The following is a 144,179-nucleotide window of genomic DNA, read 5'->3' as shown; positions in this document are numbered from 1 at the left end:
TCCAAGGCAGGCCGCGCGCGTGCGGTCGGCGGGGAAGGGGGTTCCAGAGTCTCCAGCCAAGTTCAGCTTCCGAGCGCTGGTGACAGCCGACACATGTGACAGCTGTATTGTTCTTCTCATGTATACCGTCGGCGTCTCAGGTCTGGACCTGCCTTCACGTCTATTGTCAGAATAGCTAATAGCTCGTTGACACACACGATTAACGTGGCCGGGAAAACATTTACTACTCACATGCAACCGAGATGGTGACGGAAAAGCAATCACTCTGATCTGCGCTGCAGGCACTTGTAATCATTGGGAACACTCTATTTATTTTTTGGAACAACTTATTTAACCATACAGTGTGTCTGTCACACTATTACAAAACACCAATCCCAGATGTGCCCTGGGCCATGTTGCACAGCCCACAGACACACACCCAATCATAATTTCAGTACACACTATAGCAAACTGCTACTAAATAATACCCCACACAGAAGTGTAGATACGCTCAGTACTCGTGAACTATCCTAATAACGCATAGCAGAGCCTGCAGATCCGCTCGTAAAATAACTCAGCAGACGTGAGTATGTACCCCCCACTCCGCACCCTTCCCACAGGGTCGTGAAGTCACCCATCTGTCTGATTGCAGACCTCGCACAGCCCCTGCTTCGCTTCCGCATGCATGAGTTTGCGCAGTCAACGCGCTCGTCAGCGGTCAAAGCACACACATACGTCCGTCCAGAACCGCGATCCGTCACAATCCCAAGCCATGACCACCGAATTCGGGTGAAAGTCAACTTCATATCAACGTAGTATAATTCCAAAGCGCAGCCTCCGTACGCTAGACACATCATAGCAGCACATGTCTTTACCTCCTATGACACTGTAGCACACTGCGCATTGCTCCTCATACGACATTACACGGCCCTTTAACTAAACCTAACTACACATCCCTGCTCTCGCCTCGTCGCGTGACCAGCAATCTAAAACCTTCTCAATATTATTCTTACTTTACAACATTTTTTTTAATAAGATCTAATTTACACTTCCCACCGCACCTAACCTCACACACATCCCACGATCAACATACGCAAACGTCCTCAACCCTATGTTGTCACTCATATATCACCCCACAAACCATGCCCATCAATCAATTTACAATTCTCAACCCCTCTTTTCGAATTACAAACGTAGCCTCTATCTAAACACCAATCAACTCATCTTTCTCACACTTTCAACAGTAAAATTAATTTTACACACACCCAGAAATTCCAAACGCAATTAAAGGGTCAAACTTTTATACAGAGCATCAAGCACATACGACACTCACACCAATTTTCAAAGCCTGGTCCATATTTACTACCTCCACCTTGAATTAATATTATTACCATTGCTGTAACATTCTGCCAGCGCTCGATTTGTACCTATTTTTCCACTCTTAACTATTGTCACTAGCGGTCGAATATCACTATCTATAGATTGCATAAATTTCCACATAAACAAAAATCTCGCCCCGCCGTTTGGAGACTCCTATATCCGAACACATAGCATCATTCAACTATCACTTGCTCTCATCTAATAACTCATCCATCAGGTCTGGGGGCAAGGTCACCCCTTTCTTTCTTTCTACATCTACATCATCTACATCTATACTCCGCGAGCCACCTTACGGTGTGTGGCGGAGGGTACTTATTGTACCACTATCTGATCCCCCTTCCCTGTTCCATTCACGAATTGTGCGTGGGAAGAACGACTGCTTGTAAGTCTCCGTATTTGCTCTAATTTCTCGGATCTTTTCGTTGTGATCATTACGCGAGATATATGTGGGCGGTAGTAATATGTTGCCCATCTCTTCCCGGAATGTGCTCTCTCGTAATTTCGATAATAAACCTCTCCGTATTGCGTAACGCCTTTCTTGAAGTGTCCGCCACTGGAGCTTGTTCAGCATCTCCGTAACGCTCTCGCGCTGACTAAATGTCCCCATGACGAATCGCGCTGCTTTTCGCTGGATCATGTCTATCTCTTCTATTAATCCAACCTGGTAAGGGTCCCATACTAATGAGCAATACTCAAGAATCGGACGAACAAGCGTTTTGTAAGCTACTTCTTTCGTCGATGAGTCACATTTTCTTAGAATTCTTCCTATGAATCTCAACCTGGCGCCTGCTTTTCCCACTATTTGTTTTATGTGATCATTCCACTTCAGATCGCTCCGGATAGTAACTCCTAAGTATTTTACGGTCGTTACCGCTTCCAATGATTTACCACCTATGGCATAATCGTACTGGAATGGATTTCTGCCCCTATGTATGCGCATTATATTACATTTATCTACGTTTAGGGAAAGCTGCCAGCTGTCGCACCATGCATTAATCCTCTGCAGGTCCTCCTGGAGTACGTACGAGTCTTCTGATGTTGCTACTTTCTTGTAGACAACCGTGTCATCTGCAAATAGCCTCACGGAGCTACCGATGTTGTCAACTAAGTCATTTATGTATATTGTAAACAATAAAGGTCCTATCACGCTTCCCTGCGGTACTCCCCAAATTACCTCTACATCTGCAGATTTTGAACCGTTTTCAGCAGCAGACAGCTATTTTTTTACAGTGGTAGCTAAACTGCGCCATCAACTTAACATCACCATTCGCGAAATATATCTTGAAATACGTAAACACTCTTACTCAATTACACAGCGGTGCCGCTGAGGACATGACTTTCAATTTTACAGTTCTTAATCCAATAACCACCGAAACAAGTACTAAATGCTCAAACTAATCCCATAGCGCCTTACAAAGCGAGTGTCCGAGCGCCGCCGGCGGCACGTCAAAGCCACATAGCTGTCCATCTAAACAGCTATCCACTCAGCCCCAGGACCAGAATGGTGAAGTGGGCTCTCCCTATACCTGCTCTCCAGCTATTGTCTAACGACATACAGTGCACAAATGAATTCCTGAATAGTGCAGATCTCTATCTCCCCCTTGCATCTCCAACAGCACATGTAAACAGTGTCCCCCCCAGCTAGCAAACCCGACGTCATTCACCCTTCGCTGACAATTTCCACTCGCATATATAAAACCATATTCACTCCTGTCAAAACTCACTTAATAATAAAAAAGCATTCTCCCTTTCTATGCGTAGATGAGTATGCATTTATCTTCACCCATCTGATCTCTGCCATTTAAGTCAGAGAAAGACATATCTATTACCTTCTGCAACCTGTCTATAAACAGAACGATCTCAGTTACTACAACAGGACCTTGTTCTGACCATTCGCCGGAAACGCGCACAATGTTGTACACCTCAAACAAGGTACAAGTACAACAGATCCTCAACACCCTATCATCTTTATCCTCTACCATCAAACAGTGGAAAAGTCACGAAGGCACCAATGCAATCCACCTCTAGCGTGGACAAACGGAATTCATAATACTCCCCCCGAATAACTCAGAGTGCGACCATCCAAGAATTCCTAACAGCTCGCCAAGTCCGACACCTCAAACTACAGATGCCTATATGAACAAGATCATATTAAATAGACACACGTGCAGAGACCCCTTTAAAGTTTGATCACCCATACTCTAAGCGAATGAGAAGCTGGCTCTCGCCCTTGTTCAACACGCTTTTGCACACTGCCGAGCATTTCGTCTTTCTGCCGCGACTTCGAAGTCATTGTCTGATTCTAAACAGACATTAACACGAACTGATGCACGGCCTCTCACAGGAAACTATACCTTCCACCTTGTAAATCATATTCTTACAGTCGATAGCATAACATTGAATGATTTTAAATAAAGGACAGCCTCAACACAAGGAAGCTAGAAGAGCCTGCTGGCGTTGTATCGACTTCCCTCGACAGTGATTGACCACCTCTAAATTTAAACTCATATGTCGCAGTGACCGAATAGTTTATAACTCTGCATTCCATTTCTAGTGATTGGTCATTTTTGCACACAAGTACGGGATCACCGTTTTCGGTGCTAGCAACCCCGAAAGTTGCGGTCCAATAACCAAAATTTGTCCCCCAACTCAAGCAAGCATTGTCAGTCAATGATTATATCGTACCCAATGCACAGATGCGATGGATAAGACACCGCCGATCTACTGTAATATTATCCATCACAGCTGATATCGCGAAAAAATTGACAGTAAGTCCAACACTGGTCAAACATGTGACAGCTTGTTGTCTTAATTTCAGTATCATAGCTAAACCATACATCCTCTACTTTGCAAGTATCATTGCGAACATTCATAGATGATTGCTCAGAACGTCCATTCACACTTAATTCTCGAACACATAAAGACGATCAAATTATACCAGACAACGCGCATAGTACTCGATCAATCCCTCTGCGTATGGCGGTCACAGAACTATCTAGTCCTCTTACGTTAAAACACCATCCTCACCTCGGCATTGACCAACCTACTCCGCAACATCGCTACCCAGTTATTCCTCAACCGAGCAGACGAATATAGCTACACTCCACCTCTCTTGACTGAATAGAGCTTTCCCAGTCCTAACCCCTCCAAGTGCATCACATTTCTCGAAATGTAACCAAGTCTTGGAGCTTAGCACACCATATCGATCTATAGTAACAGATTTCAAAGTGCCGTAATTTAATAGCATACAGTTAAGAAGAACAAGAATGGAGCGATATTTATACACAACGTAGTTCGATAGATTTTTAAGTAAATCATCCAATCTATCATTTGTAAAGTATTGTTCTAGAGTCCATGATCGTTGCATCGAAGGTTCCGGTAGGGGAGAGAGAGAGAGAGAGAGAGAGAGAGAGAGAGAGAGAGAGAGAGAGAGAACATAAACACACACACACTCCTAAGACTAGAACGTTCAGCACTTAAAAACGGGCAATAACCTTAGATCGCTTACTTTTCCGTCCTGTGAGACATACATCCTTCTCCCTGGTCACCCTACGCTGAGCTCTCTCTACCCCAATCGTAAAACTTTTCCTTTCTATGATAAGAGTCCAATATAGCCCTGCGGACACGTCTTGTGTCCAATGATCAAACCAGATCACGAGTCAGAAATAATACTATTACTCCATCAGGTCTATATAAGAATGATAGTTATTAGCAGCCGGTACATCCTACAAGCAAACAGATACGCATAACAGCAGCGTCCAACATGTGGAAATTACAAGTCATCCCGTCATCAACTCTGTAAACACCCGTCTGTCGGGTAAGTGGGGTAAGTGTGTACACAATGATTACAGACCCTCACAAATACCCACAGCTAACTTAGTTACTACCCTGAAGTCTCGATTTTACACCAAGCATGCGACAGGGTGGGCATCGCGTAAATGAAAGTGCGTTTAGAGGAATGTGTCAACTTTCATCACACATGAGATGGAAGTCCTCTGATGACCGACGGGTTCACCGTTAACGATCGCAAGTAGACAGTGCTATAAATCACATACCGAATACGTAGGCGCATACGACTTGAACGCTGGCTATATCACGTGACTAAAGCATCCAAATAGAATACTGGGGGAAAAAAATCTACCTTCAGTAACTTGTCCTTCTCTAGAATAAATGAGTCAACGTTTGAATCGTACCTAGTTGCAGCTCTGTCTCAATCGATCATCCCGTATACCCTCTGTTATCATTTAACACAGATGTGAGGAAGTTTAGACGTGAATGATTCTCTGTCCTCCTGAAAAGCATCAAATACGCTATTCAACTCGAGTGTAATACTGCTACCTCAGTAGACATACACTATAATACCAACTCAACAAGAAGGCCGGCCGCGGTGGTCTAGCGGTTCTAGGCGCTGAGTCCGGAACCGCGCGACTGCTACGGTCGCAGGTTCGAATCCTGCTTCGGGCATGGATGTGTGTGATGTCCTTAGGTTAGTTAGGTTTAAGTAGTTCTAAGTTCTAGGGGACTGATGACCACAGATGTTAAGTCCCGTAGTGCTCAGAGCCATTCCTCAACAAGAAAAAATTGGCTGCCTTTCTTATTCCGCTCGCTTCGATGTCATCGTATTCCTGCATTCCTCTTGTTGCCGCGTACTTAACTCCATGTACAAATGCCCCCCTGCGAACCAGAAGATAAGCAAGTACGTTCTCATTTTCACAGCATTTCGGTGTATATTAGGTTAGTTTATATCTATGCGCTAATCAGTTTTCGCATTTCTTTCGATTTTATGTCAGATCTATCCACGCGACCGCGACATAAGTTACCGTTCTGTGTTCTAAAATTGCCTCTAAATGTAACCAAGGCGTATCCAGTCACCTCCACATTCGGAGAGCGCTTGCTCTGTTTTCTGTATCTCTATGTACATGCACGCCTCGCAGAAGTCTCCCAGGACCCGGTCCCATCGGCTGGTGGACCAAACTTTGAGCATAGAATACTTGTTTGTGGCCTGTGTCAGATGACCACAGTCGGATCAGTGCGGGTGTTTTGTGACAAATATACCCCACGACTAAATAAAAGGGATCCAAATAAGTAGAGTGCAGTCCTTCCTTACTTCCCCGAGCAGCACAGCGCAGTCTGAGTGGTTTTTGCGCAAAAAACTGCAATCTGGTCAGACTGTGAGTGAGTCGACAAATAACTGGACAAATTTATCTGTAGAGGAGTTACAGGTCTGGATTGGAATGAATATCTTGATGGGTGTGGTTGTGTTGGCACATGTAGTGCACTACTGGAGTCAGCCTTACATACCGAAACCTGTGAGAAGCAAAGGTTTCAAAAAGATATGTCTGTAGGCTGTGCTATCCGTTATTTTTAACTGTTTACAATTAGCAAGCGTGTGTCCAGAGCATTATAAATGAGTTATGTAGGAGTGTTTTGCAGGTCTGTATGGTGTGGAACATGTCGGTGTGACACATACACTCCAATCCTAAATAAAGTAAATTGGTTCCTCCATCCATGGGCCTAGTGCAGGGCGAGTCCTTTTACCCGAACCGTGTAGAAAGAGGTTGAGTGGTGGTGGCTTAGTTTAGCCGTGATGAGCTTCGTTTGCAACAATTTTCTTAGGTTGGTGGCAGAAGCGGAAGTGATCTTTGTTTACTGACAAATTTCAAACTTGGCGCTGGTTCCTAGGGAGAGGTGGCTGTCTGGTCCTCGAAAAGTAGTTGAAATTAGGTAGTTGAACACCTTTGCATACGTATATTAAATTGTAAATTGAATTATTTAATATGCTTAAAAACGAAATTGAATTTACGGAAGACTATGTCCGTCGCGTGTAAGGAGGGTGTGTGACGTAAGTGGGGCGGCGGCGCAGCGATTGTACAGTTATTACGAGCGCGAGAGAGAGAGTCAATTAGCGAGCGTTCTAGTGCGGACCAAACGTCCTGTTATATAGTCATAGCGGATTCCACTGTCGAGCAAACGTTGCCGCAAAAAGTGTAGCACTGCGTTCTCGCTTGCACAAGGGCATGTGGTGGACGGTGAGCGGTCGGCATCGACAGGTTTGAACGTGCCCAGGAAAACAACTTTGGCGCCAAAAGTGTGGCAGGGAACGGCAGACCGTTGTGTGATTTGAACTAATTCAGTTGGAGCGCGGATGGCGTGGCGACTGCACTGCGATACCAAAGATGTGTGTGCTGACTGTGTTGGAGAACAAGTGATGACCGTACTGCTTGAAATAAAGTCTTCAGTCCCTTCCCCCCTGCAAAATCAAAGGACGTGACTTAACGTTACGATAAGTGCAGTTTATTATTTGACGCGATTATGATAGGCTACCAGTGAAAAAATATAAGTGACGGAGAAAGTTGGTAGGTGTGATCAATTATGGTGTTGGGATTTGAATTTGTGACAGATTTTTGTTATAGATGTAAGGAAAATGGCTTTCTCGGCGAGAAAATCGGCTATCTTAATTAAATAATTAATGACAATAATAAATAGTACAGTTTTCGAGACATTATCGTGTAGGAATGTGAATTTGGAGCAATTTTCTAGTGGAGGTAGGCCAATAATAGTAAATAATAATAATAATAATAATAAATGACAATGAATGATAATAAATGACAATGAATGATAATGAATGCTAATAAATGATAATGTATAGTAATAAGCAAAAGTAAGGTTTTGTAGCCATTATTGTGTTGTAATTTGAATTTGGAGGGAATGTTCTAGAGGAGGTAGGTCAATAATAATGTATAATAATAAATGATAGTAAATGATAATAAATAATAATAAATGATAATGAATGTTAATAAATGATAATCAATAGTAATAAAGACAAGTACGGTTTTTGCATGCATTGTCATGTTGGAATTCAAACTTCCCTTAATTTTTTTCCTCTAGAGGCATAGGTTAGTGGATGTAGCCCAATCGGTCTATTTTCCCGCCAAAATTCAAAATTCCCGCCATTTTTTCGTGAGGTTGGGTTAGTTGACATAGCACAATTGGCCTATTTTCCCACCAAACGCCGCCATCTTGGATGACCGCCATCTTGGATGACGTCATGCGCTGTTGCCAAGTCTACATGCCGCCATATTGGATGACGTCATCGTTCCCCATCTTGAATAAATTTGGGAACGATGGAGAGTGGGGTGATGCAAAGGTTGCCCCACTACTCACCTTTCAAGCAGATAAACACATGGGGTTGCAGTACTTCACAAACACCTAACTTAGGATGACCACAATTATGAAACTGAAGACTCAATTTTATGCCCCAGACCCAACTGGGGAATGAAGTGTCTCGCATAAATCTTCGTTCGTCTAGAGGAGGATGTCGAAACAGGGTACCCTGTTGGAAGTCCACTGATGACTGAGAGGCTTGCTGTTAATGATCACAGGTAGATAGTGCTGTAAGTCACACACATTTGCATACGCATCGAACACAGTTTATGCCACACAACTGATTCACCCTGACAGAGCAACGGAGAGAAATGTTTAAATGACTTGCAGCAATGTCTCCCTCTCTCTCTAGAATACATCATTGGTCTACCATTAAATCATACCTCGTACAAGCACATGTCAACCGATCATTCCATTCACTTTCTGTCATTTCTGTCATCCTTTAACCCACATACAAATCAGTTTAGAGGTAAATGCTTCTCTTTTTTCCAGGAAAGCATCAAAGGCAGCAGTCAACGTGCATATTATTACCTCAGTGGACATACAGTAGAATGCTGGCATACAGCAACTGTTCGTTAGCTGACACTGGCAGGCTGTGATTGGCAGAGAGTACGGAGAAGCACATTGTAAATACTGTTTGTTAGTGTTTATAACACCTAATCAATCCTGCTCAGGGTCAAACACACGATCCATTCTATAGCTGAATAGTGCAGTCCCTCAGCTGGTAATACAACGTTCTTTAAAGCACTCCGTCTTCAGGACACAAGTGGCCCACCGGGACTATCCGACCGCCGTGTCATCCTCAGTTGAGGATGCAGATAGGAGGGGCATGTGGTCAGCACACCACTCTCCCGGTCGTTATGATGGTTTTCTATGACCGGAGCCACTACTATTCGGTCGAGTATCTCCTCAATTGGCATCACGAGGCTGACTGCACCCCGAAAAACGGCAACAGCGCATAGCGGCTGTATGGTCATCCATCCAAGTGCCAGTCACGCCCGACAGCGCTTAGCTTCGGTGATCTCACGGGAACCGGTGTATCCACTGCGGCAAGGCCGTTGCCCACAACGTTCTTTAGCTAAGGGCAAATTGCGTCTAGCTGCCCGCATGGATGCGCCAGATATCTTTTGTCAGGCCACAACACACTGGTCAGGGCCCGCAATCGTGCTCGCGCTAATCCGAAGAACACTTCCGGTCTTTCAGAAAACATCGATCACGCCACCACATGAAGCAAGCAGCAGAGCTGAAGCCTCTCTGTCTGCCTTCCTTCCTGATTCACCCACGACACATAGATATACAGAAACCACAGCAAATGCACTGCAACTGTAGTAAGTGTGATTGGATGCGTTCGAGTTCAGTGTTATACTGTACTGCCCAATCTGAAAAAATAGTGCAATTTCCTCTATATGTAGACAACTGTACTAGAACATTAACAAGGAATTTTAGAATATGTGGTGAGAAATGATGTCATGATGGTGTGGACAGAGGTGACACGAAATCGATAAAAATTTCGTAAAAAATGGCGGAATAATATTTATAAATGTCTCATAACTGCACTCAAAAACGTTATATTTCCAGACTTTTAGCATAATATTCTAACTGAATACCAGTAAGCGCTCTTATTGGAAAACTGTTTAAAGAGAACTTTTCTCTTCTTTTCATGGAATTAATACCAAACCTGCTTTTCTTGCATGGACCCAATTCCGCCTGTTCCTTTTACAAAGTGCTATTGAATTCATTGTGTGATTGTCTTTGCAGCTTATCTAGCTGTTTGAGAGTAGCTTTTGCATCAGTTACAGCCCAAGGAACCCCCACCACAGTTCCCACTAATCCTCCAAGGATGATGCAGCAAATACTGGCATGAGAGATAATACTCCACCTGGTTTGGGAATAGAATAGATGTTATTCACTCTCTGTCGAGCAGTTTGGTTTTTGGAGCAATTTGTGAGGCAAATTTTAGAAGCGATTTTCACAGCTGCTATGAGCTCGCTGCCCAGCCTCATACAGTTTAGTTTGAACTATTTTAATTATTTTGTTCATTACACTCTCATTCTCCTCCTCCTCCTTCTCCTCCTCCTCCTTCTCCTCCTCCTCCATCCTTTTCGTACCTACAGCCACTTTAACTTTAAGTTTTATTGCATCAGTCACTGCTAAGGCAGCTAATTTTTCACTGAGTTTAATGTCTTTTGCCTTAACTTTAAACCATCCTTTCTGGCCCAGAATCTAGTCAGCTTGGTGCCTGTCCTACAAACTGTCTGGGTGGTTTGCATAAGCCACGTCACATTCCTTGCACGCTATATCTAATGGGTTGACTCCAAAATTACCTCCATTTAGTCATTCCATAATTGTTGTATCTGGCTTGCAGTAAGAGGAGCCAGGGACTTGAAGTACTCTGGGTGAGTTGTTAGTAATACGTTAACGAGTGATCCATCTTGCTTCTTCTTCTTCTTCTTCTTCTTCTTCTTCTTGTCCATTGCTTGATATTCACCATATTACTGATGTGCTGGAATACAGAGTGTGCTCTTATATATTAGTTGCTGTAATGCTGAAGAATCCTTACTATGTTTGAAGATGCAATTCAAGAGTATGCACTTCAACTTCCAGCTACTCCTATTACTGTTGAAACATCATATTTGATCCTTATAACTGTGAAAAAACGAATGTGATTATTAACCATCTTCTTCATTAAAATGTTCTGAATTTAAGAATGTTTGTGTGGATTCCAAATAGTTTCAGCAATATCGCTGTAAATTTCTGGAACAAGTGTTTGAAAAGCTGAATGATGGATATTTCGCATTTTCGAGTAAGGTGACTGTAGTATCACTGATTTTCATTTTCAATGATATTGCTTGTGATAAGTAAGGTCATATCAAGGCAAACTTTAATATGGGGCCTCATCATAGTGTAGACAGTTTTTATCTGTGTCAGTCATGTAGCAAAATTAGAAAACAATTAATTAGAGATAATTCTAATGGAATTATGCTTTACAGACAAGACAAACATTTTCTAAGGTATGGTTTCAGTCATCTTGCTAACTCAGATAGGACTTGTAAAGTGTTCCTCCAAATGTGTAAACGAGCACAGAGTAAGAAATACATAACATTTTCTGGCTGTAAGCAAAGATTACGATATAAATAACGGGCATTATTGTATTAACGTATATATTTGTATTTAATATCGTCTGCTACACTGTAGAACTTTTTGAGCGTCTGATCTCTTCTATTCCATTTTTTAATGAAATTCTGGTATATTCTTATCCATCCTGTTCTCTTCTGTTATGATCCAGTCTATTTCGTTCCAGTCCATTCTGCTCCAACCCGTTCCCATTCGTTCTGTAGCGTCACGATCCGATCCGTTCTGTTCTGTTTTGTTCTATTCCTTTTTTTTATTGTTTGTGTGCATGTATCCTTTTGAATTACTATTGTTATATTTGTATTTGACAGCATCCTATCGTGAGCTACATGTAAGCAGTTCTGCATTGTGATACAAATTGAGGTGTTTGCTTACATTAAGTTCAAGCGTTGAATAAACATTGCAGTTTTCAACACGCATCTCCTTTTCATTGGTCGAAAGATTAGTCTGAAAGGCCAAGTATTCAAAGCTCCACAAAATATCAGCAGATGACTATTACTAATTCAAAAAAAGGCGAGCTAAATCTGTGTGTACTAAAAAGAGCATAAAGATCTGTTTCTCAACTGCTATGAAGACTGATTCAAGAAAGATAACTATTTTAAAAGCAGAAGACAGTCAGGATGAAGGAGATGAATCCAAAGAAAACAATGCATTTGTGGAACAGAAAGTCGTGACAAATAAGAAATAGAAAATGATGAATATGAGATGGTGGTGATGTCAAAGGAATTGATGAGCAAATAGAATATATTAATTACAGGAATCGATAGAAGTGGCCACTGGCGGAGGTTTTTGCCATTGGAGAAGGGCAGCAGCACCCAAACTTGAGAAGATGCGCCAATACCTAATGTGGAGTGCCAATTATAGTTTATCTGAAGTACTACAAAGTACATCCACCATCAAGACTCTCGGCTGTTGTTGATGGTGAACTTGACATTCTCAGCAGCATCACCTTATGCATGGTGTATCTTCGAAGAGTGAACAACATGGACACAGTTGATCCCAAGAATAGTGATATGAACTAACGTATTTTTATTATATGTGCAAAGCAGAAAACTGTATATATATATAAAACGTCAGTTCCCATTCAAAAGGTATCAAGCAGTGGAACTGTAAAAGACATTAGTTTTCGCTCTCTAAAGGAAGGCTGTTGTTGCTCTGTGTTTAATTCTCAAGAGTATTTAGTTCTCAGGCGAAGTCACTAGTTTTGTGTAACCAAAGTCCCTCATCTGCTTTACAAATTCTGAATACTTTGTTGTTTTCGACGCATATGATAAGCATGAATTCATTTACTCAACGGAAGTATTCCTGTTTCAGTACAACAAACTGGTTGACATTATAAAATGTGTTGAAGATGAATTAGAATATGCATCATATTCCTATGTCCATCGAGTAATAGACTAAAGTGCCAAACGATTTGTGCCACAAGACAAAGTCAACTGTGACCTTTGGTATTATTGTAGTATTGCCATTACCTCTTTCAACATCTGTAAAACATAGTCAGACACATTTGAACATGGCTGTTTGCCCTGTTTCATTTTGGGTAAGAATTCTACGCAGTGATTGGCTGTTACGTTTGAATGAAAGCTATTTTTTCCTTTTTTTTTTTTTTTTTTTTTTACTTTCCACCCAGCACCATCTTGCATATTTCACATTTCGTTTCACTGCCACATTACATTTTAAATTTCCCACCATCACCATTTTGTACTTTCAAATTTCCCACCTATGCCATCATCGATATTTAAATGTTCCAACCACCACTCTCCGCTCTCTTATATATTGTGTTTAATTTTATTATAACGGCCGTTCTGGACTTTTAATTTTTCGCTCACCGCCATCTTGTACATGTTTCTAAAATTTCCTACCATAACGAGCTAGTATTTTTAAATTTCCCACTCACTGTGATCTTGATGACATCATGCAATCAAGGTCATTGATGACATCATTTATGCACATGATGGACACTCGATGACCTTCAGCAGAAGCTTGAAGATCAGAGTGAGTCAAAGAGTTGGCAATGTTGTTACCTTTGATTTTAAATTCGCCGAAAGATACTCTGACATCCCTGTATACTGAAACTGTCTTTCTGACCACTCTTTCTTTTGCGATTTCCAGTTTTATGAGAGCTGTAACTTTAACTTTCTTACACTTCCTATTGAATTCAGTTCTGAATGACGAACGTCTCTGAATTTCTTCCTTTTCCCATGCAATTTCGTATTCTCTTCTCTCATTGATCAAATGAAATATTTATTTCGCTTTTGTTTCTTCAAAGTTAACTTTCTTATATCTACTTTTTAGTTATGTCCATCCTTTGTCAAAGGAACATTCCGATAATGAGTGCGTTTGAGTGGCCATCCTCTGCAGCAAGCGCAGAAACAATTGTTTTGCAAATAAAAACCGCAGCAAGAAAATGCGGTGTTTATTTACAAAATCAACATTCTGATATATTCATTACAATATAATCTACAGTTTCAGTACTTCAGTATCCCAGTTCCTTGCACATTGATTCTTTCTGATAAACTACAGCCTTATCTTTGCCATTACTAAGTTACGATCTGTGCCCACATTTCCTTCTGGGCACAACCGAGAAAACAATGAATGGTTCTAGGTGTTCTGTTTTATCATGATTTTATACAGAAGGCATTTTTCTGTGATTTCTTGCCTTTTCCATGTATCTCACTTACTCTTTTGATGTATTGTGTTATGACTAGCTAAAGCTGATTAAAAAAACCCTTCCCTCATTCCACCACAACTGCATTCTAGTTTCCCATGATTCCAGGAATTTCGTCCTTTTTTTTACACAGTAAATTACCATTTTAATTCCCAGATATACTCTCTACATCTCATATCAGCATGAATACGTACGCTATAGTCTTGGTGTTTGGTTACAATTCTAATGAGAATAATCCTATCACTTGAAATGTTAGCAGTAACCTACTCTTTGCTCTTTAAGAACTTTGTAAGACCTCTTGACTCAATGTTATCACTTTCAAACAGTGTTTATATTACCCAGTCTTCGATGGTTCACTAGAGGATGACAAACACATTCCCTGTTGAAACGTCGTGATGTGTAATAAACGATGACTGGTTGCAAGCCTGAAGTTTATTTGAACGTTCAGTTGGTCAGGGAAATCTTAAAATTATCGTTGTTCATTCGAGTGGCCAGCCATCCTTGTTCTACCAGTTTTTACTTCAACTACTTCTATCACATATAGATTCAGACTTTTCATCTCCTTTTCCTGTGCTTCTGCCTTCCTTGCCGCATTCATACTTTTGACATTCCATGCTATCACTTGCTTTCATTGGATTTTTAGTCATTTCTTCACGGTCATCTCCTCTTTGGCAGTACTCCTCTCAGAGATCAGAATGGAAGACTAATTCGGAATCCTTTACAAGTGGAGTTGTTAACTAAACTCACGGATGTTGCTGTCCAGAGGATAGTCATTTCATTTTTCAGCTGAGAGTGAGGTGGGGGAACTTGAATCACCTCCTTTAGGTCAAAATCAATGGTACTGTGTCATAATTGCTACTGGCTGTGGAGAAGTCGTTAAGGCTCCAATCCACGGACAGATGTCGGTCAAGACTGATGGTAATCATCACTGGTTGAATCTAACGTACATTTTGGAATTTTCAATAGTTATCGATGTTGATTATCTACATGGAGTGTGTCAAAGAGACTACCTGTACTCAGACATAGGGTCTGTATGTTGGTCGGCCTCCTGTTGTGAGCTGTATGCCGTACTTGTACACGAGTGTATTAAAACCTTCCTGAGAGCTATATAGCACAATCGTAGCAGCGTGACAGCGTTTTTACGTTTGTAAATCGAGAGCGACCAGTGCGCAATAAAAGCATCCAGTGAAAGTCATACTCGATACAGCTCAGAACGAGTCTATAAATTCCACTGATCATTAAAGTAACTGAGACTTTTTGTTTTCATTTCAGGCCTGCCTACTGATGTGTCGAAAACAGTACAGGCAATTTTCTTAAGTGTTCTTTCTTAGAAATTCCTGTAAAAATGAAATCATACAAGCAATCACTGCATGATGCAGTATTACGAACCAGCTGTACGACGTACAATTGAAATACTAATGGCACACTCGAGAAGCCTTTTCTGATTACCAATTTCAATTATAATCTGCCGTAATTGAGTTCTGTGCATTCTATAGGTAAGGTGCACACACACACACACACACACACACACACACACACACACGTACACCTCAGTAATTTGTATGACCCATGTCCAAACACACTCAAATCTGTAGGATTTACACCACGTTGCTCACAAAATGGACGCTAGTACTCCCATCTCGATCCTTCAATGTACCGTGAGAGTTATTTTGTGAGTAGGGAACACATATAAAAATTATCCAGTAATTTATTAGTTATCAAGGACCGGTTCTGGTCATGACAACAATATTATCTCATGGTCGCTGATACGTACTTCCGGTGTTACGCTCCACATTTCGTCTAGTTATAGTCAAGGTCACCCCCCCCCCCCCACTCCTCTCTTTCCAGGTAGAACCACCAGCAATTAATCAAGGTCACCCACGGGGACCCTCACCTCCTCCCAGGCCCCTCCCTTCTCCTCTGGACAAATAAGATTTAAGTAACCCCTACCCACCCTCTTTTATAACTAGAGTATGTAAGTGGATGGCTTCTTATTTGTGAGCTATGCACCATATGGAGTGGATGTGGCTGTTTTTTAATGACAGTTTTATTGTAGTTGCTTTAGGTCATATCACTCAAAGTCCAGGGAGAGGGAAAGAACTTGCATTATTGTTAATAACAATTTGAATTTAATATTACAAGGGTTCTGTCATTCGATGCACCAGCAGACACCACACCCAGGCAGATATGTAACTAGTCTCCTTTTTCAACATTTTTTGTATTTTTCTACATTTTCCATATTTTCCACACTTTATCATATATTTACACATTTTCTCAAGTTTGTTTCAGTATTTTCCACGATTTCATGCATTTTCCCGAATTTTTGACAATGTTTCGAATTTTTTCAAATTTATACATATTTTTTCCATAGTCTGTGTATAAATGTACAAGAATGTATATAGTCGTATAACAAGTTACCTCAACGAATTATTTAAAAGCAGATACACAGTTGCAGAGACTAAATGTCAAACAAATACCACAATCATAGTGCATGTGTCAAAAGCGCATGTGTCAAAATGAGCACATTATTAAAAATAAACTTAGTAAATTTCTGATCTCATAGCAAAATCAGCAGTTTTAGCGATTTCCAAGTCTGTCAGCCAAAGATACATTATGTGTGTATAAGAATTAGCATAGCACTACAAAATATAGAAAATACAAAAAATGTTGATACAGGAGAGTTGTTACAAATCTGCCTGGGTGTGGTCTCTGCTGGTGCCTCAAATGACAAACGTTGCATTACATTAAGTTTTTAATTTGCTATTAAGAAGCACTCACATCCTTGTCCTCTCCCAAGATCTTGAGTGATGTCACTTAATGTAAGCCGGCCGCTGTGGCCAAGCGGTTCTAGGCGCTTCAGTCTGGAACCGCGCTGTTGCTACGGTCACAGGTTCGAATCCTGCCTCAGGCATGGATGTGTGTGATGTCATTAGGTTAGTTAGGTTTAAGTAGTTCTTAGTCTAGGGGACTGATGACCTCAGATGTTAAGTCCCAAAGTGCTTAGAGCCGTTTGAACCAATTTTTTTAACTTAACGTAATTACAAAAAAATAATCTTCTATGTACAAATAGCTACACCCTTATCCTCTCTCTACGGTACACAGCTCAAGAATGAAGCCACCCCCTCAACTCCTCCAGTTATAGAAACAAGAGGGAGATGGATTGCTTCAATCTTAATGGTCCAGGGAGTGAGGGAGAGGAGGAGGAGGGGAGGGGGTAGTTGTGTCCATGGTTCACCTTGATCTATTGCTGCTAGTTCCCTGGGAGAGGGGCTGGGGGGTGGGAAGGTGACTTTGAATGTAGCTAACCAAAGTGTGTAACCTGATACTGGAAGTCCTTATGAGTGACTCAGAAATAAGATTGTTATCACAGCCACAACAGGCCCTTGACAGCTACTTTAAGACAATTTCTCGGATTATTTGTTCATTAGTGGTTGCTGCAGCACTGTTCATATATTTTTAAAAATACAAACTACACTCACTATTTACACACCACCAATCACTGTAGCTTCTTTTCACCAATGACTCACTATTCACTGAAAGCTTGGAAACTGTTGACTGGCAGTTGTTCGTGAGCTATGAGCGTACCATGGATCTGGGCTGAAGAAGTTGGTAGGGGGGAAATCACAATTGTTTCCTAGAAGAGGGACAGGTGTTGGAAAAGAGCATAACTATTCACAAAATAAAACTCAAAATTTTGAAAAACTGTATTTACTAAGCACCAAACATACTAATGCTACCACTTTTTAGTAGATGCCTATTACTTACAATGTGTTTAACACCGAGAGAAAACTTTGTAAATTATTTGTACCTATTGTCTTGTTCTCAGGTAGGCAACCTTCAATACATGCGAATACTTTCTGTGTTCATATTTTTTAACAAGGGGTAATAACACAAGAAAGACATCACGAATTGACTGTACAATGCTACTGAAAGCTTTTGCAGTCCAGAGCCTTTTGGCATCTTCAGTTGAAACCAGCATAGCGTCAACGATAGAACAGATTTAACATTTCGTGACACATGGCTCTGGATATACTTGCTACTGGTTTGTATCCATTCCATATTCCAGCTTTCTTCGAACTAACGCTCAATTGACAATCTGTCTGGTGGAAGAAGATGCGAGGACGATATACAATCTGTTTTCTCTAGTTCGAACTTGTCTTCCCTGGACCTTGCGGGATACGGCCTCAGAGTTAATGGCTTCGTATCCCCACATAATTGAAGAAACCCATTCGATTCTTTTGATTGATTTCAAGGAGGTGAATACCAGTAGATCATTTAAAGGCGATGTTTTGCTCATATGAATGTTCAAAGTGAGCTCCTGCACCATCACATAATGTATATACAGGGTGAATCACTAACTATTGCCACCAAGAATAACTTCGAAAGTATGATAGGAGCAGAAACGTTTGTGGGACAAAAATTGCATGGGACAACGGGGGCCATAATATGACGTTTGGTTTTTTGTTGCTAGTTGGGGTCGCTTCAGAGACGTGAAGGTCAACTTTGTTTTTTTAAATGGGATGTTATAGTTTGGTACTTACTTTCTGATGGCGGCTATCGAGACGAATCCAATGATGTGTAACAGTAAGGTCTTTGAAGGTCAATGAAGGTCACAAAAGTGGTATGAACGTCCATTTACAAAAGGTATTCGAAGTGGTGACCATCGGTATCAATGCAGTGCTGCAATCTTCTTATCATGGATTGAGTGGTATTCCTTATCACATCGGCACTTATCGAAGCACATGCTCTGACAATTCTCTCTCACATATCTTCAGGTGTAGTTGGAACATCTTCACAAACAATGTCTTTTACGAATTCACACAAGGAGAAAATCCAGAGTCGTCTAGTGTCCAATGCAACGATTTGGGAATTATCTCTACAAGTCATTTCCAACCATCAGCGAAAAATGTGCTGGACACCCATCGTGTTGATACTACATTCTGTTCCTTGTTTCTAAAGTTATTTCTTCCAATAACAGACCTAATGTTTCTTGCAGGAATGTGGTGCACTTCCTAGCATTAAGGTTTCCTTCGATGAAATAGGGCTCTATAATTCTGTCCTCCAGAATCTCACACCATGTATTTACGGAGCACGGTTTTTGGTGTGCAACTTGCCGCAGCCAACACGGATTTTCAGTTGCCCAATAATGCATGTTATGCAAATTAAGATTTCCATGGTTGCTAAATGTAGCCTAGTCAGTAAATCAAATCAAATCAATAAATGTGTCATCCCTCTGAATCTGAAGTTGAGCCTATCGGCAGACTTCATTTGGTTCAAATGGAGCTAAGCGCTATGGGACTTAACATCTGAGGTCATCAGTCCCCTAGACTTAGAAACTACTTGAACATAACTAACCTAAGGACATCACACACATCCATGCCTGAGACAGGATTCGAACCTGCGACCGTAGCAACAGCGCGGATCCGGACGGAAGCGCCTAGAACTGCTCGGTCACAACGGCCGGCTGGCAGAATTCAGTGCGACGCATACAATCCGCACCAGTTAATTCTTGGTGGAGATTGATATGGTAAGGATGATATTTATGGCGATGCAGAACATGAACAACACTACTCTGGCTCATGCCAGATTCCCTTGCGATTTGAAGCGAACTAACACAAGGATATCGAACCACAGTGACAAAAGTACCAATTTCCGTTTCCTCGTTAGTATTTTTCCTTTGTCGGATAGGTCTCTGATGGGTTGAAGATCAAGTTGTTCTCAGTTTATCATACACACATTTAAATGTACGACGTGTAGGGTGAGTACGTTGAGGATATCTTTCAGCTTATAAGTCTCTAGCTCTCACTGAATTTCGCTGGCATTCTCCGTAAATGAGAAGCATATAAACTTGTTCTTCGAAGGAATACATCATTAACATTGGTTTGATTCGACGATACTAGTCTCACCGTTCCTATTACTGTTGTATTGGGAAACCGTCGAATGGTGTTTACACGTCAATGACACGTTCGACTGATACGCCGTATTCGGCGAATATTTACTATTTGCACTATATACGAGAGACAACTGTTAGAGCATGTGCATCGGTAAGCGCCGATTTGATAAGGAATACCACTCAATCCACGATAAGAAGATTGCAACATTGCATTGATACCAATGGTCATCACTTCGAAACCCTTCTGTAAATGGACTTTCATGCCAACTTTCTGACCTTTGCTGACCTTCAAAGACATTACTGTTACACATCATCGGATTCGTCTCGACAGCAGCTATCAGAAAACAAGTACAGTACCAAACTATAGCCCCCATTTTAAAAAAAGCAAAGTTGACCTTCATATCTCCGACGCGACTGCACCTGACAACAAAAAACCAATGTCATATTATGTCCCCCGTTGTCTCATGCAACATTTGTCCCACGAACTTTTCAGCTACTATCATACTTTCGGAGTTATTCTAGGTGGCAATAGTTAGTGACTCATCCTATATATATATACACGGTGCTCCATTGATCGTGACCGGGCCAAATATCTCACGAAATAACCGTCAAACGAAAAAACTACAAAGAACGAAACTTATCTAGCTTGAAGGGGGAAACCAGATGACGCTATGGTTGGCCCGCTAGATGGCGCTGCCATAGGTCAAACAGATATCAACTACGTTTTCTTAAATAGGGAACCCCATTTTTATTACATATTCGTGTAGTACGTAAAGGAATATGAATGTTTTAGTTGGACCACTTTTCTCGCTTTGTGATAGATGGCACTGCAATAGTCACAAACGTATAAGTACGTGGTATCATGTAACATTCCGCCAGTGCGGACGGTATTTGCTTCGTGATACATTACCCATGTCAAAATTGACCGTTTACCAATTGCGGGAAAGGTCGATATCGTGTTGATGTATGGCTATTGTGATCAAAATGCCCAACGGGCGCGTGCTATGTATGCTGCTCGGTATCCTGGACGACATCATCCAAGCGTCCGGACCGTTCGCGGGATAGTTACGTTATTTAAGGAAACAGGAAGCGTTCAGCCATGTATGAAACGTCAACCACGACACCCAAGTAGGTGTTTTAGCTGCTGTCGCGGCTAATCCACACATCAGTAGCAGACAAACTGTGCGAGAATCGGGAATCTCAAAAACGTCGTTGTTGAGAATGCTACATCATCATCGATTGCACCCGTACCATATTTCTATGCACCAGGAATTGCATGGGGACGACTTTGAACGTCGAGTACAGTTCCGCCACTGGGCACAAGAGAAATTACGGGACGATGACAGATATTTTGCACGCGTGCTATTTAGCGACGAAGCGTCATTCACCAACAGCGACAACGTAAACCGGCATAATATGCACTATTAGGCAACGGAAAATCCACGATGGCTGCGACAAGTGGAACATCAGCGCGACCGTGGCGGGTTAATTTATGGTGCGGCATTATGGGAGGAAGGATAATTGGCCCCCACTTTATCGATGTCAATCTAAATGGTGCATTGTATGCTGATTTCCTACGGAATGTTCTACCGATGTAACTACAAGATATTTTGCTGCATGACAGAATGGCGATGTACTTCCAACATGATGGATGTCCGGTACATAGCTCACGTGCGGTTGAAGCGGTATTGAATAGCATATTTCATGACAGGTGGATTGGTCGTCGAAGCACCATACCATGGCCCGCACGTTCACCGGATCTGACGTCCCAGCATTTCTTTCTGTGGGGAAAGTTGAAGGATTTTTGCTACCGTGATCCACCGACAACGCCTGACAACATGCGTCAGCGCATTGTCAATGCATGTGCAAACATTACGGAAGGCGAACTACTCGCTGTTGTGAGGAATGTGTGTGTGTGTGTGTGTGTGTGTGTGTGTGTGTGTGTGTGTGTTTGGGTGGTGAGTGGCTCGATTGCCTGGTGCAAGTCTTTCATGTAGGACGCCACATCGGTGACTTGCGTGACCTAATCTACCCCAGTTATCCAACAGGCGAAATGGATCTACAGTATAACGTGGAACGTGAATCGCGTGCCCTTCGAGGCGACTCCTCACCTCACCTCGACGTCAAGGCAAGATTGAAGTCAGAATGAAAATTGCTTTGGTCTGACCGTAATTTGATCCTGCGACGTGCTTTATTGTTTGATCGCCTGTCCCAAGAGACGTAATGAGTTACAGGACGAGTGCGAGCAAAAGCAGAAGTTGTAAGCTATCATATGCAGCATACATGATCTTTTTTCCTTGCACCCACAACGCTGCAGGTAACAAATTCGAGTTCCTTGAACACATTTCGTGTACCACCTAGAACGATAGTTCTATAGGGACAAAATGAACCTTACATTGATTAAGGAGCCAAATTTTAAAATGCATCCAGCCAAACATATTCTCAGCGTTTGGTTGTTGTTGTTGTGGTCTTCCGTCTCAAAACTGGTTTGATAAAGATCGCCATGTTACTCAATACTGTGCAAGTCTCTTGATCTCCAAATAACTACTGCAGTCTACATCCCTCTGAATCTGTTTATTTTATTCATCCCTTGGTCTCCCTCTACGATTTTTATCCCCCATCCCATCCCCCGCCCCCAACACTTCCCCCCCAGAACTAAACTGGTGAGCCCGTCATGCCTCAAAATGTGTCCTACCAACCAATCCCATCCTTTAGTCAGGTTGTACCACAAATTTCTCTTCAGTACCTCCTCCTTAGTTACGTGGTCCACCCATCTAATTTTCAGCATTCTGCTTGAGCACCCCATTTCAAAATCTTCTGTTCTGTTCTTGTCTAAACTGTTTATCGTCCATATTTACTTCCATATATGGCTACACTCCATACAAATACTTTCAGAAAGACTTCCTGACACTTAAATCTATACACGATGTTACCAAATTTATCTTTTTCAGAAACGATTTTCTTGCTATTGCCAGTCTACTATTTATCTCCCCCCTACTTCGACCATCCTTCCCAAACACCAAAACCCATTTACTACTTTAAGTGTCTGATTTCCTAATCTGATTCCTTCAGGATCACCTAATTTCATTCGACAACATTCCATTACACTCGTTTTGCTTTTTTTATGTTCGTCTTATATCCTCCTTTCAAGACACTGTCCGTTCCGTTCAACTGTTCTTCCAAGTCCTTTGCTGTCACTGATAGAATTATAATCTCATCGGCAAACCTCAAAGTTTTTACTTCTTCTCCCTGGACTTTAATTCCTACTCCAAATTTTTCTTTTGTTTCCTTTACTGCTTGCTCAATCTACGACTTGAATAACATCGAGGATAGGCTACAACCCTCTCTCACTCGCTTCTGTACCACTGCTTTCCTTTTGTTTCCCTCGACTGTTATAACTGCCATCTTTTTTTGTACACATTGTAAATAACCTTTCGTTCCCTGTATTCTAGCCATACCACCTTTAGAATTTGAAAGAGAGTATTCCAGTCAACATTGTCAAAAGCTTTCTCTAACTCTACAAATGCCATAAACGTAGGTTTGCCTCTCCTGGATCTATCTTCTTTCAGAAGTTATAGGGTCATTACTGCCCCGCGTGCTCCTACATTTCTGCGAAATCCAAACTGATCTTCCCTGAGGTCGGCTTCTACCAGTTTTTTCTTTCTTTTGCAAAGGATTCGTGTTAGTATTTTCCAGCTGTGACATATTAAACTGATAGCGGTAATTTTTCACAATGTCAGCACCTGCTTTCTCTGGAATCGGGATTATTACATTCTTTTTGAATTCTGATGGTATTTTGCCTGTCTCACACATTTTTCTTACCAGATGGAAGAGTTTTGTCATGGCTGGCTCTCCAAAGGCTATCAGTAGCTCTAACGGAATGTTGCCTATTCCTGGGCCCTTATTTCCGCTTAAGTCTTTCAGTGCTTTGTCAAACTCTTCACGCAATATTATATCTCCCTTCTCATCTTCCTCTACGTTCTCTTCCATTTCCATAATATTACCTTCAAGTACATCTCCCTTGTATAGACCCTCTATATACTCCTTCCACCTTTCTGCTTTCTCTTTTCCTTAGGACTGGTTTTCCCTCTGAGCTCTCGATATTCATACAGATGGTTCTTTTTTCTCTAAAGGTCTGTTTAGTTTTCCTGTAGGCAGTATCTATCTTACACCTAGTGATATATGCGTTTACATCCTTACATTTCTCCTCTAGCCATTCCCGCTTAACCATTTTGAACTTCCTTTCCGACCTCATTTTTAGACGTTTATATTCCTTTTTGCCTGCTTCATTTATTGTGTTTTTATATATTTTCTCCTTTCATCGATTAAATCGAATATCTCTTGTGTTACCCGAGGATTTCTATTACCCTCGTCTTTTTACCTACTTGATCCTCTGCTCTCCTTACTGTTTTATCTCTAAAAGTTACCTTCTGTATTCCTTTCCCCTGTTCTGTCAATCGTTCCCTAATGCTCCTTCTGGAATCTTCTACAACTTCTGGTTCTTTCAGTTTATCCAAGTCCCACCTCGTTAAATTCCTGTCTTTTTGCATTTTCTTCAGTTTGAATCTGCAGTTCATAACCAATAAATTGCGGTCAGGGTCCACATCTCCCCCTGGAAATGTCTTACAATTTAAAATCTGGTTCCTAAATCTCTGTCTAGCCATTATGTGATCAATATGAATCCTTTCGGCGTCTCCAGGCCTTTTCCACATACGTAACCTTCTCTCATGATTCTGAAACCAAGTGTTGGGTATGATTAAATCATGCTCTGTGTAAAATTCTACCAGATGGCTTCCTCTTTCATTCCTTTCCCACAGTCCATATTCAATTACTACATTTCCTTCTCTTCCTTTTCCTACTATTGAATTCCAGTCCTCCATGACTATTAAATTTTCGGATCCCTTAAATATCCGAATTTTTTTTCATCTCATCGTATATTTCCTCAATTTCCTCCTCATCTGCTGAGCTAGTTGGCATATAAAATTGTACTACAGTGCTGAGTGTGGGCTTCGTGTCCATCTTGGCTACAATAATGCAGTCACTAAGCTGTTCATAGCAGCTTATCCGCATTCCTATTATTTTACTCATTATTAAAACTACTTCTGCATTACCCCTATTTGATTTTGTATTTATAACCCTGTATTCACCTGACCAGAAATTCTATTCCTCCTGCCACCGAACTTCATTAATTGCCACTTTATCTAACTTTAACGTGTACATTTCTCTGTTTAAATTTTCTAACGTACCTTCCTGATTAAGGGATCTGACATTCCACACTCTGATCTGTAGAACGCCAGTTTTGTTTCTCCTGATAGCGATGTCCTCCTGAGTAATCCCTGCCCAGAGATCCGAATGGGGGACTACTTTTACTTACAGAATATTTCACCCAAGAGTCTGCCATCATCTTTTAACCATACAGTAGAGCTGCATGCTCTTGGGAAAAATTACAGCTGTAGTTTCCCCATGCTTTCAGCTGTTTGCAGTACCAGCGCAGCAAGACCGTTTTGGTTGATGTTACAAGGCCAGGTTATTCAGTCATCAGACTGTTGTCCCTGCAACTACTGAAAAAGCTGCTGCCCCTCTTCAGGAACCACGCATTTGTCTGGCCCCGCAACAGATACCCCTCTGTTGTGGTTGCACATATGGTACGGCTATCCATATCGTGGAGGCAAGCAAGCCTCCACACCAACTGCAAAATCTATGGATTATATATTCACAAATTATCATCCCATCACTCTTTCCCACATGCGTCCTCCCATACACACTATGACAACAAACATTTTAGTTTAGCACTACTTATATGTCACAAAAATTTTTTTTTTAAATTTCTTTCATGAGAACTGTCTGAGGTATCTCCACTCACTCTGCACTAAAGAAGTTGGATAGTTGCTTGAATACGCTCTTGTTGATAGTAGACAAAAGCGTTGTTGTAGTGTTAGGACCCCTTTAACCCAAGTACTGGTGAAGTAGGATGTCCGCTGCATGTTTCAATTGTTGGCTGAGCATCACAATGTGGTTAATGTCTTCCTGCGGCCAGCAGCGCTAGTATGGCTGGCCGACACTCACACTTCAATGCAAATCCCATCTAAAACATCCATCACTGCATTTTAACCGTGTCACAGATCTTTAGTTAGATGTTTGTTCCATATATTATGTGAACGTTTTTTTTTGTCGAAATGGGGAGGAAAGAGTCAGTTTATTACATGCACAATATTTAAAAATGAGGTCCGGAAGCCTAATCTGTGAGAGTGAGCCACAGCGACTCAATGTCAACTGACTCGAATACTAACTGCGGTTCAAAAGTAAACAAACTATGCACACTGAAGACTCTGCGGACAGGACGCAAACAAATCATCCTCGCTGCTCCACTGCCAAAGACAGACTGACACCTCCCAGGAAAATGTCAATCATTTGTCCATACTTACGCCAGTCAGCCACATTCTGATCATTTGAGTGTATTCGAACAATTTCTCTGGTGATCTTCGTAGTTGATGATGTAAATTATGAAAGTGTTCACGAAGATTCAGTACTTTGCAAATTATCGATTCTCGCCCTAAATTAGGACCTAGCGCAAGAAGCAAATACTGCAGCATACCTTTATAAGTAGGATTTTATCGTCAGTGCTTATTTTGAACTGATCATTAAGCAAAACACTTTACATACAGGCATTTAACATTAAATTGCAGCGTTTATAAATTCACACACATTTAGATTTTGGGATATGTGATGTATCTGAAATTGATGCAGTGAAACACATGAAGTTTCACAATCTGAAATTGTTAAATCCGAAATTTGGCGGAACTTTGTCAATTTCATAACAGAAAAACACGTTTGTACACAATGTTGAATCAAACATTGAAATAAGTTTAGCAGCTTGTCTGTGCAGTCGTAGCTATTGGGCTTGGTGTAACATTTTATAAGAGCCTTGTAAATGCTTGGATAGGAAAAATAGGCCGTTGAGCTGATTGAAGTAATGAGTTACATTAGCAGTCGTTTCATAATACCTCTACTGACACTTGACTGCCTTGCAGTCTAACGTGTGATGGAATCTCCCTGATATCATCCCTGTCTCAGCGCTACCAACATTTAAAAAAAAAATCGTGCGCACTATGGAGCCGCAGACACACATGCTTTCCGCATCCCCTACTGCCTTAAAGAACAAGTCTGGGCAACCTGAGCTAAACCAGTTAACGCCCTTCTCTTACACTTAACAACCTAATATTACACTGAAGAGCCAAAGCAACTGGTACACCTGCCTAATATCACGTAGGACCCCCGCGAGCATGCAGAAGTGCCGCAACACGACATGGAATGGACTCGACTAATGTCTGAAGTAGTGCTGGAGCGAATTCTGCAGGGCAGTCCGTAAATTCTTAAGAGTACGGAGGAGTGGAGATCTCTTCTGAACAGCACGTTGCAAGGCTTCCAGGTACACTCAATAATGCTCATGTCTGTGGAGTCTGGTAGCCTGCGGAAGTGTTCAAACTCACAAGCGTATTCCTAGAGCCACTCTGTAGCAGTTCTGGACGTGTGCGAGTCGCATTGTCCTGATGGAACTGCCCAAGTCCGTCGGGATGCACAATGGACATGAATGGATGCACGTGATCAGACAGGGTGCTTAGTTCGAGTCACCTGCAAGAGTCGTATCTAGACGTATCAGGGGTTCTATATCATTCAGCTGCATACCACTGTAAAGCCTACATCAGTTTGAACAGTCCCCTGCTGTCACGCAGAGTCCATGGATTCATGAGGTTGTCTCTACAGCCGTACACGTCCATCCGCTCAATACAATTTGAAAGAGACTCGTCCGACAAGGCAACGTGTTTCCAGACATCAACAGTCCAACGTCGGTGCTGACGGGCCCAGGCGAGCCGTACAGCATTGTGTCGTTCAGTCATCAAAGTGACATTTGTTGACGGCCCAGCATTGAAATCTGCAGCAATTTGCGACAGGGTTGCGCTTACGTCACATTGAGCGATTCTCTTCAGTCTTCGTTGGTCCCGTTCTTGTAGCATTTTTTTCCGGCCGCAGTGTTGTCTGATATTTGATGTTTTACCGGATTCCTGATATTCACGGTACATTCGTGAAATGATCGTACGGGAAAATCCCAATTTCATCGCTACCTCGGAAATGCTGCGTCCCATCGCTCGTGCGCCGACTACAGCACCACGTTCAAACTCGCTTAAATCTTGATAACCTGACATAGTGGCACCGGTAACCGATCTAACAACTGCGCCAGATACTTGTCTTATACAGGCGCTGCCGATCGCAGCGCCGTTTTCTGCCTGTGTACATATCTCTATATTTGAATACGCCTGCCTAAACCAGTTCCCTTGGCGCTTCAGAATAAGAATTTTTATCCGTATTATAATGTGCAGCTCTAAAAATTCTAATATTATTGTGGTACACAAATAAATAGGGCTCTTTTGATCACTATGATTATTTTAAAATGACGTCATGTACTTAAAAAATAAAACAGTTATTTTTCACCCAGTGCCAAGACGGTTTGGAATAAATTTAAATAATGTGATTGAATTTAAAAATCTTAATTATATCATCAATATTTTTTAAAAAATAAACATATCTCCGCTCCTTTTAAGATTGCAGGTACAACACAAAAATGGACAATTATAGCTTTACATATAGAAGTTAATTAAATAATTAAGAATTTTTTTAATGGTTTTTACTATCTGAAGATGTCTCGGATGTTTTGTAATGTCGCGTTCGAGGTTGAGTCATAAATGTGCTTAAAATAGTCGTTTCAAAAATATGACACTGCTAGAGCAGAGTTGAAATTTTGGAGTATGTTAAGTCTCATTCTGTACAATGAAAAGCCTATTTGTTATCTCAATTTACAACAATTCGGTGATACACAGATAACTGCGTTTATCAGAAGCACTTACTGAAAAACAAAATATAAGTACGATAAATATGTAGTGGCGTTCATTATTTCTCAGGAAAAGATCCTTGCACTGTTTGATATTATTTTATTCTGTAATTTGTGAGATGTTTCTGTAGCATTCATTTCCCAGAAGAGTGCAAGATATAGCTGTGACACTGTTGAAAATAAAATTAAGGCGAATAGAGGACCAAGAAAGTTGTTTTTGGGATCGCAAGAGCTATGAAACACCTAAAGGCATGTGGAAATGTGACATCAGATAACATACAACAGTAACATAGATGTTTGTAGTTAAAGTCCGTAAGACAGGAAAAAGTCTGGAAGTGTCATTTACTCAAAAACGGATTTTGAAATGGCTCTTTATGACCGCAGCATATTTCACACGCCCTGCAATTTGGTAGCAATACCAGTTCTATTGAGCCAGATATACGTTCTGCTTTAGGAGCACACATTTGTCTAAAAAAAGAAAAGATGGAGAAGCCACACCAGTCATCTTAATGTAAGGGGAGAATCAATGGGTAACAGATATGGCGAACAGTATTGAAGCTAACAAATAGAAATTAAATCTGTGGAAAAATCAGCTTCAAATTCATGACTAGCAACGTGTCCGAGAACTCAAGGCGCACATATTGTGGCATGAACGACTACGTTTCAGTAATTGAAACATTTGACCATTGGTACTGAAAGATATTCCAAGACTTTGCATTTGTGAAGACTGATTTCGATTTACCTGTGAGACTGTTCTCGGTTTTGGCTGCTAATGTAGCGTTTTGTTATACAACAACTAATAAGAAGATTGTTCTAGATACATATCTGTAGAAGACTTCGATAGTAAAACGACCTTTATGGGTAACGAATGACTTCCATGAGAGACAGCTTTTTCTGTAACAATAACGATGTCATAGCTAGGCAATTGATCAAAACAATAATTAATCATTTTAATTATTGCATTGCAGCAACATCCTGATGCAGTCAAATGAGACAAATTCGATAGTGATGGAACCAGAAGAAAGGAACTGAAAGTTGTAGCACGGCCGGGACAGTACCCCAGGTATCTTGCTTACGAGGCAGAAATGCTAACCATTACACCACCGCAGCACTGTGGTCAGCAGTGCTGCAAAAACTACCCAAGTGGAGTGCCCTCCCCAAGACAAACTTCAATTCCTATCTTCAGCTTATTTTCGCCCTACATTGTCACTATTGCCAGGGCTCTCTGGCACTGGAATAGCACCCCAGCGTTGGATGTAATGGGACAGTCCTGTACCATTAGTAATATAGATCTTATAAACGCAGGTAAAGATGGGACTTAAATATCTCAGGGAAAAACTTTAATTGTAAAATCTATAACGACAAGTTCGGTAAAAAACATGAGCATCCACCACATATCTCTCAAGTTCGAAAATACAGCTGTCTTCATATAAAAAAACTATTTAAAAATTTAATTTCATTAATATTGCTCCTATTTGCTTGTCATCCATTCTCACACTATACAATGTTTTCAGGTGTTAATTTGCTTATGAAATTTTCAGACTTCCATTCAGAGAAAAACACGAGTATGGAATTACAGATTCCTTGTATTATCATAGTGATTAAATGGTTACAACATTTATTACTGCAAACACAGTGAAAAAAATTCTAGTCAAGTAATACTATTTGTTGTAATTTTGATTTTTTAATGTATCCAGTAATTACATCAGTCCACTGGCTTGCTTATGAATCTCCTACTGGGCGGTCAGAGTTCATCGGCGTAAGGCTGCAGCGGCACGTTGGTGTTCCAGAAGTCCATTCGTTCTGCGTTCTTGTCGTGGGCCAGCGAAAAGTTGGCCTGCATCAGCATGTAGCTGCGGTTAGAGTTGTTGTATGGTTCCCACACAATTGGGTCTGCTTCTGGAGTAGGTGTCCTGCGGAGAAACGGAATCATTGTCAGAATACTGACAGGAGTATTATCACATTATCACGCCTCTAACGCTGTTTAAACTTCGCATTTGTAACTTTGTGAAAACAAATCATCCTCTACTAGCTTTTTGACATGCCAACTGAATGCAATGCACATATTTTCATACTCACATACTTAATGGATGCATAATTGTTTCAATTATGCCTTGAATATCGATCTGTGTTTAGGTGCTAAAACTGACTGCATGAAAATGGCAGAAATTACTAGTACCGTGTTCAAGAAAAAGTACTGTTGTCGTTTGCTAACAGGCATGACCGTATAATTCTAGCGACAACGACCTACCCTCCATTTCTGACAGTACCTTCCACCTATCATGCAATCTTCATAGATGGCTACTGAACGTTTGCTCATTTCTTTTCTTTATTGACTTTGTAGTATGAGTTCATGACCATCTAAGGCCATTCACACAACGTTCATGCATGTCATATTCGTATCCAAAAATGATTATTACTGTGTATTATATGTACAGAACAAATAACGCAGACGAATATACTCTGGGCGCTCAGTAGGCATGTTTGGGGGGAGAGGGGGGCCAGAAGTTTACGGGTCATGAGTTGTGCAATCGTATTCTGATCCTTTCTCAGTTAATTCAGGTGGACCGCGCTTTATCTAATTCACAAAACATCTAAAGATATCCACTTATGTTTGGGGGGAGAGGGGGGCCAGAAGTTTACGAGTCATGAGTTGTGCAATCGTATTCTGATCCTTTCTCAGTTAATTCAGGTGGACCGCGCGTTATCTAATTCACAAAACATTTAAAGATATCCACTTTTACTCTGTAGATCTCTTACAACAAGGACTCGAAAATGGAGAGATCATGATTGGTGGGGCACAGTAAATTAGCATGAAGTTTATTCAGCATGAATTGGATTTACTTGTTCATGGAGAACAAGCTCATGAACATGGAATATTATCATGGGGCACAATCCCTCAACATATACGCAATGTAACGAAAATTAGTAGAGAATGATACTTAAGGAGTGTTCTTCATTTAAAATACGACAGTTAATGTGATCAACCGCAGCCCTAGTTCGGGATGGGACAGTAATCTGACTGGAAACACTAACGCATGGCAACTACTTTTAAACCTACACCAGCTTTCATAAGCTGGGATGAGTGTATAAAACTCATTTACTAGTAAGAACTCCCCACATATCACATATAATGGGGGGGTCAGAAAGAGTCGGGAAAGATTATAAAGATATGGCAGGGGCAGGAGAGGGGGGGGGGGGGGGGGGGTGCTGAGAAATAATTGTTCAGGAAATAGTTTGATACGTTACGCCGTTTCCGAGTAACTTAGAACTGAAGTAGTTAGTCTATCGGGTCGCTGAGCGCGCAAATTCAGCTACTTTCACGCACTAAAACGCGGTAATTGAAAGACTTCTGTGGGTCCATTAGTTTCCACTTTTTCAGACGCTCATTGCCAATTAAAATCTGCATTTTTCGGAAGTGATAAATTTCAGCTAGCTGAGCGAAAGCTACGTTTGTACGGCCTGAGAAAAACAAATGAAATTTGGTGACACTGTCTCCGGCAGGTCGCTTAAATTTCCGCGCAACCTGACTGGCTTTTCCGACTGTTTCTGGCCACTCGTTCCGCGCAACCTGACTGGCTTTTCAGACTGTTTCTGGCCACTCTCTATGTGTAACCATCATAACAACGATTAATCAATATCATTTGCTGAATAACTGACGACCGGTGGAACGAAGTTCAGTGCAGATGTGGTGGGCCAGGGCCTGAATCTTAGGCTACCAGTTACAAAGAATATTACGGGATAGGTAGTAGTTCCACAAGCAAGTTAGTAATCATTATACTCAGTACAGTAAGATTTATCGTTTATGTGATCTCATGAAGGAGTGGGACTCAAAAAAGTAGCACGTTGGTGGCTGATGGCCTGAAGTTTGATTACCAGTCACAATGAAAACTAAGAGATAAATAGTAATTTCACACTCGGTACAGTTTATAAGAAATGAAGTGATAGTATGGTGTTCATGACTGGGAGACACTATCTGGGGTAGTTCACCTGCCGAGTTGCAAGTTTTTTCAGTTGACGCCACAGTGGGCAATTTGTGTGTTGATGATGATGATGATGATGAAATGAGGGCAAAACAGCACACTGTCCCTGAGCGGAGAAAATCTCCGACCTGGAACCGTTGCACGGCAGTCAGACGCGCCGACCACTCAGCTAAGGAATAATACCGTATAAACAAGGTCATGTAGCAGTGGGACTCAAATAACTAGCATGTGGGTGGCTGATGGCCTGTATCTTCACTACCGTTTACAAAGGGAACTTGTCGAACTGCGAAAAATGCTGCGCTAACTACTCGGTAAGCGGAACACATTGGGAAAACATTGCAACTAGATGCGATCACAATATTCTAAGATATATAACAGCCCCACTGGCACAGGACTAACAGTTTCCCTGTGTCAGGGAAACTGTCTCACTTAAAAGTTGCACTTTTCGTACGATTTCTTGTAAGAAAAATTAGAAGTCGTACTCGGTTGCCATCTAACGCTGCAAGAATTTGAAAGAATGAGCTTTAATATCAGAATAAATTACATTTTACTGTGGACCTTAGCCCATGATACCAGAGAAGTGTTTATAGGACGCGTCCTTCACTAACCGGCAGCTCTGAAAGAGGGGTTTGAAATTCCCTTGTTCCACTGCGTGCCCGGGGGTAGGGCAAGGTACCGTCACCAACTTCACTGGATTGCGTGCGAGAACCGTCTTCCGCCCCTGTCGCGGACTGTTCTCTCTGGCTCCAGCGCTACTTACCTATAAGATGAGTTACCAATACTACACCAGCTCTCTGAAATACTCTAAAGAGAGTGGAGTGAATTTTAAAATGCCCTTGTTCTCTTGTTTCTTCACTCATACTGAGTGAAATTGAAAGAATTTGAATGTGTAAGGAAAAATAAACATAAGTACTCATTCCTTCTCTGGAGGTTGGCCGGGCAGAGTGAAGTAACAAAAGACTACACACGACCAGCCTGCTAAGGCACCAGTCCCCCTTAACATGTGAAAGTTAATGTATATGTGCAGACTGAAGCGACGAATGAGAATTTTTACCAAGGACGGGATACGAGCCCAGGTCTCGTGCGCACTAGGCAGATGCGCTAACCACTACGCCACCCTGCCACAGTGGCTTTACACAACCTCACATCATGCCTGTCTGCTCAACTATATGGTTTAAGGAGAATACAGAGTGGGCTGAGGTGTGAATGGGAACCAGCACTGAGGAGGTAGGCGTGCTAGGATATTCCCTGAAATTGTGCAAAGCCACTGAGCCAGGGTGACGTAGTGGTTAGTGCGTCAGCCTTGTGAGCAGGAGGCCCGGGTGCGAATCCCGACATTGGTACAAGTTTTCGTTCGTCACATCAGTCTGCATATATACACACATATCAAAAAAAGTTTTGCATGACCTTGGTTCTGAGAGTTCCGGAACCTGTACAGAAAATTGGAATAGAGGTCAACATAAACATCATTTCCGCCCTCTTTATTGCTCATGAAAACCACACACTGCATATTGTACCACCATACAACGATACCTTCAGAGGTGGTGGTCCAGATTGCTGTAAACACCGGTACTTCTAATACCCAGTAGCACGTCCTCTTGCACTGATGCATGCCTGTATACTATCCATAAGTTCATCAAGGCACTGTTGGTCCACATTGTCCCACTCCTCAACGTCGATTCGGCATAGATTCCTCAGAGTGGTTGGTGGATCACGTCGTTCATAAACAGCCCTTCTCAATCCATCCCAGATATGTTCGATAGGGTTCATGTTTGGAGAACATGCTGGCCACTCTAGTCGAGTGATGTCGTTATCCTGAAGAAAGTCATTCACAAGATGCGCACGATGGGTCGCAAATTGTTGTCAATGAAGACAAATATCTTGCCAATATGCTGCCGATATGGCTGCACTATCGGTCGGAGGATGGTATTCACGTATCGTACAGTCGTTACGGCGCCTGCCATGACCAATAGCGGCATAAGTCGGTCCAACATAATGCCACCCCAAAACAGCGGGGAACCTCCACCTTGCGGCTCTCGCTGGACAGTGTGTCTGAGGCGTTCAGCCTGACCGGGATGCCTCCAAACACGTCTCCGACGATTATCTGGTTGAAGGCATATGCGACACCCATCAGTGGAGAGAACGTGATGCCAATCCTGAGCGGTCCATTCGGCATGTTGTTGGGTCCATCTGTGCCTCGCTGCATGGTGTCGTGGTTGCAGAGATGGACCTCGCGACGGACGTCGGCAGTGAAGTTATGCATCATGCAGCCTATTGTGCACAGTTTTCGTCGTAACACGACGTCCTGTGGCTGCACGAAAAGCATTATTCAACATGGTGGCGTTGCTGCCAGGGTTCCTCCGAGCCACAATCCGTAAGTAGCGATAATCCACTGCAGTAGTAGTCCTTGGGCGGCCTGAGCGAGCATGTCATCGACAGTTCCTTCAGTATCTCCTCCATGTCCGAGAAACATCGCTTTGGTTCACTTAGAGACGCCTGGACACTTCCCTTGTTGAGAAACCTTCTTGGTACAAAGTAAAATGCGGACGCGATCGAAATACGGTATTGACCGTCTAGGCATGGTTGAACTACAGACAACACGAGCCGTGTACTTCCTTCCTGGTGTAATGACTGGAACTGATGGGCTGTCGGACCTCCTCCTTTTAACAGGCGCTGCTCATGCCTGGTTGTTTACATTTTTGGGCGGGTTTAGTGACATCTCTGAACAGTCAAAGGGACTGTGTCTGTGATACAATATCCACAGTCAACGTCCTTCTTCAGGAGTTTTGGGAACCGGGGTGATGCAAAACTTTTTTTGGTGTGTGTACTTACGCTATAGATGTTTGAAACCCGAAAAGGTCTCTTGAACATTTAGTTTCATTTGACTTATGACAGAGTTTAAATAGAACTCTTTTAGGCTCTCCTGCATTACTTGCGCACCAGCACCCTTAGTGTGTTTGTTCTTAGGATAATTTAGGTTAAGTAGTGTGTAAGCTTAGGGACTGATGACCTTAGCAGTTAAGTCCCATAAGATTTCACACACATTTGAACATTTTTTGCTAGAGTTGAAGCTAAGGACTTGTTGTACATTGTCGTTAGATCAGTCAGTAAGAACATTGCTTCTTAAAGGCAAAGTACAGAGTTCGAATCGCGAAACAGCACACAGTTTTAACCCAACAGGGAGTTTCAAAACATAATTCCATTGCAGAGTGAAAGATTCATTCTGAAAATGTGACGACGTTTTGGAACGGTCGGAAATAAATATTCGTCATCCGTCACCGGCAAGAATAAATCGAAAACGACGAAAGCTCTGAACACAGCAGCAGCGCCATTAAACAAATCGGTTGACGACCGACATCGACCAAATACAACCAACGTTGATCTGAGTGCAGCCTACTCCACGGCAACAACTAATACTGTACTGTATTTGCATTCTGGAGAGGCGAGTATTCACATTCCTATCCGGAATTTCTGTAGCGCAGTTGAGGTGATTACCATGATGGTTTCTTTGAACCGGATGTGCCCTATTCCTGTCCCGTCGCTATCCTTCACAGTTTGTGATTCATGTCTAATTATCTCATACCGAAGATACTTTAAAACCACAATACTTCTTCACATTACGTATCCAACGTCGGCAGCGTTATTTCTATTCTTGAAGTCCCTATTCATTTGGAAATGCATTGCGTGAAAACCTTACAAGTTTAGTTTAAGAAAGCAAACGTCTGTGAAATCTCGAGTAAGACAAACATCTCTAACGCCATACCACGAGGTCGTATATATAATGAGCCAGCCGCGGTGGCCGAGCGGTTCTAGGCGCTCCAGTCCGGAACCGCGCTGCTGCTACGGTCGCAGGTTCGAATCCTGCCTCGGGCATGGATGTGTGTGATGTCGTTAGGTTTAAGTAGTTCTAAGTGTAGGGGATTGATGACCTCAGATGTTGAGTCGCATAGTGCTCAGAGCCATTTCGTATATATAATATAAATCGTAAGTAAATGATTACTTAAAGTTTATTACTTGACTGTGTATACAAAAATATGACATTATTTACCTCAACGATAATTCATTTGAGGAATTAAAACACTGCATTGTCAGAAGGACCAGAAACTTTATTTAATCTCACTGTTCCTTGAATTTTATTTCGTAGTTGCGTTCACATTAATTTTGATTTAATGAGGACTAGTTTCGAAAATGTTCATTTTCAAATCGTTGTCTACAGTAAAGTTTCATCATCAGTAAAACTGTAAAATAAAATATTGTAGCCTTCTGTCTGTGCAAAAGACAAGAGCTTATTACAGATGGCTAGAAAGTTGTTTATATACTTTGTATTTTACATTTCGACCAAATGCATAATTTTAACATAAGTAATGGTTTGGTAATGAAGTAATAGGTTTGAAACTAGTTAGCATTAACTCTTAAATGTGAACGTAATTAAAACAGGAAATTAAAGAGATAGTAAAGATGACTGATTTTGAAACAAAACTTTAAATTTAATTATAATGCTTGGATGCATTTTTAATTGAAGTATAGTATTGTCCCACCTATTGCATACAGCCTCTCTGACGACAGAACTAAAATTCTGTTTCAGGCTTCAGTCAACTGAAATAACCTTCATATCACTAACATTCTCGTTCAAAATCGGTCATGTACACGTGTTCTAGTATTGTTTGTGAATTATGCGAACGCATTTGCATAACTTTATAGGAAAATTATGCTGCCCCTCTTTCATGAGGATTTCCTTAAATTGTGACTGATAATGTGTAATTGTCGAACTTTCCTAACTGATGAGGAAAATATTGTCATACTCAGCCCCTTAAATCAGGATCTATGCACTAAAATCACAAGATTATTTCTCTGTTTCATCTTATTAACACCACAGAGGCCAAATTCACAGCAAAAACATAAAAACCACGCACATGAATGCTTCCTTTTAATAAAACGCATGCAAAGCAGGACGTCCCTAAATATGTAATGGTTGTAACATTCAGTCAATCGAAAACTGGCAACGGAAATAAGATGGAACTTATTTGGTAGTCGAGATGTTAGAGACTCCTGGGATATAAAGACCCTCAGTCGTATTGTAATATAGGATCTGATGAACAAAACCACCTTTACCCGCAAACACAGATGAAATTAAATTAAAGATAATGAGCTCATTCTGCATAGCTCATTCTAAAAATGCAGGAACAGAGTTTAACGTTTTGTGTGATATCACCTCCCCATAGTTACATAGTAGAAGGTTCACAAAACATGTATCCTAATGACAGATTAAATAGTTTAAACGTTATTTATGGTGTATATCTGATTCTACACTTACCCATATTTAGCAAAATTGGTCCAGTATCGGAGTATATTCCTGCGTACTTTATCCTCTTCCGAGTTCGGATCCAAATTGTACTCGGTATCTTTTCTCAGGAATAGGAATGGTAGTTCACCCGAGTGAGTGACACCTGGAACAAGTGAACAATAAACGTTCTCCTGCTTGAAGACAACACAATTTAAAATAAAAATTGACATTCACACTGGATTTCCAGTGGTGAAAATTGTTTCAGCGTTTAGCTGCAACATATTTCGTTGCATCTCGTCTTTAGGAGTTTAAGTATCATTGGACATATTGCTTATAGAGTATGTATCTTGCTTTTACAGTCAGTTACGCTAAAGAGCCATGTTGAAAGTTAGTTATTACATCTTATTTCAGAAACATATATCAAACCAGTCCTTTCTCTATTAAAAATGAAAAGGTAGAAGCACGAATTTAATTTTCCAAAGTATTTTAAATTACATCGTTAAGCTTAAAATCCTTGCATTTCTTTGCTTGAAGCAAAAATAAAAAGTATCGGGGAAAGTACGAGTAGATAGTACACAAGAAATTTCATGTTGGTGCATGACGCAGCGTAACGATAGTTATTGCTGGAGTAGACACAAGTATTTAAGCAGCGGAAGTCACCAGTTTCTAGTCTAATTTGGGGTCTATTTACGTGTGTCGTGATAATTTACACCGTCCCATTTGCTCGTCCCTCATTATCCCGCCTTATTCCCCCTTTGTGGTTTTGGCAGCATACTTCTTTACAATTTAGGCAATTCTCAACGGTTCATGAAACGTCAGAAAGGTTAATGAAAGTTTGGGCCTTGTCACTTTATTTAAATATGCTAGCGCTGCTATGAGCACTCACATGAGTACACACCACTTTATTTCAACAGTTTAGTATTATGAGAGCAAGGTTCTCACTTTAAGCAATTTACAGGCCATTGCTGCTGCACCACTTCATTTAAATAATTTAATACTCACATGGCCACACTCATGTGTGAATTACATAAAGGTGTCTTAAGACAGCCGGCCGCGGTGGTCTAGCGGTTCTAGGCGCTCAGTCCGGAACAGCGCGACTGCTACGGTCGCAGGTTCGAATCCTGCCTCGGGCATGGATGTGTGTGATGTCCTTAGGTTAGTTAGGTTTAAGTAGTTCTAAGTTCTAGGGGACTGATGACCACAGATGTTAAGTCCCATAGTGCTCAGAGCCATTTGAACCATTTTGTTTTAAGACAAATGGTGGGCAATGGCTTGCGCAGCCTGGTGCGCAACATCCACAAGCGTGACCAACGTGGCTGCCGCCAGCGCCATTGACGGAGAGGTTGGTCGGTCCAGTGCAGCTGTTACTTTGAGTCAGAATAGAGACTCTGGCCTCGTGTTTGAATGTGCCTGTCCAGAATCCAGAAGGTATCCCTACTACATTGACAAAATTACAGTTTCTCACTGTACGTCGCGTGCACACACTGGAATATATCCACTGAACAAAGCACGCGGTACATCTGAAGCGTATTAATGAGGATTTGAAATCCATAAAATTATCTGTTGTACCAGCTGCTCCTGGAATGACAAGTTTTTGAGACCCACTGCAGCAGCATCCTCTACGACGGAAAACAACTATAAAAGCTATATTTGTGAGTGTGTGTGTAAGTGTTACTTTTGTGGGAGGGATTATTCACCAGGGAAAATAACTTAGTTCTGAAGGAACTAGCTTTTCAGATATTGTGAGTAGATAGACCTGAGAGTTCTGTGCAAAGTGGCTCGTTGCTGACATCGTCGACGAGTCAACGGAATTTCCCACTCCTCCCCTAAGACATCATGTGTTGTTGCCAGATTTTTCCCCTCTCCCTCCTCTGACACCGTCTAATGCAGGTCAATTGTCCTATGTAGAAAATGGTAAGAAATTCAAAACTGAGGGGAAATTCAAAAGTAGACCAGTTGTGCTAGTGAGTATTCGCCCATTCCTGTGATGTGACTGAGGAAGTAGGACTATTGTCCTAATCATAAATTGGCAGGAAATCGAAGATCTCATGTTGATGGAAGTAGTTCACTTGTGGTAAATATGGAATTCAAGATGCCTTTTGGGTTTTGTCCCTTTGGTTTCACTCACATTTATTTCTCCTCCATGTCCAAGCCTGTTTGTCAGACAAAAGGTGCCAGTCTGGATACGGAAAATGGAAGTAATCAGTCTGCTGACCTGCCTAGCATATTTGTTAGAAAGTACTCAGCCCTGTAGAGACCTCCAGTTCTGTTTATAACAGTCAAGTCGCTTAAACAATTTCTGAGTTTTTCCTCTGTTGTCACCATCTATAAAGTTTAAGTTCGACAGAAAATACAAAATGGACAACACATAAGTCGTACAGCATCGAGTTATTCAAATTCAAAAATCGTAAGCCCACTTTCCCCTCACCACTCTGACATCGCAGTTGAAATAATTTAACCCCCCAACCAGCTATCTTAAGTTTCAACCCCAAGAACTCACTTCTAAGTGTAAAAAGGCGGGAAAATTCACAAAATTCGCTTGTCTTAAGTTTAAAAATGGCGATAAATTCAAAATCTACTCACCCTAAGTTTAAAATGATGGGAGGTCCACTAATTGTCTAAACTATAGAGCAGCACTTGATGAGAACCCCATTAGGTGTCAGAACTATAGAGCACTTGTCCTAAATTTAAAACTATATAACACACTGATGCAGCCTGTGTAATTGTCAAACACCAGTTACTGTCATGTATTGTGGAGGAAAGGACAGGAGAGGTATTCACTCGTGTCTTCACTTAAACGCCTGGGCCCCGAGCTGCGCCGTACCAATACGAAAGTCGTACCGCAGGCCAACTCCTGATCATCGCACAATGTGCTCCCCTGTCCTGAGCACGCCATGTCAGATAATCAGCTCCGGCTGGCTAACCACATCAAACTCAGCACAAGTATCACTCAGAGTGCATACATGACGTCACACGGTCCCATGTCAGCGACAGCTTTTACCTACATGTTACGAATCTGAACAGGCCGGCAGCGTGTTATCAGTTTGGAATTGTGGCGCATGTTTGTCGGTAACCTAATTGTAGGACAGGGCTATAGCTACGTATACGTGTCAGATGAAGATGAATTTCAATACAAGGAATCTGTTAAGTGCCTAGTTTGACATCGCTGAGGATACAGTTTGCATCCACCGCTTCTTGACTGGTGGCATACGGAACTTGCAATCCATCTTACACATTCCCAGTGTACTTACTCGTATTCCACAACTTGAAAAGGTATGATGTACATGAATACTTGATAAAAATTAATTGGTTACTGGTCTGCTGGCGTGCACTGAGTGGTATGTTTTATTTTCTAAGGAGGTTAATAAGTAATATTATACTACAGAATTTAGATTTGTACAGGCATCACTCCAAAGCTTGTCTGACACTTTGTGTCAGGAGGATATACCCTGCACAACAGAATTCAAGGATTACATTTTTGAAATCCTGTAATTCTCACCCATTTGCATGCATAAGCTCGAAATTTGACTCAAAGGCGCTTACACCTATCCTCTGTAATCGTGCAGAAGCATGGTGCCCTGCAACGTCACCCTTGGCCTGGACTACACATCAAATAACAAGCTGGAATGAGATTTCACACTGCAGCGGAGTGTGCGCTGATATGAAAGTTCCTGGCAGATTAAAACTGTGTGCCGGACCGAGACTCGAACTCGGGACCTTCGCCTTTCGTGGGCAAGTGCTCTATCAACTGAGCTACCCAAGCACGACTCACGCCCCGTCCTCACAGCTTTACTTCTGCCAGTATCTCCTTCTGCCAGTACCTCGTCCCCTACCTTCTTTTCTTTCAGGAGTGCTAGTTCTGCTAGGTTCGCAGGAGAGCATCTGCAAAGTTTGGAAGGTAGGGGACGAGGTACTGGCAGAAGTAAAGCTGTGAGGAAGGGGCGTGAGTCGTGCTTGGGTAGCTCTTGCCCGCGAAAGGCATAGGTCCCGAGTTCGAGTCTCGGTCCGGCACACAGTTTTAATATGCCAGGAAGTTTCAAATAACAAGCTGTTGACACATGCGGAAAAAGGTCATGGCTCAGAAGTTCATGTCACGTATAAGGTAGGTTAATGATAGCATTAGCAATAAACTCCACCACAATTATGCCCAAAGCCATCGTGGACGTGCCACATAATGGGAGAGTCGTCACAGCCCCTCTTACCCACATTTTACTCCTTCTTTTGACGCCCCTGCGACAGAGGTTAGCACTGCGATACCCAGCGTTGAAATCGCGCGGTTTTCTTATGAGTGGTTATGGAAAACATTCCAGACACGCTGCCGATCAGAATCGGCAAGAAAAGTCCCCAGAGGGTGGCATTGTCGTACAATTCCTTTCCCAGCCTGCTTGTAACACCGAATCTGATTTTTCCTCCATATAATTTTTCGAAGTTCCCCTACCTCCTCAATACGAGCTTTAGCCTTCAGAGAACTGACACGTGGGTAGTTGGAATATGTTAACCGAATCAGGCTCAAGAAAGTTGTCGTGATTACTCCTCACCTTGGTCAATTTCGGTGCTCCGGTTCTTAAATGTGTGCTGATTACAATGTCTGGTGCAGTCAGAGCAAGAAGAAGACCATGGTTGAATAAAAGAACAATCCTTTAGTAGGATCGCTTTATTTGTTCATGAGACCCAGAAAATACTAGATACAGGCTCCCAGGTAGATGCTATTTTTCTTGACTTCCGGAAGGCGTTCGATACAGTTGCGCACTGTCGCCTGATAAACAAACTGAGACCCTACGGAATATCAGACCAACTGTGTGGCTGGATCGAAGAGTTCTTAACAAACAGAACACAGCATGTTGTTCTCAATGGAGAGACGTCTACAGACGCTAAAGTAATCTCTGGCGTGCCACAGGGGAGGTTTATGAGACCATTTCTTTTCACTGTATATATAAATGACCTAGTAGATAGTGTCGGAAGTTCCATGCGGCTTTTCGCGGATGATGCTGTAGTATACAGAGAAGTGGCAGCATTAGAAAATTGTAGCGAAATGTAGGAAGATCTGCAGCGGATAGGCACTTGGTGCAGGGAGTGGCAAATGACACTTAACATAGACAAATGTAACATATTGCGAATACATAGAAAGAAGGATCCTTTATTGTATGATTATATGATAGCGGAACAAACACTGGTAGCAGTTACTTCTGTAAAATATCTGGGAGTGTGCGTGCGGAACGATTTGAAGTGGAATGATCATATAAAATTAATTGTTGGTAAGGCGGATACCAGGTTGAGATTCATTGGGAGAGTCCTTAGAAAATGTAGTCCATCAACAAAGGAGGTGGCTTACAAAACACTCGTTCGACCTATACTTGAGTATTGCTCATCAGTGTGGGATCCGTACCAGATCGGGTTGACAGAGGAGATAGAGGATATCCAAAGAAGAGCGGCGAGTTTCGTCACAGGGTTATTTGGTAACCGTGAAAGCGTTACGGAGATTTTTAGCAAATTCAAGTGGCAGACTCTGCAAGAGAGGCGCTCTGCATCACGGTGTAGCTTGCCGTCCAGGTTTCGAGAGGGAGCGTTTCTGGATGAGGTATCGAATATATTGCTTCCCCCTACTTATACCTCCCGAGGAGATCACGAGTGTAAAATTAGAGGGATTCGAGCGCGCACGGAGGCTTTCCGGCAGTCGTTCTTCCCGCGAACCATACGCGACTGGAACAGGAAATGGAGGTAATGACAGTGGCACTTAAAGTGCCCTCCGCCACACACCGTTGGGTGGCTTGCGGAGTATGAATGTAGATGTAGATGTAGATGTAGATGTAATGTCGCACAGAACTATTCTACACATAATCTTTGTTATTGTCAAAAATGTACATGCACACACAAACTGAAACTCTTAAGAAGCTCTCTAGTGATTACCGAATCTTATGTAGGTGATTAGTGGAGATGGGTTGGGAGGCGCCGTGCTACGCCAATTAAACAGTCCGTGATTTCATATGCTCTATTATGGCATCCGACCATAGCTTAGTACAGGAAGCGGCAGCTTGGCAACAGCATTAAGTGGCCTTCTGCAGGTTGGCGCCCCACAATGTTGACAAAGCATGCGTCATCCAGGCAATCACAGGCCTGTGACACAACTGCTTCCATCAGTGGTGACACCAACTCTGGCGATCTCAGCTAGCTGTGACCATATGTGTTGTATGGCTAACCTACCCTGCACTCTCTAGAAGGGGGCAGGCCGGTGACTTAATGGCAGTAACCTACTGCACCCAAATCACTGCACAGCGAGCTACTTACCAGGGTTGGTGCTGCATGTTTTGTCAGTAGCTCTAGATCCTGCATTCTCAGGGTGCACTGCCCTTCCCTGATGCAGAGTTGAACTGTGGCCCAGAAACAGCATTCCAAATGACGCCCAAGTAATACAATCCCATGGTGATAGAGCTACAATACTAACAGAAGTGCACAATGGCTGGGTATTTTTATGCTTCTGAGCTGCACTTGTTTGGGCTTTGCTGTCTTGTGGCACGTATACGTAACATTTTGATGGCTACCAATGTGGAGAGGCTTACTGTATCCACCACTGCGGTAATGCTGCATCAATTGTCTCCACACCATGCCAGGCAGGCTCACCTCGCAACACTGTGATGGCTGTGTTATAGTTTATGAAGCATGAAACCCATACTTGCCTATAATTCATTTCCAACTTTGGACCAAATACGGCTGGTGCATATTACAATGCCCTCTCCATTAACATGGCAAAGTCCCTCAGATCGCCTTATAGTAGATCTTCCATAAGTAAACTAGAGTACAAGTTCCTCTGTACCTGACCCAAATGACTCTAACCTGCTCTCTACTTAAAATTGCTCTAACCACTTCGTTTTGTTGTGCACTACTTATCACATTCCCCGACAGTTAGTTTTTCGAAAAACTTAACTTACCGTTGTAGTTCTCCCTGCTGTCTCTTAGGCCCTTGGAATACAGTTCACCGCGATCTGAACATTATCCGGGTCTAAACTTCGTCTTGTATTCCGCTTCTTGTACATGTAAACAAGGACTATGCTTAGCAGAGTAAGTTTTGCTACAGTACTTGGTCTGAGAATGGTAAATAATGTTTCTTTCCGGTACTGGTTTACCTGTACCGATCTACATGCTGTACTAGCGTCTCCACGGAGACACACCTTTCCTGCTCGTTAACGAGTTTATTCACTGAAGAGCCAAAGAAACTGGTACACCTCCCTAATACCGTGTGAGGCTCCCTTGAGCATGCGGAATTGCCGCAGCACGACGTGGCATGGACTCGACTAATGTCTGAAGTAGTGCTGGAGAGAACTGACATCATGAATCCTGCAGGGCTCTCGATAAATCCGTAAGAGGACGAGGAGGTGGAGATTTCTATTGAACAGCACGTTGCAAGGCATCCTAGATATGCTCAATAATGTTCACGTCTGGGGAGTTTGGTGGCCAATAGAAGTATTTAAACTCAGAAAGTGTCCCTGGAGCTAATTTGTAGCTATTCCAGACGTGTGGGGCGTCGCATTGTCCTGCTGGAATTGCCGAAGTCCGTCGGAGTGCACAATGGACACGAATGGATGCAGATGATCAGACAGGATGCTTATGTACGTGTCACCTGTCAAGAGTCGTATGTAGGTGTTCCAGCGGCCCCATATCACTCCAACTACGCACGCCCCATAGCATTACAGAACCTCCACCAGCTTGAACAGTCCCCTGTTGACATGCAGGGTCCATAGTTTCATGAGGTTGTCTACATACCCGTACATGTCCATCTGCTCGACACAATTTGTTCAAACCAAGTTCAAAATTGCACTGATTTTTATGTCTGGTTTCAACCAGCTTTCGGTCGTAATAGAATACTGACATTGCTACTGTTTATTTCGGAGAGTAACTCGGGGATCTTGCTACAGACACTTCGACAATTTACTAACATGAGATTAAGCATATTTAAATCCTTTGGAATGACCTGTTTAGGCGAACTAACAATTTTTACTGTTGGCACACCCACTTCAGTGACATGAACTGATAATTTTTTAGGCCAACGGTTTGTTTCCCGTGGGGAGGAACCTAATCTAAAGAACCCCCATGTGCACGCCACAAGAACTGTGCTACCCATGTAGCTGCTTCCTGTGTGTAATACACCCCTAATCTATCGAGGGACGTCCTGCAATCTTCCACCCCATAGCGTAGGTCGAGGAATCTACAACCATTTTAGTCACAGAGTCGACGTAGCCTCTGGTTTAGATTCTCCACTAGATTCCAAACCAGAGGACCCCAGTCCACCCTGGGTACAATGCTGCAGATCGTCAACTTGGTTGCCACTTCTCGAGAGATGGAGGCCGCCTTTGCCAATTTAGCCAGCCGTCGAAAGGACCCAAGGATTTCCTCGGAGCCCCGACGACAGGCGTCGTTGGTGCCGACATGTGCAACAATCTGCAGCTGGCTGCACCCACACTCTCGATAGCCCCCGGAAGAGCCTCTTCCACATCCCAGACAAGGCCCCCTGGCAAGCACACCGAGTGAACGTTGGACTTCTTCGCCGCCCTAGCCGCTATGTTCCTGAGGGGCTCCATGACCCACCTAACATTGGAGCTCCCAATAACTAACAAACTCCTACCCCCACATGCCCGTCCGGACCTTGCTGAAGGAGTGGCCACTATTCTGGCAGAAGGTGCATTCTGATCCGGCTCAGCCTGCCCCAAGCATCAGATATCACACTGAATCTATTAGAAAAGTGCATGGGATTTGGCAGGAGCCTACGTCCCCCATGCAGCCTTCGCCATGAGGCTCAAGATCTCGACACAGTCCACCACCCACACTGAGGTGAGAGTGGGCCGGCCGGCTCAGTCGCACCTGAGGACGGCTCAGTGACACAGAGCTGTGACATCCCCCCCTGCACACCTAGTACAGAAGAGACTGCCGCAACGCATCCCAAGGTGGCACTCTGGCGCTTGTTGACTGTGGCCAACAAAGCTTCCAGCTGCGTTTGGACTGTGGCCAACTCCTCCTGCATCCGCACAGAACAGACACAGTCCCTACCCATGTAGCTAATAACTGTTTTAATATAAAAACTTAAGGAAATCTACTGCCACACAAGGTTAACAGCTACACTCTAGTTGGGACAAAGGACACTCAATAATGAAAATAAAAATTTGTGGCAGAAACTAGATCTTGTGCTTATTTTCCTGCTAGGGGCTATTTAGTGAATACTAAAGAATAAGACAGTGACCTGCAGTAAACTGCTATGGGCTATCTAGTGAATATTATTAACGAATTAAACAGTGACCTACGGTAAGCTGCACCTACTGATCATCCCTCGTATTTGTGATTCAAACAAGCCTTTACGTACACGCGAAAGTTACCTTATAAAACTATAAAAACTGCTACCTTAAATGTACCGAGTCTAAATGACACTAATAAACGTAAATATTGAGTATTTTATACTGACAGATGCAGGTACAAAACAAAACATTTTAGTAACAATAAGAGTTCAGAATGTAAAGCACAAATACGAACTCTACTTTATAGGAACCGATGGGCTTACAGTGCACGATAACTAAAGCCCACAACAGGCTTAGGAATTTAAGGAGACGGCGAGGTGAGTTTTAGCTTTCTGCTAACTAAACTGTATGTAATAAGGGCTCAGAAGTTGTATTGCAACACTGATTTACTCAGATATTCTAGTGTAATACTACTTTACCACGTATTTTACGTTTGCTTAACTGTTAACGGTCGCAGGTTGCGCTAGTCAAACGTATACAAGTGAGGTTAGAATTCACGATCACTATCACTATTCCTAATAAAAAGTTTAAAAACTGCTACCTTCTATGTATCGAGTCTAATAAACGTGAATACTGAGTATTGTACACTAACTTAAACTGATTAACCCTCGTATTTATAAGGTGAATAAACGTTTACTTACACGCGAAAAATGGCCTAGTAAAACATATTCCACAACTTGGTATGGCCCTCGACATTTTGCATAAAATTTCTTCGTCTTCTCCTTTGGAGTGTACAAAATTGACAAAATTACCCACTGGCCAGCCATGTACTGCGGCATTCTTGCTTTACGGCTCACCGCTTTTTCTTCCTTTTCTAGCGCCTACGTATTAGCTCTGCGCACCCTGCCCCATAGCTCTCTCATCATTCTAGTAACCTCTGTAAAAAATTCTCCTGTGACAGCATCTTATGGCCATATGCACTAAAACGACAAAGAAACAGCTGTAGGCATCGTATTCAAGTACAAAGATATGTAAACAGGCAGGATCTGTGGTCGGCAACTCCTATATGAGACAAGTATCTGGCACAGTTTTTAGATCGGTGAGTGCTGCTACAATAGCAGGTTAACAAGACTGAAGTGAGTCTGCACGTGGTATTATAGTTGGCGCACCAGCGATGGGACACAGTATCTCCGAGGAAGCGATGAAGTGGGGATTTTCCCGTACGACTATTTCACAAGTGTACCGTGAATATCAGGGATCTCGGGAAAACGTCAAATCTTGCACATCGTTGCGGCCGGAAAAAAATCCTGCAAGAATGGAACCAACGACGATTGAAGAGAATCGCTCAACGGGACAGAAGTGCAACCCTTCCCCAAATTGCTGCAGATCTCAATGATGGGCCATCAACAAGTGCCAGCGTGCCAACTATTCAACGAAACATCGACTTGGACTTTTGGAGCCGCAGGTCCGTTCGTGTACACTTGATGACTGCACGACACAAAGCTTTACACCTCGTCTGTGCCCGTCAACACCGAGATTGGACTGTTGATGATTGGAAACATGTTGCCTGGTCGGACGAGAATTGTTTCAAATTGTATTGAGCGGATGGACGTACGGGTATGTAGACAATCTTATGACTCCGTGGACCCTGCATGTCAGCAGGGGACTGTTCAAGCTGGTGGAGGTTCTGTAATGCTATGGGGCGTGCGTAGTTGGAGTGATATGGGGCCGCAGGAACGTCTAGATACGACTCTTGACAGGTGACACGTACATAAGCATCCTGTCTGATCATCTGCATCCATTCGTGTCCATTGTGCACTCCGACGAACTTCGGCAATTCCAGCAGGACAATGCGACGCCCCACACGTCTGGAATAGCTACAGATTAGCTCCAGGGACACTTTCTGAGTTTAAATTCTTCCACTGGCCACCAAACTCCTCAGACATGAACATCACTGAGCATATCTAGGATGCCTTGCAACATGCTGTTCAATAGAAATCTCCACGCCCTAGTACTGTCACGGATTTATGGATATCCCTGCATGATTCATAGGGTCAATTCCCTCCAGCGCTACTTCAGACATTAGTCGAGTCCATGCCATGTCGTGTGGTGGCACTTCTGCCTGCCCCCGGGGATCTCTAAATGATATTAGGCAGGTGTACCAGTTTCTTTGACTCTTCAGTGTACTACCTCATACGCTGACAATCTTACATTCGTGTGCTGCTTCTAGTTGTATGCTGAGACCGACTTAAAGAGACATTACAATTGGTACACTGTGCGTACACATACTGTAGGATCCTAACATTTTCTCCATAGTTCTATGAACCTTTTCCACTCTTCCATTAACTTGAAGATGTAGAGGACATGTTTTCAGTTTCTTCACACAGCAGCTGACACAGTTCTTTGAACAAATCTGATATAAAGTTGGTTCTCTTGTCAGTCGCTATCGACACAGCTACCCTGAACTTCAGAGTCCAATTGTTTACTAACACTTGCCCTACTATTGCTACCTGTGGGTCTTGACCATTTACATTTATCTGGAAAAAATTGTCTAAAATCGCGAGTACAAAATTGTTACCTGCAGGCGACTTGTTGAAAGGATGTAAAACATCAGTGCGCGATTGAAAAGATGCTAATATTTCACATAACCTTTGCAATGGTCCTCTTGTCCGACACAAATCCTCTCTTGTGCACAGTATATGCAATTCCGCACATATTGACCCATGTCCGCCTTGCTATTCCTCCATATCTCACATGACCCGTTAACATGTGATCATACATCTCTCTTAATAATTTCTCTCTCAGTTTGGTTGGTTGATTGGTTGGTTCTGGGGAAGGAGACCAGACAGCGAGGTCATCGGTCTCATCGGGTTAGAGAAGGACGGGGAAGGAAGTCGGCCGTGCCCTTTGAAAGGAACCATCCCGGCATTTTCCTGGAGCGATTTAGGGAAATCACGGAAAACCTAAATCAGGATGGCCGGACGCGGGATTGAACCGTCGTCCTCCCGAATGCGAGTCCAGTGTCTAACCACTGCGCCACCTCGCTCGGTAGTTTGGTTGGTACCACCAATCAAGATCGCAGGTAGTTTCTCTGCACAGAACTCATTCTGAAAACAAAACTGTGACTATTTATGTAACAGTTTACATTCGTCATCCATTTCCTGTGCTGTGTGCTGTTTCTTAAGCTCATGGTCTCCTGTTTGTAATACCACTACTTTCCTACTTAATCAAGCTGCATTCCCTTGTTTCTTTCCAGGTTTATGTACAAACTCAAGATGAAACACACTCAATGGTAGGGCACATTGTCTCAGCCTGCTATATGGAACCTTCAACCCCAGCAACAATTTCAACGCTGCGTGGTCTGTCACCATTTGGAACTTCTTTCCATAGAGATAACACTTTATGTAGGTGATTCCATAAATAAGCCGCCACATTTCCTATCACGTCGTGGAGTAGTTCTTCTCTGTCTCTGTGGAGTAGTTCTTCTCGTCTGTCATGCATTGGCCACCAGATATTCCATCTCCTCAATCTCCTGACTCAGCATAGAACTGAGTGCATGACTGGATACACCGCATGACAGAATGAATTCTTCAGTGAAATTTGGAAACACAAAGACCGAACTCGTCGTCAGAGCTTATTTCCGCCTCTGAAAAGCACATTGACAATCCTCTGAGCATACAAAATCTGAATTTCTTTCCATCAATTGGAATAATGTCCTTGCAGTACCTACAAACCCTTTTATGAACCTTCTTATAATAATTCGTAATGCCAAGGTACGATTGCAGTTTCTTTGACCATTCAGGTACAGGATATTCATGTTCAGCTTTAACTAAACTTGGGTCCATCTCAATCCCATCCTTAATAAGAACGTGACCAAGGTATTCCACCTCTTCTAGCACAAAATTACGCTTCCTGTACTCAAAATTGAACCTGCTCAACCTTAAGAATACCTCCCTTAGGTGTTTTATGTGCTGCTCCATGTCACTTGCAAAGACGATTCAAGATACACCATGCGCTTATGTGTTTTTAAACCTCTCAGAACCCCGTTCAGCAATCCCTAAAACGTTGCAGGAGCGTTTTTCACTCCAAAAGGCATCCTACAGAACTGATAATGTTCCCAAGGTGAAGAAAATGCTGCTAGTAGTCAGTCCTCTGGAGCTACTTCTAGTTGATAGGAGCTGCTTTTTGAGTCCATCGTTGAAAAATATTTGCAATTGCCTAAACACTATATAGTTTCTATGATGTTCAGCAAAGATTAGGCAGCAATTACAGTCTTGGCTTTCAGCTGTCGATAATCGCAACAAAACCTGTGTTTTCGTGATTCCTCTTCTGATATTTTTGGGAATTCCGACAAATTGTCCCCTATCCTCAATAATCTCATCCTTTATCTGCTGATTGACGATTTCCTCCAGAATTGGCTGCAATTACCTCAGTAACCTATGTGGTTTGCTGTAAATCAGTGATTCATTTACTGTTAGTGTTTGGTACTGCATAATATGCAATGGTGGCAACAGTCCTTTTGGAAAAAAGAAATCCTTAAATTCCAACAGTAATTATTCCACTTGTTTCTTACTCTTCCAGGATATCCATGTAAGCTATAACCAACCTTTGTGTTAACCTTAAATCAATGGCACTGAAATTATGCACTAACACAGGTACCATTTTTTCCGCATTTACCTATTGTTTGCATACAGCCCTTCTTTTCACTAATCAACCTGTCTAATCCAACACTTCATTTACTTCCAACGGTTGTACCATACAATATCCTTACCGGTAGCCTAGACTTTACATTAACTCAGAGTGATTTCCCAGTACTGCTGGGTACCCAGTTGTGTGAATCGAGCCTTGGTGTGATTGTTCATGGTTTAAGCGGTTTGTCATACTCAATAGATTTCCCTTGTGGTATCGCTACAAAAGCAACGGTTTCGGCCAACTCAAACATTTTCCGTCAAGTTCCACCACAAGTTCAATTTTGGCCCAATGCTGATGCAGGAAATTCAACCCCAGAATCATCTCATAACCCTCAGTTACATGTGGCACAGGTTTTACACATTGTCTGACTTGAACTGTACCCAGGCAAAAATCTATATTCACTAATCCCGACAGTCAACAGTGTGAAATCTTTATTCCCCATTCCATGCAATCTATACCCTGTTGGGTTTCACTGTTTATGTTCCACCAGATGCCACTGGCAACCGACACATATGTCTCTGTGTCCAATAACAACCTGCAATTCTTCTTCCCCGCTACTAATTTCACCGCACCATCCACGCCTGAGTACGACTCTGCAGTACATAATTTTACTGGGAATGCCTGTAATTGTACCTCAGGTTCCCTTTGGCATTGAACGTCCTTACAGCCTCCCGTAAAATTGCTTTATTCACCATAGCGTCCTGCCCCAAATCGTATGTACAACCGTTAACATCTCTTATCCTATCCGCATAATCTAGTGATTCACCACGCTTTGTTGCCACGCCCAACTGTTCTCTAAAATGTTTGGCAGTGTTATGCTTCCTATACCTTTGAACAACTCACTTTTAAATTCTTCAAAACTTTCAGTTCCCTTGTGGGCTTTCACTTTTCCAGTTAATCTTAATTTTGCTACCCCCAAAATTTCTTTGCAGACTGTCACTCCATCTCTGTCCAGTTCCTAAGATCCTCCACAAAAGCTACCACATTCTAGGTTGAGCTACAAGAGAAAGGAACAACTAAACTCACAGCTGGCAAATCTACATTTTGCTGTCTCGACTGTGCTTCGAATAGACCATGTATTTCCCTATTAACTACTGTTAATCGTACAAGCCTTTCCAATACTACATGAAAAGCATTTGGGTTGAGAGAGAGGTGATGGGGGTACAGGATGATTGGCGGGTCATGGTTTTAGGGGATGCGTTTGGACCCTCATGATAAAGAAAAAGGTGGACCCTATATTGAAGTGGGAAAAGCAAACTTCCAATTCTTATAAAAGCTGTGAAACAGTGTGTGAGGTTTCACGCATCTTTATTCACGAACTGGTGCCTACAGTAGCCCAGTAGAGTGGGCTGGAGATTGTGATGGAGTAGTAAAAAGGGTTGAGTGCACGGCAGGGGACACTTGGCTGGTAACATGTGACTCGCACATATAGTGATATTACTGGAACTGAATCACAAGAAAATTACATATTTTTATTATGTTTCTGCTTGAAAACAATGAAATATAAATGCTGTGATTATTTTATATGAGGAACGAAAATATTTGTAGGGTATTCGTTCCTAAATATGGTGTTTTTTGCCCATAAATGAAAATTCTATTTGCAGCTGAAGCAATGTGAGATACGTTACGATCCATAAAAGATTATTTGCTGTACCGGACTCTGTGAAGTTGTCTAGAGTGAAGTTATTTCCTTCTGAGATTGGTTAGATCGACATTAGTGACGATGTTGGTTAGTGGTGTAGCCACTACGAAGAGATTTAGTGACTGAGTAGCTCAAAGAGGACCTGGTATAGTAAGAAAGCGCAAAATTAGATAAAGAAATGGATGGGTCAGCCTCTAGGCAGTGGGGCATTTTGACCGTTGATGACTTTTTCCAGACTAGATCTTGTGGTAAACATGGCTGCAAAGTTAGTAGTACATCACTTATCAGCAGATGGCCTAGATGTAAACACGTTACCTTAAAGTTCTTTGTACTTACCCCATTCTGTGGCATTCACATGCTCACCGCGGTAATCAAACTCATAATAGAACACTGGCAAGTCAGTTATTTCAGTTACTTTCCGTACGAGAGCGTCAGCTGCCTCGAAACTTCCCTTGTCGATGTTGAACTGTTTCAAGGAAAGAGAAGTCAATTGTAACACAGGGACACTGAGATGAATAAGACAAATTTTGCACTTTATATGCAATAATTGTGAGGTTATCTTAAGACCACATTTAGCTTCACATGTACCAAATGAAACTGTTGTTGTTGTTGTTGTGGTCTTCAGTCCTGAGACTGGTTTGATGCAGCTCTCCATGCTACTCTATCCTGTGCAAGTTTCTTCATCTCCCAGTAAATACTGCAACCTACATCCTTCTGAATCTGCTTAGTGTATTCATCTCTTGGTCTCCCTCTACGATTTTTACCCCCCCCCCCCCCCCCACGCTGCCCTCCAATACTACATTGGTGATCCCTTGATGCCTCAGAACATGTCCTACCAACTGATCCCTTCTTCTAGTCAAGTTGTGCCACAAACTCCTCTTCTCCCCAATCCTATTCAATACCTCCTCGCCGGCCGGAGTGGCCATGCGGTTCTAGGCGCTACAGTCTGGAACCGTACGACCGCTACGGTCGCAGGTTCGAATCCTGCCTCGGGCATAGATGTGTGCGATGTCCTTAGGTTAGTTAGGTTTAATTAGTTCCAAGTTCTAGGTGACTGATGACCTCAGAAGTTAAGTCGCATAGTGCTCAGAGCCATTTGAACCATTTGAATACCTCCTCATTACTAATGTGATCTACCCATCTAATCTTCAGCATTCTTCTGTAGCACCACATTTTGAAAGCTTCTATTCTCTTCTTGTCCAAACTATTTATCGTCCATGTTTCACTTCCATACATGGATGATTACACTCCGTACAAATACTTTCAGAAACGACTTCCTGACACTTAAATCTATACTCGATGTTAACAAATTTCTCTTCTTCAGAAACGCTCTCCTTACCATTGGCTGTCTACATTTTATATCCTCTCTACTTCGACCATCATCAGTTATTTTGCTCCCCAAATAGCAAAACTCCTTTACTACTTTAAGTGTCTCATTCCCTAATCTAATTCCCTCAGCATCGCCCAACTTAATTCGACTACATTCTATTATCCTCGTTTTGCTTTTGTTGATGTTCATCTTATATCCTCTTTTCAAGACACTGTCCATTGCGTTCAACCGCTCTTCCAGGTCCTTTGGTGACAGAATTACAATGTCATCGGCGAACCTCAAAGTTTTTATTCCTTCTCCATGGATTTTAATTGCTACTCCGAATTTTTCTTTTGTTTCCTTTACTGCTTGCTCAATATACAGATTTAATAACATCGAGGAGAGGCTGCAACCCTGTCTCACTCCCTTCCCGACCACTGCTTCCCTTTCATGCCCCTTGTCTGTTATAACTGCCATCTGCTTTCTGTACAAATTGTAAATAGCCTTTCGCTCCCTGTATTTTACCCCTGTCACCTTCAGAATTTGAAAGAGAGTATTCCAGTCAACATTGTCAAAAGCTTTCTCTAAGTCTACAAATGCTAGAAACGTAGGTTTGGCTTTCCTTAATCTTTCTTCTAAGATAAGTCGTAGGGTCAGTGTTGCCTCACGTGTTCCAATCTTCCCCGAGGTCGGCTTCTACTAGTTTTTCCATTCGTCTGTAAGGAATTCGCGTTAGTATTTTGCAGTCGTGACATATTAAACTGATAGTTCGGCAACTTTCACATCTGTCAACACCTGATTTCTTTGGGATTGTAATTATTATATACTTCCAGAATGAGATTTTCACTCTCCAGCGGAGTATGCGCTGATATGAAACTTCCTGGCAGATTAAAACTGTGTGCCCGACCGAGACTCGAACTCGGGACCTTGCCCGCGAAAGGCAAAGGTCCCGAGTTCGACTCTCGGTCGGGCACACAGTTTTAATCTGCCAGGAAGTTTTTATTATATACTTCCTGAAGTCTGAGGGTATTTCACCTGTCTCATACATCTTGCTCACCAGATGGTAGAGTTTTGTCAGGATGGCTCTCCCAAATGAAACTATCGAACGTATTTGCATTCCATGGGCATTTGTCTAGTAAAACAGCTCTTACGTAAGTTGTAATGGCGACAGGATTGCATTTTGAGTTCGCAATTACGAGATTTTCGGTAAAATAGACACATAAGAATCGAGGGGCACGAAAAGGAAGCAATTGTTGAGAAGGGAGTAAGACAGGATTGTAGCCTGTCACCGATGTTATTCAATCTGTATACTGAGCACGCAGTAAAGGAAACAAAAGAAAAATTTGGAGTAGGAATTAAGGTCGAGGGAGAAGAAATAAAAACTTTGAGGTTTGCCGATGACATTATAATTCCGACAGTGATTGCAAAGGGCTCTGAAGGGCAGTTGAACGGAATGGACAATGTCTTGAAAGGAGGATATAAGATGAACATAAACTAAAGCAAAACGAGGGTAATGGAATGTAGTCGAATTAAATCAGGTGATGCTGAGGGAATTAGATTAGGAAATGAGACACTTAAAGTAGTAAATGAGTTTTGCCATTAGGGAAGCAAAATATCGGATGATGGTCTGAGGAGGGTGGATATAAAATTTAGACTGGTAATGGCAAGAAAAGCGTTTTTGAAGAAGAGAAATTTGTTAACATCGAGTATAGATTTAAGTGTCAGGAAGTCGTTTCTGAAAGTATTTTTATGGAGTGTAGCCATGTATGGAAGTGAAACATGGACGATAAATAGTTTGGACATGAAGGGAATAGAAGCTTTCGAAATGTGGTGCTAGAGAAGAATGCTGAAGATTAGTTAGGTAGATCACGTAACTAACCAGGAGGTACTGAATAGAATTGGGGAGAAGAGAAATTCGTGGTACAGCCTGATCGGTTAGTAGGACACATTCTGAGGCATCAAGGGATTACCAGTTTAATACTGGAGGGAAGTGGGGGGGGGGGGGGGGAATCGTAGAGGGAGACGAAGGAAAGAATATGTAAGCTGATTCAGAGGGATGAATGTAGGTTCCACTAGTTACTCGGAGACAAAGAGGCTTGCACAGGATAGAGAAACATGGAGATCTGCGTCAAACCAGTCTTTGGACTGAAGACCACAACAACAAAGGCACATCCAGATGTTTCATATGACCCCATAAAAAGAAATCCACTGGTTTCACCTCTAGAGATCAAAGTGTTAAGAGCTGAACACAGCGTCGGCATGTCCAGTGCGACCAATCCTAAAATTTGGAAGATGTTGATCTAAAAATGTGCGAACATCCATATCATTATCACACCCATAAAGATCAAAATTTTGAACGGCTTTTTACATCCTACAAAATTCTCAGCTATACATCGCAAGGAATTATATAGTTATAGCACTTTGTATTACATATATTCATATTGTGTTGTCGTGTATAACACACGAATGTGGCAGACGGTCGCAGATTCAGAACCATCAAAATTCTTTAAAATATATACACTGCCTGACAAAAAAGTGACTCGCCCAGAAGGAGAGGAGGAAACGAAAACAAAATTCATGGTTTGAGGGGGTACGCGATGTTTTAGCGATTAGAAAATCGGATCAGAATCAGAAAGAACTTGGCAACATTAGCCCACTTATGACTATGACGTTACACCTCCTTTAACGTGGGTGATGCACTGATTCTGTTGAGGAGAGTGCCATAAAACCTGCTCACAACTGTTGTAATTGCTTCTTGGGATAATGGGTACTGGCACTGGGACTGAGTTTATGTCCGAGGTGGTCCCACAAAAGTTCTATCAGGAACAGATCTGAGGATCTTGCTGACCAAGGGAGTTCCACAACATCTTTCAGACAATACATAAAGCTACGTGCCATGTGACGACGAGCATTGGCCTATTGAAAAATGACACTGCGATGCTGTCAGATGAGAGGTCAACCATGAGGACACAGGATGTCCGTGACCTACTATTGTGCCGAGAGAGCTGCTTCTACCACAACCATTCGTGCACTGATGTCATAGCCGATGGGTCCCCAAAGCATGACGCTGTGTCTCTCTAGAACATTGGAAGAATGGGACGTTTCGCAAGGTCACCGTCATATTCAGCGACGGGTCTCCGCTGAAAAAAATACGATGCCATTCATCAGCAGTCCATTTTTCTGGTCACTCTGCTGCAGCTGCATACACAGCTCTTTGTGTTGTGGTGCTGACAGGAGCCTACGCGCTGGATGGTAATTCCTTAGTCCGGCTGTTGCTAGTCTGCAACCAATGGTGTGGGATGAGACAGAATCTTGCACGGAGTGCATTAATTTTTTTCTAGATGTAAAGGGGTTATGATGGCGTACAAAATTGTGGGGCTTCTTTGTGGTGGTCTACCAGAATCTTATCGACGAGTAGACCAACCTTCACATTCCCATGCAGTCCAATATAAGGCCACTGTCGCACTCGAATGCTCCCCAAAGAATTAGATATTGCGTGATTCGACCAACCGGCCAAATAGAGACCCACAATGGGATCCCTTTCAAACTTCGTCAGGTACTGATAACGCTGTCTCACATGAGTATCCAGCTTCTTCGTGTTCCTGACGGCTATAAACCAACATCTGACACTGTTCACGCCCCTTGTCACCAGACATGGTAACAAAATGAAGCATTAGCAACATTACAGCACTCTGGTGGTCGTTCCACCTATTACAGAGAATTGCAGCTCTGATCATTTACACACCAGCTGATTGTATGTTCGTTTTCGAAGTTCCTCTGAGATCCAATCGTGGTTCCCGGGTGTTTCACATTTTTGGCAACGTGAGATTAGAGTGGCAGTTTGCCGCCACAGACCACGTGGCTGGCGTGCTACCGGGCCGTGGCGAGTGGCTAGCGTGTACGCGGCGTTGGAAAAACCCGAGTGGACGCTCAGCAGGGACGCCCTTACAGAAATTTATATGCCACAGAAAAATTGACAAAAACAAAACTAAGAGTGATACGGAGTTGCCAGTTGGCACTCATGGACAGAAAAATATGTAAAGCTAAATTATCTAGCCACGCCACAAAAGTATGTAATAGTTTAAAAGTTATTGTTGTCTAAAAAACTGTAAATTTATGAAAGTTCAAAAGCTAATATCGCGGCAACATGTTGGCCGATTAATATAAATATAGTGTCTACGGATGCGGCTAGTAGAGCTGCATTGAGAAATCATAGCCGATTCAGCAGAATCTGTACCATTTTTGAATAAGAGGTCGGAATGTGGGACCCGACTGAGAGAGACTGTGTTTTTAGTAATTAATATATTTGAAGAGACGAAACTAGCGGCAGCATTCTAAAGTTTAAAGAGGTAGATGAGAAATTAAGTATGTATTTTTATTTGTTTATTTATGTTAAGTATCAAAAATCCGGGAAAAGCAATATCACGCCACAAGAACATTATTTGTGGAACAACGGTGGCAGGTACAGAAAACTGGACCTTAAATTGTTATTGCCCGGAAAATTTCCATATTTTTCATTATATCATATATGTTTTTGTGTTTAGTTTTAGAATATTCACAATCTTTGTCAAACATTGTATTGAGTTAGACAGTCGTTTCGAGGGTGCATAGGACGGCCATCTTTGATGACTGGACAGTTGGCTCTGGACGACGCTAAGAGCCGGACGTGCCGCGCATCTGGGGCGAGTAGTGGGTTGGTAGCCACGTTCGAAAGCGATCATGTGGAGCTCAAATAGTGTTTTAGGACAGCAGACAAGAGTGTATTTTGTGAATTGTGAACAGACTGTCGAGTGCCATCATCGCGACAGATGAATTTTATAGTAAAGTGTTGTAGCATCGGTTGTTAAAGGCCGCTCTTACATAACAGCCCCTCAGACTCATTTAAGTGTTTAGTAAATACATTGAAGAAAAATTAACCACTTGCTCAAATTATAAATCAACGTGAGTGACTCAATATTTTAAATTTCACCGCAATACCTGCCTTCATTGTTTTTTGTATTATCTTGTTAATAATAGATTTCAGCTATTATCAGTCGTCCTTTTTAAAATTTTATTGGCAGATCCAGATTTCAGCTAGAAACTAGCCATTCTCAATGCACTATCATTGTTGACCAATGCATGTAATGCCTGTTGGTCGGACTTCATCCACAGTTCATTCAATACTACAGCAGTAGAGATAGTGCATTGAGAATGGCTAGTTTCTAGCTGACATCTAAATCTGCCAATAAAATTTAAAAAGGACGACTGATAGCTGAAATCTATTATTTACAAGTCAATAGCCTTTTGAACTGAAGGTAACCTGATGAAAATTTTTTTGTATTTTATTTCATAGTAAAAACTGAATTTACGACAGGTGTGAGCTGGCACCCAAAGACGAAAAACGTAGCCAAACATTGAGACCAGCCACATCTCTGGGCCGCTCAGTGTAACATATATATACATATTCGTGCCATAGCAAGTTGTGGCTCGAGCCAAAATTTTAAAACTTCAATGTGCAGTGCCCAGTACAGTTATTTCAAGCAGTGTAGATCTTGTCTTTTTTCAGGTCAATATTTCCTCCACCCTAGGTTCACATTTAAAGGTAATACGGGTTATCACAATCACTACGGTAAGAATTTTATTTTGTAAAGTTTGCAAGGACATACATTCTCCTGAAACTTTTTCTAACCTGTCAGTGGTTTCTTATTACACGACCACATCGTCGACGGCACATTAAATCATAATTGGCCATCCTGCTTTCCTTCTTGTGGTAGCACATGGATTCTTGTATGAGTGTAAAAACGCATAATGTTTTATTTTTTCAAAAAAAAGATAAATAAAGTAACAGTTGCACACACTGAGTATCTGACGTTTTGAAATTTTCTGTCCCGATTTTTCTCCTGATTTATTAAAATACTAGGATGATTTATTGCAGTTTTGGGGCCTTTGAATCTACATCTACACCTATGCGGCTGTTCTGCAAATAGTGGTGATGTGACACATGATTAGAGAAATTAATCTCCCGTGAGATTTTATTTTAAATTAAAAAAAAAATCTATTTGGAGAATACTCAGTCACGTGCTAGAAATATGTAAGACGAATTACGGAAAACCTTAACCATAGCGATGAATACGAGCTTGAATCTCGGTACTCCCGAATATGGGTCATGTTTTGAACCAGTAACCTTATTGATTAGTCTTGTTATCAGAGAGGATACATTACGTCAGAAAATGCTAACAGCAATCCTGTTCTATTAGCTGTATAAAAACTGTTTTAACTTGAATATACTATGTTGAGAATCGAGACATCACTAGGTGACATGATAAATAAGAGGGGCAGTCAAATGAAAAGCGCGCACTTGCCACAACAGGACCACAGAATGGTTCCATTGAAACGTAATCACCACACCTGTTAAAACATATATACCACTGAGAGACGAGACGATCAATGCCTGTTTCGTTAAACTCGGTCGAATACTGACGGATCCACAACCGCACCCACTCTTGCACTTCTTCGACCGACTGAAACCGGCCGGCCGCGGTGGTCTCGCGGTTCTAGGCGCGCAGTCCGGAACCGCGCGACTGCTACGGTCGCAGGTTCGAATCCTGCCTCGGGCATGGATGTGTGTGATGTCCTTAGGTTAGTTAGGTTTAAGTAGTTCTAAGTTCTAGGGGACCGATGACCACAGTAGTTAAGTCCCATAGTGCTCAGAGCCATTTCAACCATTTTTTTTGACTGAAACCGACGTCCACGTGTATCTTTCTTCAGGTTGCCAAAGATGTGCAAATCACACGGTGACAGATTCGGGCTGTACGTAGGATATTGCAGTGTTTCCCAGCCAAATCGTTGAAACGTAGTCTTCATCCGATTGTCAGAGTGGGGGCGAGCATTATCGTGGATCAGGATGATTCCGTCCCACAGCATTCCTGGACGTTTTGACATTATGGCGAGTCACATTTTTCTGCAAAGTGGCTTCATAAAACTGTGCTCTGATTGTGGTTCCATGCTCGAGGAAGTCGAATAGCAGAGGAAGTATCATGTTGCATGGTGACGCCCACGCCCCTCCAAACAAACACACACACACACACACACACACACACACACACACACACACGCACGCATGAGCGCTTCCATGCAAGCACACTGCCTGCCAGACAAAGGCTACACTTCGACGATTTGGTTATGAAACACTACAACCTCCTCTGTACAGACCGGATCTTTCACAATATGATTTTCACATCAGTGGCGACCCGAAGAAGGAAGGAGGTCACGCGTGGACGTCGATTTCAGTGGCACGAGGAAGTGCAAGGCTGGTTGTGAATCCATAAGCTGCCGATCGCGTTTAACGAAACAGGCATTGACCGTCCCGTCTCCTAGTAGGATAATGCCTTAATGAGTGTGATCATTACTTTCCAGTCGAACCATTCCAAGGTCCTGTTGTCGTTTGTGGTCAATTCCCATTTGACTCCTCTGACAGAAAATCTTTCCACAAACATGAATTAACATATTATTTCTCTGTTAGTAAATAACAGTGGAGGCTTGCCGCCCATAAAGAATGCTCAATTGACAATGTGAGGTGTGGTGCAGGATTTCAACCATGCGTGATCATTAGTTCTTTAGTTCTCCCACTGCACGCTAGTAGACGTAACAATTACTCACATACACCAGAGCGTCAGGATTATCTGCAGAAATAGTGTCGTTGCCGAAGTAGAACTCCCTCACTTTGGCTGCTGCAGCTTGTTGTTCCTCTACTGTTGACAGGTGCAGACAGGGCCCCACCGACTCCACGAACTGGTTGTTGAGAGTGTTGATCTTATCGGTATCGTTAAGTATCCCAAAACCTAAACAAAAACATACAGCAATAAGTACCGAACCTAGATTCGTACACGATGCAGGTTTCCGCACACACTGCCCGTGCCTCATAGCCGGGCTGTTAAGGGCGACGGGCTAGCCCTCCTGAGCCGTCAAGCTGGCGAGCTGACAAGGAAGTGATATCTCAACTCTCATGTCGCCGCGAGGAGTGGCCTCGTGGTTAGAGGCGTCATGTCACGGATTGTGCGGCCCCTCCCACCGGAGATTCAAGTCCTGTGTGTGTGTTGTTCTTAGCATATTTTAGTATAAGTAGTGTGTACGTCTAGGGACCGGTGACCTCAGCAGTTAGGTCCCTTAGGAATTCACACACATTTGAGCTGTCATGCCAAAATCGGCAGCAATTTTTTTTTTTGGCACTCATTGTTAACGTCACTATAAATACATAACACAAATTTCAGCTGCCAGTACACACTGTAATTTACTTAAAAGTTGTGCAAACTTGTATTTCCTGATTTGACGCGTTCCAACTTCGAAAGTGATACCCTGGCTATCTCTAGCTGTTGCTGTGACGCACATGGTGCACATTATCGGGAATTGCAGCCCTCGCATTATCGCTGCCGCACTCGTTGAAGAGGCTTTGTTAAAAATGGAAGCTAATTTGTATCTTGAGACTCTTCCGTTTGGTCCATGTTTGCAAAAAGAACAATATGGGATTGTGGGTCCTTCTTGATTCAAAACTCTACTGTTTAATGTTCTTTCAATAATGGCTCTGAGCACTACGCGACTTAACTTCTGAGGTCATCAGTCGCCTAGAACTTAGAACTAATTAAACCTAACTAACCTAAGGACATCACACACATCCATGCCCGAGGCAGGATTCGAACCTGCTACCGTAGCGGTCACCCAGCTCCAGACTGTAGCGCCTAGAACCGCACGGCCACTCCGACCGGCCAATGTTCTTTCCGAAACTAGTTTCTTCGACAATATCGTCATCAGTCGGTTTTTCTTTATTTGAAAATTATCATCGTTACAGATATTGCAAAACGATATTGAGCCGTGCGTGGCTCGTGTTTCCGCCATAATGTATTTTACACCCTGTTTTTAACGTACTTCCACCTCACTACGTTATTTTAAATTACTACTGTCACTGAATTCCTGCTTTGCCTGACCGTGAGCGGCATTAGCAGCGCCTATCGATATATATCCCCCCTCGTAGTATCTTTGCTCGACTGCTATTACTCCCCGGTCGTTGTCTGTCGTAAGGGAGTTCGGTTCACGAGTTCGGGTGGGTCAGTCAGTTGGAACGCGTCTGGAGCGCTCTCCGGACATGCAGTCGGGGAATTGCAATACGATACTAGGGCAGTCGGGTTGGAGTTGCAGTGTGGTCTGCGTCGACATGGCTCGCCCGGCCATTGGTGCCACGCATCACTTGAGCCGGGCAATGTTCTTGGTGGAACGTCGGTCGGTCGTCCTACTGGAAGACGCGTTTTGGCTCGCCCATCGTTCATGAGTCGGCTATGTGTGTGTGTGTGTGTGTGTGTGTGTGTGTGCGCGCGCGTTGGGTATCGCTCAGGTCTTCGTGCAAGTGTTTATCAGGTTGTGTGTGTAGTTGGCCTTATTTCCACTGACGACTATTTCAAATATTTTCGGTATTCTGCGGGAGTCGGTCGGTTGCTGCGGACCAGGAAGTTATATCCGAGCGGTGCAGTTGGCTGGTTCCGCTGGCGGTCCTGCGCAGTGTCGGAGCGTTCGTGGAACTGTCCGATCGTTACGAGCTTCGTGGTTCACCGACCCAGGACGTCAAAGTTGAGACGTGGTTTCAACTACCCAAACCACGTCCATTCATGTTGTGTGGTTCGTTTCGGTGGTTCGCTGTTGGGGAGGTTTTTCTGTGAGCAACACCGAGTATTTCTATTGCTGAAATTTAGCCGCCATGCGGTGTAATTAACTATATTGCTTGACTACGATTCAAGTGCACCAGCGGAATTTTCTATCTTGTGACCGTTAGTGTTCTGGTTACCTGCCATGGCCACTGACATAAATTTAGGCAGTGTCCTTTCCTCACCTGTTGTCGCTGTCCAACATGGTGTCTAGTTTTGACAACTTATACATATTTCATTGTGGATAACTTTTTGTGTTAGAGTTCTCATGTACCAATTGGTGGCAAGCAAGTCGTTGTGTCGGTCGGTCCGTGGCTGTCCCTTGGTTGGATTCCGACGGATCAAGTGTAGTTGGGCTCACCACCTGTCTCACCTAAGTGAACGAAAGCAGACCGACCTCCCTGGAGGCTTCTGAGTGCCGTTTTCTTTATTGTCCTTCTCACCGGTGTTTAATTGCCTGTTTATAATCCATCATAGCCAATGATTTAAAAAATTATTGTTTTTACTGGACTTCATGTATTTTGAATTTTGGAAAATCAATTGTGGGCCTTAAGCCACTTAAAACCTTATTCTTGAAATTACCCTTTAAACAAAAACATTGCGACCTTCTGCCTAAAAATATTATGGTAATATATTTTCAAATTTTCAAATTTTCAAATTTAATTCTGGCCCTCAGGCGCATGTATTGCACCTTGCATATGTTTATTCTATCTACTTTTGCGTGAGGCTTTCCAGCCTAGCTGTGATACCATGTATATTATAATTATTTTATTTGCTATTGTAACTGCATTTTTATTTGGTTGATTTTTAAGATTTCTTGTTTGGAAGCCTTCAGCCGTGAAATAATTGCCTTTTGGAAACTCAGAGGTCTAAAGGTTCGGCTATGTGCCGTTTTGGTTTAAAGGTGTTATTAAATTACAATAAATTACAATTTTGAGTGAACCTGACCGACACCTTATTTGGCCCTTTCCACAATCCTAACCACCTGTTCTGCCCTGCGTCTCAGTTATTATACGTGGTGTGCCTGGTTCCAGATATTTATTGTTTGCGTAGTTTTATAATACCTCATTTACTTTTAAGTCACATGATTTCTACGTTTGTTGACATTCTTCTGGCATATTTCCTGTGTTTCATTGCCGTTTCTTTGGCATACAGCATGTCACCTGCAACTGTATGAGTGGCTATTATTAACAAAATTGCTATGTACAGATCAGTGCATTTTTCTGTCTGCCACCGTTACAATGTTCTTTAGTTGCAGTAGACCCTAGTACACTTTTTTTTTATTTTTTCGGTTTCAGAATCTGATTATTTATTGAGCCTCTGTCTACAGACACTGACGAGTGCCTTCGGTACCGAACGACCTCCGTGTCGTCCTTCACCAGTGGCGTCATTGGATACAGTATGTAGAGGTGTGGGGTCAGCACTAGAGATCAGAAATGGAGCGAGTCCTAACGCTGTGGGTGGTATACTTCACAAACCAAGGCGCTACTGTTACATTAGTGCAAACGGGCTTCCTTTGTTCCCACTGGAGTTCCACAGGTATGACATGTCTGGTAATTGTGGCACTGCGGTCGCTTCATGCTCGACTTTTCCTCTTTTACTAAAGCATGTAGGAGTTCAAGGCTAGTCGTGACCTACCTCTAGCATGGAAGATGAGTAAACGATTTTGCTGCTATGAAGTAGCACTGTCAAGACGTTAAGACCAATTATCGGGATCAGATGGCCTAACGAAGCTGTGCTTTGTGAGACTGTATAGGGGTAAGACGAAAATTGGTTGATGCGATGTACGTAGTTCCAAACGTGTTCCATTAGAGAAGTGATGTCTGGAATAGGTAAGTAAATATTCACACCATCTATATATATATATATATATATATATATATATATATATATATATATATAGAACAATATTCGCTTCTTACTGATCAGTCATTATAGTAGTACACAATGATCGTCATCCCTAATGGTTGCTTATGTCATTTGGACAGGTTGGAAACTGAAACTTGCTCTTGAAAATGCATATAACGCCAAAAATCATGATTCTGTGAAATAAATGATCATAATCTACATACTACTGCCAGAAATTTCTTTCAAAAAAGTTGTGTGTGTAGCGGCAATGCCACGAGTCCGCGATTATACGGGGTGTTCATAAAATCTCTCCGCTGTGCCGTATGACTGTTAGCCGCGCGTGCCGTATGATTGTTCGCCTGTCTGGGTTACTTCCCTTCAAGTGGACTCTCACAACATTCCACTGTTTCGTTTATGTCAGCCAGCGTCAGTAGTATCGTTGGTGTGTGTCGTTACGTGTTGACGTGAACGTTTAAGGTTAGTTCCTTTGTTCGTTTGTTTCGTTTTTGTCACTGTTAAAATGCTAACCATTGAACAACGTGTGTTCTTAGTCGAACAAGTGTTCAAATCTGGTGATAAATGCAGTTCGTCAAACATTTAATTCAGTTTTGCCAGAGACAACACTCCCACATCGCTATACTGTGCGAGATTTGACGAACAAATTTCGAAGTACGGGTTCACTGAGAAGTGTTCTTCCTAGCGTTTTGTATGAGGATAAACTACTCGATATTTCCGAAAAAAATGTCCGTGATTCCGAACAAGTCAGTAAGAAAACTCTCTCAGGAAATCGATGTTAGTGTCGAAACGGCCCACACAGCTGCAAGGAAAAATTAGAACTTTTCCAACACAAAGTGACTGTCTTGCAAGAACTGAAAAGTACTGATCATGGCAAGAGACTGTATTATTGTCAATGGTTCAAAAATTTCGTACAACAAAATGGAAGGGATATTCTTAATGAAACGTTTTTCACTGATGAGGCGTGGTTTAATTTATCCGGGTACATAAACCCGCAAAATTCTCGTATGCGGAGTACTACAAATCCATTGTGTATTCGTGAGGAACCACTACATTCTGTGAAAATAAGAGTGTGGATTGCAATTTCTAGACGTCGGATTGTGGGTCCCATATTTTTCAACGAAACAATAAGCGCACAACGATACTGCAGTGATATTCTGTACCCATTCATAGGAGAACTTGTGTTAAGTGAAATACTGAACAGTTGTCGGCCGGAGCGGCCGTGCGGTTCTAGGCGCTACAGTCTGGAGCCGAGCGACCGCTACGGTCGCAGGTTCGAATCCTGCCTCGGGCATGGATGTGTGCGATGTCCTTAGGTTAGTTAGGTTTAATTAGTTCTAAGTTCTAGGCGACTTATGACCTCAGAAGTTAAGTCGCATAGTGCTCAGAGCCATTTGAACCAACCACTCAACGGTTATTTTCAGCAAGATGGTGCAACCGCGCATACAGCTCGCGTTTCAATGTCACTGCTTGCTGATGTTTTTGGTTTTCGCATAATTTCACAGGGACTTTGGTTTCCACGATCGCCTGACCTAACACCACCTGACTTTTTCTTCTGGGGTGCAGCGAAAGCAACTGTCTATAAAAACCGTCCAAAATCCATCGATGGATTGATAACTGCAATATCCACTTTCACTGCTTCTGTTACAGAAGAAATGTTACAGCTTGTGTTTGGAAACATGATTAGACGAATTAAACTGTGTATTCAACAACAGGGGGGGGGGGGGGGACACTTTCAACATATAATGTGAAAACTTCTAAGTAAAAATGAATATTCAATGAATTAATAACTTGTATTTCACTGAGTTTCATTTAGGTATATTCACTGCGACATACGGCACGCGCGGCTATCATACGGCACTGCGGAGAGACTTTTTGAACACCCCGTACTTGCGAACTCGTGTACTCGCTCTCCTTTCTGAGCGAGTCAAAGTCCACTTGTACCGGACAACAGTGACAGGTCTGCAGCGGCGACGACTCACTAGTCGAGTCTTCGAGCACACTGAGGCAGAGTTCGGAATGACGTCATATGACTCGCTAGCGAGATTCAAACCGTCCGGTGAGCCTCTGTACCGTGCGGGCCAGGCCGCAAGAAAAGAGCAGGGTGGGCTGAACCAGCACCATGTACGATTATAACCGAAATACGATGCAGTTGCATTTACTCATATTTGGCAACGCGAGATTACATTTGTAAGCCTCCTTAACCTGTAGTTATAATTACACAGTAGATTGCACTGAAACTATTAATATTTTGTCGGTTATTACTGTATGTCCCAGAAATTTATTCTAATATTATTACATCGTTTTAGGGATGTGTTACACTTCTCTGCTGTATAATTTGTAGATACGTACTATTTTCACCGGAAGTGACGCCTGTCATGATGGGCACTCGCAGGAAACGGCCATCGATGAGCGGCTGTATTGGAGGTTCCGAGATGAAAGCACCCTCATGCTCTGCTTCGATATGCGGTGACCAGAGAGCATACGAGTACAGCAGCTTCTCCTGAAACCAAAAACGTGTTCTCGTGAAAGCTACATTTGTTACTTCCACATTGTAAACAGTACATTAACGAAATGTGAGTCCATGAAAAATATTCTTCTTGTTCCCAGCTATCCTGGTGCCCGTAACCGAGCTCTTTATTGCCAATCTCATGAAAATCTTGCATTATCAAAATATTTGCTACAACGAGTGGATATACTTAAACAGGATTTCTGTTACAGGCTTCTAGCCGTTATAGAGCAGACGTAATAGACAAAGTTATAACAAGAAACCGTGCACATTAATGTAACGTTTGAATACAAAATTAGTTTGAAGATCGGATCACTTTGCACTTCAAGGTATGCACATAAATTGGGAAGAGTCAGTCACCATTCTAATTATGACATCACATACCATTTTTGTTTGACTACAGCAAAGACTGCAAGAAATTGGTGCACTGCTCAAAAGAATTAGGGATACATGACTTTGGGCGTACGTCGTACTCCACTGGGCAGTAACTGAGGACTGGGTATGTTACCAAATTATACCTCTATCTTTCACAAATTAATCCATCAATTTTGTTATAACTACGTTTTGTAATTTTATAGGTAATTTTAAGTTATTTTAATGTAATAAGTTTCCTTTAATTTACGTCTTTATTTTAATGTATCCCTCAGATTTGTGTCCCGAATTATATTACAATTGTAGATCTGAAGATGATCATGTGATGATCGGAACTGGTCACTTTTTAATAAATGTGCCTTACGATCTAGACTATTATAATTAATTTTAAATAAAATCAAGTGTATGGGCAGACCATTTGCTCGTCTTGTACATCCTATTTCGCTCTACGAGCATCACGGTGCTAAATGTATATTCAGTTTCAGAGACGGAACGTGCTATCCCTCTGCCGCTAAATACTGTCGTCCTGTTAAACTCCGTAGTGTCACCTGTTAAGCTCCCAAACAGCCCAATGTGAGATAAGGGCCTGAACCGCCAAGTGTCAGCAAGCGAAGGTCGTCGAATGATGTGTACGTTATCACTACACACACTGAAGTGACGAAGTCAAGGGATAGCACATATACAGATTGCGAAGTATAGCGTACACAAGGTATAAAAGGGCGGTGCAATTTATACTCAAGTGATTCATGTGAAAAGGTTTCCGACTTGATGATGGTCGCACGACGGAAATTAGCATACTCTGAACGCAGAATGGCAGTTGGGGCTAGAAGCATGCTACATTCCATTTCGGAAATCGTTAGGGAATTCAATATTCCGAGATGCACAGTGTCAATAGCGTGCCGAGAATATCACATTTCAGGCGTTACCTCTCAAAACTGACAAGGCAGTGGCCGACAGCCTTCGTTTACCAAACCGAGTGCAGCGGCGTTTATGTAGAGTTGTGAGTACTTACAGACAAGCAATACTGCGTGAAATAATTGCAGAAATCAATGCACAATGAACGACGAACATATCTGTTAGAGCGAGCGCCTTTGCTAGCAGCACGACATCGCCCTGCGCCCGGGCTAGTGAACTTATCGATTAGACCCCAGACGACTGGAAAACCGTGGCCTTGTCAGATTTGTTTCGCTTTCAGCTGGTAAGAGCTGATCGTAGGGTTCGAGTGTGGCGGTGCCGCAGACCCCACGTCGGCAAGTTGTCAACAAGGCATTGTGCAAGCTGGTGGTTCCTCCATAGTAGTATGCGCTGCGTTTACATCAAATGGAATGGGTCCTCTGGTCCAGCTGAACCGATCATTGACTGTAAACGATTATGTTCAGCTGCTTGGAGACCACTTGCAGTCATTCATGCACTTCATGTTCCCAATCACGCTACCGGTCCACAGTTGTTCATGATTGGTTTGAAGAACATTGTGGACAATTCCAGCGCATTATGTGGTTACCCACAGCGCCTTACATGAATCCCATCGAACATTTATGGAAAGTCATCAAGAGATCAGTTCGTGCAGAAATCCTGCACGGGTAGCACTTCCGCAGTTGTGCTCGGCTGTAGAGGCACATTGGCTCAGTATTTCTGCAGGGGACTTCCAACGACTTGTTGAGTCCATGCCAAGTCCAGTTGCTGCTCTACGCCGGACAGTAGGACGTCCGACACGATATTAGGAGGTATTCCATGACTTTTGTCACCTAAGTATATATTCCGCCAATGGACGTGACACTGATATTCGCCGTTTTAGACTATCTTGTGTCAACTCTTCGCATCCCAAATTCCGACCTCCCCCACCCCTACCTAACAACTATGGGTAAATGTCCTCGGAAATTCCAGCAGTTAGACGAGCACCCTCGAAAACCATAGATTCGTCAATAATAGAATTCGTTCTCGATTACTTTTACGTATCATCCCCTCGATATCCTTCCCCATCGATAAGGACACGAGGCCGTCCAGAGTGGCCGTACGGTTCTAGGCGCTACAGTCTGGAGCCAAGCGGCCGCTAAGGTCGCAGGTTCGAATCCTGCCTCGGGCATAGAAGTTTGTGATGTCCTTAGTTAGGTTTAATCAGTTCTAAGTTCTAGGTGACTGATGACCTCAGAAGTTAAGTCGCATAATGCTCAGAGCCAGCCAAGGACACGAGGGCAGTGTTATCCCAACAGCGTATTTTTACTGACAGAATGTCTTATATGTAAAAAAATTTGCATGATATTGATCCAGGCGATCCAACCGCATGCTGCTGGAATCGGTGCACACATTCATATGACACGGATTATGTTTTACACATGTTTCAGCAACATTAATTTCTTTAGTCATTATGTGAATGTGGATCTGCCAAAAATGCACTGTTACACGATGCTATGACTGCCAAAATCATACGTCAAACCTCGTCTGTCAGTATGAGTGAGCTGTCCACCAGCAGGTCCGTAGCGTTGACAGAGCGCAGGAAGTCCACCAGCTGCTGGGAGTCATCCGTCTCGTAGCCCAGGGCAGCCCCCAGTCTGAAGGCGTTCCTACGAGCCGATTCCAGGGGATGAAGTTACCGCTCTGGATAATCAGCCGCGAGAACAGGCCTGTCGGAATGACAAACAGTCGAAAGAAATAGGTTCCCTGAGACATGGTATGAATGAGATATTTACTTCGTATGTATTTCGAATTGACCAGTAACGTGTCATTATCACAATGTTTTTCCTTATATTTCGTCGCACTAGGTCTTGTATTTCGTTGGAGGCTAAAGTCATTTGTTTGTCTGATGGTCGTCGCAATTCATTTGGTTCTGCTGCATGGAAAACTGTAAAGGCATTATGAACAATGTCTTCCTCCGTAGCCCTGTGATCAACGCGACAGACTTTCATGCGGGGGGCCCAGGTTCGATTCCCGTTACTGCCACGGATTTCTCCTTTATGAGAGGACTGGACTGGGGTGTACTCAGCCTCGTAATGCCAACTGAGGAGTTATCTGACTGAGAGGGAGCGGCTCCAAATTCGTAACGTCCACAACGGCCGGAAGTGCCGTGTGCCGATCCCATGCCCCTCCATACCGCATTCGATGATGAATAACTCAGAACGACATGGCGGTCGGCCGACTATGTTTGGTTTTCAAGGCCTGATCACGGGATTTTGTCCGTATCTCGCGGTCTTGCGGTAGCATTCTCGCTTCACCAGCACGGGGTCTCGGGTTGGATTCCCGGCGGGGTCACGGATTTTCTCTGCCTCGAGATGATTGGGTGTTGTTGTGTTGTCTTCATCATCATCATTCATCCCCATTATGGTCGGAGGAAGGCAATGGCAAACCACCTCCGCTACGACCTTGCCTAGTCGGCGGTGCGGGTCTCCCGCATCGTTCCCTACGCTCCTCCGAGTATGGGACCTCGTCACCATCACGGGATTTCCCTTCCACATGAACAATACGGGTTAGTGTGTACATGAAACCATCATTTTCCTCCATCCAGTTGAAAAGATGGTTGGAGAAATCGTGTCAGTCCCGAATTTTTCGTGACACTTTTTATGGTTTAATGGCCGTTTCTGAGGTCTACACATAACAAAGCTCAGTTATCATCAATTCCTGGAAATAAAACATGTAGCTCCTAGACTACATGGCAATAAACTGCATTTCTTGTTTCTTCGCTTACATTCGAACTCAGATGGGATATACACTATGTGATCAAAAGTATCCGGACACCTCGCTGAAAATGACTTACAAGTTCGTGGCATCCTGCAGCGGTAATGCTGGAATCCAGTATGGTGTTGGCCCACCCTTAGCCTTGATGACAGCTTCTACTCTCGTAGGCATACGTTCAATCAGGTGCTGGAAGGTTTCTTGTGGAACGGCAGCCCATTCTTCAAGGAAAGCTGCACTGAGGAGAGGCATCGATGTCGGTCGGTGCGGCCTGACACGAAGTCGCCGTTCCAAAACATCCCAAAGGTGTTCTGTAGGATTCAGGGCAGGAATCTGTGCAAGCCACTCCATTACAGGGATTTCATTGTCGCGTAACCACACCGCCACAAGCCGTGCATTATGAACAGGTGCTCGATCGTGTTGAAAGGTGCAATTGCCATCCCCGAATTGCTCTTCAACAGTGGGAAGCAAGAAGATGCCTAAAACATCAATGTAGGTCTGTGCTGTGATAGTGCCACACAAAACAACAAGGGGTGCAAGCACCCTCCATGAAAAACACGACCACCGCCTCCAATATTTTACTGTTGGCACTACACACGCTGGCAGATGACGTTCACCAGGCATTCGCCAAACCCATATCCTGCCATCGGAACGCCACATTGTGTACCGTGATTCTTCACTCCACACAACGTTTTTCCACTGTTCAAACGTCCAATGTTTACGCTCCTTGCAACAAGCGAGGCGTCGTTTGGCATTTACCGGCTGCTCGACCATGAAGTCCAAGTTTTCTCACCTCCCGCCTAAATGTCATAGTAGTTGCATTGGACCCTGATGCAGTTTGTAATTCCTGTGTGATGGTCTGGATAGATGTCTGCCTATTACACATTACGACCCTCTTAAACTGTAGGCGGTCTTTGTCAGTCAACAGACGAGGTCGGCCTGTACGCTTTTGTGCTGTACGTGTCCCTGTGTGATGGTCTGGATAGATGTCTGCCTATTACACATTACGACCCTCTTAAACTGTCGGCGGTCTTTGTCAGTCAACAGACGAGGTCGGCCTGTACGCTTTTGTGCTGTACGTGTCCCTTCACGTTTCCACTTCACTATCACATCGGAAGCATTGGGCCTAGGGATGTTTAGGAGAGTGGAACTCTCGCGTGCAGACGTATGACGCAAGTGACACCCAATCACCTGACCACGTGAGTTCCGCGGAGCGCCCAATTCTACTCTCTCATGAAGTCTAATGAATGACAGCTGAGGTCGCTGATATGGAGTGCCTGGCAATAGATGGCAGCACAATGCACCTAGTATGAAAACGTATGTTTTCGGGGATGTCAGGATACTTTTGATCGCATAGTGTATGAGTTTTGCCTAGATTGTTATTTTTCGGTAAAAGTTTAATATCCGGTTTGCTGAAACTCAAGTTAATGCATACATTAAATCATTGAAACAGCTTATGAAATGTGCATAACTTCCACTACCATTCTCTGTGAGAAAAGTAAGCGTAAAGGAACTGCAAGGTAACCACACAAGTTTCATGGCAAACTGAGAATGTTTGGCTTCATGTAGACCGTTCCGTCATCGAACGTTCTTGTTCGAAGTACTTACATCACTTATGGGTCAAATGTATTGGTATCAACAAATTAAAGATGAAAACTTCTGAGATGTTTTTGTTTTATGAAGCAGAAGCGAAGAAAGAAGGCAATAAAAATGCATATATGAATAATATGAGCGTTATACAGTCTTTTGCGAATGTGAAATATCTTGTTTAGACCAAAAACGTTTCACGTTATTTAAAAGCGTCATCAGTGGACTATGTTTTTGGCTCCTTACATTATTCGCCCAGAGTTGTTCTAGACACAGGAGTCCGTTTTTAAACACACGGCAATACACTAGTCAAAATATTTTCTCTTTTGCATGTTTTGGCTTATATACCCAAATTTTCCATATTGTCCCGCACGATCATTCAAACAAAAAAGGCAATATCAATCTCCAGGTATCATCCTTCCAAGCTCTCAATGTTGTTTTGCTTTTCTAGTGAATATAAAATATTGGAGGGTGTGAAGAAAATATCTGAACATAAAACGCAGGTTCTTCATAGACTATCAAAATACCTTCCAGTGCCCAAGTGCAGAGATGAGAAGTGACACTGCAGATGACGAGGTTTTCTGCAGATAACTTTTTTGTATAATTTGTCTAATTATAGTAAATATCTTCTATGAACGTCACGAAGATCGAGTTTAGAATAGTATCAAGAATATGCCCTAGGATCCTGCAACAGATGGATGCGCCTCTGTTCTCTTACCCTTTTTATGAACAGGAATAAATTGCGCCATTTTCCGGCTTGAGAGATTCTCGACGAACGCTAGCCAGGAAAGAGGTTGATTCCATCACTTAATACTAAATCTAAGGGAAGAACGTGTTTTTCAGGAAGGTTTCTAGCCGGGTCCTCTATAAGACACACACATCCAGTAAGACACACAAATCACTGACAGGTTCTGTAGATGCAAACAGTTATCGGTGAATACACTAACGGCGAATTATAATACTGGTATAATACTTTGACAATAATCAGTAACGTACATGTCGTTGCCCAGTCTTGCCATAGTAGCCCACGCTAATTTGTTAATGCAATGCTACATCAGAATTAAATCTACCGTATAAAAGTTCATTCCCAAGCTATTGCATTGTATGTAAGTTCAGTGTGCCTCTTAGCACTGAATTGAAGAGAGCGTCACAATTTGAATTACTGTTCCGTTATATTTACTATAGAAGAGAGTTATTGTGATGCAGATTACCAGTCACATTCTTTTATAGCCGTGTGACATATTTTAGTTCACGTCAGATGGAGATCAATGCAGCTGAGGCGAAAATAACGACAGAGAGATGAAAAATTAAGCAGGCAGCAGTGAGACGTCGAAATATTCCAGTGTCGGGAACTGCGGTTCGTCAGTAGGTATGGGAAGCCCAGAGGCTGAGTCGTCAACTATCCCGGATACACCCAAACGAGAAGAATGAATGTCTCAGTGTGATGTGTACTTAACATAAACGGAAATCTTGCAGATAGGGCAATTACAGCTGTGATTTATCATCGTGGGTACCAACAAACGCTTCAGCTGTATTTATTCATTTATTTTTAGATCACTACCGGTTTCCGGGCACTGAGAGCCACATCTTCAAATGAACATATGCATAACAGTAAATCAAGAAGGAACAACCACTTTGAGACATCCACTGACATAATAATTTTCTAACCCACTGATATAATAATTTTCTAAAATTATTTTAAAATTTAAAAAAAATTTAAAATCTTTCGCATAAGGATATTAAAATTTGTGTACTCACGTAACTAAAACACTATAGCTAAAAAGCTCAAAACTTTGGACTCAGCAGTCATTGTCCCTCAGAATAAAACACGGCTAAAATGAGGTATGTCACTGAATACAAACAGGCGGATTCAGGGATTCCAATCCAAACTGGTGGATGGGAGCCATTTGGCTCCAATGTTTCATTTATGTGAGTACAAGTATTTTAATATTCTTCTGTAAAACTTTTTAAAAGACTTTAAAAATTTATTAATACCAAAGATTAGAGAAAATTCTCAAGAAGGGATCTGAAGAGACCGCTAGAAGGCTAGAACAAACTGATAAGAAAATAGAACAGACTAGTATGGATCTTTCTGCAAAGACTGATGAGACCAGTAAGGCTACAAATAAAAAGACAGACGTACTCACGACTCGGTCAGAGCAGCACTTCGAAGAGAATATGAAAAGCTTTAAGACGTTCGAATCTGGAATAGATGAAGTGCAAAAGGAAGTCATCGGAAAATCTATTATCTATGATTAGCTTTTGGAGAGACAAGCTGCGGTAATGCAGAAGTGTAAACATAGGGTGCAGGCCATTATACTAAACCAAGCTGCTTATGCACGCCGCGTGGAGCAGATATGCAGTGAGGTAACCAAAACGCGATTCCGTGTTGGAAATATTAAACAGGATATTGCGCAACAAGTGAAAAATGAAGTCAAATCATTACCACACGTTGGGGGCGTAACAGGAGGCAACATTATTGAGTAAACAAAATAACGAAATTGATTACCATTACAATTGTATTTTCTCGTAATGGGCTGCACTGTAGGTAGATTTCTATGTGTATAATGAACCTTGGACCTTGCCGTTGGTGGGGAGGCTTGTGTGTCTCAGCGATACAGATCGCCGTACCGTAGGTGCAACCACAACGGAGGGGTATCTGTTGAGAGGCCAGACAAACGTGTGGTTCCTAAAGAGGGGCAGCAGCCTTTTCAGTAGTTTCAGGGGCAACAGTCTGGATGATTGACTGATCTTGCCTTATAACATTCACCAAAACAGCCTTGCTGTGCTGGTACTGCGAACGGCTGAAAGCAAGTGGAAACTACAGCCATAAATTTTCCCGAGGACATGCAGCTTTACTGTATGGTTACATGATGATGGCGTCCTCTTGAGTAAAATATTCCGAGAGTAAAATAGTCCCCCCTTTCGGATCTCCAGACGGGGATTCCTCAGCAGGACGTCGTTATCAGGAGAAAGAAAACGCGTTCCACGGATTGGAGTGTGGAATGTCAGATCTCTTAATCTGGCAGGTAGACTAGAAAGATTTAAAAGGGAAATTGATAGGTTAAAGTTAGATATAGTGGGAGTTAATGAAGTTCAGTGGCAGGAGGAACAAGACTTCTGGTCAGGTGAACACAGGGTTGTAAATACAAAATCGAATAGGGGCAATGCAGGAGGAGGTTTAGTAATGAATAAAAAAAATAGGATCACAGGTAAGCTACTACAAACAGCATAGTGAACGCATTATCGTAGCCAAGATAGACACGATGCCCAATCCTACCACAGTAGTACAAGTCTGTACGCCAACTAGCACCGCAGATGACGAAGAGATTGATGACATGTATGATGAAATAAAAGAAATTATTCAGATAGAAAAGGGAGACGAAAATTTAATAGTGATGGGGGACCGGAATTAGATAGAAGGAAAAGGAAGAAAAGGAAAAGTAGTAGGTGAATATGGAATGGGGATAAGGAATGAAAGAGGAAGCCTTAGCACAGAACATAACCTGATCATAGCTGACACTTGGTTTAAGAAACAAGAATGAAGGCTGTATACTTGGAAGAGGCCTGGAGATACTCGAAGGTTTCAGATATGTTATATAATGGTAAGTCAGAGATTTAGGAACCAGGTTTTAATTGTAAGACATTTCAAGGGGCAGATGTGGACTCTGACCAATTTATTGGTTATGAACTGTAGATTAAAACTGAAGAAACTGCTGCAGAAAGGTGGGAATTTAAGGAGATGATACCTAGATGAACTGAAAGAACCAGAGGCTGTAGAGAGTTTCAAAGAGAGCATTAGAGAAAGATTGACAATAACTAAGGAAAGAAATACAGTAGAAGAAGGATGGGTAGCACTGAGCGATGAAATAGTGAAGGCAATGGAGGAGCAAGTAGGTAAAAAGACGAGGGCTAGTAGAAATCGTTGGGTAATAGAAGACATATTGCATTTAATAGATGAAAGGAGAAAATATAAAAATGCACCAAATAAAGCAAAGAAAAAGGAATACAAACCTCTCAAAAAAGAGATTGACAGGAAGTGCAAAATGGCCAAGTAGGGATGGTCAGAGGACAATTCTAAGGATATGGAGGCATATATCATTAGGGGTAAGATAGACACTGTCTGAAGGAAAATTAAAGAGTCCTTTGGAGAAAAGAGAACCAGTTGTATGAATATCAAGGGCTCAGAAGGAAAACCAGTTCTAAGCAAAGAAGGGAAAGCAAAAGGGGGTAAGGAGTATATAGAAGGCCTATACAAGGGCGACGTACTGCAGGGCAGTATTATAGAAATGGAAGAGGACGTAGATGAAGATGAAACTGGAGATATGACACTGTGTGACGAGTCTGACAGAGCACTGAAAGACCTGAATCGAAACAAGGCCCCAGGAGTTGACAACATTCCAGTAGACCTACTGATAGCCTTGGGAGAGCCAGCCCTGACAGAACTCTCCATCTGGTGACAGGCGACATACCCTCAGACTTCAAGAAGAATATAATAATTCCAATCTCAAATAGTGCAGGTGTTGGTAGGTGTGAAAATTATCGAACTATCAGTTTAATAAGTCACAGCTGCAAAATACTAACACGAGTCTTTACAGACGAATGGAAAAACTGGTAGAAGCCGACCTCGGGGTAGATCAGACTGGATTCTGTAGAAATGTTGGAACACGTGAGACAATACTAACACTACTACTTATCTTAGAAGATAGATTAAGGAAAGGCAAACCTACATTTCTAGCATTTGTAGACTTAGAGAAAGCGTTTGACAGTGTTGACTGGAATATTCTCTTTCAAATTCTGAAGGTGGCAGGGGTCAAATACAGGGACGAAATGCTATTTACAATTTGTATAGAAATCAGATGGCAGTTATAAGTGTCGAGAGGCATGAAAGGGAAGCAATGGTTGGAAAAGGAGTGAGACAGGGTTGTAGCCTATCCCCGATATTATTCAATCTGTATACTGAACAAGCAGTAAGGGAAACAAAAGAAAATTTGGAGTAGGAATTAAAATCCTTGGAGAAGAAATAAAAACTCTGAGGTTTGCCTACGACATTGTAATTCTGTCAGAGATAGCAAACGACCTGGAAGAGCAGCTGAACGAAATGGACAGTGTCTTGAAAGGAGGATATAAGGTGAACATCAACAAAACCAAAACAAGGATAATGGAATGTAGTTGAATTAAAATAGGTGCTGCCGAGGAAATTAGATAAGGAAATGAGACACTTAAAGTAGTTGATGAGTTTTGCTGTTTGAGGAACAAAATAACTGATGATGATCGAAGTAGAGAGGATATAAAATGTAGACTGGCAATGGCGAGGAATGCGTTTCTGAAGAAAAGAAAATTGCTAACATGGAGTATAGATTTAAGTGTCAGGAAGTCTTTCCTGAACGTATTTGATGGATTGGTTGGTTTAAAAGAGGGGGGAAGGGACCAAACTGTTTGGTCATCGGTCCCTTATTTGCCTGGAGTGTAGACATGTATGAAAGTGAAACATGGACGATACATAGTTTATACAAGAAGAAAATAGAGGCTTTCGAAAAGTGGTACTACAGAAGAATGCTAAAGATTATGACTAGAAGAAGGGATCGGTTGGTAGGACATGTTCTGAGGCATCAAGGGTCACCAATGTAATATCAGAGGACAGCGAGGAGAGTAAAAATTGTCGATGGAGACCAAGAGATGAATACACTAAGCACGTTCAGAAGGATGTAGGTTGCACTAGTTACTCTAAGATGAAAAAGTTTGCACAGGATAGGGTAGCATAGAGAACGGCAGCAAACCAGTCTTTGGACTGAAGACCACATCAACAACAAATGTTTTCTAGCACATGGATCAGACTCTTGTATTGTCTCCTGTTTGGTCTAATTTTCATTGTACGATCATGAAGTCATCATCTAGCTATGACTGTATTCGTTGGACGGCAAACCCCACTCCAATCATCAGGACTGTTGGGACATAGTTTGTTGTTTTTCGCAATTCTCTTCCAGAATTCGAAAACATTTCTGTGCTGGAATGTAAGCATATTGTAGTAGCGCTGCCTATCCCACATACGGATATCTACAGCCGCCGCTCTGGCCAGTGCAGAGTGTAAGTGTAGTAGTTGTGGCTTAGGTTCCGTGGAGCGTGTATTTATTTATTTATTTATTTACACGTCAAGTTCCGTAGGACCAAATTGAGAAGTAAATATCCAAGGTCATGGAACGTCTCAGTACATGAAATTACAACGTAAGAGTAATAACAGATAAAAACAGACTGTTTATGAACCCGAAAAAGTCAGTCCATAAATTTAAGTAAACACAATCAACAACACAACAAGGATCAGCTAAATTTTTCAAGGAACTCCTCGACAGAATAGAGGGAGTGACCCTTGAGGAAACTTCAAAATATGGTACAAATGGCTCTGGGCACTATGAGACTTAAAATCTAACGTCATCAGTCCCCTAGACAAACCTAACTAACCAAAGGACAGCACACACATCCATGCCCGAGGCAGGATTCGAACCTGCGACCGTAGTAGCAGCGCGATTCCGGACTAAAGCACCTAGAACCGCTCGGCCACAACGGCCGGCTGAGGAAAATCTTCAGTTTCGGTTTGAAAGCGCGTGGATTACTGCTAAGATTTTTGAATTCGAGTGGTAGCTTATTGATAATGAATGCAGCAGTATACTGCACACCTTTCTGCACAAGAGTTAAGGTAGCCCGAACAAAATCAGGTTTGATTTCTGCTGAGTATTAACTGAGTGAAAGCTGCTTATTCTTGGGAATAAGCTAATATTGTTAACAAGAAATGACATAAAGGAATATATATATATATATATATATATATATATATATATATATATTGAGGGGCCAACGACCAAATAGCCAGATTCGTGAATAGGAGTCGACTAGAGGTTCGTGAATTTATACCACTTATTGCCCGAATCTCCCGCTTCTGAGCCAAAAATATCATTTTAGAATGGAAAGAGTTACCCCAAAATATAATACAATACGACATAAGTGAACGAAAATAAGCAAAGTAAACTAATTTTCGTGTCGAACGATCACTCACATCAGATACCGTATGAACAGTAAAAATTGCAGCAGTAAGTCTTTGAACAAGTTCCTGATCGTGGGCTTTCCACGACAGTTCACTATCTATCTGAACACCTAGAAATTTGAACTGTTCAGTTTCACTAATAATATGTCCATTCTGTGAAACTAAAACGTCAGATTTTGTTGAACTGTTTGTTAGAAATTCTAAAAACTGAGCGTTAGTTTATTTTCTACAAGCCATGAACTTATGTTATGAACTGCACTATTTGAAACCGGGCCAATGTTGCACACGACATCCCTTACTACCAAGCTAGTGTCGTCAGCAAACAGAAAGATTTTAGAGTTACTCGTAATACTAGAGGGCATATCATTTACATAAATAAGGAACAGGAGTGGCCCCAACACTGATCCCTGGGCTCCCTCCACTTGACTGTACCCCACTCAGACCCCACATCACAGCCATTCTCAACAATGTGAATAATGACCTTTTGCTGTCTGTTGCTAAAGTAAGAGCTGAACCAAATGTGAGCTACTCCCCGTATTTCGTAATGGTCCAATTTCTGGAGCAATATTTTGTGATCAACACAATAAAACGCCTTAGTTAAATCAAAAAATAGGCCTGTCGTTCGAAACCTTTTGTTTAACCCATCCAGTACCTCACAGAGAGAAGAGAATATAGCATTTTCAGTTGTTAAGCGACTTCTAAAGCCGAACTGTACATTTGATAGCAAATCGTGTGATATAAAATGATCAATTATCCTTACATACACAGCCTTTTCAATAATTTTAGCTAACACTAATGGCATAGAAATAGGTCTAAAATTATCTACATTATCCCTTTCTCCCTTTTTATAAGGCGGCTTTACTACTGAGTTCTTTAATCGTTCAGGAAACTGACCATTCCTAAAGGAAAAATTACAAATATGGCTAAATACAGGGCTAACAGGTGCAGCACAGTACTTTAATATTCTGCTAGGTACTCAGTCATAACCATGAGAGTCCTTAGTCTTCAGTGATTTCATTATTGACTCAATCTCCCCCTTGTGTGTATCACAGAGGAGTATTTCATCCATCAATCTCGGAAAGGCATTTGCCAAGAAAGTTATATGATTCCCTGCAGAAACTAAATTTTTATTTAATACACTAGCAATTCTCAGAAAATATTGTTAAATACTGTACATACTCGGATTTATCAGTAACAGAAATTTTTTACTACAAACTGGCTTTATATTGTCGACCTTGTGCTGCGGACCATATGGTTTTAATTTTATCCTGTGAATTAGCTATTCTATTTGCGTACCTCATACTCTTTGCCTTCCTAATAATATTTTTAAGCACCTTAATGTACTGCTTGTAATGGCCTACTGTCGCTTGATTGTGACCACTTCTAAGATTTTGATATAATTCCCACTTTTTTCTACATGATCTCCTTTATCCCACTAGTCAGCCACCCAGGCTGCCTTTTATTGCTAGTAACCCGTTTAGAACGTTCTAATGGAAAGCAACTCTCAAAGAGCATGAGAAATTTGTTAAGGAAAGCCATTATATTTATCATCTATGTTATCGGCACTATAAACATGCTGCCACTCTTGTTCCTTGACAAGGTTTAAAAAACTTTCTATTGCTGTTGGATTACCTTTCTTACATAGTTCGTAATTACATGTGACATTTGTTTGAACCTTTTAGCGTTAAAATTTGTCCATCATGGTCTGAAAGACCATTCACCCTTTTACTAACAGAATTCCCGTTTAGTAATGAGGAATGAATAAAAATATTGTCTATGGCTGTGCTACTCTTCCTCTGCACCCTAGTTGGAAAAAACACAATCTGAATCAGGTCAAATGAATTTATGAGATCTACCAACATCCTTTTTATTGCACCATCGTATACAAAATTTATATTGAAGCCACCATATATAACTAATTTCTGGTACTTCCTATAAAGTGAATCAAGAACCCTCTCTAGCTTGAGCAGAAATGCTCTGAAACCAGAGTTAGGGGACCTATAAACAACAACAATTAGAAGTTTAGTTTCACTAAATTCAACTGCCCCTGCACAACATTCAAATATATGTTCAGTGCAGTGCCGTGATACATCTATGGACTCAAACGTATTACTGTTTTTTTTTTTGTTTTTCTTTGTTTTTTTTTACGTTCATAGCCATCCCACCATCCCACAAGGAACTCCTTGAAAAACAGCCAGGTAATCCGTATCTTGGTGAAGGAAGCCTCTGAATTGTCAAATTATTTAAGTGGTTTTCCGACTTACCAATAATTTCAGAGTCAACATCTATGAGCAGTTCACTAATTTTATCCCAATTACTCTTATATTTTGATGAAATATGATAATTTCTACTCTACTTGGAAACATGACGTCCTCAGAATGTGAGCCCTTAGTTGGAGGGACTTCCTTTAATGAGGTATTCCTATCAGCAGACTTCTATCTAAAAAAAGGTGCAGTTCTAACACCAACTACTACAGGAATTTTTCCATGAGCGATCCCACCACCACCCACTACACTGTCACCTATAAGCTTTGCCAGCCTCCCCTTCCCATACCTGTTGAGATACAGGTAATGCCTAGTAGAATCTGATCTACTGACTGACCCAGCTGGCACCACAGAAATGTGACACATGCCCTCTGCCATGAGCGGCCCCCTCAGTCACAAGTAGTACTTGCTCCTAGCGTAGGTGGTTTGCTATTGCCTCCTCCGACCGTAATGGGTATGAATGATGATGATGAAGACGACACAACAACACCCAGTCATCTCGAGGCAGGTGAAAATCCCTGACCCCGCCGGGAACCGAACCCGGGACCCCATGCTGGGGAAGCGAGAACGCTACCGCGAAACCACGAGCTGCGGACACTGGGGGGGGGGGGGGGGGGGGGGGGTAGGCACCCAATAATATATATGTTATACTGGAAGTGAAACTTTGAGGGAAAGTATACCATCACTGGCAATTGTGCACCTTCACTGACCTGTTTAGTGAAAGTGGATTATTAATTCCAGTTTTGCCAAACAATATACATTCACTGGGGATAGTGCACCATGGCTTGTAAAGATAAGCCTTCATTACTAAGAGTTACGGAATGTGAACCATGGTTGCAATAACAAAGGACAGTCATATTTCGAAAGTTGCATTTTATGAGCTGCAGTTTGAAAATTGTCATATTATAGAAAATCCACTTATTGCAGCACTGACGTCCACCATAGCACTTAGAGCTACACAACACATTTTTGTTTTGCAAAATCTTCTCAGAGTCTGACATTTGTGGTAAAGGTGGCATCTGAAGAATCTCTGGCCGCTTCCCGTCGGCTGAGACGTCGCAATTGTCTTCAGTTTTCTTTGCTGGAACTTCCTCCTCTGAGATTATTCTGAGAGGGCCAGTACTGAAGCAGGACGTGAAACAAAATGTTGTCGCAGTCGTAGTCATAATCGCATATCGTATCCTCCCTTCCCAAAATATTTGAAAACAACCTGCTAGCTTGCGTAAAGCTGGTTCAACTCATTATCTCTCGTCCATGTTAGGTAGAAACCATCAGCCGTTGTCTCCAGAACGACACCCAAGATCTACCTTGTATCTCCTCTTCTTTGGTCGAAGTCGGGAACTGGAACTCGCACTGTACATCCCTTTTCCACTGGTAGCAAACGACGACCTAAGCACTGTTGCATTCTTTGTGTTCGTTCTTCTAAGCACTTGTAGGCAAAAGTTCTGTGTTTGTAAGAGCGCGAGATGACCCATCTAAACCAGTTAGGCAGTATATATTATTGTCTGGAATCAGTCTTCCTCTCTGATCTCAATTTCTGTTCCTGTTGGTATGTTATCCTTTTGCACTAGGGACTTGCTATGGTTATTGTCCTTCAACGTTTCAGTCCCTTTCTGACCTCCACCCCTCATCTGATTTTATTATATTTTCGAGGTCGTCCTCAGAGTGAACGTTCGCCAGTGCTTCAGGAGGTACACTTGATTAAGACAAACATCGTTTAGGAGGGCATCCAAACATCGTTTCGTACGGGGACCTTCTTATTCCAAAACGTGCAGCACAGCTCTTTATTAACTTCACAAACCTTAGTGCATGGTTCCATTCCGGGTTGTTACGTTTCTGCATCCATGTGCTTAGCACATTTTCTATGCCTTGATTTGCTCGTTCTACGCTGCCAGCGGCCTGGCTTTGTCTAGGTTTACCGCTCACAATCTCAAAACTGGACTAGTTCAGTTAAACTACTCATTATTTTGCTAACGAACTCTCGACCAGTGTCTGACTGCAACACTGTGGGAGCGCCTAACATTGTAAAAATGTCAGTAATGCTGTCACATACTTCCTCAGTTGTTTTGGACTTCAGTGGCCTGAGAACAACGAATGAGCCGGTCATGAAAAACCGTTACGAATACGTAGTCCCCATCTGGTTGCGATTCGAAGTCTATGAAATCGACTTGAAATTTGAATTTTAACTCTCTGAACAGCATGGGATTCACTACTATCCCTTTATTCTTACCTTTATGTTTTTTGTAAACAAGGCTCATATAAGCTAACATAAATTTAATATAACAGTACTTTGACTTTAATCATTTTATATTTTGGTCACATCCACTGTGGCCAGTCATTATATGAGTATCATGTAGAATGTCGTACAGTTCTTCATCGTAAACATATTACTTAGTCCTGACTTCTTTAGTAGCACATTGTATTAATTTCGATATTCCATTCGCCTGGAGCACGTCATGTCTCTTCAAAAACTTGTAGCCATGGCCGTTCCTATTAGGTCCAGATTTTAGTGATTTTACCTTTCTGATAAGTGACTCCTACTTCCCTCTGTCCTCGAAGACACAATTATAACTGGAGTTTCCCCGTTCCACTCTAAGACATTCGTAGAACTTTACTGATTCAACCATAGCTGTACTGCTGTCAACCATAGCCGCACTGCAGTAAAACACAACAATAGCCAACTGACGACATTTACATTCATGATGATGCCTGGTACCACTGTTGGATGCAACGTTAATAATCTGCTACTGTTCACAGCTACTAACAGTTGCCAGTGATGATAAACCTTCGCCAGTGGAAGTGTTTCTTTTTTCAATTTATGATAAGCTTTCGCTGATCATTTTGATGATCGTATTCATGCACTACGAAAGGTTTATCTCTCTAACCAACCGCTCCCACTATAACATATACATGGTTTTTCAAAGTCTTTGCGTTAGACTTCATGGTGAACAACTTTTATTAGAGACAAAATGTTCGCTCAACGTTAGCTGTTAGACTTCACCAGTCTAGCGTGATCTGATAACCAGGTGTGCTGCATCTGGATACTACCGACACCAGGAGTTTGATGGAGTGACTTTCAACAAAAACCCTTAGGAATGAGCGTCTGTAAGCGGATAAAAATAATTTAGAAACGAATCAGAAACTCTAATTTTGCTTGACCTGACCCCCTTCACTTGGAGCAGATGACTATATTACAGACAACACACAATGAATACGCGCACAGCAGAGTGTCTACACCCTGTCGCCTTTCAGGGGCATAACCAATAATAAAAGGCACCTAGCGTCAACGAGCATTTTGTATCTATCAAAAGTCTTGTTCTATCGATCACCACTAGATGTCTGATGCAAAGACTTTGAAATACCCTGTATAAAGCTGTAACCCCACACGCAAGTAATCGTCCTGGTGAAGGATGCTTATGACAGCAGTTGAAACATCAGTAGTTTTAATACATCATGGTACAATAATACAGGCAAAAGAAATTTATTGAAACAGCATTTCATTTATTGCCATGTCGCTGTTGATTTTTCGTTTACGTTACGTTATATTTCCTTGGCACCAAAAGCTGATCAGCACTGTCTCAGTTCTGCTGTAATCATTCGTCGTTGGGCACCGAGGACAAGACGAATGCGTAGGTCGCAAACGGTGCATGAGATTCTCAGAAGCGAGACAGTATTGAAGTATCTGGCTTGCTTGAGAAGTAATGCCCTGCATGAAGTTTGATGAAATGCAAGAAGCGTGAAGAGATGTGAATGAAATATAGGCTGCATGTAGTCGGATTCTGAAATGTTTCCCTTACTCGGTAAGTGCTACCCTGTGTAAAGTGCGACGGGCACCAAGAGGGATGCTGATAATTCGCAGACACTGACGAAGCGCAGGCTTTCCCGTAACAAACATGCGGTTTTATTGTTGTGTAGTTGTTTCCTGGACACCGCGAAAAGATCACCCAAACACTTGAACAATTCGCTGGGGAAATGGCAGCCAGTGGCGGGAGCTCTCACAACGTGAACAAGTGAGAAGAACACGAGAGTTCCTGAATCACATACCGGCCGCAACAAGATGAGAAATTTTTACCCTGCACAAAGACTCAGAGGCGTGGTCTCGAAATGTCGGTCAGCCATTGGATGGAACTGCAGACTGAAGCGCCAGTGACACCGCTGATATATCGTAACAGTCGGAGAGTCTGTGAGCAACCAGGAGATGCATTCTGGCAGAAGATTCAGTCCCTCTGACAGAGAGAGATAAAGAGGACGTTGAGGCAGCCAGGGAAAGAATGAAGAGACAGAGATAAGGCAGTGAGTTTGCCTTCTGGGGCCATGCCATCCTATTGCCAGTTTAATCGCGGGAGTCAGATACTTATTTAAAATTCCAGTGTTTATTGTAACTTTATGATATATTCATTTTCGTACCTTCTTCTACTGAGGAACCCTCGTGGTCTGGTGCTTTGGTCTTTAAGCATCTTATTGCACAGTGAACATTTCTTGCCTGACGCCAACCTCTATACACCACTTCTGCGAGACAATTACCGCAGACAATAGCCTCAAGCACTGCAGACACAGGACGTTGCAAACGTGTATTGCAGTAGACGCTGCGCTTTTCAAACTGTTGGTGACCTAAATGGAGTTTTGAGGAAGCGTTTACAATCACATCCTTTTTTATTTCCTTTTTGTAGCTATTGCTTATGTAATTTTGTAATTTCACTGTGTATCTTCACATTAAAGTCATCACGCAACATTAGTCTTTATCCCTTCCTCTATTCTCCACTTTACAAATCCATCCAATTTTTGACGTAGATGCCACGCCCTTAGATTTCCAGATGGTGAGTCGGTCGAACCGCATGTAATTAAGTGTGATTAGTACCAGTTTTAAATTAAACTTTCCTCCATTGTTCCGCTTTTGTAGACTCTTTCAGCTGCGTGAAGTTGGAGAGCCCCACCAGCCTGGTGGGTACACAGCTTGTAAGAATGCTACAGGATAGGCTGGGCTGACAAATAAGTGTTAAGAACAAAATTCGATACATTCGCTGTTTCCGAGTTAATTATAATTGAAGTTAGCCAACTAGACCGTTGTACGAGTAAATTCATGCTGCTCGCTAGATACGATTACTGTCAGGTGTTCCGATCCTTTCTACTGTCTCCTCTCCAGTTTTTATATGGCTCTCTTGGTCGGTTATAGAAAACCAAACGAGGACCGCACTTGGCGACACCGTCATTGGTGGGTCACTTGAATTTGTGCACGCAAAGGTATGACTGACTTCAATGTCAGTTAAGTTGGAAACGGCAAAATGTGTCGAATTTTTTCTTAACAATTATTTCCCAGCATAACAGACTGAAAAATTTTTCAGTTTTATTCTGAATACCCTGCAATAGTAATAACAACACGAACTTCGGCATACAATAGCAGTCATTTTCATGCTCAAAATAGGTAGGTAAATCCTAAATTCTAAATATCGCAGTTTGCAGAATCTACTACACGGATTTTAAAAAGTGAAGCGCTGAAATGTCGTTTAATTTGCCTCTTTTAGAGGTATATACCAGAAGCAACAGTTACTGCCACCTGAGAAAGCTAAGTTGACACCGATATCTCTGTACTTTATATAGACACGAAAAGAAACTATACATCTTTCAGTGAGAACCGTTTCAAATTTTATTTGGGCGAATACAGAATTACGATATCTTAAATGGTTCAGGAAATATCTGAGGTTAACAGCTTAGCTGATTCACGCCGTATATCTTGACATTTGAAATACTTTTCCTCGTACGTTCTTTGCGTTCACGCCATGGTTCAAATGGTTCAAATGGCTCTGAGTACTATGGGACTTAACATCTGAGGTCATCAGTCCCCTAGAACTTAGAACAACTTAAACCTAACTAACCTAAAGACATCACAAACATCCATACCCGAGGCAGGATTAGAACCTGCAATCGTAGCAGTCGCGCGGTTCCGGATTGAAGCGCCTAGAACCGCTTAGCCACCACGGCCGGCGTTCACGCCATATATCTTGACATTTGAAATACTATTCGCCGTACGTTCTTTGCGATTAAAAGGTAGACCTGGAAAATATCTAATCCAATGATAATAGCCTTTTTTCATTTACGGAAGTCACCAGATCGATATTAATTTCTCCTAAATGACATTACGAACTAACCTGAGGAAAGAGGCGAGACGAGATGTAATGAGACGGCCCTGCCTCCCGCACTCTGCCCCTGTAGGGTGACGAGGTCTGGGTCGCCACCGAAGCTGGCGATGTTCTGCTTCACCCAGGTCAGCGCCAGGTGCTGATCCTTGACACCTGCGTTGCCGGGAATGACCTCATCTCCTGTGCTCAGGAAGCCTGCAGTGAAATTTGGCACTGTTACTCGTCCACACTCCACTGATAGAGGCTGTTCTGCAGGGTAAAAAGAGCTGTTCCAAGAGTGAAGGCATTACTTCCTTCCATCCACACACCTTCATAGTGAGCTCATTTCTAAATGAAACATAATAGGTATAGTTGACAGAAAGAGGAAAAAAAGTTAATGAATATGGTCCCATCGATGCTGACGAAATTATAGGCGGAGCACTGGAGCAACTGGACAGTGATTCTAAAAAAAAGAAAAAAGAAAAGATTTCTGTTATTTTAATGATACAGTTTTTGGCATTTGGTGAGATTATTTAGCGAAACAAGGGAAAGCTTACATTATGGTGACATAATGGGAGGTTTTTGCATCCATGAAGGTACATGGTGCTGCCACGTTGCTTCGACAGTTACGTATGTAGGCCTCTATTATAAGAAAGTTGCGCATGTGTCTTTGACGCGAAAGCATACGTAGTTGTTTAATTAGTTAGTTACTTTCGTGTCCCATAGATCATTTGAATGATTATTTCATCGAAATGATGTGGAACGACTCAGTTTACTCGATACGTATACATGATTAGTGTTAACATTAATGAACACAACGAGCATATTATTATTTTAGTCCCATTCAAGCAACTACATTTGAAAACCACGGTTTTTTACTGGCCTCCGGTTTTTAAGTAGAAATTCGTCAATGGAATAGAAGGAGTTGGCCAGGAGAAAGGATTTTAAGTTAAATTTCAAATTTGCTTTGTTGCTTGCCAGACATTTTATGTTACTGGGCAAGTGATCAAAGGTTTTTGTTGTTGCGTATTGAAATCATTTCTGAGCCACTGACACCTTTAATAAGGAGTAATAAAGGACATTTTTCCCTCTTGTGTTTTAGATATGAAGATCACTGTTCTTCTCAAATTTCGATGGATTATTCGCGACGAATTTCACTAGCGAATATATTTCTGTTGTAATGGCGCAGTTAAAATGCCCAACTACTTGAAGACGTATCAGCATGACGTCTGTGGGTTAACACTATACATGATTCTTATTGCTCACTTTTGTGCAATAAATACTGTTTTCTAAGTGACGACTTACCCCAGAAAATTAATCTATAGCACATTACTGAATGTAAATATAGAAAATATGTCAGGATGTTAACTCGTTTGTTCCCAAGGTCAACAATTATGTGACGAACGCAATAAGCTGAACTTAATTGTTTGAGAAGCTCTGTAGTACGCTTTTTCCAGTTCAAGTTTTCATCAATACAAACACCTAAAATTTTGGAGCATTCTACCCTATTTACCTACTCTTGCCCATGTGTTACATCAGCTGTTGGTGTGGCTCTGTTTATTGTACAGAACTGAATACATTGTGCGTGTGCTTTTTTGTACTTAAGAGAGAATCCATTTTCTGAAAATCACGTCAAAATTCTTTGGAAAATATCATTTACAATCTTTTAAGCTGTTCTCTCTCTAATGAGATTTATTATGACAGTAGTATAGTTTGCAAAAAGTATCACTTCTGCTTGTTGAATGGTAAGTAGAAGCTCACTAAATGTACAGAGTCCACCAAAAAAATGTATACACTCTTCGTCTGGCTCTACCGAGATATCGTTATTGTCGTTCGATTTGAGTTACGAGTGTGTTGTAGTATGGTCTTTGGCTCAACAGATGTTAGTACTTTCATCTCAGTATTGAGAAAACAAGATGGCTAGAGCACGCTTAACATTTGAACAACGAAAATGTATTGTGGTTTTTAAAGTTTGATAATGTCGTTGAAGTGCAACGTCAGTGGAGGCGGGAGTCTGAAACAGAATCGCCAACCCACCTAACAATTAAATGCATGATTGACAAGTTTGAATTGCATGGAGCGATTTGCGATACTCACAAAGGAAGATCAGGAAGACAGCGTACAGCTGCAAGTCCTGCTTTGTCGGCTCTCGTGTTGGAAACGTTTGTTAATTCTCCACAGAAGTCTGCTACGCAATGTGCACTTGAAGTGGGGGTTAGCAGTACAAGCGTACGAAGAATTCTGAAAGCTCTCAAGTGGAAAGTTTACATTCCACGATGACTGCACGCGATTAATGATGACGATCCTGATCGTCAAATGCAATTTTGCGAATGGTATCAGAAAATGGTAAATGATGACGAACAGTTTATGACGAAGGTAGTGTGGAGTGAGGAGGCACAATTTAAACGTAATGAAACCGTGAATCGGCATAGCAGTGTGAACTGGGCACCGGAAAATCCGCATGTTCACGTGGATGATGCGGTCAATCTACTAGGGGTTCATGTGTGTCTTAGTAGGACCCTTTTTCTTTGATGCTGCTGTCACTGGAGAAGTGTACCTGGAAATGTTACGCACATATATTTCGCCAGGTATATGTGCGCTTTATGGAGCTGATGAAGAAGTCTTCTACCAACATGACGGAGCGCCACCACATTACCACCTACCAGTACGAGCTTTCCTGGATAACAATTTTCTGGGGCATTGGATTGGACAAAGAGGGCCTATTGAGTTCCCTCCTTGGTAGCCAGATCTAACACCTGTGGACTTCTACTTGTGGGGAACTGTGAGAGATAACGTCTATCGACGAAAGCGACGGACGCTGGAGGAACTTCGCCAGGAGATTACAGGGACATGTGCAGCGATCTTCACTGTAACATTGACTGACGTAGTTGCGGCGACCGCTCGTCGTTCTGTTAATAAACACGTAAGTAATACTTTTCGTTCCTTAAAGTGTGTAATCATTTTTGTGGGGGACTCTGCATAAGGAAAGGAATGGACCCAAAATTGAACCCTGTAGGACTCCCATTGTGATTTCTCACCAGTCACTAAAATTTTCTCTCCTTCCAATACTGTTTGAATAATTCAGTACAACGTTTTGAATTCTGTTTGTTAAGTATGAGACAAAAAGATGTGCATAAAACTGACAATTCCCAAAAACTTGCGTTTTTCTAACAGAGTAACATGATCTACACAATCAAATGCCTTGGAAAAATAACAAAAAATACCAACTGGCGATATTTTATTATTTAAGGCTAGTCCTGTTTGATGAGTTAATATGTAAATTGCAGTCTCAGTCGAGCAATCCTTCTGGAATCCAAACTGTGATATGCTACATAAACTATTCCTCCCTACGTGTCTGATAAATCTTGAGTAGATTACTTTTTCGAATATTTTGGAAAAAGATGTCAGTAAGGAAACTGGGCAGTAGTTGTTTAAGTCTGTCTTATCACTGTTCTTGTGTAAAGGTTTAAAAACTGCATATTTTAACCTGTCGGGAAAAATTTCCTGTGTCAGTGAGGCATTACATGTATCACTAAGGGCATTACTAATTAAGTTGGAACAACTTCCCAGAATTCTGTCTGATATTCCATTAACACCACCTGAGCTTTTGTTTTTTTTAGAATTTTTATAGTTCTATTAATTTCAGCGAAGAATGTTGGAGTAGTTTCTAGTTGCTTCACGTTTTCTGAAATGACATCTGTAATACATTCTCTTAATTCTTCAGCTGAACCATTTAATCTTATTTTTCTCTAAATCCAGTAAATAATTGTTGGAAGTTCTCGCAACTTGTCATTTAGTTTAACTGTTATGGAATCTTGTACATTGTCTGACTGTTCGTCTCTCGTGTCTCCTGTTTGACAATAAACCATGTAGTTTTATTTTTATAATCTGCATTACCTATTATTGCCAGGACGTGCATACTTCTGAACATTTTAATGACATTCCTTAAAATACTACAGTAGTTTTGTAATATGCAAGTAATGTCGGATCTTGACTTACTCTGGACTTTATATAAGCGGCGTTCAAAAACATTCCGTTCGTAGGCTGTAAAAACCAGAATCGGTACGCCAGTCAGGCAAAATCGGCATGGGCATTGAGGCAATCACCCCACCGAATCACCATTCCTTAACTCCCTGCTCCACATCTTCGTCTGACAGGAATCTTCGACCCTTCAAGGCCTTTTTTTAAGGAACCGAAAGCGTGATAACTGCATGGGAAAACATCAGGACTTTAGGACGGGTGCTCGAGTGCCTACCACTTGAACTGCCGTAACTTCCACGTTACGACATTGGCGATGTGGGCACGTCCCAGTAAAGGCTCAGAATCCACTCTTACTACTTAACTTTCTCCAGTATCGTGCGCCTGCTTTCCATCCTTCACAGAAGTCCTCTTGCATACGCCCTGCTAACTCTCTTTATGTTATTCTAATGTTCTCTACGCGGGATATGCTATGGTGGCAGCAAAATGATTGCACAGCCTTCCTCAAATACTGGAGTCCTAAATCTTGCGAGTCACCTTTCTTCCAAAGATTCCCATTTAAGTTCCTCATGCATCTCTGTTAACTATGGTATGGGGTATGTCGATCTGTTCCAGTCTTATCAATGCGTCCCTGAATTTTTTCGATATCTTTTGTCACGTCCACTTGATAAGGACACCAAATTCTGAAATTATACAGTGTCATTGGCAGCACTTGTATGCGATTTCTTTTGCAGTTTAACATCCACAAAGCCCTTCTAACAAATTTAAGTTATCCATTCACCTTCCCTCACTCTGTCTTTATGCATCCGTTTCATTTCATACCTCTTCTTAGTATTATACCTGTTCAATTTGTTCACCACAAATTGCCGACAAAATTAGTTCAGTAACTTCGATTCTGACCGATCAGAGTGAGCATGACATTTGTGGAAAGGTACATGCATTATATGAGCAAAGGTATCGGGACACCCTATTAGTGGACGAGGTGTGTCCACCCTCAGCCTTTATGAAAACTTCAGCTCGGCTGGAGAGACTTTCAAGGAGGTGCTTAAATATCTGCGGAGGAATGGCAGCACATTCTTCCCCAAGAACGGAAAGCAGAGAAGGCGGTAATGTCGAACACTGGTGTCTGGAACGAAGTCCACATTCTAACTCATCCCAAAGGTGTTCCATTGAGCTCAGACCTAGACTCAAGGAAGTCCACTCCATCTCAGGAATGTTATCGTCCACAAACTATTGCCCCAAAGATGTTGCCTCATCATAGGGTAAGTGTCGTGCTGATACAATTATTGTCTCTGAATTTTTCTGTCCTTCCTCCACACCACAGCACCCCCTTTCCCACACTTCACTGTTACCGCTACACATGATGGCAAGTAACGTTCTCCAGACATTTCGTCAAAACCAAACCCATCCATCGGATTCTCACAGGTATACCATGATTCATCACTCCAAATCACTCGTTGCCGGTTATCCAAAGTCCAGTAGCGTCACCCTTTACACCGCCCCAGACATCGCACACAGACATGCGTAGCTTAATAGGAGATGCTCCACCATTTTACCCCACTTTTTTTAGCTCCCTAAACACAGTCATTGTGCTAGCGGGTCTGCTGCTAGTAGCACTGCTGGATCTCGTGAGTGATTTCTTCCGATGATTCCACGCAATTTTTTACAACCACCCTCCTAAATGCCCGACATTCTAAACATTAGGTCTGTCTAGTCTTGGTTTGGCTGTGGTTATTCCTTCGCGTTTCCTCTTCACAGTCGCTTCACCAACAGTCAACTTGGGAATCTTTAGAATGGTTAAAATGTACCTGGGCGATTTGTTACTCAGATGACATCCAATGACTAGTTCACGTTCGAATTCACTGAGCTCTTCTGACACGTCTATTTACCTCTGATTGCTTCTCTACTGACATTACAAAACATCCTACCAAATTTGATGCTGTCGGGTCGACCTTTTGTGACATGTTGTGGTCAACTACACATTACACAGGAATGCCCGAATACTTCTGATCAGATAGCGTAGGCGTGCAAAACAATGGATTTTGCAATATGACACGTAAAGGAGTAGAAGCTAAAGGCTGAGTGTAATCTGTGAAACATACTCATGTCTTAGGAACCGTTGATCGTACCGAGTGGCCCCAGGCGGTAGTTGATGGTGACGAGTATGACACCGTAGGAGACAAGGAAGTCGGGCCCATGCTCCTGGTCTGAGCCGCTGCCGTAGACGAACCCTCCACCGTGCACCCAGAAGAGCACGGGCAGCCCTGCACCCTCCTCTGGTATGCCCGGCACGAACACGTTCAGGTAGAGGCAGTCCTCGGAGCCGTCACCCGTGTTCTGCACGCAGTCGCTGCCGTATGAGGTGGCGTTGCGCACACCCTCCCAGCTACCAGCTGGCTGCGGATCCTGTCAAGAGATCATCAGTATTATCTGAACGTTGTGGGTACTACTTCTTTCAGTGGAGCAACCGTTTGCGGAAATCGTGGCTGGAAAATAGTAAACCATTTAGAAGAATGAATGTGCAGAGCGTTTCACTGTTGCTTTCGTGAAGCTATATTTTGAGGGCTTCGTTATTACGGAGAACAAACTCTAGATTCATGATAATTTGCTACTCTGTTTTATTTACTGTTTACTTTATTTGCAATCGATTTACGGCTTGCATATCCTCTTGCTGCACTGCGTTAGCAGATACTGTGATACAGTTTCTATTCGTGACGAATAATTCCAACTTTAGGATAAGTTTCAATTCTTAATCTCTCTCCAATAGATGACTTAGATTACTGCAGTGACAATGGGACACCTTGTCTTACTTTTGTCCAGATTTTCACCTCCTCCGTCTATGCGGGCGCCCTGAAGAAAATGGATCATCTTTTTATGCCTGTAGCCTATACCATCTTGACTAAGACTAGAAAACATTCTGTTCCACTCCATACGACCAAACGCCTTCCTCAAATCAACGAATTCATTTTTCCTAATTGCGACTAATATTACCGGTGGTGCTGTCCCGAAAATCGAGATCGTCCTTTTCGAATCTACAATAAATTTACCTTCCATTCTTCGACAAAATAGCAAGGGTACTAAGCACTTACCACATGCTTGGTTCTTGCTACAATCGAGTATGGAGAGCCGGAACAAAAACTGCTTACATGCCTGTTGTTATTAATTTAGTCTTTGTAGTTCCTGAGACAGCGATGAGTAGGAGTTTGAACTATATTTCAGGATTCTTCTCTCGATACTGTTTTTTTTTTTTTTTTTTTTTTTTTTTGAAACTTTGTATCTAGGCTTTCACGCGTAAATTGGTAGCAATCTTCGAGCGTTTGTCAAACAGGTTCTCTTCATTTCCTTGACGCTCTCCCTTGCACCAAACATACCTGGTTCCACTCACGGCGTCCTCCTTCTTTGTATACATTCTGTATCCCTTGTTAATCATAATCAGTACTGGTCCGATTCACTTGCTGCAAATAACGCTTTATTTGTAAATCCTCACTTCCTTATTGTTCCCACCCCAACCATTATATTAACCAATACTAATAACTGTCACATTACTTTAGCGTTTAATATTTCCCCGTGGTCACTCTAATTAACACTCTCTTTTCATCTGATTTTTGTCCCGCTGTTCTTTTTTAACCATCCCCTCGGAATATTTTAGGTAGGAAGAAGACATCATGACATTCTTCGCATAGAACCGCATGTAGTACAGAAGTATGACGTAATAGTTTCTCGTTATTTCGCGCAGCGCAGTAGTGCTGCATCCGTTAAAGTCGTCCCAACAACATATACGAGGGTTGGAACCTTAATAGTGGCAACTATTTATTCACAGCTCGTACAAAATAGATACATGTTTTAAAGTTTTACTGACCTTCAAAGAAGACACTAGCATTTTGCATAAACCGTTACCAGTAATCTGGAAGTCGAAGGATACTCTTAGCAGTGCCAGCTGTGTTGACAGTTCGAGCTGGGCTCTGTATATTGCCTGACTAATTTTTAGCAGTTCTGAAGCGAATGCCGTAGAGTGTTTCCTTCAGTTTAGAAATCGAGTTGAACTTACGAGGGGAGTGCAGTAGGTGGTATAGCACTTAGAAGCCCCATCAGTCAAACAAATCAGTAACAGCTTGCACTGACCATTGTCCTGCAAAATGATGGTCAGGTCCTGCAGAAAGTGTCATCACTTCTGTCTCTATGCTGTTCATTTGTGGTACACAACCTACGACCAGCTTAGAGACAGAAGTGATGACACTTTCTGCAGGATAACTTCTGCAAACCATTCAAGTAAAAGGCCTTCGATTTCGAGTCCAACCAAGCATTCACACCATCAATCACTGCATCATCATTGGCAAATCGTCGTCCTTTGAGATCTTTTTTTAGGTTTGGGAGAAGAAAAAATGTGTTGGAGTCAAATCTGGAGAATGTGACGGATGACGTAGCAATTCAAACCCGCAGTCACGCAGAGCTTCCAGTGTTGCGAGGGGTTTGTGCGCCGGTTCGTTGTCCTGACGCAAAAGAACTCCGCGCGCCAATTTTCCGTGCCTTTTTTTCTTTCTTTCTTCTTTTAAACGACGCAGGGAGGTGCAGTAGTATGATGCATTGATAGTTACGCTGTTTTGCAAATAATCCACCATAATTACCCCTTCTGCATCCAAGAAGACCGATGCCGTCACCTTACCGGCTGATTTTTACACCCGGATTTTTTTTTTTTTTGGGGGGGGGGGGGGTAGGGGATGAAGGATATTTCCATTATTGTGACCGTTGTTTTGTCTCAGGATAAAAGTGGGGAGCCCAGGTTTCATCCATCTCACATACCTTGCAAAAAAGCCGTCTTCATGCGCTTGAAATTGGCGGACGATTTCTTCACAACGCTGCCCACGTTCCCATCTCTGATCTGCATTCAAATCTTTCGGGACCCACCGAGATGAAATTTTCCGCATTTCCAAAATATCCACAACAATGTCATGGGCATGCCCATGGGAGATTCCAAATGTGGTTTCAATGTTCTACAACGTTGTTCGACAGACCTGTGAAATCGTATTGTGAATGCGGTCACTGTTTCATCAGTGGCAATGCTGACAGCCATTCAGCTCCTTGGCTCATCTTCTACTCTTCATTGTTGGATAAGACGAAGCACTGTCCTTAAGTTTATTCCGTATGTCCTTCGCAGTTTTCTTGGGGGTCTTTCTCTTCAAATAAAGATACTCAATATTCGCCATTTTGCTTACACTACAATATAAAACGCATCCTAGCGGCAAAACTAACGAAGCTGGAGCCGCTAAATTTGACGTGCATACCCACAAAAGGCCACCATAAAACTAGGTGGTGTTGTTTGTGCGAGACATTACGGTGACTATCTCGGTCTAGAAACTTTCCGACCGCCCCTCGTACACTTGAAATGCATTCTCCTTCCATTTGTCGGGGCGGTATTCCTGTCTGCGAACTTTATTTGTCCGTTTATCATAAGCGTTTTAGGCAGAAAAAGTTACAACATCTCATGAATTCAGTATGAAACGGAACATTATATCGACATTGATATGGCAGACTAAAGCTACTTGACAAGGATAGAACAGTATGTGCCATCGATGAAAGAACCAACGTGTCATTCACCTAAAGTATGAAAACCATAGAAAACTAAATCTTGGCCAGTCTAACAGCGATTAGACCCATTCTCCTCCTGAATGACTAATGTGACATCACCAAGCATGTGAATGCAGTTCGCTAAACAGAGAGATCATACAGAACAAGCAGCCCCCGGTTACAAGCTGGGATACGACTGTCAGTGCAGAACTCACCTGGAAGCGCAGCTCTCCAACAGGAGGCTCGGCGTACGTGATTCCCAGAAAGGCCGTGTAGGACGTGTTGTAGACGCTCGTGGCCGTACTTCCCAGCAGGCTTCCTTTTTGGACCGTCACCAGCACGTCCTCGGCCTGCAGAAAGAAAGTAGCATAACGTGAATTAAAATTTTCAGTTTAGCACAGTGGTTCCGACCCATCAGATATTAGCTTCGATCTCCCGATCTCCCTTCTCCCCCCCCCTCCCCCTCACCACCGCATACCACCATCATCAACATTATCGCCTAACTGAACTTTAGAATAAGAATTTCTTCGCACTCTTTTATTTTTATAATGACAAAAGTAAATGATGTTACTTAGTACAGGAATTTATTAAACGACAAACAGTGATTCAATGAGACGATTGGCTGCTTATTTGTAACAACCTTTTGTTACAGAATGATGAAACAATCCTCTGTGCATCGTGTAAGCTATCTGCAATTCCTTCTCAGGTAAGAAAGTTAACTATCCATATTGAAGCTAGAAACTTGTTAAAAAGCGTGCTTCCTCTGCACCACTCTTCTCCCTAGCGACACTTGTTTCATCCATTCTCTGCACCTTCATTTAGCATCAACCAAGCTAAAATGTCTCACTATATATAAAATGATAGGGATTAGAAGACGTTTGGTTGGAAATATTTTGTGTATGACCCCAGCCACTAATAACAATAATAATACAGTGTAGGGCCTACAGCAGTATGTAGCTATTACATAGTTACTGTTGTATTCTGTTGCTAATTAGTTCTTTTATCTGATGTAAAATGAATAATGAAGCAATTTCTGATCCATTTTGGGAACTACCTACAGCTAAGAGACAACATTTTCGTGAGATACTTAAGCGTATGCGACCTGTATATCTCAGATTTACTGTCATAGATGCATGGTGCAAAGTAAGTGTGTGGGGGTGGAGAACGTGAGGAAGATAATGTCCATAAATTCGTTTCAAAAGCTGTAAGTTCCACTACATCGTATCACGCGTAATTGCTCTCCCTCAAAGGCAGAGATCAAATCGCACCCTATTCTACTACCAATGCATATCATCACTTAAGTAATTTTGTTTTTCGTTTTTCTAAATAATTCTGGCTCAAAACGTCTCGTGCTCTTCGTCCCTTTTCTTACGTCTTGTATTACGAAAGCACGTCATTTTCCTTACTCTCTGTAATTTTGGTGTGATAATGACATTAATGAAGCTGAAATATTTTTAATGTATTACTTATAATATGTAAAGCCTTCGTCTATGTTTCAGCTTTCAATAAAACTACTCGGGTAGTAGATAGTACTTGCGGAGTGCACATCAGGGTTTTTAAGGCTAGATGGTAGTTTGCGGTACTCTCATGAACACTCCCCAGACGACAAGTAGACAGCGAAATCAGCCCGCGTTCAGGGTAATAACGCTTCGACTGCCAAAATTTTGTCAATAAATTGTCAAAATATTTGAGCCGTGGCGCTCGTTACTGGCGCGCCAGTCTCTTGGATGTCCATTATCGATCCTTCGATGTTTCTTGTCTTTGCTTGCCTTGTGGTTTTCCGGATTCGCGGGGCGAGTGGCAGTTGACGTTTGCTCGGGCTACCTGCTGAGACACCGCGAGGTACGAGGGTGGAAGCAACCACGTATATGTGGAGTTGGTTGTACGCGGTCTGCCGGTTCAGCATGGAGGATATGTGTTGGCTGCTTGCATGTCTGCTCTCCTGATTTTGCTCGCCGTGCCTTGCGGCCACCTAGCTTGGGTTGCTGCCTGGTGTATCCTACACGAGCCATACCGGTCGTCCAGCAGAAGCCAGCAGAAGTTAAGCAGCCTTGTGTTTCTTTAAAGAAAAGGAGCAAATGTATAAGACCCTTTGTAACCAATTTTGGTGGCCTCTTAAGTGTGGCCTTCGCGTTTACACTGCCTTTGGGGAGAGCTAATTCTTTTAAATTTAAATAGTTGGGGTTCCCTGTCCTTTATGATCTTTTGGGGGCGTTATTTGAATTTTATCTTTGGGGTTCCTTCCTTGTGCTTGGTTAAATGTTTACTTGTATAGCGGGAAGTGACTCCTGGTTAAAACTCGGAGAAGGTGTTTGATGTTACTGCCGCTTCCGGCATTTGTCTTTCCAATTAAGTGTTGTCCCTTCGAGCGACCTGGTGTCACTCCTCGTTAATTAATGCTGGTTTATGTGTACTTAATTTTGAATTGGCCATTTGAATTAATATTTTGGAGCGCAGTATAGCACTAAGGCAACCTCATTGTATACCACCTTGTGCCCCAGTCTAGTACCTTAATTTTCAGTGGCACGAGTTAGCTCCACTACCGGTTTTACTGATGTGCTCCCTTCAAAATCTTGTCTTGTATAAGTTTGCCCCATGTGTGTCTGGGAACACAGAGATGAGCTTTAGTGTGACTTCAGTGCTAGTCAGTTAATGGAATCTTCATTTTGGCTTGGCTTCCACTGAAGAGTTTGAGTGGAGCGTAGTGTGTTTGATTTGTTATTCATTTAATTACTGTAAGTTTGTTTATTTAATGGGGAGCAAGACATTTAAAGACTGTTAATATTAACTCCCCTAGTTGCGGGGTGTTGCTAATTCGTTCCAAATGCCTACTACTTATTCAATGGCAAGGCTGTTGATTAGTTGGTTACTGTGAGTGCAAATTCACGCTATTTATTTGTTACCGAATTTGTTGATGTGTCTGTGTCGTGATTCAATCACTAGCTACGTGTTTGAGGTAAATTGATATAAACCTTACATTGCCTCCTTGTCCGCCCCCAGTAGCTGAGTGGTCAGCGTGACAGAATGTCAATCCTAAGGGCCCGCGTTCGATTCGCGGCTGGGTCAGAGATTTTCTCTGCTCAGGGACTGGTTGTTGTTTTGTCCTAATCATCATCATTTCATCCCCATCGACGCGCAAGTCGCCGATGTGGCGTCAAATCGAAAGACTTGCACCAGGCGACGGGTCTACCCGACAGGAGGCCCTAGTCACAAGACTTTTTTTTTATTGCCTCCTTAAAATTTGTTGCCAGCAGAAACCCTTAAGACAACTAAGTTTTGTCACTGCTTATGTTAACCTCTACTGGGAGCAATATTTTATGTAGTTAAATTTTGTCTTAAAATTTGTATGTCTCTGATGTAATAAACGAGTGATAAAAGAAAAAAGCAAAGGAGCCTGGTCCTTCCCATTGTGTCCGGTTTGTAACACGTATCACTATTGGTACCCAAGTTTCAGAATTTACTGCACTCTAGGAAATTTCTCGCACTTAAATTATTCTCTCGACCGAGAGCTGTCTGAAACCCGAAGCAGAAAGCTCTGAGATATTTAGCGATTCATGGAATTTCTATCCATAAGACAAATTAGTCGCCGCAGGAGGGAGAGTGTTGATTGAAGTTGACAAAAATACTATCTCTATAGAGAACAAATTTGAGAGTGACGGTGAAGTTACCTGGTCGTGTATAACAGATCTAAGTGAAATCAAGTAAACTGTTGAATGTTTTTACTGGCCACGCGATTCCGCTGCGATAGGAGTTCCTCAAATAAAGTCTACGACCAGTAGCTCGGAAATATCCAGATCATGAAATTTTAGTTAAAGGTGACTTTAATCTACCGAATATAGACTGGGACATTTATAAATTCTTTGCGATGAGTACAGCCATGCGAAGTGCATTTGAACAGGGTTTCAAAAAACTGTCTCAACACCCCATACGGAGTGGAAATATTTTAGACCTTGCATCTACAAACAGGTCTGACCTTGTCAACGGCGTCAGTAATAGAAGCAATGGATCAGTGACAAAGACGTCATCATAGGCACTGAAGTTAATAAATCAAACTAGATAATAAATCAAACAAGAAGGCTAAGAGTATTACTGCTAGAAAAGAGTAAACAGGCAGTTGTTAGCATGCGACTTAGACAATGAACTGTCATCATTTAACTCTCGTATGAAGGACATATAGGAATTAGGGGCAAAGATTAAACGAATTGTAAATCGTGCTCTGTAGAAGTATGTGCCGAGTAAGTGGATTAAGGATGGGAAAGACCCAACATGATTTATCAACGAAATCCTGAAAATGCTAAGGAATCAAAAGCTGTTGCACTCTGGGTTCAAAAGAGAACGCGCAAATGACTGCAGGCAAAAGTTAGTAAAAATTTCAGAATCTAGTATGTTGCTCTCAACGGCGAGTTTTCATCAGAGACAAGGGTATCCTCAGGAGTGCCCTAGGGAAATATGACAGGAACGCTATTATTTTACTCACACATAAATAATCTGGCAGACATGGTGAGCAGCTGTTTGCGGTTGTTTGCTGATGATGTCGTGGTGTGCAGGAAGGTGTCGTCTTTGAATGAGTGTAGGAGAATACAGTATAAATTGAACAAAATTTCTAGTTGGTGTAATGAACGACAGCTAGCTCTAAATGTAAAAAAAAAAAAAGTGAGTTAATGCAGATGAGTGGGAAAAACAAACCCGTAATGTTAGAATGCAGCATTAGTAATGTACTGGTTGACACATTCACGTCGATTAACTATGTACATGTGATGTTGCAAAGTGATATGAAACGGAACGAGCATGTAAGTATTGTAACAGTGAAGGCGAATGATCGACTTGGGTTTATAGGAGAATTTTAGGAAATGTGGTTCATCTGTAAAGAAAACCGCATGTACAACACTAGTTCGAAACATTCTCGAGCACCGCTCGAGTGTTCCGGAACCGCACCGTGTCTGATTAAAGGAAGACATAGATACAATTCAGAGGTGGGCTGCTAGATTTGTTAGCGGTAGATTCGATAAACACGCAAGTGTTACTGTGCTGCTTCGGGAACTCAAGTGATAATCCCTGGAGGAGAGGTGTCCTTCTTTTCGAGGGACGCTATTGAGAAAATCTAGAGATCCGGCATTTGAAGCTGACTGCGGAACGATTCTTCTGCCGCCAACGTACATTTCGCGTAAGGACTGCGAAGACAAGATAAGAGTAATTAGGGCTCATACGTAGGCATAAAGACAATCGTTTTTCAAAATGGCTCTGAGCACTATGGGACTTAACATCTGTGGTCATCAGTCCCCTAGAACTTAGAACTACTCAAACCTAACTAACCTAAGGACATCACACACATCCATGCCCGAGGCAGGATTCGAACCTGCGACCGTAGCAGTCTCGCGGCTCCGGACTGAGCGCCTAGAACCGCTACACCGCCGCGGCCGGCAATCGTTTTTCCCTCGCTCTATTTGCGAGTGAAACAGGAAAGGAAGTGACAGGTGGTGGTACAGGATACCCTCCGCCACGCACCGTACGGTAGCTTGCAGAGTATGTATGTAGATGTAGAATAACATTGGGAAGCGATTAGTTTGGTGGCGTGTCGATTACGCGTCATTGTAGGGGCACTTGCATTCATTATAAGTCGAACATTCCAATCTAAGTTTTTTTACACGAACTCCGATTACTGCCTTTTCTTAGTAATGCAAAACATTGTGTTGCGTCACACATATGTTACCAGAGTCAGACGTCAAAAGGTTTTCCGCTACGCAATGACGGCTCAGTACCTGACTCCAAGAAAAAATCATAATAGCAGGTAACCGATGAGTTTTGGCCAAGTACTAGGTTTGATATTAATGGAAACTGATATTTTAATGAGACATACTATATTTCTTTATTGCATGCCTGCGTGGTCACTTTATGTATCTCGATTCCGAAAAATTTGCGTTCGGAGCACTGAATTTCAATCATTTTTCTTCACAATAACTATTCTTTTAGAACAGTGTTCGTCAAACTGCGATCCGTGGGCTGCATGGGGCGCTAATCAAATACTGATGCAACCCGCGGTTCTCCGTCATATTTTATAATAACATGCATCTAACATTTTTCAAACAGCTTACAGGAATTCAGCCAGGTAGTATTAACAGGGACTGCCAACCTTTCGGCGGGAGCACACCCCGCCATTTTCAAGGCGGGGTCCGCATATCTTAGGGGCAGAGGGGTAAGTAGCCCGGCCACTCTCGAAAACTACACATTCAACATGCCATCTATAAAAGACATACCAATGATTCTGTTCCGCATGATGCCACAGCACACGTTAACCGTCCAAGGACGTTGATGGTCAACTTGCAGTAACCAGTAGGGATTGTCTACATTCCAGTAATGCATGTTATGCTGGTTAAGGGTATCATGATTTGTGAATGTAGACTCATCGGAAAATAGTACCTCGGCAAAGAATGTGGGGCTCGTTTGCATTTGTTGATGTGCCAATTCACAAAACAGTGTCCGGTTATGGAAATCGGCGCCATGAAGTTCTTGATGCGGTGACATATGGTATGGACGATACTTATAACAATGTAGAACTGTGACAATACTACCTAATGGCATAGCGAAATCGCAGTGTAGTTGCCGGGCGCTTATCCATGGGTTGTGGCGCACTGCTAGTACAGCTGTTTTACTAGCATCTTCTGCTACACGTTTCCTTTCGCCAGTCTGTACGCTCCCGTGAGACATAAAGGCGTCCACAACCTTGTAAAACAACGAATGAGAGCGAGCGTTCTCTGGAAAACGCTCGGCATACGGGGCAGCAGCAGACTCAACATTTCTCCTGCATTCTCCGTAAATCAGGATCATTTTAATTTTTTCTTTCGTAGTTTCTATATTCATTGTCCACTTGCAAGTCTGTTCTTCAAATGGTAGATAGGTGTGCAGGCAATAAAAACTGTACAAGTATTGTAATGATTACAACCTCTATCGGTTTTAGGTCTGAATCATACGTGGGCTCTGGTGGCAGTGTACTGCCTGTCACGGTACGTCGTAGTTCGCTACACGGCCACGGCGGCGCGCCGAGTAGATCCGTGTTCGATATGTTGGAGGAATGCAACGTTGCGAATGGGGTTTCCAACACGAAGTTATGAAGTACTGGTCTGTCATACCCTTACAGCATGGAGGTGGGGTCCCACATGCCACTGGATATTCAAGGGCCATTGTTTACCCATTTCCATTCTTCCAATTACAGCGCGATCTATGACGAAACGAAGAAAGTGCTTCAGACAAAACGTATGTGGATTTTGCCGTAGAATCGTAATCTGCAACAGAAAACGGGGGTACCCCTTGAAGATTTCAAAGTTGTCCCCCACCACCCACGCACTGGGTGGGATGGCGGCTCGGGTGTGGTGTAGTTGGATATCCGCCTCCGCGACAGACAAACAGGAATCACAACTTTTCTTGATCCGATGTGTATTTTTCGAGATATTTCTATCTCTTCAGTTAAAATGAACACTTGTAGATGTTCATCTTCAGACACGGTACATATTTGTAGCAAAGAATAGGAAATTATATTAAGGCTGTTGTAACACAACGCAACGAGTAGAAGGAAAATGACATTCAAAAAATTTAGTAAACATTTGTTATTGCGTCTTATATTAAAGAAAGGAAGATTAGTGTTTAAGGTCCCTTAGACGTCGAGGTTGGGTCACAAGCTTAGATTAAGGAAGGATGGACAAGGATATCAGCCGTGCCCTTTCAAACGAACCATCCCTACATTTGCCTTAAGTGATTTATGGAAACCACGGAAAGCTTAAATAAGAAAGGGCGGGTAGGGATTTGAACTGTCGTCTTAGGAATGCGAATTCAGTGTGCTAACCACTGGTGTCTCATATCGCGTAATGCATTTAAATATAATTGCTGTTATTGTCAGTTAACCATCCGCTCACAGAAACAATTCAGTAATAATTCTGCAGGCAATTACCGAGTGAGAACTTTGGAATCGCTGAAGGTGGCAGCAGTCTAAAACGAGAACAATCAACAAGAAGTGTTCCCAATGGAGCCGACTTTTAACGGCAGCCAACACATCGCGCCCTTACCGTAGCTAGTCTATAGGAGGCTCATAACATGATAACTTCTATAGATTATCAATAATAACATCGCTACATATGCATCCCTAGGTGCCGCCCCATAATGTCAGTACTGGCTCCTGCGAGGAAAGTTTGACGACCTCTGTTTTAGAGGGTTACATTACAATGGACTATATGAAAAAGATAATGTTCATACATTCAAATGTGTCACACATTAATGTTAGTATTTAAAAAATAATAATATCAGTATTACAACCTTATGAAATAGTGACCATAGTTATGATCTTATGAAAATCACTTAGTTTAGTAACCGAAACACAATCCATCTCTCTTATTTTTACCCTTCAGAAAATTTCATTTTACCCCTCAAGGGGTAGTTACCCTCAGGTTGCGAAGTGCTGCCTTAGAGTAACTTAATGGTAGCACCGATGTTTGTACGACCAGTCGGTAATGAAAAGAACTTCCCTCAGCACCACATCCGTCACAACCAAAGCAAGAAGCGAAGTACATCTCACTTCTGTACTTCCACGACATTTTACATTCCTACTTAAGACTTAAGTGTCTAGTTACGAAGTATGTATTCCTAACACAAAATTTATGAGAAGGTGTTTCTATGTTGCTCTTGACCAACGTAGGTTTTTGAGGTCTTAAAAATTGAGTTCCGAACTAAATTCAACAGACGAGCTGAAAAGCTATTCGAGGCCAGTCCTAACGACAAGTCCAATTGGAATCAAGATTTGGTAACATCCCTGTTGCCCCATTAATCACAATAGTGATTGGTTCGCTAAACTACTGTACAGAATACTGCGAAAATTAATTAGGAAATAGAAGCATAAAATCGGACATTAGCCCCTCAGTGCTACAAACTTCATTATTAAACTCAAAATTACTCTCGTCATCTGAATGCAGCTCGCCTAAGTGACGGTCTACTGCACCATTCAAAGATCAATGCCATACGTGAGACCAGTTTTAACTGCTTCTTTCAATCCTCTTTCGTGCCTCTGAAACACTGCCATTCTGAATTAATTTCTAAATTTAAAATGTGGATGACAGACGCTACTGTCCGCTTAGTTAAATATCCAAATTTTGTTTTAAACTCACATTTCCGACTTGATAAAGTAGCTTTTGGAGGGCAATAAAATAATTAATCTTAAAAGAAATGCGATATCAACTGCTAATACGAATATCTTTTAACGGGGAAAAACATGTACTACACAGTAAGATACCCATGAAACCTCATGACATATAAAATAATTGGGTGCAAGACATACCGACAAAATGTTATTGCATCAAAGTACCGTTGGAAAAACTACATCAGTGGCACACAGCAATTTTTCACGGTATGGTTGTCTACTTCATTTAATTCGTGTGAATTTTTACTGTAAGGAGGCAAGATTTTTCCATCATACATTTAACATTCTTGTAGATTTATATTTATATTAGATTATATTTATGAATGAAAATCGGAGTAATTATTTCATTGGCTGTTAGTGGCTAGAACCACGCACTAACAAATTCTGTGATACTCCATGTCTGGAAGTTTAATTAAGGCTCAACACTGATAGAAAAAACCAAACGACCTTGCCTTCCTCAGAAGCCGCTGCCGGGCAACGAGGAGTTGGGAAGCATCTTATCGTATTCTTCAGGGGCGGACATTTATTTCAAAAATACTGCTGATGTCATCGGTCCCTAGGCTTGCACACTACTTATTCTAATTTAAACGAACTTAAGCTAAGAACAACACACATACACACCCATGCACAGGTAGGGTTCGAACCTCCGACGGGGTAGGGGGAACCCCGGCAAGGCGCCCGAGACCGCGCGGCGGACATTTAATGACCTCAACGAGAAGAATGCATGACGGCGGTGGTTTATGATGCTAGAGGCAGCAGATCCTCCGTAGAGCGGACAGAGCGGGCGGGAGATATTCTCTGACGAAGTGAAAAACCTGGACAACGAGCATCGGGGGCCTAAGAATGCGAAAGGACATTCTTTTAGTGCGAAGGAATATGCAGGGTCAGAAACAACGCTCGCGAGCTGACCTCAGAACTTCTCACGGGCACTGCACGAGCTCATTCCAACCAAAAAGGGGGATACGCGTAAAGGAACGGAAATGGAGACTTCCAGAACTTCTTCTGAAAGAGTATGAGCTTTCGGTGATTGGCTGGCAGATTCGTCACCCATGTGGTGGGAGGTAATGTTTTTGTAAGGGCCGCTGTGATAGGTGCCGCGTGTCCATCCGGGAGCGGCAAATGCCGGGAGAAAAAGAAGACTTCCCTGCCTGCAGGGATCGAGAGCACTCGCCTCTGAAAATCGTTAGAAGGGACTTCGCTGGCGACAGCCATACCGCAGGAGCTGGCGGTCAGATTTTAAGAAGAGTCGTTTCTCTAAGACAGAATATTGATTCTGTTTACTTGAGAGACGATTATTTAACTCTGTGTTGAGCATGACACACACTGAAGTGCATCTTTAAGGGAGATTACTTGAGGGAGAATACGTGTCGAATTTCTGTTCCTAGCTAGTGAGCAAACATAAATCTTGACTCATTTTCTGTCTTGTACTGCGGCAGCTTCAGCCCTAGGAGTTTGCGGAAGGCATATTGCGTCCTCTGGGTAGAAAGAGAATTGCAGGTACGGGCTTACATCATCTGGACACACCGAGCGAGGTGGCGCACTGGTTAGCAAATGGTTCAAATGGCTCTGAGCACTATGGGACTTAACATCTGAGGTCATCAGTCCCATAGAACTTAGAACTACTCAAACCAAACTAACCTAAGGACATTACACAAATTCATGCCCGAGGTAGGATTCGCACCTGTGACCGGAGTGGTCGCGCGGTTCCAGACTGAAGCGGCTAGAACCGCTCGGCTACCACAGCCCGCACTGGTTAGCACCCTGGACCCGCAGAGGACGACGGTTCGAACCAGAGTCCGGCCATCCTGACTTAGGTTTTGCGTGATTTCCCTAAATCGCTTCAGGCAAATTCCGGGATGGTTCCTTTGAAAGGGCACGGAGGACTTCCTTCCCCATCCTTCCGTAACCCGATGAGACCGATGATCTCGCTTATGGTGCCCTCCCCCAAATCCACCAACAACCACCACCTCATCTGCACAGCGGCCAACGTCTCAACTACTGGATCATTTGTGTAGTACAACTGCTATCGGTATTTCAAGAGGTGATATGCGCACTGCAGTTCAGTAGACAGGGAAACAGTCACAATAGGGGTGTTTTGAGTTACATCTGCTTGTCCACTGAGCTTTTTTGTGAATGTGCCAGTTGGGGTGTAGGTCTTCTGTTTATCTCCGCTAGTCGGTGTGTAATGTCAGAGGGATGTGGCCAAAGTCAAACACCCTCCACCAATCTCGAAATTACAAGTAGTATATAATTCGATATTGTGTTTACATATTCGCAAATTTTTTGCATTCTGTATGCTTTTTATGAATAAACAAGTTATAGTTTCCCGTTGTAATTCATTCTAGTAGCATATCGATAAGAGTGATTGGTCTGGTGTGTTAAACTGAAGAAAAACCATAACCCAATACTTAGTTTCATGAAAATCCTTAGGCGTAGGCTTTCAATGGTAGGCTCAGTTTAATCATTTTTTAGCGTGAGAATTCCTCTGCAGAACAACATTAGGCAGCCACCCACACACTTGCATTGTGGTACACGCTCCGGGAGTTTACAGTATTCCTTGACTAACGCCTCAGTTGCCGCTGCGCTTGCACCTGCTCACCTTTAAAGAAATGGATCTATTCAACACTTCATCAGTTCTCTGGCGCGTAGCCAAATGCAGTATACTTCACTGGTTACTGATTTTAACTTTTGTGGATAATTACATTTCAGTTATACAATTCTTTATACACACATTCGCTTGCATTTAGACGTTTCTTTTGGAGAAAGGAAATTTTTTTAATGCTTACACCTTTGGATGTACTTTGATTGTAAGTGAAAGCTAGTTCCATATTTCGGTGTATATTATCGTGTTAGTGATAGATCACTTTAGTACAACGCCTGGCCTCATTGCAACAACGTCGTTTAGTGCTCAACGTTTTGTATGATTGCTTCCTTATTGCTTTATCCATGTTTACATTCCATTACATGTCTATCAGTTTTTGCGTGCGGATATTTATTGTGGTTCCTAAGATGGCTGCACTGGGTAGCTGAAACCTTTCATAATGAGTGAGTACCTTTTGTCTGTTACAGTTCAATAAACAATGCAAAAACAAAGAAATTTTGCAATAAGAAAACGTTTGCTTTTAAAATTTCAAGAGTGTACGCCCTAAGAAGACTCAAAAAACGTGTTAGTTCCACACACACACACACACACACATCTTGCTTAACTACTAAAACGATAGAATATTAGAAATACAGATGCAGACGGATTCCATCGGAGAATCTTTGTGTGCGTCATCCGCAAATTTTGTTAGAAGTATGGAAAATGACAGTGGTACACTATAAACACCTCCACTTCTAGCGCAAGACACCATATCGGTTAATATGTATATGTAGCTGTAGCTCTATGCGAAGACGTAGATCTAAATATAGACTTAGGAGGAATGTGTAAAAAACTGCCACGATTTCATTCTAATGATAACAACAGGAATATATCTTTCTATGCTTTACCTTGAGGTTGATCGTTAGTCCAAGAAGCACAAGAGATACGAGACAAATATTACAGATCATTATTGTGTCCCACTTCCCGTCGAGTAAGAACAACAAACCTGTTGATCTGCGGGAAGAGCTGACCTATAAGGCTGTCTGGCAACTGTGTCGTATGGATTCAGCTGCAATGGACACAATGTCACCGGTGCACCGATGTTGCCTGCTGTGTACTCAGGTGATACAGCAGACACTGCTGTTAGAAATAACACAGTTGTAGAGAGCAGCCTTTAGTATACTATGGTCTATGTGACTGAACTCGTCTGCTAGTCATTAAAGTTTCTTGTGTAGGTCAGGGCTTTTATTAGGAATTCACGTTTGTTTAGTACCTTTTCCTTTCCTCTTAGTATTCGAGTCGTTTTTCGAGTGAAGTCTGGAAAACGAATATTTCTCCTCTTAGAAGCCATAGCAATGCATGAACAGTTAATATGAGATTCTATGTGTATCTTCCATCGTTTTTTTAGGGACGCCAAGGTCACAGCAGAAAAAACTAAACAATTTGCTCTCGACGGCCTACGGCTCTGTTTGTTATCCCAATAGCCATTCACTGTCTTTTCGGAGTGAAACTTACAAGCGCAGCACAAATGTTAGGTGAGACATGTGTCACCCATCGCGTCACCTCCAGATTCTCTGGAGTTCACATAGTTCAGAAAAGCAACTGCAGTGCCTACTTTACTATCGTCATGATGAGAGCCGGGAACTTGTGAGAAGATTTTGCACAAGGAACCTGACAGCGAAAACGGTGAGCCATAGCGCCATATTTGTAGTTTTTGGATGGCAGATTAACAACTTCATGCGAAACAAAATTACACAGAATTATACTAAACGAAAGATATTCGTGGGAGAAGAAGGCATGCAACTACAAAGTCCTGGAGAATTCTATCATATTTCCACCGTGGCTATTCCTTGACTTCGTGTTCCTCTTACATCTGTTCGTGAGCGCTACAGACGCATGCATTATGCAGAATAGTACATTTCGCATATGTACACTATGCTCTTCTACAGGGCGGGGCAAATAAAATTAGACTGGACAAGAGGCAGCATTAATGTGGTCGCGGTTCAAGCTCGCCACCCAGATCACCTGATCCATCAGTGTGCGATTACCTTGTGAGGGAGCCCTCAAGTCTAAGGTGTAATGCAGTAACCTTCACATTCTTCAAGAAGTGCAGCAGAACATTTCGGATGAGACTGTACCAATTCCGGAAGTCGAGCCTTGATCCGCATTCAGCAACTGGCTGACGAACGTACAAAAGTTCCAAGAGATGAATAACGGTCACTTTCAACATCTGCTATAGTCAGGTTAGCAGATTAGTACCGTATTTCCTTTCCTCTGCTGTGTTTCTTTGTACCTTGGAACTCTGTTCTCTGGGCCACTTTTATTTGACCCCCCCCCCCCCCCCTGTATATGGCATGTCCCGACCATGGTCGATTCAGCCTTGCCCTCAAACGCCTGTTGGAAAGGAGTTCTTCCAGTTTCACTAAATGATGAGTAAATCTTTGGTCATAATTTGGGCATGATTCTTTATCTGTATCCGCCATTGTTTTTTGTTGAACTGAAATGTCATACCGGAAACGTTTACTTAAGCAGTACCTAGTATCCAAGGTATACAGCCTAGTATTTAATACAAGACCTGTTGATTATTAGAATGCTGCATTTTCTTCTTTTTCATGCCACGTTTCTTGTCGCCCCAGCTTAGTAGGCAAGACGTTGCTGAGAGATGGACTAATGGAGCAGGAGTTGATTTTAGCGTTGCGGTAACAAATCTGAAGTAATTCTGAAGATGGATTTTATCTTCTTAACATCAGCGGTTTCTTATCAATTTGGGGTACAAATTTCAGAAGCTAGGTACATCATGACGAGGGCTTCGTTAGCTCCCCTTGAGACATTTACTAGTTTCTTTGTGATGTGTTTTGATTTTATGGCTGGTAATTTTCTAATACAGATTGTAGGTTAGGGAGGGCTCGAACATTTCGCATTGTTGTTGTTGTTGTTGTTGTTGTTGTGGTCTGCAGTCCATAGACTGGTTTGATGCAGCTCTCCATGGTGTCCTGTGCAACCGTCTTCATCTTCCAGTACTTACTGCAACCTACATCCTTCTGAATCTGCTTAGTGTAGTCAACTCTTGGTCTCCCTCTACCCTCCACGCTGCCCTCCAATACTAAATTGGTGATCCCTTGATGTCTCATAATATGTCCTTCCAAGCGATCCCTTCTTCTAGTCAAGTTGTGCCACAAGTTTCTCTACTCCTCAATTCTATTCAATACCTCCTCATTAGTTATGTAATCTACCCATCTAATCTTCAGCATTCTTCTGTAGTACCACATTTCAAAAGCTTCTATCTCTTCTTGTCCAAACCATTGATCGTCAACGTTTCACTTCCATACATGGCCACACTCCATACAAATACTTTCAGAAACGACTTCCTGACATTTAAATCTATACTCGATGTTAACAAATTTAATCTATACTCAATGTTAACAAATTTCTCTTCTTCAGAAACGCTTTCCTTGCCATTGCCAGTCTACATTTTATATCCTCTCTACTTTGACCATCATCAGTTATTTTGGTCCCAAAATATCAAAACTCATTTACAACTTTAAGCGTCTCATTTCCTAATCTAATACCCTCAGCATCACCCGATTTAATTCGAATACATTCCAGAATCCTCGTTTTGCTTTTGTTGATGTTCATCTTATACCCTCATTTCAAGACACTGTCCATTCTGTTCAGCTGCTCTTCCAAGTCCTTTGCTGTCTCTGACAGAATTACAATGTCATCGGCGAACCTCAAAGTTTTTATTTCTTCTCCATGGATTTTAATACCTACCCTGAATTTTTCTTTTGTTTCCTTTACTACTTGCTCAATATACAGATTGAATAACATCGGGTAGAGGCTACAACCCTGTCTCACTCCCTTCCCAACCACTGCTTCCCTTTCATGCCCCTCGACTCTTATAACTGCCATCTGGTTTCTGTACAAATTGTAAATAGCCTTTCGCTCCCTGTATTTTACCCTTGCAACCTTTAGAATTTGAAAGAGAGCATTCCAGTCAATAATGTCAAAAGCTTTCTCTAAGTCTACAAATGCTAGAAATGTAGGTTTGCCTTTCCTTAATCTATTTTCTAAGATAAGTCGTAGGGTCAGTATTGCCTCACGTATTCCAACATTTCTACGGAATCCAAACTGATCTTCTATGAGGTCGGCTTCTACCAGTTTTTCCCTTCGTCTGTAAAGAATTCGTGTTAGTATTTTGCAGCCGTGGCTCATTGAACTGATAGTTCGGTAATTTTCACATCTGTCAAAACCTGCTTTATTTGGGATTGTAATTGTTATATTCTTCTTGAAGTCTGAGGATATTTCACCTGTCCCATACATCTTGCTCACCAGATGATAGAGTTTTGTCAGGGCTGGCTCTCCCAAGGCTATCAGTAGTTGTAATGGAATGTTGTCTACTCCCGGGGCCTGGTTTCGGCTTAGGTCTTTCAGTGCTCTGTCAAACTCTTCACGCAGTATCGTATCTCCCATTTATCCTCATCTACATCCTTTTCCATTTATATAATATAGTCCTCAAGTACAGACCCTCTATATACTCCTTCCACCTTTCTGCTTTCCCTTCTTTGCTTAGAACTGGGTTTCCATCTGAACTCTTGATATTCATACAAGTGGTTCTCTTTTCTCCAAAAGTCTCTTTAGTTTTCCTGTAGGCAGTATCTATCTTCCCCGTAGTGAGGTATGTCTTTACATCCTTACGTTTGTCCTCTAGCCATCCCTGCTTAGCCATTTTGCACTTCCTGTCGATCTCATTTTTGAAAGGTTTGTATTCCTTTTTGCCTGCTTCACTTACTGCATTCTTATATTTTCTCCTTTCATCAGTTAAATTCGATATATCTTCTGTTACTCAAGGATTACTATTAACCCTCGCCTTTTTACCTACTTGATCCTCTGCTGCCTTCACTATTTCATCCCTCAAAGCAAACCATTCTTCTTCTACTGTATTTCTTTCCCCCGTTCCTTTCGATCGTTCCCTAAAGCTCTCCCTGAAACTCTGTACAACCTCTGGTTCTGTCAGTTTATCCAGATCCCATCTCCTTAAATTTCCACCTTTTTGCAGTTTCTTCAGTTTTATTCTACAGTTCATAACCAATAGATTGTGGTCAGAGTCCTCATCTGCCGCTGGAAATGTCTTACAATTTAAAACCTGCTTCCTGAACCTCTGTCCTACCATTATATAATCTATCTGAAACCTTCGAGCATCTGAGGCCTCTTCCATGTATACAACCTTCTTTTATGATTCTTGAACCAAGTGTTAGCTATATTAAGTTATGCTCTGTGAAAAATTCTACCAGGCGGCTTTCTCTTTCATTTTTACCCCCATTCCATATTCACCTACTTCTCTTCCTTTTCCTACTATAGAATTCGAGTCACCCATGGCTATCAAATTTTCGTCTCCCTTCTCTATCTGAATGACTTCTTTTATCTCATCATATATTTCATCAATCTCTTCATCATTTGCGGAGCTAGTTGGCATATAAACTTGTACTACTGTGGTAGGCGTGGGCTTCGTGTCCATCCTGGCCACAATAATGCGTTCACTATACTGTTTGTAGTAGCTTACCCGCATTTCAATTTTCCTATTCATTATTATACCTACTCCTGCATTATCCCTATTTGTTTGTGTACTTATAACCCTGTATTCACCTGAACAGAAGTCTTGTTCCTCCTGCCACCGAACTTCACTAGTTCCCACTATATCTGACTTTAACCTATCCATTTTCCTTTTTATATTTTCTAACGTACCTGCCCGTTTAAGGGATCTGACATTCCACGCTACGATGCGTAGAACGCCAGTTTTCTTTCTTCTGATAACGACATCCTCCTGAGTAGTCCCCGCCCAGAGATACGAATGGGGAACTATTTTACCTCCGGAACATTTTACCCAAGAGGACGCCATCATCATTTAACCATACAGTAAAGCTGCATGCCCTCTGGAAAAATTACGGCTGTAGTTTCCCCTTGCTCTCAGCCGTTCGCAGTACCAGCACAGCAAGGCCGTTTTGGCTAGTGTTACAAGGCCATATCAGTCAATCATCCAGACTACTGCCCCTGCAACAACTGAAAAGGCTGCTGCCCCTCTTCAGGAACCACATGTTTGTCTGGCCTCTGAACAGATACCGTTCCGTTGTGGTTGCACCTACGGTACGGCTATCTGTATCGCTGAGGCACGCAAGCCTCCCCACCAATGGCAAGGTCCATGGTACATGGGGGGGGGGGGGGGGACATTTCGCATAGCTACTGAAATTCTTGCCGCGCCTTATTAAGCTGAGGATTGAGTGATTCGCTCCGTGTGACTTTTAACGGACACTCCTGCTATGTCTCTCATTATGGAATACAGTAGTCTAAGTAATTCGTCAGGTTGTACGACATACGTTTTACAAGTAACAGTTCAAGAATGTACGTTATAACCAACTGTGTATTACGAAAATTAGTCACTATCAGGTGGTTACTTCGAGAAATAAGTGGCAACACCCGAAATACTACTCTGCAAAACTTAGGGACGAGCTACATAAAGTGCTATAACATATCAGTTATTCGGTGAAAATGAATGAAAGTGAGGGTGCACGTTGCCAGAGGTCTCAGGGTCGTACGCGGAAAGTTGGACTTCACGTGGCGTGAGGTCAGCGTGACTATAGCGCCAGAGAGGGCTGGCCCAGCAGCACGAGGCGGTTGAAGGAACGGAAACAGCGGGCAGTTACGGTGTGCTGTAATGGCGTTCTTCACTACAAAATGGCTCGGGGTCAACATTTCGATGACTTCATAGGGGAGGAATCATCGGTCGAAGAGTGAATTGTGTAGCCCAAGAGTTTGCTATCACTCACAGCATGGGGAGTGTTTCGAACCGAAGGCTCTGTTTGCCGAAGGAGAGGAAGCGGTTCACCACGTTCAAATACAGCAGCGGATGACCGCTACGTTGCGCAACGGGCAAGAAGGGACCCACGTCAAACACAGTGGGTGCGATTGCAGTTACATTTAACAGGGCTGCAAGACACGTAATCTCATGCTCCACAGTGGTACGGGGATTGTGTCTTCGGCCAACGATCATTATGCTGTGACCCATTGACACACACATATCAAAGGCACGGTTTGCGATGGACCAAAAGCATCATCCCATCTAGCATGAGAGAAGATTCATCCTGAGTGATACCCGAACATAGCGAGAGGTGAAGGACGTAATACGCCCAAGAACAGTGTCGAACATGATAGTTTTGGTGGTCCAGGTGTTATGGTGCGGGAGGAATTTACTGCGTGGCCTTACTGACCTCCAAACATTTGAATACAGTACAGTCATCGATCAAACTTATTATTACAGTGCACTCGTTCCCCAGGTACGTCTCTTCATCAGTTTTAAGGATGACAATGCGGACCATTCAGCAGTTCCCAATCGCGCTGGTCGAGGAATGCCACGAATTTACCACAAGAATTCCATACCAGCTTTGTGGCCAGCATGGGATCACGTCTCAGTTATGTGACTGGATTTGTGATTTCCTGTCAGAGAGGTCATAGGTCGTAGTAACTGACGGCAAGTCTCGAGTAAAACAGAAGGTAGTGTTGTAGGTCCTTTGCTACTCCTTATCTATATAAACGATTTGGGAGACAATCTGAGCAGCCGTCTTAGGATGTTTGCAGATGACGCTGTTTACTGTATGGTTAAATGATGATGGCGTACTCTTGGGTAAAATATGCCGGAGGTAAAATAGTCTCCCATTCGTATCTCTGGACCGTGCTGACCGTGGTAATTACACACCTAATTAAGAACCATTTCCCGCCTTTTGTACTGTCCAGGGTACCGCCGTAAATCGCGATGCCTTTTGTGTAATTATTGCCTTCTACATCTACATCTACATCTACATGGATACTCTGTAAATCACATTTAAGTGCCTGTCGAAGTGTTCATCGAATCACCTTCACAGATCTCTATTATTCCAATCTCGTATAGCGCGCGGAAAGAACGATCACATATCTTTCCGTACGAGCTCTTATTTCCCTTATATGTAGGTCGGGTCAATAAAATATTTTCGCGTTCGGAGGAGAAAGTTTGTGATTGGAATTTTGTGAGAAGTTTCCGTCGCAACGAAAAACGCCTTTCTTTTAATGATGTCCAGCCCAAATCCTGTATCATTTCAGTGTCACTCTCTCCCATATATCGCGATAATACAAAAGATGCTGCCCTTCTTTGAACTTTTTCGATGTACTCCGTCAGTCCTATCTGGTAAGGATACCACACCGCGCAGCAGTATTCTAAAAGAGGACGGACAAGCGTAGTGTAGGCAGTGTCCTTAGTAGATCTGTTACGTTTTCTAAGTGTCCTGCCAATAAAACGCAGTCTTTAGTTAGCCTTCCCCAAAACATTTTCTATGCGTTCCTTCCAATTTAAATTGTTCGTAATTGTAATTCCTAGGTATTTAGTTGAATTTAGGGCTTTTAGGTTTGACTGATTTATCGTGCAACTGAAGTTTAACGAATTCCTTTTAGCACTCATGTGGATGACCTCACACTTTTCGTTATTTAGGGTGAACTGCTAATTTTCGCACCAGTCAAATATCTTTTCTAAATCGTTTTGCAATTTCTTTTGATCTTCGGATGACTTTATTAGTCGATAAACAACAGCGTCATCTGCAAACATCCTAAGACGGCTGCTCAGATTGTCTCCCAAATCGTTTATATAGATAAGGAGTAGCAAAGGACCTTGTAACGTCCCCACAGAAAATACCCTCTACCACGCACCAATTAAGCATTGTCAATCAAACCATCCACATTCATTCACTTTGGAAAAGTATCTGATCTGATTTTCTCGTAACATATGCGGCGACAGCTAGACGACGCCAAAGTATTTTCTAGCGCGTTTATTCTTTGAAATAACAGAGATGCATATATGCATTCTCCATGGTTGTTAGAGTGGTAACTAGGACAGCTTCTGGAGTAGGGATTGAGGGATTGACGTATTTCTGAGAGAGACATATTCTGATTTTCTTCTCGCTAAATCGAGCGAATTAACTTTTGTGCCACTAGCGCTTTGTTTGAATAGAAAGAGAGTGTAAACGGAAAATAATTAAGACGTGGAATCACCGGAGATCTGGACATGTAATGGAAATGGATTTAATACACAATTTCCTTCATAAATAAGGTTTGTGACTTTTTGTTCCGGAGTGAATGAACGAATGAGTTTTTTCTGAACCATTTGATGATCACGTTGGCCCTGTAGTTAATGGGAAAGTTTCAGCTGTGTCGAAGAGAGCCTGCAATCACTGAGTCTGTGTTAAATCGTCCAAAAAGGCTTCGTACACATCTGGAATTCGCAATCTTTCGTAAAAGGAACAAATTGTCCACACGATTGATTCTCCCGACTGAATACAGTGTTTAACAGTAATAATAAATGTAAAGATCTCTTACAGCAAGCCAGCCGCTGATTACCAAGACGAAGGACTCCACCAAAGATCCTATTTGGCTGATTTCACGTAATGAAATATTATAATAAAAACTGTACATAGATAAAGGAGAGAAAGAGAGAGAGCGAATGAAAATAGAGATAATACTAATAATCCTCCATTAGTCTAACTTTTCGCCTGTCTTATCACGGATCAGCCAAGACACGGGAGGCCCTTACATTACTGTATAGATTTATGTGTGAAGCTGAAAGGGTCTTAAAGGCAACAGATACACGTCTATACAGACAAGACATTACACAAAGTTGGCGGCTAGCTGCATTCATCATCTATTCATAGAGGAAGAGACGACTACTTATTATCTTGTTAAAACCTATAACACTACTTTGGCGAACGCCAGAAATCACTTCTGTTTTACTCGAGACTTGCCGTCAGTTACTACGAACTGTGACGTCTCTGACAGGAAATCACAAATCCAGTCACATAACTGAGACGATATTCCGTAAGCACGCAATTTCACTACAAGCCGCTTGTGCGCTACAGTGCCTTCCGGAAATCCAGAAATATGGACGCGATTTGAAATCTCTTGTCAATAGCACTCAACACTTCATGCGAATAAAGAGCTACTTGTGTTTCACAAGCACGATGTTTTCTAAATCCATTTGAACTGTGTGTCAATAGACCGTTTTCTTCCGAGGTATTTCATAATCTTCTAACACAATATATGTTCCAAAATCCTGCTGCATATCGACGTTAATGATACGGGCATGTATTTAAGTGGATTACTGCTACTGCCTTTCTCGAATCCTGGTGTGACCCGTGCAACTTTCCAGTCTTTGGGTACGGATCTTTCGTCGAGAAAACGCTTGTATATGATTCTTAAGTATTGAGCTAATGCATCAGCAAACTCTGGTAGGAACATAACTGGTATACACTCTGGACCAGCGGACTTGCTTTTATTAAGCTTTATATGTCAGCTTCATTAAGACGTGCCCAACATTTCGTTAATGGTCATAGTTATTGCGATATTTTCGTGGAAGTAAGACACTGCGCGAAATTCGAAAAAGTTAGCAACGAAAAACTGGGATCGCTATGATTTTGTGTTCGATGCATATTAAATAATATGTTGACTGAATTTTTCCTTAGACTTTGGTGGAGTTCTCTATCTGTCACCAATCTCGAGAAAATTGATCTGACGTACCGTACTCATTTGCCAAAGCGCCGCGAGAGGAATCAAGCCAGAGTCAAATATTTGCAAGATTCCTTATATTTCATAAGCGATCTGACATATCGAAATGAGATTTTGGCAAATGATGGCACAAAGAGCAGAGTATTTTGTCGTATGGTTATTATGTAAAACTTCATTATCTACTGTGTTATTCCACTAACTTATTCCACTAACTACAGACTTTTTCGACGAAAGAATGCAATTTTTAAGGGTCATCAGTAGTAATAGACCGAAGTTCTTGCCACCCCAACTTGCATCATTGCCAGAGTTATTCGAGGTAGCGGATCCAAGATGGCGCTCATATATGTGGCAATATCGCAGTAACATCATGGTGGGGAATTCAAATTTTGTCGGGAAAATAGGTCAATTGGGCTACGTCCACTAACCTAACACCTCTCCCCTCCCCCCACTCCTCCCTTCTCCCCCTCCACCCCTCCCCTCTCCTCTTAATTTAGTATGTCTTCTCTCCTTCTTTCCCCCACCCTGAAATAGACAGGAAAAGAATTCAGTCTGTGATGGGCAGTCGGATAGGAGGGATGTAAGCATGCATTATTTATTTAAACAATTTATCATACACAGTAGCTCCATCCAATATGATCACCGTGAGGTTCAGAGTCCAACTGACATATTTCACAACAACATCACCAGAAGGCGCTCTCTGCCCTCCCCCTATCCCCTCCTGTGACGTAATCCAAGATTGTGGTCTGGACTAAAAATGGTGGAAAAACAACTCAGTCTGTGTCTTGCTGCTAGACTGGGGGGGCGGACGTATTTGTTTACTGTGTTCAATGGATGATATGTCTGTGCTGGAGAAGGAGGAATTTAACGGGTATATTAGCTGTAATAATTAGCTGTGTCGATACCGATGATATTCGGTGAAGACGAATATGCCTTATGAAATAACGAAAATGCAGCCGGATGGGGCTACAGTGGCACTTCGCAACTCATGCAGATAAATGCATGTGCTGTAACTGTAGATCATTTAATAAAAGTCCAGTCAGTCCTCCGAAGCGCAAGAGGCAAGATGTTCGCCCACTCCAGTGTGTGGCCTGTTCCAATGAGCACGGAGACTAGGGCAGGGAGCGCGCCGGCGTCACGTACGGTACGCCACATGGCAGCTGCAGGGCCGCAAGCTAAGCACTTCCAGTCATGTTTAGGGAACTAGGGATACTAACTACTGCTTCCCAATATATTTATTCCTTAATGAAATTTGTCATTAAAAATATATCATTTTTTCAAACCAACAGCTCAATTCATGGAATCAATACTAGAAATAAGAATAATCTTCACAAGGATTTAAAGTCACTTACTCTTGTACAAAAAGGTGTGCATTATTCAGAAACACACATTTTCAATAACTTGCCAGCAGCCATAAAAAGCTTAACAACCAATGGAATTCAGTTTAAGAGAAGCTAAAGGATTTATTGGTGGCCAACTCCTTGAACTCCATTGATGAATTCCTGAGTAGAACCAACTGATTTTAACTTCTGCACCATTTCAGTGCAGTTAAGTGTTCATTGTAAATAAGTGTGTGTGTGTGTGTGTGTGTGTGTGTGTGTGTGTGTGTGTGTGTTTAAGTACAAACTAACTTCTGCACCATTTCAGTCCAGTAATGCGTTCATTGTAAATAAAGTATTGTAGTAGTTCTATTACATGGTTATTACCTTATAAATAAATAAGTTTTGTTATTTTAAATTCCGTGCATTAGTGTTTGTAAAATGATTCTTTCATATAGTGTTCATTAAAAAATGACGATCATTCCACTTGGAACCTGTGGAAGGTACTTTAGCTTATTTGTTTCAGTTGTATTACTGTTCTTCTGACATGTTCTACATCCTGAAGGACCTCACTACGGATCAATTGGAATGAAAGTAAATCTAATCTAATCTAATATCACAGGAACTAAGTGTGTGACTGCACTAAGAAAGAGAGAGAGACCATTGCAGATGATGCGAATGTATTTAGACAATTACAAGTTTTATTCCAAGGAATTCCACCACCGCCACACTTGAGCACAGACTCAAAAGACTGAGACGCACTTGTGAAATTATCCCAGACACACTTCATGCACTTTTGTGGAAATTCAATTGTCTTTGAGCACAGGCTGCTTCAGGAGGTACTAAATCCAATTGAATATGTCTCTAAACACACTTTCAAAAAAGATCACTACACAGTAATTTGCGTCAATTTAGTGATGTATACGGCCACACTCGAACAAGGACCCTAAAAAGATCGCTGCACACTTGTGAAACCTTCCTGAGACGCTTCACACGGTTTTGTGGGAAACAGATCCCAAAACCGATATCAGCTGCAATATCCCATTTTACATGACAAAACGATGATATCTGGAAATCGAAACAAATATCTCTGTAACTCTAAACAGCACGCTTATCAATTTTCGAGTTTTAGCTGCTTGTTTGAAGGCACTGCCAGAGACAGAGAAAAATTTGTAGCTCCTTTAGCTGCTGTGGTGTTCGTCACTTTTCCGAAACAGCGAGTGCTCATAGTTTTATATTCGATGCTGCTGGAGACAGGGACGTTATTTTCTTCACTTCTCGAAGCACACACTGGTGTCGAAGCACAGACCTGAAAATCAGAACAACTACAGAAACAGAGTTCGAATCACTGTCCTACAGACGATAAAAATGGCTGAAATTTTCGGTTTCTTACAGCTGCTGGTCTGGAGATGCTCTAAAGCCACAAAGGCCGATGAGGGACAGCATCACGCCAGAGGTGGATGGTGCGCTTGGACGTGTCTCTGAACACTCGAACAAAGAAGACATCACATTACTCTCAGACGTCGCAGAACTTCCCGTAGGTACCTTTTCCCGTCTTGTTCGAAACAGGCTGTAGATTCTCCTACACCCCACACAGAGGATATCTTTTGAAGGAGCATTCTGATTGGTTCTTACTGAATTTACCCGACAAACTACTGCCGCTGCTACACTCTCCGCCATTTTCTGCAAACAGACAAATTACAGGACTTTCAGCGACAATACTATTTTCTACAAATCGAATCTACACATACAGAAGTCATATTGCACTGACTATTAAACCCTGCAAACATGGTCTACAGATCATGAAATATGCAAACTATCGCCAAAGACAGTTCATCAGTTACACTGCTCCGCTACTGTCGAGGAAAGCTTGAATTTTTCTGTGCAAAATCCGCGAAACTGCTGCTGCTGCCGGTGTGTGAGCACTGTCCGCCATTTTTTTTTCTGCAGATGGACAAATTACGAGACTTTCAGCTACAAAACTATTTTGTACAGATCGAAAAAAACATGCAGTAGCCGTATTGCACTGGCTGTTAAACCCTGCAAAAGTGGTCTACAGGTGATGAAATACTGACATTGCTGCTTAAGACACTTCCACAGGTACACTGTTCTACTACAGTTGTGGAAAGCTTGCGTTTTTCAGCTTGAAAATAATCTCCAACTGGGCTACATCACCATCGATGTAGTAAACGCAATTCGTATCCTGCACCATTCAGAATCATCACTTGTGCATCCTGAATATGGCTATCGACCACCAGACATCCGTACATACACCGCAAAGACAGATAGACCCCAAAAAAAATGAGCACATACACCGTACATATAGTCGCAGTAGTAGATATTTGCCGTGAGGTCGGTCGGTCATCCCCTGCGCTCAACGGTCACGAATCAACTGTCCCTGCACACACACACACACACACACACACACACTGGTCCGACGTGCGATCAGAGCACCCTACGTGGACAGCAGCCACTCTCCGGGCTGTTGTACAAAGACTGGGCTGTTTCCCTTCGGTATAAAGAAGTTACTGTTTCTGGCCCCGACCTGCTTGGTTGCTTGCTGCCATGCTTTCTACAGACATCTCCAGACTCTGTAATTACTAGAACATATGTATTTTCACGCAGTTTGCCAGAATATCAAACAATTTCCGTGGTAGTGTTCGATATCAAGCACATATCAGTATGCTACCAATCGCTTGTACACTATAATTCCAAAGATAAAGAGTTGAAATTATATTGGCAGAAACCCCAAACTTTAGCTAGGTGCAGCGGGGTGGAACATGCTGCAAACCACTACTGCGTAACTAGAAACTTATCTCGTCTATGAAGATTTTCACGTGAAATCTCGAAAAAATAGAGGAAACGGGTAGTTCCACTCGTATTTTTTTTTTTTTTTTTTTTTTTTTTGCGAATACTGATGTCAATGATATAACAGATAGCAAAATATCCTTCTACTTTACAAAATCTACTAAGGTGTATCTCATGTCTAGAAAACCAGCAAACATCTCTTTCACCTGTCTTTCACCGTCTAGATGTACACAACACAGACCACAGTCGTTGTTCTTTCAACCAAATAAAGATGGGGAATGGGTAGAAGCAATCAACCGGACAATTTACGTGGGAGGGAATAACTGTGCAGCACAAACACACGCCTATATTCAATCTTCTCATATTTCCATGGAGAACTGACGCGATCACAAAGGCTGTCCAATACATACTGAGTTCCCTTCGCTATTGAGTCGCCTAGAGGGGGCCACAATTAGGTGAGTTACATTCCTATACCCCAGCCACTCTCTCTAGTCCGGACGGTTCCCACCGTAGACCAGAAATGTTAATCGTTCTGGCAACAGGTTACAGCCACCATACGCGCTCCCGCATTGGGACAAATCGTCCTAGAAAACCAGCCACATATATTTTATCACTGTACTTACAGTTAAACATTACGTCAATCTGATGACGTTCGACAATGAGCGAAGTATCGGAAATAGCCCTCCTGATGACTCTGGAAATATAAAATCTATATCACTTTTATGAATGGAGATAATTATCATGTAAAAAAATCTTTAATTTACGTTACGGCTATCGCAGTTTTCCACGTCAAATCCATACCTTCTTTACAACCGGACATAATCATTTCTTTCGGTCATGTGGAACACACACATACTTTATAAGGCTGCTCATCTCAGTGAATCTATCACACATCCCACACTAAGAATAATACTTAGCCAATAAATGAATGCTGGTGATACCAAACAATATCGAGCGAAAATCCGCCATGAATGGGCATACCTCATTTGTTTTTCTTGCGAGTGGTATCATTGTGTCTTAGGAACAGAGACGTAGTCTTATAAGTGACAAGCTATTAAGATGGCTCTGAGCACATTGGGACTTAACATCTATGGTCATCAGTCCCCTGGAACTTAGAACTATTTAAACCCAACTAACCTAAGGACAGCACACAACACCCAGTCATCACGAGGCAGAGAAAATCTCTGACCCCGCCGGGAATCGAACCCGGGAAGCCGGGCGTGGGAAGCGAGAAAGCTATTAAGAAAAACACATTGCAACAGCTATGCTACTGTCACAAGTCGTCTCGGATCTACTGGCACACACAAGTATCATTAGCGATATTCATGTTAAAAACAATACAAGCTTTATAAATCGAAGTATGATTTTGCTTCCGAATGAAGTAGTCTTCCAGATAAATGCTGCGATGTTCAGAATAGCTGGTAATCGCTGGGGCTTATATTAACAGACCAAAAGCGCAGGGTGCACATCGCTGGCGGTGCAGGCTCGGAATAAAATCACTGAATTTAGAAAGTGATTCAGCTAAGGAACGTGATATGAAGCTGGTATTTGCAACTGCCTCATGCCGCCACTAGATACCTCTCCAGTATTTGATTTGCGTTCTATCTTGTTGCCGTCTTACACGTTCTGCAATCTTACCACTAGCTTATAGGCGAGAGAGGATGATGGTTGATTGAGAATAAACACATACAGTAGATGGTGTGTTATGCAACGAATCACTTTAAAAAAGCCTAACAAACAGTATTTACAATATGCTTCTCTGTACTTTCCGCCAATCACAACCTTCTGGTTTCAGCAAACGAACAGTTGCAGTATGCAAACATGCTACTATATGTATACTGACGTAATACTTACACATACGAGTTGACTGCTGCCTTTGACGCTTTCCTGGAAAGAAGAGAACCGTCTATCTCTAAACTGACTTTCATCTGCGTTAAAGGATGACACAAATGATAGAAAGAGGTTGGAGTGATCGGTTGATCACCATAGTTTGAAACTGAAGATTCGATTTTACGCCCTTGTAACCTCTCCGCAACAATAAAAGTCAATGATAATAAAAAAAATGCGCCAAATGTAGACTCCCCACAAAATATCGTTAAATTGAAATGAATCCAAGCGTAATCTCCTCACACAAAAATTAAAGAATAATAATTGATCACAAACCCACAACAATATTAATTAGATAATGAACCATGAACTGAATGTAACATCTGAACAGAAATAATTAAACCTGATAAATTCTATAAGGGCAGCAGCGCTGACCTTCGGCCCTGTGAAATAATTAAACCTGATGAATTTTATAAGGACAGCAGCGCTGACCTTCGGCCCTGTATTCTGAATAACAAAAGCAAAATTCTTACCTCAATAAAAACTGCATCTATATCTGCTTTTATCTATCGACACAGCTTCGTGCAATGCTGGCGTATATTTGATTTTGATTCTTGGAGGAAATGCATAGGAAATATTCTTTAAATTGGAATGAATGTTTTTCTTTAAAAGAGTTACTTTATAAAAAAATTATTATTGGGGCATTTTTTGAACAAATTAATTACAATTAACATACATTACTAGAGGTGCGCAATGCTGCTTCATTACCTTCTACAACAATACTCATCGTCCACCACAATCCTGACCAGAGTCGCAAGAAGAGCAAGCCGCCGACGCATGCCGACTTCTGCTCAGTACAACTGTCCACTCGCTACTACTGTCGACTGACTGACTACAGACAGAGTACAACTACTGTTCCTGCCGACTCGCTACACGCAACTGTCGTCTCGCGCGGTCAAGCGTAGACTAGCAACGATAAATAACTCTCTGGTCAGAGATTCTGTCATGCCTCGCCATCGCTGGTAACGAATACATACGTGTTTCATAACCCTCCACTGGGGGGGGGGGCAAAAATTTGGCAGCGATGGTGAGTCATTTGGACTTGCCATGAGCAACAAATTTTTGTTAACTAACTAACTTTACAATCACAGAATATACAGATATATAGGTGTAGAACATGAAGTAAATGTAGTGCACATGCACCGAGTACGGAGCATATCAAGCAAAGACAAATGTATATACAATGAGTACAAAACATATTCACAAATGGCAAAAGTGCTCACGCACTGTAGTACAAAACATATCAGCAAATCACAAAATGTATAGGTCATGAATACAAATCATGTTAGCAAAAATGATTTTCACTATGTTACAAGAATTAGGATAGGAAAGAGACGGATTGCATCATGGTTGTAGCACTTTAGGTTGCACGCAGCTGCACTGAAAGTCCATATTTTTCTACAGAAGCACAACACCAAGTGAGACAATCTGAAGTTCTTTTCCCAGAAGTATTAATCAGCGTAGCCAAGACATTGAAATGTCGTAGTAATATTCCATGTTATCTTTTTGGTGGTACATTAGGTACACCAAACAGTGGGACCATAATAACGTCTCCATCGCTCACGGTCGTGGACAGCATGTCGTGTCAACACCACGTTCTTGTGAGGGACACCAACGTAGAATTAGTGCAAAAACCAAATATAGTGCTCCATGATTATGAGGATATACAGGACAAACGGATATTGCAGTAATTCCAGGTAATTAGGTCAGAAGGTGAAGGACATTAAGTCACATACTAGTCTTCATTGAGAATTACACTAGTAAATAGTGGCACTCATTGCCCAGTTATTGAACATTTCTGTACCATGTATGTAGTTTTACAGAATAATGTTCATGAGTTGTTTTACAGAGAACATTTGCACTCATTGCCTAATTATAAACCATCAGAAGTCATCATTGAAAACAGGAGCTAATAAGTGGCATAGTATTACGGAATAATGTTCATGAGTCGTTTTACAGAGAACATTGGTACTCATTGCCTAATTACAAACCATCAGAAGTCATCATTGAAAACAGGAGCTAATAAATGACATAGTATTACAGAACAATGTTCATCAGTCGTTTTACAGAGAACATTAGCACTCATTGCCTATTTATAAACCATCAGAAGTCATCACTGAAAACAGGAGGTAATAAATGACATAGTATTATAGAATAATGTTCATGAGTCGTTTTACAGAGAACATTGGCACTCATTGCCTAATTATAAACCATCAGAGGTCATCATCGAAAACAGGAGCTAATAAATGACATAGTATTACAGAATAATGTTCATGAGTTGTTTTACAGAGAACATTTGCACTCATTCCCTAATTATAAACCATCAGAAGTCATCATTGAAAACAAGAGCTAATAAATGACATAGTATTACAGAATAATGTACATAAATCGTTTTACAGAGAACATTGGCACTCATTGCCTAATTACAAACCATCAGAAGTCATCATTGAAAACAGGAGGTAATAAATGACATAGTATTACAGAATAATGTTCATGAGTCGTTTTACAGAGAACACTGGCACTCATTCTCTAATTATAAACCATCAGAAGTCATCATTGAAAACAAGAGCTAATAAATGACATAGTATTACAGAATAATGTTCATCAGTCGTTTTACAGAGAACATTGGCACTCATTGCCTAATTATAAAGCATTATATATATTCTTTTTTTTTTGTTTTTTAAGCAATGCATTGCGTTGGGTAATTACTGAAGAATGAAAATATTTGCTTTTGAGTTGTTGCTGCAAATGAAGATGTGTAACGTCATTCGTCATGAGTCAGCTGTAGCAAGATTATGAAACAAGTAGAGTATATGTAATCACATTCGTAAATGACATAGGTTTAATGAACAACTGCTTATAGCACAATAATTTCATAAATAATTTCTCCTGCAAAATACAAAAATGGATTATTAAACTGAAAGAAGAAACGCATTTTATGCTGAAAAGTAGTGAACTTCGAATAACAGGTAGTGAAATGTGTATAAAAAAAGAGTGTTCCCTAGCTGTCCTTTCCAAAACCTTCAGTCATCACACTGTCAAAACGAACTGCAACAAATACTTAAATAACTACATAGCATCTCTTAACTAACAGCAAATATATAAACTTCATCACTACTTTCATCTGCAAAGAAAAACTTCATTATCCATGTCACCATAACTCCATTACTATCATCACCTGTAAAGAAAAACTTCATTACCCATAGTAGCATATTCTTCATCATTATTCATCACCATTCATTATCATCTGCAAAAAAAAGTCACTTCATTACTCATTACACAACTATTCCTTATTTCTAGCATATTTCATCACTAAAATAAGATGTGTAGTTCTGTCTGACAGCCTGCATCAATCGCCTTGTATTCTGAAAGAAAAAATTAGTTAAGACTGCTATTCAACGATGTGTATAGTATATTCTTGTTAATGCTTGTTAATCCTGATCCATTTACTCTTCATCACGAAGTATTGCATCCTCTTTCGTTCATTCCGAAGGTGAAATTCCCATTTCTGTTTAATTTATTTCTTTTACACGTTATTTCTTTCTGAAAATGATGAACAAAGATTAATGTCTTGCATTTAATTCATATACCCATTAGATAAAAACTGGTTTATAGTAACATAATTGAGCATACAGCACAGCATGACAGAAAACGTAATATGTCAAAAATATAGATAGTGTTCAGAGGCAAAAATGTACCCAGTGTATCACAATGTAGCAGCAAAAAAAAAAAGTAAAGTAGTCACGATGTTGAGATATCATAAGGCAAAATGTCAAAGTAAACTGGTGTTTGCTATATCTTAACCATTTCATAGTGCATACAAACAAAACAGGAAAACAATCGTACATACATAAAAAATGGAAAATATGCACGGTCTAGGGTGTATAACGACAAGAAAAGCGACCTGCTAACCTTACCTTGCCGAGCACTTGCCAAGAAAAAATACGACAATCATCAGTAAGTAGTCACATAAATATAATTGCATAAATGGTCATAAAATGTGTAAGTTCATCTGGAAAAATATGCACGGTCTGATGTGTAACGACAAGAAGAGCGACCTGCTAACCTTACCTTGCCGGGCACTTGCCAAGAAAAATACGACAATCATCAGTAAGTATTCACGTGAATATAATTGCATAAGTGGTCATAAAAATCAGCAAATGGCATTACAGCATGTTAAATCATAAAGTTTCTTCATTCAATAAAAGGTTTGATATTCCATATGTGGTGGTTTCCTTTGGTTTTTCTGGTTCTCAAAGTTTCGACTTGTACGACATTGGGGTGAGGAATGCTGCGAATCCGATATGGACCTGCGTATAGAAGTTCAAATTTACTGCACCTACTCTTTCCTTTGTTGGATAAATAGTGTGTACGTACTAATATCTTCTGTCCAATGTGAAATTCACGGCGTGTACAAAACCTGTTTTTGCTGTCTTCTCCGGCGCTCTGCGGCACGTTTGATGTTGTTCAGCGCAATGTCAATTATTTCGTGGTGTCGTAGGCGACGTCTTTTGGGAAATTCTATTAATTCTTTAATTTTGTTCGGTGGTTCAACGTTTTTCAGTATAACAGACGGAGATAGCATAGTGGATTCATTTGGAATGGAATTAATTACATCTTGGAATGAGAGTATGTGTGTATCCCAATCAATATGTCTTTTGTGGCAGTATATTCTACACAGTTTACCAATTTCCTTCATTAATCTTTCACAGGGGTTCGAAGAAGCGTGGTACTTGGATATATAGATCGGAGAAATGTTTCTAGCTCGTAACATGCGTGTCCATACGCTACTACGGAATTGAGATCCATTGTCAGAAATTACTTTCATTACATGCCCTACATGAGATAGAAAATGTTTTACAAATGCTTTCGAAACAGTTTTAGCAGTAGCTTTGCGTAATGGAGTGAAAGTAACAAATTTTGAAGTGAGCTCAACAGCGACAAAGATGTAGCAAAAACCTCTGTTAGTTCTCGGAATAGGACCAAAAATATCTACTGCGGCCATGTGTCTTAATTTAACAGGTATAATGGGATATAAAGGAGGAATATGTGAAGTGGTGTCTGATTTAGCTTTCTGGCAAATTTTACAAGACGCTAAAACTCGTCGTATACGTTTCTCCATGTTAGTAAAATAACAGTTCTGTCTCAGTATAAGAAAACATTTTCTTGCTCCGTAATGTGCGTAACTTAAATGAGTGTACCAAATTAGTTTGTTAACCAGTTCGTCAGGAATGCATAATAACCAATTGTTGCTGTCAGGATGAGAGCGGCGAAACAGAATGTCATTGCGTACAGTGTAATGGTTTCTAATGGTAACATTATTCCTATCTTGCCAAAGGTGTTTAATCTCTTTCCATACGTTGTCTTTACTCTGCTCTTGTGCTATGTCTTGTAATGACGACGAAATAAAATTTTCAAATGAAACTTCTTGCTGATTGTTGCTGAGAGAACGGGATAGTGCATCTGCTACAATATTTTGTGTGCCGGGAATGTGAACAATTGTAAAATTAAATTCCTGCAAATAAAGTTTCCATCTGCTTAATCCATCGTGTGTGAATTTAGCCGAAAGTAAAAATTGCATCGCCCTGTGGTCTGTGTAAACCGTGGTATGTCTTCCATAAAGAAAACGCCGAAATCTCGTAAAAGCCCATACAACACACAATGTTTCAAGTTCAGTAACAGAATAATTTCGTTCAGCAGGTGACAAAATGCGACTTGCAAATGCAATGTTTTTAATTACTGTGCAACCATCTTCTTCAATTTCCTGAAAAATATGTACGCCTAAAGCAGTGTTAGAACTATCGGTGTCAATGGAAAAATTTCTGGTAAGATCTGGGTGCGATAAAAGTGGTGCATTCAACAAAGCATGTTTCAGGTTCATAAATTCAGAATGTGCTTGCTTGTCCCACGACCAAATAGTGTTTTTACCTGTCAACTGACATAATCTGGGGGTATCTAAAGCAGAGTAATGAATAAATTTACGAAAAAAGTTAATTAAACCCAAAAAACTGCGTAGTTGTTTCTTCGTCGTAGGAACAGTAATGTCACGTAAAGCTTGAAGTTTTTCCGGGTCAGGCGTAATGCCTTTTGCTGAAATTACATGTCCAAGAAATTTTATAGACGTTTTACCAAAGTGCGATTTACTGAGATTAACTGTAAGTCCTTGTGCACGAAAAGTTTGCAACAGTTATTCAAGAATCAGATTGTGTTCAGACCAGTTAGCTTCTGCAATAAGAATGTCGTCTACGTACGTTGTGATTCTGTCTTTAAGTTCTGTCGGAAGTATTGTATTCAAACCGCGAATAAAAGCTGCTGAAGAAATTGTTAAACCGAATGGTAATTTACAAAATTGATAACAGTCACCAAAACAGAGAAATGCTGTGTACTTTTTGCAGTTCGGATGGAGCTGAATTTGCCAAAATCCCGATTTCAAATCTAATGTCGAATAAATAGCAGTACCGTGAAATTTCTGTAGAAGTTCTTCTAGTGTCTGTGGGCGATCTGTTTCATTAATAATAATGTCATTGATGTGACGCGAATCAAGTACAAGGCGAAGTGAACCATCCTGTTTCTTAACAATATGTAGCGGGTTTATGTACGGACTAACTGCCGGTTCAATAATTCCTTGGTCAAGCATAGCTTGCAATTCTTTCTTAACTTGTTCTCTATGAATATATGGAATGGGATAATGCTTGGCTTTAAATGTGTCATGCTGTTTGACTTGAAATTCATACATAAAACCGGACATAGTACCAGGAACGTTGTCAAAAACTGGAGCTTGCTGTAAAAGAATTTTGTGTAGTTGCGTGCGTTCGTCGTCTGTATTTGCACTACTCTGTTTAACTTTATCAGAAATCGTCTGTATTACGTCATAGTCGGCTTCGTCTGGAGTATTATAGTTATGTACGTACGTATCTGTGAACAATGTGGAATTACAGTCTATGCTACGTGATACGGAAATGAGCTCTGTGCAGATAATGAGTGCTGAAATTCTAAAGCCAATTCCACATTTTCATCCTTCAACATTAAATAGGAATTTTGAAAATCAGTAACTGCGTCGTGTTGTACCAGAAAATTAGTACCTAAAATAACGTCTGTTGTCAATAAAGGAACAATCCAAAAATTTGAGTGAAATGTGTGACCTGCAATACAAAATGACAAATGTGTCTGTAATTTAACGTCTACTCCTTTACTCGATACTGCTCCTTTCACTTTCGTTTTGCCTAATGGTAATGTAGGATAGGTATTCTCTTTGTTACACTCGTTGAAAGTTTCTTCATTTATAACTGACATAGGTGATCCAGAATCGATTACTGCTGAAAATTTCGATGATCCAATTTTAATTTCGATGACAGGGTGTGAAATGGTTTTCTGAACAACTGCTCTTTCCCGCAAAAGAGTGTCTCGGATGTCGTCAAAAGTAATAACATTTTCGTGAACAACATTCTGTGTGTCAAAAGTAGTGCTTGCGTTGCTGGAAGATGCGACCTGTACTGTGTCTAGTCAAATTCTATCTGACGTGTTATTATTTTCGGGAGGATGCTGTGGCATTTCGACTATTTGAACTGTTCTGTTATTTCTTCCAGACGTATTACGTTCTGGATGATACCTACTGTCTGGTTCATTCATGAGAATATGTTGTTGCTGATCATTTTGCTGCTGGTAAGACCGACTGTTATTAAACGTATGTTGATAATTGTGCTCATTGTTTTTACGTCTGTCGTGATAGTCATTTCTATACGGTGCATTGCGATAGGAATTGAAATAGTGTCTTTTCTGTACGTAGTTCTTTCCTTGTTGCTGTGCGTTACTATTTGTTGGAGCTGAGACTATACGTGCACGCGGCGAAACATTAAAGCCTGGCTGACCTTGCACACTGCATTGTTGGTTAGGTATGCTAACCGGCTGGCTTTCACGCTGTTGCGGAGAAAAACCTCTATTGTTACCAAAATGTGTTTGCTGTTGCTGATAATTTTGACGATACTGATAATTAAAATTTTGCCTGTTATTAAAGTTCTGGTGGTTGTCGTTCCTAAAGCGTCTGTTACCTTTGCTATTGAAATTGCGTGGCTGATCGTAATTACTGTAAGTTTGTTGGCCTTGGTTATTATATGAAAAATTTTTGTTTACTAAGAAATAATCCGATTGCTGCACTTCCAAAACCTGTAACAGATCCCTGAATGCCGAAATATTTTCTTTTTGCTGACCCATTAAAAGTGACACTCTTAATGATCGTGGCAATTTAGAAATACATAATTGAATGAGTGCAGATTCACTATATGGTTCACTTAAGTACTGATTTTGTTGGACTATGTACTCAAAGAATTGTGTGACACTAGGAAAATTTGAGTTCCCATAATTCGGTAAACTAATTAATTGATCCTTAATTGCAAGGGGAAACTACAGCCGTAATTCTCCCGAGGGCATGCAGCTTTACTGTATGATTACATGATGATGGCGTCCTCTTGGGTAAAATATTCCGGAGGTAAAATAGTCCCCCATTCGGATCTCCGGGCGGGGACTACTCAAGAGGATGTCGTTATTAGGAGATTCAGAAGGATGTAGGTTGCAGTAGGTACTGGGAGATGAAAAAGCTTGCACAGGATAGAGTAGCATGGAGAGCTGCATCAAACCAGTCTCAGGACTGAAGACCACAACAACAACAATTCCACGCTGTGTCGTCTTCGACCAATACGCTGACAGAAAAGCATTCTGAAATTCTTCTACCGAGTAGCATTGTCTCGTGATCGGTCTCATACGAGTTGCCGGTTCGCCTTCCAAAAAACTGCAAATAAATTCAAGTTTGTGTGTTACGGGCCAAGTTGGTGGAAAAGCAAAGCTAAATTGTTGTATCCAATCCAGTGGGTGAATCTGTGTTCTGTCATTTTTAAATACTTTAAATTTTCTCACTGACAGAAAATGTTTATAATCAAAATTATCGTCTCTGTACGTCGGAACAGGTTAAGGATTGTATGAGAATCTATTTGTCTGTGACTGTTCGGAATCTAACCCACTTATTCTTTGTATATTACCTAAATTATACTGGCTGTGTGAGTGTGAGAAATGTTCGGAATTCGCCGTATGCAGTGACGTGTTATTAACTGAAATATTTTTTATCTCTGTTACCTCTTGCTGTAAACTTCACAATTTTCTACGTAATGTGTTATTAGACGAATCGATCTCATTGATTGTCTGCTGTAAATTTTGGAATTCAGGTGTTTGGTTAAACAAAATCGGTGCAGTATCGTCTGATTTGTTGTCATTATTACTTTCGATAACATCAATACGACTGGCCAATTCATCATATTTTTCAGTCAGTATTTTTTACCTGATCATCGTTTTTAGTGTCAGAAGCATTAATTTGTTTTTGTATTTTACGTGTGGTTTCGCTCAATTTTTTAACGTCTGCTTTAATGACATCGGAATCCTGTGTTAGTTCTAATTGTTCGAGTCTGTCTGTCACTGTCTGAAAGTCTGCTGTGTGTGTGTCTGTTTTCGATTTAAGATCGGAAATTTCATCACGTAATTCTGTGTTCAACTGTTTGATGGTATTAATTTCGTCGGACACTGTAGCAATATTGTTGTCTGCGTATGTTTTTGCTTTAGCAAACAATTTACGTTTATCTTCCTGTCTCTGTGCGGTGATTGTTTCCATGACTTGTCGTTTTACTTTATTCTGTTCCTGTATAAATTTACGGAAACGCGTATCACTGTTTTGTAGGTGATGATTAAAACGCTCGTCAATTTGACTGTTCTGTTGTTCGAATTTCGCGTCTATCTTTGCAGCCATTGTGCGCGAAAGTTCTGCTGTCATTACTTTAAACTCGTCGCGTAATTGTGTTGTTTTTTCAGAGCATTGTTTACCAACTGCACTAATTTCGTCTCTAAGTGGTTCTGTTGCAGCTGTTTGCATATTCCTTAATTCTTGAGCAACAGATCTAATTTCTTCACTACTTTTTCTAGCACAAACCTCAATTTCCACACGTAATTGTTCCTTAGTATCATGACACTGCGCGGCAACGGCTGTAATCTGTTCACTAAGCTGTCTGGAACTGTTGTCTAATTTTTCATTAAGGTTCTCATGTTTTTCGTTAAGTTGTTTGATCTGTTCACTAAGCTGTCTGGAATTGTTGTCTAGTTTTTCATTAAAGTGTTGTTTGAGATCTTCACTAAGTTGTTTGTGATTGTCGTCTTGCCTTTCATTCTGTTGTTTGAAATTTTCATTCTGTTGTTTGGAATGTTCATTAAGTAGTTGTTTAACATTTTCGTTATTTTGTTGAAATAATGCCATAATTCGATCGAAGGTAACATCACCTACTCTATTCTCTGTACAGTGTGATAGTGTATCTGCAATTGTCACGTTTTGCGTATCCATTTGGATATTCTGCGATTCTTGAAAATGTTTGCCAATCGGATGTGCACTGCCAGTCACTACACCGGAATCAAATAAATTTGTCGTACTCTGATTACACTGCTCATTTTCATTAGAAAAATCTGTCCGTTCGTCACGTAAATCTTGCAATCCGGGTGTGTTAAGCTGGACAGCGCTCATTGCAACAGAACGCCCCTCGTCATCAATTGTCGTCAAATTAACAGAGGACACAATTGAATTCGTTTGTTCATCATCAAGATAACAATCATTATTAGTGGTCGGTACGCACTGATTGTCTGTAAATGGAGGACTCTCATAATTACTCTGCGTGTCGCAAGTACTATCGGTCAAGTTGTTTAAGTCGGCTATTCCACTCATTATACTTCGCGATGTACTGTTAACAGTCTTTCGCGGCATTTTTACACAAATCACAATTATTCACAAATGAAACAAAGACAACGCAAAATCCAACAAACACTATTATAACTAAGAGCAACAAATTGCCGATGATCTGTGGAAGAAAGATTGACAAATTAAAAAATGCGTTGCACCAATGCTAATTATATTAAGCAAATAAGAGCAGATATATGACTACTTATCAGAAGATTAACAAAGAAATACGATCCTGGTCCGGATGTCGCCAAGTGTAACCTCTCCGCAAAAATATAAGAGAATGATAATGAGGCAAGCGTAACCTTGCCACACGAATTAAGGAATGAAAATTGACCAAAAAACTAACACAATAATATTGACTAGATAATGAACCATGTACGAAATGTAACTTCCTAACAGAAATAGTAATATCTGGTAAATTTTATAAGGGCAGCAGCGCTGACCTTCGGCCCTGTGAAATAATTAAACCTGATGAATTTTATAAGGACAGCAGCGCTGACCTTCGGCCCTGTATTCTGAATAACAAAAGCAAAATTCTTACCTCAATAAAAACTGCATCTATATCTGCTCTTATCTATCGACACAGCTTCGTGCAATGCTGGCGTATATTTGATTTTGATTCTTGGGGGAAATGCATAGGAAATATTCTTTAAATTTGAATGAATGTTTTTCTTTAAAAGAGTTACTTTATAAAAAAATTATTATTGGGGCATTTTCTTAACAAATTAATTACAATTAACATACATTACTAGATGTGCGCAATGCTGCTTCATTACCTTCTACAACAATACTCATCGTCCACCACAATCCTGAACAGAGTCGCAAGAAGAGCACGCCGCCGACGCATGCCGACTTCTGCTCAGTACAACTGTCCACTCGCTACTACTGTCGACTGACTGACTACAGACAGAGTACAACTACTGTTCCTGCCGACTCGCTACACGCAACTGTCGTCTCGCGCGGTCAAGCGCAGACTAGCAACGATAAATAACTCTCTGGTCAGAGATTTTGTCATGCCTCACCATCGCTGGTAACGAATACATACGTGTTTCACCCTAGGAAAACGAAGTCTCTCACATAAATCCTCGTTCGTCTAGAGGAGGATGCCGAAACAGGATACCCTGTTAGAAGTCCACTGACGACTGAGAGGTTTGCTGTTGACGATCGCAGATAGATAGTGCTGCAAGTCACCCACAGAACACACAGTTGTATACGCATCGGACGCAGGTTATACCACACAACTGAATCACCCCGACAGAGCAATGGAGATAAATGTTTAAATGACTTGCAGCAACGTCTCCCTCTCTCTAGAATACATCATCGGTCTACCATTAAATCATACCTCGTCTCAAGCTCATATCAACCGATCACTCCATCCACTTTCTGTCATTTGTGTCATCCTTTAACGCAGATGAAAGTCAGTTTAGAGATAGATGATTCTCTTTTTTCCAGGAAATCATCAAAGGCAGCAGTCAACTCGTATGTGTAAGTATTACGTCATTAGACATATAGTTGTATGTTGGCATACAGCAACTGAATGTTAGCTGACACCAGAAGGTTCTCATTGGCGGAAAGTACAGAGAAGCACATTGTAAATACTGTTTGTTGGGCTTTATAACACCTAATCTGTCCTGCACAGGGTCAAACATGCGATCCATTCTATAGTTGTATAGCGCAGTCGCCCAACTGGTAATACAACGCTAAGGACAAGTAGCATCTCGCCTCCCGCCTGGATGCCCCACATGTCTTTTGTCAGGCCACGCCACACCGGTCAAAGGCCCGCGCTCGTGCACGCGCTAATCCGGTCGCTCGGGAAATACCGATCACGCCAACCATATGAAGCGGGCAGCAGACCTGAAGCCTCTGTGTCTTCCTCCCTGATTCATCCGCAACACATAGATATGTAGAAAACAAAGCAAAGGCACTGCATCTGTTGAATAAGTGGCTGATAATATCGACTTCAGTGCTATACTATACTGACAAACCAGAAAAATGAGTGCAATTTGCGCTAGGTGTTGACAACTGTGTTATTACGTTCACAAGCATTTTTAGAATATGTGGCGAGAAATGATGTCATGATGGTGTGGACAGACGTGTCATAAAATCGATAAAAATTTCGTAAAAAATGGCGGAATAATACGTATAAATCTCTCATGACTACACACAAAAACGTTGTACTTAGAGATTTTTAGCATAATATTCTGAGTATCAGTAAGCGCTTTTGTTGGAAAACTGTCTAAAGAGAACTTTTCTTTTCACGGAATTAAGACCAAAACTGTTTTTCTTGAATGGACCCAATTCAGCCCGTCGCTTTTGAAAAGTGCTATTGCTTTCATTGTACGATCGCCTTTGCACCTTATCTAGTTGTTTGTGAGCAGCTTTTCAATCAATTACAGCCTCAGGGTCCCCCACCACAGTTGCCACTAATCCTCAAAGTGCTGATAGTGCAGCAAATACTGGCATGAGAGGTAATATTCCACCTGTTTTTGGAAAGAGTGTTACTCGCTCTCTGTCGAGCAGTTTGGTTTTTGGAGCAATTGTGAAGCAATATTTAAAAGCGATTTTTACAGCTTCTGTGAGATCACTGCCCAACTGCGAAGCAGTTTTGCCTTTTGGAGCAACTTTTGAGGAAAGTTTTGGAAGCCATTTTCACAGCTGCTATGATGTCACTGCCCAGCCTCACACAGTTTGAACTATTTTAATTATTTTGTTTATTTCAGTCTCATTCTTATTCCTCTTCTTCTTTTTCTTCTTCTTCGCCATCCTTTTCGTACCAGCAGTCAGTTTAACTTAAGCTTTCATTGCATCAGTCACTGCTAAGGCAGCTAATTTTTCACTGAGTTTAGTATCTTTTGCCTTCACACTAAGCCATTTCTTTTTGGGACAGAATCTAGTCAGCTCAGTGCCTGTCTGAGAAATTGTCTGTGCGGGTTGCATAAGCCACGTCACATTCATTGTACGCTATGTCTAATGGATTGACTCCAAAGCCACCTCTACTTAGTCGTTCGATCAATGTTGTATCTGGCTTGTAGTAAAAGGAGCCATGGACTTAAAGTATTTGAGTAAGTTGTTAATAACACGATTAAGGAGAGATCCACCTTGCTTCTTCTTCTTCTTCTTCTTCATCTTCTTGTCCATTGCTCTATATCCACCCCATGAGTGATGTGCTAGAATACAGAGAGTGCTCTTATATATTAGTTGCTGTAATGATGAAGAATCCTTAGTGTGTTCGAAGATGCAATTCAAGAAGTATGCACTTCAACTTCCCATCAGACCTATTGCCGTCGAAAATCACAAATATGACGCTCTATTTCCACATACAATTAGGTGCATCATATCTGATCCTTCTAACTCTGAAAAAACAAGTGAGATTATTAACCTTCTCCTTCAATAAAAAGTTCTGAATTTAAGAACGTTTGTGTAGATTCCAAATCGCTTCAACAATATCACTGTAAATTTCTAGAACAAGAGTTTGAAAAGTAGAATGACGGATATTTCTCAATTTCGAGTAAGGAGACAGTAGTACACTGATTTTTATTATCAGTGATATTGCTTGTGATAAGCATGATCGTATGAAGGCATACTTTAATAAGGGTCGCCTTCATCATGAAGACAGTTTTTATCTGTGTCAGACATGTAGCAAAATTCGAAAACTAATAATTAGAAATAATGCTAATGGAATTATCGTTTGCAGACAAGACAGACGTTTTGTAAGGCATGGTTTCAGCGATCTTGCTATCCCAGATAGGACTTTAACGTGTTCTTCCAAATGTGTAAACAGGCACGGTGTAAGAAATGCGTACTGTTTTCTGGTTATAATCAAAGATTACGATGTAAATAACGGCCATTATAGTATTATTTATTATACATTTGTATTTAATATCATCTGCTACAGTGCGGAACTTTTTGAGCTTCTGATCTCTTCCATTCCATTTTTTAATGAAATTCTGGTCTGAACTTATCCATCCCACTCCATTCCTCTCCGATCCAGTCCGTCCTGCTCCAACTCGTTGCTATTTGTTCTGTAGCGTTCCGATCCGTTCCGTTCTCTTCTATTCCATTTTTTGATGGCTTGTGTGAATGTATCCTATTTAATTTCGATAATTATGTTTGTATTTGACATCATCCGATCGTCTGCTAAACGTGAGCAGTTCTGCATTGCGATACAGATTTATGCGTTTGCTTACAATAAGTTACGGTGTTGATTGAGCATTGCAGTTTTCAACATGCATCCCATTTTTATTGGCCAAAACGATAGTCTGAAAGACCAGGTACTCATAGCTCAACTACATATGTGCAGAAAACTGTTATGCTTCAAGAAAGGCAAACTGAAGCTGGGTGTGTGCTAGAAAGTGCATTTAAGCCTGTTTCTCAGTTGCTATGGAGACTGATTCAAGAAAGATCGCTAGTTTGAAAGTAGAAGACAGCCAGGATGAAGGAGATGAGTCCAAAGAAAACAATGCATTTATGGAAACAGAAAGTGATGACAAAGAAGAAGTAGAAAGTTATGATTATGGGATGGTGGTGATATCAAAAGGATTGATGAGCAAATAGAACATGTTAATTAGAGGAATCAAATGTGAAATGTTTGTTTTTATTACAATACCTTTCACACGAAATTACAAATCTCAGAGCCAATTTGACTGGGTGTGGACGTAACTCAGTTACTAAGGGGAAGGTGTGAGGAAAGAACGATCTCACTTTTCTGGTAGTCATTTTTCATGTGGTGACGACAGAAGTAGGCGTTGGGCTGGTGCGGCACGTCACTCAGGGCTGTGCAGCTTTTGGCAGCAGCCCTCACAGGTGTCCTGTGGCTTTGCAGCAAGGTACTGGAACAGTCTCCGCAATCGCAGGTCGCCGTGGATTTCGTAGCTGAAGCAGTGTCATCACTGTGTCAGGAGACTGATGTTAGGCAAGGATATTGTGATAGTCTTCTTCTTCAGTTCCATGATTTCACTTGCATCCTCGTATGCATTCCTGGCGCTTTGTATATACAAAGCGTCTCAGACCCTGGAGGGGTCCACGAATTATCGGTACCTCTCTCGTTTTCTGCTAGGCCCTTCATAAGGGGTCCATTCGTAAGCGAGCTGAGGGCATCTGGCAGTGTACCCTCTGACAAGGGCACCCATACGTCCCATACGTATGGGCAAGTTGGGGATGGGTGGGGGGGGGGGGGAGAGGGCGGCAGTGGCCCCCTTTAGC

General features: G+C 41.8%; 1 protein-coding gene across 1 annotated transcript; it reads right to left on the bottom strand.

The window, feature by feature from the left end:
- Positions 1–30,767: 30,767 nt before the first annotated feature.
- On the bottom strand, positions 30,768–112,626 carry LOC124790103 (acetylcholinesterase-like). The gene is given in 11 exon segments (XM_047257673.1): positions 30,768–31,016; positions 38,401–38,533; positions 54,262–54,391; positions 62,873–63,054; positions 69,121–69,271; positions 72,084–72,229; positions 72,232–72,270; positions 90,352–90,537; positions 96,429–96,705; positions 100,080–100,214; positions 112,535–112,626. Coding segments are annotated over 11 exon segments (1,608 nt in total). The 5' UTR covers positions 112,595–112,626; the 3' UTR covers positions 30,768–30,847.
- Between the last annotated feature and the right edge of the window lie 31,553 nt (positions 112,627–144,179).

The sequence above is a fragment of the Schistocerca piceifrons genome, chromosome 3 (genome assembly GCF_021461385.2).
Source record: "Schistocerca piceifrons isolate TAMUIC-IGC-003096 chromosome 3, iqSchPice1.1, whole genome shotgun sequence".
NCBI lineage: Eukaryota > Metazoa > Arthropoda > Insecta > Orthoptera > Acrididae > Schistocerca > Schistocerca piceifrons.
This window is presented reverse-complemented; position numbering and strand designations above follow the sequence as displayed.